The sequence below is a fragment of the Halictus rubicundus genome, chromosome 15, assembly GCF_050948215.1.
Source record: "Halictus rubicundus isolate RS-2024b chromosome 15, iyHalRubi1_principal, whole genome shotgun sequence".
Lineage (NCBI taxonomy): Eukaryota > Metazoa > Arthropoda > Insecta > Hymenoptera > Halictidae > Halictus > Halictus rubicundus.
The window spans coordinates 9920398-10059171 of record NC_135163.1 but is presented as its reverse complement, the minus strand read 5'-3'; the positions used below and the strand labels follow the sequence as shown (position 1 = coordinate 10059171).

At 46.1% G+C, this 138774-nt stretch overlaps 13 protein-coding genes and 3 non-coding genes across 28 annotated transcripts; 7 read left to right on the top strand and 9 right to left on the bottom strand.

Moving 5' to 3' along the window:
* The first annotated feature begins 34061 nt into the window (after positions 1-34061).
* Positions 34062-36684, top strand: LOC143361260 (dynein regulatory complex subunit 7). Its single transcript, XM_076800521.1, has 9 exons — positions 34062-34366; positions 34446-34863; positions 34934-35191; positions 35271-35427; positions 35490-35556; positions 35624-35836; positions 35912-36121; positions 36191-36430; positions 36499-36684. Exons 1-9 carry the CDS (start codon positions 34145-34147, stop codon positions 36682-36684), a joined length of 1971 nt encoding a protein of 656 aa, XP_076656636.1. The 5' UTR covers positions 34062-34144.
* Bili (FERM domain-containing protein 8 Bili) lies at positions 36657-38766 on the bottom strand. Its single transcript, XM_076800524.1, has 7 exons — positions 38555-38766; positions 38351-38458; positions 37843-38283; positions 37299-37753; positions 37075-37233; positions 36835-37006; positions 36657-36765 (listed from the first exon to the last, which is right to left on the bottom strand). The coding sequence occupies exons 2-7, from the start codon at positions 38439-38441 to the stop codon at positions 36725-36727; spliced, it is 1359 nt and encodes a 452-aa protein (XP_076656639.1). The 5' UTR covers positions 38442-38458; positions 38555-38766; the 3' UTR covers positions 36657-36724.
* A 107-nt stretch (positions 38767-38873) lies between these two features.
* Positions 38874-40892, bottom strand: LOC143361267 (eukaryotic initiation factor 4A-III). Its single transcript, XM_076800531.1, has 5 exons — positions 40713-40892; positions 40188-40523; positions 39887-40109; positions 39559-39813; positions 38874-39484 (listed from the first exon to the last, which is right to left on the bottom strand). The coding sequence occupies exons 1-5, from the start codon at positions 40855-40857 to the stop codon at positions 39232-39234; spliced, it is 1212 nt and encodes a 403-aa protein (XP_076656646.1). The 5' UTR covers positions 40858-40892; the 3' UTR covers positions 38874-39231.
* Positions 40893-40952: 60 nt separating this feature from the next.
* LOC143361271 (MAD2L1-binding protein) lies at positions 40953-42538 on the top strand. The gene is made up of 2 exons (XM_076800537.1): positions 40953-41611; positions 41690-42538. Exons 1-2 carry the CDS (start codon positions 41220-41222, stop codon positions 42054-42056), a joined length of 759 nt encoding a protein of 252 aa, XP_076656652.1. The 5' UTR covers positions 40953-41219; the 3' UTR covers positions 42057-42538.
* Positions 42530-43901, bottom strand: LOC143361270 (uncharacterized). 2 transcript variants are annotated; one of them, XM_076800535.1, is made up of 5 exons: positions 43529-43901; positions 43194-43453; positions 42948-43121; positions 42805-42886; positions 42530-42730 (listed from the first exon to the last, which is right to left on the bottom strand). In XM_076800535.1, the coding sequence occupies exons 1-5, from the start codon at positions 43670-43672 to the stop codon at positions 42539-42541; spliced, it is 852 nt and encodes a 283-aa protein (XP_076656650.1). In that variant the 5' UTR covers positions 43673-43901; the 3' UTR covers positions 42530-42538. The 2 variants fall into 2 exon arrangements, with proteins under 2 accessions (XP_076656650.1, XP_076656651.1); XM_076800536.1 differs by lacking the exon at positions 42805-42886 and having other exon boundaries at positions 42581-42730.
* Positions 43902-44106: 205 nt separating this feature from the next.
* On the top strand, positions 44107-47535 carry H (transcriptional corepressor hairless). Its single transcript, XM_076800532.1, has 3 exons — positions 44107-45426; positions 45498-46298; positions 46383-47535. Exons 1-3 carry the CDS (start codon positions 45084-45086, stop codon positions 46415-46417), a joined length of 1179 nt encoding a protein of 392 aa, XP_076656647.1. The 5' UTR covers positions 44107-45083; the 3' UTR covers positions 46418-47535.
* Positions 47536-47809: 274 nt separating this feature from the next.
* On the top strand, positions 47810-58050 carry Mta1-like (metastasis associated 1-like). 5 transcript variants are annotated; one of them, XM_076800516.1, is made up of 13 exons: positions 47811-48564; positions 49539-49606; positions 49785-49878; positions 52725-52907; positions 54183-54434; positions 54519-54790; positions 54876-55064; positions 55137-55559; positions 55636-56236; positions 56322-56475; positions 56557-56585; positions 56771-57029; positions 57105-58050. In XM_076800516.1, the coding sequence occupies exons 1-13, from the start codon at positions 48450-48452 to the stop codon at positions 57241-57243; spliced, it is 2778 nt and encodes a 925-aa protein (XP_076656631.1). In that variant the 5' UTR covers positions 47811-48449; the 3' UTR covers positions 57244-58050. The 5 variants fall into 5 exon arrangements, with proteins under 5 accessions (XP_076656635.1, XP_076656631.1, XP_076656633.1 ...); XM_076800518.1 differs by lacking the exon at positions 52725-52907 and having other exon boundaries at positions 47813-48564; XM_076800517.1 differs by lacking the exon at positions 56557-56585 and having other exon boundaries at positions 47814-48564; positions 56322-56474.
* LOC143361897 (small nucleolar RNA U85) lies at positions 53277-53442 on the top strand. Its single transcript, XR_013083548.1, has one exon. It is a non-coding gene; the product is annotated as a small nucleolar RNA U85 (small nucleolar RNA).
* Positions 58051-59075: 1025 nt separating the features above from the next.
* LOC143361258 (ATP-dependent RNA helicase DHX30) lies at positions 59076-64058 on the top strand. 3 transcript variants are annotated; one of them, XM_076800514.1, is made up of 14 exons: positions 59076-59188; positions 59617-59688; positions 59791-59920; positions 60002-60046; positions 60130-60187; positions 60259-60644; positions 60731-60912; positions 60975-61958; positions 62050-62391; positions 62465-62697; positions 62770-62974; positions 63073-63262; positions 63337-63422; positions 63482-64058. In XM_076800514.1, exons 2-14 carry the CDS (start codon positions 59639-59641, stop codon positions 63714-63716), a joined length of 3126 nt encoding a protein of 1041 aa, XP_076656629.1. In that variant the 5' UTR covers positions 59076-59188; positions 59617-59638; the 3' UTR covers positions 63717-64058. The 3 variants fall into 3 exon arrangements, with proteins under 3 accessions (XP_076656629.1, XP_076656627.1, XP_076656630.1); XM_076800512.1 differs by lacking the exon at positions 59076-59188 and adding an exon at positions 59211-59317; XM_076800515.1 differs by lacking the exon at positions 59076-59188 and adding an exon at positions 59217-59313.
* Positions 64059-64183: 125 nt separating this feature from the next.
* Positions 64184-83787, bottom strand: LOC143361257 (uncharacterized). Its single transcript, XM_076800511.1, has 10 exons — positions 83676-83787; positions 82974-83144; positions 70963-71076; positions 70759-70892; positions 69758-69908; positions 69359-69690; positions 69007-69237; positions 68830-68932; positions 65932-68558; positions 64184-65750 (listed from the first exon to the last, which is right to left on the bottom strand). The coding sequence occupies exons 1-9, from the start codon at positions 83785-83787 to the stop codon at positions 65932-65934; spliced, it is 3975 nt and encodes a 1324-aa protein (XP_076656626.1). The 3' UTR covers positions 64184-65750.
* Positions 83788-121705: 37918 nt separating this feature from the next.
* On the bottom strand, positions 121706-124543 carry LOC143361266 (odorant receptor 13a-like). 4 transcript variants are annotated; one of them, XR_013083429.1, is made up of 8 exons: positions 124323-124543; positions 123780-124069; positions 123382-123722; positions 123000-123182; positions 122833-122937; positions 122567-122725; positions 122384-122500; positions 121706-122289 (listed from the first exon to the last, which is right to left on the bottom strand). XR_013083429.1 is itself a non-coding variant. In XM_076800529.1 (7 exons), exons 1-7 carry the CDS (start codon positions 124394-124396, stop codon positions 122438-122440), a joined length of 1215 nt encoding a protein of 404 aa, XP_076656644.1. In that variant the 5' UTR covers positions 124397-124542; the 3' UTR covers positions 121706-122437. The 4 variants fall into 4 exon arrangements, 2 of the variants coding, with proteins under 2 accessions (XP_076656644.1, XP_076656645.1); XR_013083430.1 differs by having other exon boundaries at positions 121706-121991; XM_076800529.1 differs by having other exon boundaries at positions 121706-122500; positions 124323-124542.
* A 604-nt stretch (positions 124544-125147) lies between these two features.
* Positions 125148-125269, bottom strand: Trnal-caa (transfer RNA leucine (anticodon CAA)). The gene is made up of 2 exons: positions 125232-125269; positions 125148-125192 (listed from the first exon to the last, which is right to left on the bottom strand). It is a non-coding gene; the product is annotated as a tRNA-Leu (tRNA).
* Positions 125270-125570: 301 nt separating this feature from the next.
* Trnav-cac (transfer RNA valine (anticodon CAC)) lies at positions 125571-125643 on the bottom strand. The gene has a single exon. It is a non-coding gene; the product is annotated as a tRNA-Val (tRNA).
* A 177-nt stretch (positions 125644-125820) lies between these two features.
* Positions 125821-128228, bottom strand: Cos (kinesin-like protein costa). Its single transcript, XM_076801210.1, has one exon. It carries the CDS (start codon positions 128175-128177, stop codon positions 125997-125999), a length of 2181 nt encoding a protein of 726 aa, XP_076657325.1. The 5' UTR covers positions 128178-128228; the 3' UTR covers positions 125821-125996.
* Positions 128229-128714: 486 nt separating this feature from the next.
* Positions 128715-134274, top strand: LOC143361637 (lipopolysaccharide-induced tumor necrosis factor-alpha factor homolog). 3 transcript variants are annotated; one of them, XM_076801209.1, is made up of 4 exons: positions 128715-129034; positions 131528-131713; positions 131914-132187; positions 132641-134274. In XM_076801209.1, exons 2-4 carry the CDS (start codon positions 131533-131535, stop codon positions 132741-132743), a joined length of 558 nt encoding a protein of 185 aa, XP_076657324.1. In that variant the 5' UTR covers positions 128715-129034; positions 131528-131532; the 3' UTR covers positions 132744-134274. The 3 variants fall into 3 exon arrangements, with proteins under 3 accessions (XP_076657324.1, XP_076657321.1, XP_076657322.1); XM_076801206.1 differs by lacking the exon at positions 128715-129034 and adding an exon at positions 129648-129917; XM_076801207.1 differs by lacking the exon at positions 128715-129034 and adding an exon at positions 130010-130225.
* On the bottom strand, positions 133743-138283 carry Nachralpha2 (nicotinic acetylcholine receptor alpha2). Its single transcript, XM_076801205.1, has 9 exons — positions 137843-138283; positions 137431-137723; positions 137097-137324; positions 136971-137015; positions 136796-136905; positions 136373-136553; positions 135602-136292; positions 135326-135534; positions 133743-135196 (listed from the first exon to the last, which is right to left on the bottom strand). The coding sequence occupies exons 3-9, from the start codon at positions 137274-137276 to the stop codon at positions 134990-134992; spliced, it is 1623 nt and encodes a 540-aa protein (XP_076657320.1). The 5' UTR covers positions 137277-137324; positions 137431-137723; positions 137843-138283; the 3' UTR covers positions 133743-134989.
* Between the last annotated feature and the right edge of the window lie 491 nt (positions 138284-138774).

Here is a 138774-nt window from a genome sequence, read left to right as displayed (position 1 = left end):
ATGTCTACGGGGGTGGTGGATATCTTTAGAATAGACCGGCTGACCAATTCCAGGACACTCGGTGGTGCTCTCCCGGCGCGCGTTCTATCGCGGAAAGCGAGCATCTAGGCGACATCAAAGAGACTCGACCGCGTATTTGCTTAGAAGCCGGAGGATAACAGAGAAACGTCGCTGGCCGGGGCTGCTATCGATGTTTGTTAAACTTCAAAGCTGCCACGGCTGACGTCATCGTTGGGATTGTCGTACGGACAAAGTAAAGGACTATCCCCGGGAAAGTGTAACGCAGTGCCGCGCTGCGATTGTAAACCGCTTCTGTCGTTAGTTACCGATCGAGCAATCGGCGCCCCGTGCACCTGGGGAACGCGAACACGTCAGAAATTTTCCGGAAAGTTCCTCGGCTTCGCGAGAACACGATCGCGTTTCACGGAAACATAGTCGAACAACAAAATGCATCTGAGAAATATAAAGCTGCGATCGCGTTAAACGTATTTGTTTAGCGGCTGTGTTGCCCCGCCGAAGTATTAACAGCAGTGAAACCGTGCAAGGTAGAATTCGGCATTTAAAATTCAATTCCGCCGCGAAGTGTCTCCGCGGAAAGAAAACCCGTAGCGTGTCAAAAGTTTCTCAACTTGTCGCGGCAATTATCCGCGGTTAGTTCCTCGAGCTCGGGTTCGGTATACAAGGAACAAGAAGTACCGAATTGAGTGGAAAAAAATTCAATTTCGAGAGCGAGAAGTCTCCGCAGGAAAATCTGCCAAAAAACGCCCGACCAAGCTCGCGCGGAAAAAGGGAAGAAAAGTCCGAAGTTTCTCAACTTGTCGGGGTGCGATCATCCGTGTGACCTCTCGTATTCGATGAATAAAGACGAAGAGACAGGCCTAAAAAATGTCGGCGAATTCGATGTCCCGAAAATTCCGCGGGGGGTCGAGAGAAGTTGCTGGAGAGAGAAAATTGAAAATAAAGGTGATCGAGACGTGGAAAGTTTCTCGAGTGTCGCGCGGCAATTATCCGTAATTAACCCTCCCTCCCTCCCGACTGCTGCTAACTCCGATTCATTGTGCGAAGAACAAGAAGTGGCGTGGCGAGCGTTGAAAGGGAAAAACAAACGGGCCGGCGAGAAAGTGCCGGGAGAAAGAGGCAAGGAGAAGAGGGGGAAGAATACGGGACGGGAGGAACGGAAGGAACGGAAGCAAGAAAAGAAAAAGAGAAAACGTAATAACTCGTGAGTCGATAAAGAGAATCGAGCGATAGGGATCTGTCGAGTGGCCGGGACGGGCCGGGACGGGCCGGTAAGCGCAACAGTGGAATCGTGTATTAAATGCCGGCAAAAAGAGGCGAACGACAAGGGAAATATATCTTGCCGGCCTGTCAGGATACATTTGTCACGTTTGTCCGCTATTTTATCCCATTATTGCGCTCCCTCCCGTTTCCTCCCGTGCGCACGGAGGAAAGATTTAAAGGTAAACACTCGGAAAGTTTCGCTCTCTCATAATTCCGGGTTTCATGGTGCACGAGGCTGGGAGGGGACCGTAAAGGGGTGAGATTTGTTTCACGCGTTCACCTGCCACGGGCACAGATATACAGGGTGTCCGGAAGTTTCGTTTGTTTACAAAATATACGCTAGTTTCTCGTTGCTTCACAAAAACAGCAAGAACGCGTCTATCCAAATTTTTAACCAATTTTTAATTCTTAACCTCGATAATCGTAAATTTAAAATAATGCTGATATAATTTTTATATACTAAAAACAGTATTTTGAATATTATCTGATAATTAAAATAGTATTTTGAGAAAGCAACGGAATTGTGGGACGTCTGTGCGAGCGGGAATTCGAGAAAGAAAGATTTCCATTTCACGTTGAAGGACGCGACATTTCGTCCCGACCCGACACTTCGCAAGGTACAAGGTCTTTTGATATTATGTCAGAAATTGGATCGATGAGTGAAAGAGAAAGGGACGGGAAGATATATAACGCTATGTAGGATCGGCAGTCACGTGGACCGAGAGTACTGGCGGCGGAATATTACGACTCGGTGACGTCTGTTAGGACAGTTCCGCTTTAAAAAGAATACTTTAAAAGCCGGAGGGTTTATAACGGGGCCGGGGGTATATAGCACGGCGTATAGTATAGGGAAGGAAGAACTACATATAGAGGTGTAACGAGCAGAACTCAACTCACGAACTCACTCCCAGTTTTTAGTGGCAACTTGTTGCTCTATGCCCATTCATACGGCTCTAACTCCCATTACGTCACGTCACATCAACTTATAATAATGGTAATAGCGGGACCCGTCTGCGAAACCCGAATTCGAAACACGATTATTCCTGTCCACGGTTCTGGCTAAATGTTTTCCCTCGACAGACAAATTAACCGGCGTGCTTTTTCCCTGTGTAATTCCCCGCGCAACCATTTTCGCTCTTTTAAGCTGCTGTTACGCTCACGGCGCTTTCAAAACGATGCACTTTTTATCCCGTTCTCGTTCCTTTTTTTTTCACCCTTTTCATTTCTTCTCTTCTCTTCCTTTCTCACGTGTAAATTACTTTCTCGTTCTACTTCTACAGGATGATCGGCAACTGATGATACGACCGAACAGGGGATGATTTTACATTAAAAAATCACGCGAAAATGTAGAATAAAATTTGTTCACGCGAGACTTTGGTTTCGAGAAAATCCTAAGAAGAAGTAGAAGCGGCATGTCACGCACAGACGATTCCTGTTATATTGCTTTTAATAGGATTTTAAGCAATTTAAAACATTGAAGATTCAAAGATAATTTGGACGGTCAGTTTGATTTGTTTAAGCGAAACAGGACTTTCGAGCGGAGAAACACATCGTACTTACACCCTGTTGGGATCCAATTATGCTGTTTACGTGTCGTGGCAGCGGTAAATTGCGCCGGCGTTACGTAACCGTAAATTTTTCATCGATTTCTTTGCCGCGAGGCGCGGGGAACCCGACGCCATTCCGTAATCGTTCTCTCCCTTGACTTCACACTCGACGTGGCGCACGTCCATGAATATGCGCGGCTGTCCGCGGTTTTCCACCGACCATAACCGCCTGGTATATTAAAAGAAGGCGTAGCGTTTCACACCGTGCGAACCACGGACGCGTTCCGCGTTCCCCAGCACACACGCTTCTTTCGCGTCGCTGATCCCCGTAAATGAAACACCTCCGCCGAAAATTCCCTCGCTTATCATCGAAAGTTTGATCCTGTCTCGAAATTCACGTTCCTTATGAAAGAAAAGAATATATATAAAAATGCTGGAAGATGATAACGCGGTAGAAGGGAAAGTTAGCGTGGGGGCAGCGAGTCTTGATCTGGCGACGCTGCACGCGCAGAGGGGAGGAAGGCGTCACGTGACCGGCCCGCGGCGGGAGGGGAAGTTAGAGTGGGGGAACAAGTCTCCGTCAAGCGGAGATTCAGCGTAAATGCCTGGAAGACCGACAAAGACAGTCGCATGGCCGCGTGTCGTGCTTTTAAACGGGGCCGGCGGTAAACGTCGCGGTTTAATTTGAATAATAAGCACGGATACGTTAACGACCCCATCGGTCAGGTTCGCGGGAGAGACTTTACGAGACACGCAACTTCTCTTCTCGCCGCTTTGCAACCGCTTTGAGCTCGTATCCGACGCGACGTTTCTCGCGCTTTTCGTCGTTCGAACGCGGACGTCTAATTCCGCGGACTGTAAACGCGTTACGCGCGCCCCGTCGTCGTCTCAGCCTGACTTTTACGAGCGCGAGAACCCCATTCCCGACGTCTCCGCGTTCTACGGCACCGAAAAAGCCGCCTATCTCCGATCGGGAACGGAAAATGGAAATTCCAGTGGCGACAACGCGTTTATGTTGGCTCGCTAACAAGGAACATCGGCGACCCTTCACGCTCGGCCAGAGTTTACAGAAATATTCGACGCCGAGCTCCCTTTTCCTAACGCTTTACACGGACTGTGTTTCCGATCCGCCGGTGTAACTGGAACGGCAGCGGATCCGGATGCGAAAATAAGTCGAGAAGGCGGAGCAAAATGTTCTTGTCCGAGGTTGCGTTTTCGAGAAAATTGAATTCGAAGATTCGCCTGCCGCCGAATGGGAATCGGTTCACGGGGCTGATCATGATCTGCCGATTCTACTTCTTGCGGGCACTAATGTCGAGAGAATATCAAATTTTCGGATTCGTCAAGCACGCCTGCTATCGGATTCCGAAGCTTCCGCGAGTTCTCGAGATTTGTTCAAAATATAAAGCTTCGAAAACGCAATTTTTCCCACGCTGCGACCGCGAGGGCGAGACTCGAAGGAAATATAAATATCCCTATATTTATAAAGAGTTTTTGCGAGTGACGGTGTCGGATCAGCCGCGGCCTACACAAGGTTAGTCTATGAAAATGCGTGCTCGCGTAAACACGTCGACGGTCTAATTATAACGGTTTAAAGGTTCACCGTCAGCGTAATAAAGTCGCGAATCGAAGCGGATCCGCAGCGGACGATCGACCGGGTTCCTCCAGCCCCTGCCCCCGGCCTCCTCCCCCGAATGCCCCGGGTGCATAATCCGGAAAGAAACGGCGTCGGCGAATCCGGGCTCGAGACCGCCGTTTAATTTCGAGCGTTCTCCATCGTCGCGGAATCACGTCCACTCTTTATGCAGCTTTTGTTAACCGTGCGGTGAGGTCTGGCAAAACGGGGAGGGCCGGGGGTGTCGGCCAAATGACTTCCGTAATGCGGCCTTTTACACGCAGCCGCGTATGTTAAGCGGCGCATTAAACTTTTACGATACGAACGAACGTACGAAACGGCCGAAATCATTATTATACCGCGCGGGCTTTCATACTTAAATTTGCCGGACCGCTCTCTCTCGCTCGGACGTCTCGACCGCGCGCCGTTTTTCCGCTCGCGGCCACCGCGCCGGCCCACTCGGATCTCTCGCTGAAATTAAGGTGCTATCACACGTTTCCGGCCGTGTGATAATGCAATGTAATATAGCGCGCCCCCGTGGGAAAACCTGTCGCAAGTAGAAAACTGGAAATTCCCCGGTGGAGAACAAAATGAACGTTTGAACAATTATTTAGTCGTGCTGTCGGGCGCTTCAAATATTACGCTACCGACGTGTTTTTTTTTTCGAGACAGAGAGAGAGTTTCACTCGCTGCGAAGATAATTAGAAATTTCTGAATCGCGATTTCGATATCCGAACCCACCAACAAAGGCACCAACAAAGTGCACTCTGTGTCGCGTTTGAATAATTTCCCGCAAAAGCACGGTTTATTGGAAACAGAGGGCACAAGCGAAGTAGCCGGGGCTAGTAGTCATTTATATTACGTGCTTTATTGTTCCCCTTTTATGTGCTCGCTACCGCCGTATATTTCACTAACAATCTTCGCGATACTACAATGCTTTATCAAATAGCAGCGCAATCTCTGTATGAGACATGAAAATATGCAGGACGAGAAAAAATGTAAAAGAACTCATTTCCTGGAAGTAAAAACCTAAGCGTTACGGGCTTAAATAACAGCCCCCCACGCGAAATTAGTAAGGTTCTCGCGAAATAGAAATTGGTCTCTACGCGTATCTCTATGACGCCGGTAGCGAACATTGTTAATCGTACAATAATTTACTAAATGAATCTCGCGAAACAAGAGGATATTTTTAACAGAGAGAGCGTAGGTGTACCTGGGTCATCAGCGGTTTCAGACTAACTTTTCCCAGTGTCAAAAACTTTTTGATTATTCTCCACCGTCTCGGCTTGAATTTTTTAACAGGCAACTCGTACAACTTCTACGTTTAATCAGAATTGGGATAAAAAACTCGACGATAAATATTTTTCAAAGTCCAATACGCGATATCTCAAGGTTAAGAAAACAGTGTGTGCAGCTACGGTAATTTTTATATCGTGGATTTCCCTGCCCCTTTTTTCCTCTTTGCTGTTCGATTTTCGCCGTCTTCCGCATTCCTTCGACCCGTCCGCCATTTTGAATCGAAAATACCTCGCAGACACCGCGAGAAGCTCCCCTCGTTCTCGAATTCCTCGGCTTTCAGCGATCGAGGGCAGAGAAACCTCACCCTCTCGATCACCGTGCACGGTAATTTTCAGATTACTTAGGGTTATTACTTACGGTTATCGTCGCGGCGTCCTTTCTTCAAGGTAGACGCTTTCTTTATAGTCGCCGCGGAAAATCGAGTCTCGAACACACGCCGATCCGCCGCGCTTGTTGAAGACTGTTCGGGCGTCGCGGCGCTCGGCACGAGACGGAATTTCGACAATCAAAGGCCGAGGTTACCTAGCTGAAGTGAACCCTCCTCTACGAGTCTCGAGGCCATCTTAACTCGGAGTCATTTCACAGGTAGAGAACCTCGAAATCGTTCGCGGAAACGTTCACGGTCGATTTTGCATCCGTGGAGCTGTCCCGCGAGCCAATCTTGCCTGTCTACAGAATCCTTGAAAACATTAATAAAAATGTTTTTAGCATATGACCAGTTGTATCTAATTTATAATCATTTTTAGTTCGGTATTTCACTTTAGTATAATGTAAAGACTACCTCGAGGTTTCCGAAAATTATTTGTTTCTCAGATAACCGAATTCTCTCGACTATCGCAAACACATACAGCTACGATAGACCTTGAACACGAAAGAGTTTTCTTTCTCCGAGTTTCGCAGAACGTTCCCCGGCCATTCTGAAGAATACTTTTTATAGCGGATCATCTTCTCTTTATTCGTTATTTTTTTTTTTATATCCTGAGCGGTGCTCGGTCGAACGAGGGCTTATCGTTGCAGCACAGTTCACTTATCTCGGCAAGTGACTCGATCTGAAGACACTTTTCCCTTGTCTGGAACAGAAACTTAACAAAGCGGTGTTTTATTAAGTATTATAGTCGCTCTACACCCCCTCGCACGCTGATTTCTTGCTCAAGAACATCCTTTGTTCCCCGTTGGTGCCACCGCGGAGACATTGATAATCAAATGTTCAATAGTAACAACGCGGAGTAAATAATTTCACAAATATTCATGATATTCTGAGATTGCGACCACTACGGATACAGATTGTCACGCACGATACTTTCCTCGACAAACACGGGATACCGTGGCCTACGGAATTTCCAAAGTATCGATTCGGAAGACCGAATGTAGAATCAATAATTTTTCCTGAAGACGGATAAGCATTCGGGGAAGCCGATGGATTCCCGAACTTCCGGCTAGAAAATTTCGCTCGGAATTGCTCGGGGTCTCGGGCCGGTAATTCTTTCCGGGGAAAATAACAGAAGGAGCGTGTTTCCGCGTGAATTTCGGTTAAGCCTGGCCCTCGGAAGGCCCGCGGCGGCTTCGAAAACCCCTAAGGACGAGCGAATCTACGCCCCCACATTTTCTGGCTTCCTTCCTCGCCCTCGTCCCGCCGCGGCCACCGACAACGCTACCCGCCACCCGTTTTACCCACCCCCACCCCCACTCTACCCACCACCCGGTACCCGCTCCACACCCCCGGTAACCCGCCACCCTCTACCCGCCGACCCGCCAACGCCATCCCCGCGTCGGGATTCTCTCCCCCGTTGTTTCTGCCCGGTCGTTCCCCAGCGAGAGAACCCCGGAGAGAGAGGAGGCTCTCTCCTTCCGAGAATCGGTCGCGCGTTTTTCGCTCGCCCACGGCGCTGCGGATAAACGGGCCGGCGAGGGAACAATTAAACGCGATGGAAATTATACCGGGTGGCCGGTTTTCGAGCGCCATGAGAACGACGCGACGCGACGCTCGACTTGCTACGTGTGCCCGGCGAACACGACTCGAAAACCGGACCACTGTTGCTGGGCTGTGCGACTTTACGCGTCGCGTGAAATTCGATAAGATTTTTTAGAATCCGAGACTACAGGATCTTTTGCGAAACAGGATTTCGTTGAAAATTCATTTCCTCTGGCAACGGTTTTAATAAGTTGAAAGTAGTGTCACAGATTACTGTTTCCCATTTGACCGAATCATTTTGTAGTAATAATATATTATGTAAGCAATGCTTTTGTTGCAGAGACGTTTCAACAGTATCAATTCGCTGAGCCGTGCTCGAATTTTCAGCTTTGTTACACGATAGTTGAATGTATACAATAGTAACTTGTAATTTGCACTATATTAATGCAAGTTTGTCTAACACATATAACCATGTTTCTGGAAGATTATAAATTTGTAGTTTTTGAAATTCCTCTCTTTTAAACATCTTAACGCTAGTAGGTGCTACCGAATCTGTCAAAATCACCGGTTCCTAATTTTTACTTTCACAATCACTGAAATTATAAGCGTATTTCCATCAGTTTTCAATAACTATTACATGAAGACTGGATATTAATTTATTACTCGGTAGTTCTAGTGTTAAGGTGCAAAAAGAATATTATTCTTAGCTTGTAAATGTACAAAGGTGTTTATTTATCACACTTCCGAGCACTAAAAATGCGTAAAGCACACGATTTAGCGACCTTTAAACTGAAACGGCGTGGAATGAAGCATGACCTTGAAACGTCCTTCGCAGTTTTGCCGGTCAGAAGGAGGTTCCGCGTAACTGTTCGAGCACCGGGTATAATCGGAAATACAGTGGCCACGGGATACCCGGTGATTCCCGAAACGTCGGGGATTCCGCGGATTGTTCGCGGGCCGAAAACAGGACACCCAGTACACGGTATAGCGGATCGATTCCCCCTCACCTTTCATCAATAGCTCCGGTGCTCGCGGCGTTAGGAGAGGCTACGTTCCACGGGGAAAAACTCTGGCCCGAAAAGCAGGCCGCGTCGCCGACGACGCCGACGCCGCCGTCTTTCTCCTGCCTGCTTCCTCATTACGATCGGATCATCAGCGTGTTCGAAGCGTTACGTCGCGCATCTGCCTCCTGTGGGATCGAACAACAACCTTTCGGGACACTTTATTTCGAAATTTGAAACCGCAGTCAAGACCCTCACGCGATCAACACCCTGCCCTTGGACAATATACGGGGGGCCCACTTTTACGAGGACTTTATACAACGTTTTAGAAAAATGACGAGACTGAATTATCTAAATTTTTGAACAATGTACCCTCGGACGAGGAAACTTGTTCAATCATTTCTAGTAGAAGCAATTCCGTAATTGTTCAGTAATGATAAAAATGTGGAACCGATCATTTGAAAGATCGCGGTAGGCGGTTAGTGTTAAAGCGATAGGAAGTTATTGCGGCCGAGATTGAAAAAAGTTCCGAACGCAAAAAGCTAACGCGTCGATCGAAAAAGCAATCTGACCCGTTCGAAAAAGAATCCCCCCACCTAGGGGACGTTGTTTCCCCCACCACTCTGAGATCGAATGAATCACAGGCGGATCGTGATCCGTTGCTCCTTCGCTTCGAGCGGCTCGCGATATCCGCTCGCGTGTATCGGCGACGGAGGAGCCCGCGACCTCGGTAGAGAGGCGGCGAGAGATAGAGCCCCGGCCTCGAAGCACCGTTTCTCGGAGGCCCTGAAATTCGGTTCCCATTGTTTCGCGGGCCAGTCGCGGGGGCGTACGGGGGTCGGTGGGAGAAGGGGGGAGGGGGGCAGGTTCATTGATTTTCGCCGGCGAAGCGTGATGGACGCGCGGCGTTTATTGTAATCGTCGAACGAACGGACCCCGGCGGTGCGCGTTTCCTCGCCCCGTTCCATCCAAGGAATTCCTCGCGTCGAGAGCCGCCATCGCCATCGCCATCGCCATCGCCATCGCCATCGCCATCACCATCGTAGCCACCGCTGCCACAGCTCTTGCTTTCTCTCTCTCTCTCTCCCCTCTCTCTCTCTCTCTCTCTCATCGCCCCGAAATTCGATTTTCGTCCGAGCCCCGACGTCCACCGAGGCCAGCGCCGCTGCCGTCGACGCCGACGCCGCTTCTGGTCACGAAACCTTCATTATCCGCGAGCCCGTATCGTAGCTAATCATTTGCTATCGCTGCGGGGGGATATTTCCGAACTCCGCCCCTCCTTTTCGAATCTAATCGCTCCCCTCTGTCGCTCTCTATCTCCCTCGAACAGCTACCATCTACCCTCCTCTTCCTCCTCTTCCTCCTCCACCACCACCACCTACTGCTCTTCGTCCTCTTCCTCTCGCCCATCAGGACGCTAAACACGCTCGATGTTTCGTTAATCCTTCGCGGAGGAATAATTGCTGAAGCGCGTGGAACGCGACAACCGATCCTGGGAATCGCGGACCGGGAACGCCAAAGGTACGATCGATGCGCCACGCCACGCTGTCGTTGCGTCGAGGTGAAATTGATCCAGAGGAATTAGCCCCGTGTTTCAGGACACGCACGCTTCCAGAGAGAGAATCGCCGGTCCACGATCATTACCGGACTTGCCGATCCTGGTCGTTCTTCTGTTATTCGGAACGTTTTCGCCTTTTAAACCAACGGAGACGTTGCATACAGGGTGCCCCGTGTGAAGATTCTGACAGCCAATTAGTTTCTTCTTGTACGGCCCCAACGTTGGCTGATTTGTCACAGATAATTCGCTGGTGATTCCGTAGCTCTCTTCAACTTCTAGCTCGTAGCAGGGGTAGATGCTGAAAACATTTTTCTTCGTCAGTACGAGAACGTAAGAGCGTTTGTGCACCAGCACCGTTGTGGCGTTAATTATCAACTATTGCCGAACTCGAGACCAATCGGATGACCAATCGATAAACAGAATTCACAATGAAGTTTATAACGTAGTTTGGCACGGTGAGCAGAGTTGCGAATTCGCATAAACGCGCGGTCTATTCGTCGCTCGCGGTGATTAACTGCACTCCGAAGGACACGTCTGGATAGATCCAGCGCGAAAATAGACGTGCTCTACAGGTCTGGCGTAAGAGGAACACCTTGATCGCGGGTGAAAATATTTGATCGTCCAGTGAAATTATTTTTCGGCCGGGCATCCGCGCGCTGCGAGGCCTTATGGCGGCGATTTCTTTCGCCGGAACAAAAACAGGCGGAGAACTAAAAACGGGGAGGGCTTATCGCGTGACGACACGTTTTTCAGGGCCGGATCGGTTGGCACTCTCTCAGTTGGTACAAAGGAGAACGTTGGAGAAAAAGTTATAGGAGCGAAAAAACCAGCGAGATATAGGGAACCCCCGGCTAATGCGGCGAATGAATCGGGCTGAATCGATGCGCGCCGCTCGCGGAATTTTCTCCGGGCCGGACGGCGGACGATGAATCGACGCGATCCGCGAGAAAGTTATACCTTCCGAGCTTACGGTCTCTACGTGACAGGCCTCGACGCTGCGTTCTTTCCTGCTCGCAAAAAAACCCGCGATCTTGGGACACAATGGACCGTTCACAGATGAACGATTACGGCCGCTCTTCGATCGTTTAGCTGTACCGACCTCTCCTAGTTTCTTCGGACCTCGATCGGTCGTTCCGTTCGCTCCGATCAATGTCGTTATTTTTACGAAAAGAGTACATGTAGGTACACGTGCTCGCTGTTTTCGTTCAAACAACGACGCGAGCAAATATCTTTGCGATCGAGGAACGGTTTCTTTGAGTGACGGAGATGATCCTATACGGGGTGGACCAATAGGTTTCGCCAACCTGAACATGCCAGAGAAATATTGTGATGCGAAGACTTCTAACGTGAAGGCACTCATTTTAGAGAATATCGTTCAAGAGTATCTAGTATTAAGAAAAGCTGTATGTACTTCAGGAAGCGTTGTTACGCGTTATTAAAATCATTGACAATTTCGCGGAAGAGATAGAAATGTTGCAAGCGCGAATCGCTCCGAAAATAATGGGTAAACCACAGCTGGATGTTGGAGCGGAAAGCTACAATAATAACGGCCGGGACAACGAGTCAACCGAATCGAAATTATTACAGGCTAATTTACAAAAGCTGGGCGTCAAACAGAGGTTGATTTCCTCTATGAAATCGAACGTTTTAATGTTTTCACGTGAGCCGTTCGGCGTCGATCCCCTAAATCCACAGTTGATTACGAGTCTGCGAGGGGTTGGCCGCGTACAATCACGTTTGACGTGGACGATTCCGCGTGGCGGAGCAATTTGCGCGACCGGTTCCCGATGGTCCGAGCGGAGACTCGTTTCCGTCTCCGAAAAATCCCCGGCTTCTGGCATTTTCCTCCCCATGCTCGCTCGCTCGCTCGCTCGTTCACTCGCTTCCTCTTCCACCGTGGCTCGGTTCTCGTTCATTCCCTCTCTCTCTCTCTCTCTCTCTCTCTCTCTCTCTCTCTCTCTCTCTCTCGTTCTCTTGGTTGGCTTTCTCGCTCTGGCTCGATCGGTCTCGCTGCCTAGCGTAAAGCGCGCACACGGGGCGATCGTTCCCGTTCGGCGACGTTAAAAACCGGCGCTTTATAGAGCCCGCGCGCCGGGTAAAGGCCCCGAGAATCCAACGCTTTCCTCTGTCCGTTCCGCTCTTTCCTCCGCCTTCGCCAGTCTCTTTGGCCGTCGTTCGCGCTCCGGAGCTAAAAGGTTTCAGAAATCGTTCGCACGCTTTTCGGGACGCCCCTTCCCGCGCATCGGATAAAGGAAAGACTCTGGCCGAGTTGAACGAGAAATCACGTCGCCCCGGGCGTTTCCCTGGAATCGCAATTCCCGAATGTCTATCCCGTCCTCCTCCTCCTCCTCCTCCACCGTCTCCTCCTCCTCCTGATTCCGCTGCTTCCACGTCTCTTCGTCGTTCTCTTCCTCTCTTCTCTCTGTGTGTTGACGCCGCGCCGCGTCGCGTCGCGTCGCGCGCATCGTCCGGTAAAATTCGAAAATAAAAAATCTCATCTCGTCCCTCTATTTGATGAGAATCGCGCGCGTCGTTCTCACCGGGACTTTATTTTAATTCCGGCCAGCGTATCCTCGCCGACTGCGCACGCTTCTTCGCTTCCAGCGACCGCTCTTCTTAACCCTGAACCCATAAATATTCATCTATGAGAGGACCTCGCGCACAGGTTGCCGACGCCGACGCCGACGCTGCTGCTGCTGCTGCTGCTGCTCCTCGTTCGCCTCTTCTTTTCCCCGAGTACCTTTTTCAGCGAGTCCTCTTTTTTATCGAGACCCGCGGTGATTTATCCTAGTAAATTTATTGGTTCTTTCCTCGACGGCTGCACCGGTCCGATCGTCGACGAATTTGGAGATCACCGGGCCCAGGAGAACCGGCACGTATTTCGATGGTCGCAAATTCGAAGCGATCCTTTAATCGACGACACCTTCGGACGCGCCGAACGAAAACACGACGCTCGATTCGCAAACAGCGTGGCTAATTGATCAATTAACAACGCGGCCTGGGGGCACCGCGCGCAAGACTGGTAAAAAGTGTGAAGCGCGAAGACAAAGAGACCGGTGGCACCGACAGAGAAACGGTCCGGAGACACACGGCCCGCCGATGCAAAGGCGTGACTCAGCTCCGCTATTGTTACGTGTACTACTCCGTGTTCCTACCTATAGGGAGCCCGTGACGTATTAATATCGCCGTCGTCGGCCGTTGTCACAGTGCCGACAGATTTTTGACAGAATACATGAAGTCTTCCTCTCGCGTCCTTACGGAACGTCTTCGTTGAACCCTAACGAGGCTGGGTCGCTACGCGGAATCCTTGATCCGGAAATGTTAAGTTACGGGCCGTGATTAAAGCGATAAGAAAGTAAAGTGCATAGGGTCCATTCGCGAAGAATGTTGCAGAAGTTAATAAGCAGTTGATCGGCGAACGAGGATATCTGGATCAGAGTGTACAATTCGTTCGAGACTTTCTTCTTTCTCTTCTCGCAGACCTTTCAGTGTTCGTGAATCAATTTTACCACGGATTCAATACTTTTCCTCGGCCTCAAGCGCCGTGCTCGAAGCAGCAGTTGGGCAAGGCAGGTTGTGGCGTTAAATATTCATGTGATTCCCAAATTGGGCCCCAAACCAGCTTATATAACCAATACATTTCCTAATTCTGGTCGACCAAAACCGTTCTGTCGTAGGCTCTAGATTATTCGCAGGTCCCAAAGTTCCTCCAGTAGGACCTAAATCTTTGTAACAACCAGTTACAGAAGACAGTTAGCGGGTGCTCGCAATCCACAAATACAAATCGGACCAGCTGATGGAACAAGAGTCGCCCCCGCTGCGCCAGGAATATTTACGAATTCGGGGTTCGGATAGCCGTGAACGCGAGACGAATCCGTGTTGTTTGCGAGCCGGGTGTTTCTCATTCCGATCGGCGCGACTGTTTCCTCGGCCATCGGTCCGTTAGCGAGGGATTCCGAAGCGGCGAAGTCGCCGGATCAGACGAAGGGGGGAGCGGGGCTCTCTCTCGCCGGGAACGTTAGGGAAACCGTGATCAGGGTCGTGAAAAGAGTCGCTTCGGCCCTGGCATCATCCTCCCGAAACGGCAGCCTCGGCTGGTTGCCGCGCGCGGGCAGGAAATTCTTTCGTCATTGCCGAGAGGCCGCGGGCTCGCTTCTAGGCTCTGCATTGCGGCAACTCTCGAAACGCAGTTTTCGAAATCGTCCGGGCCCGGCACGCAGGCGCGACAAGGCCCGCCAGGTGATCGCATAGCAATCGCCGCCGCGCGGCCCCTTTGTTCCTCCGCGCTGGCGGTCCGCGTCGCCACGCTGGACCAGAATCGCAAAATCCTCGACAAAATTCTTGTCTCTGTTAATTACGCGTTATCGATCACCTACAGAACGGTTTCAAGAGTTTCGCACTCTAAATTGATCCTCTTGTAGATCATTTTCACGTTTCCTCTCTCGGACTTTGCGACAAGCACTATGCGAAAGCTCGCGGAATCAGAACCGCCTCCGATGAAAGGGAGCCCGCCCTTGGGGGCGACAATTTTTTTTAACAAGTTCACCGCCGTGTCGGCCGTGCGTGGACGATGGAGTTATTCGTAGAAATTTCAGATTTTAGCCAGCGGTGATTGTTGCGCGGTCTTCTGTTCTAAATAGCGCCTAGTCGGTTTTGTCAGAAATGCGTAAAACGAGGTAGTTAATAATTGCCGACAGCTGACGCTATTCCGGTTTCAAAAATACCGCATAGACAGAGGTCGCATTGAATTCGGATCGTTACAGATCGTTCGAAAGTTCCTGCGCGGATTTTGAACGAGACGTTAGCGTCCTCTAATTAATCGGATGACGGCGCGGAACGGATTTTGAGGACGTTTGGAACAAATTACGGAGGTTTCGGGTACGATGGTAATTCGTAGGAAGGCGAGGGCGCTCGAAAATAGACGTACATCCCTGTGCACGAGGCTCGCGCGAAATGGGTCCCCGCGAGGCGTAACGTAGAACGTTTTCAGGGCCTCGGGCAGGGCAGATAGGAGGTAGTTAGCAGAGGCAGGCTCGTAAGATTTCGGTGTGGTGGTACGTGTACCTCATCCTGTCCACCCTACCGGCTTTAAGGTGGATCCACACCGGAACAAAGTGGCAGCTGCGATAAATTTCCACGGAAACCGGCGTCTCCGATGAGACCCGCCACCTAACACGCGCCTTCTCCGCTCTGAAATACTATCTGCAGTCGTTCTACTTCAATTTCGAACACGCATCGACTTCTTCGACGATTTCAATTAACCGAATCGTGCGAAAATTGATAAACAACGCTTCGAACGGTTTCGAAACATCGCGAATTGTACAGTGGAGAACAACATCTCGATTTAAAGGGGATTGTACGGCGAGCAACCCGTCCTGGAAGTTATTTAAACGCCGTTAATCTATCCGATTCAGTCGATCGTGCCGCATGCAAACGGAGAGTGGATAAACTATTCAAGTGGTCGCATTGTTCAACCCTTACGCCGCCGCGGCACATGATACACCTGCATCAGGCAGTTATCAATAAGACAATTAAACCGGAGATCTTTGTACGAACACAAGCTTAACAAATTTCCTCTTCAACGATTCGAACAGATCGGTGGCTCAGGCTCCTCTTCGTCGATCTTATTTAATCTTAAAGACAAATAAATCGAAGAATGATCAACCGTTTCTTGGTATTTTTCTAGTGTCACGGCAACCGGAGTTCGCTTTCTAATTCAGGCAGCATAAGTTTCTGTCGCGTAGGACTCCGGTGGCCCTCGGATCGTGCGATCACGACCGGGTTGAATATTTATCGACGAGAGGGGGATGACGGGGGTAGAGTCGAGAATAATTTCCGGCGTGCAAACTCGGGACATCCCCGACGGTGGTGTGTCCGCGCGATGTGAGCGCCCCTTAAGGACACGGTCGCCCACCCGCGCACAAACACAGAGGCTCGTCGTCAGCTATATACGCGGGGCTCGCGTTGCACATACTTGTGTTCGCCTCTCTCGGCTGCCCCCTCTCACCCCCCGCTTCTTCGAACCCCTCCCACGATCCGCCGGCAAGTACCGGCGATCACTCTCTCTCTCCCTCTAACTCTCTTCCTCTCTCTCTCTCTCTCTCTCTCTCTCTCTCTCTCTCTCTCTCTCTCTCTCTCTCTCTCTCTCTGTGTCTGTCGCTCTCCCTGTCTCTTCCTCTTTTTCTCTCTCTAACGCGAGCTCTGTCGGTTGGCACCTCTCCTTCCCTCTTCGTCTCTCTCTATCTCTCTCTCTCGCTCGCTCTCTCGCTCGCTCGCGATATATCCGTCTCCGTCGGGTGCCGCGCGCTGGTTCGTTTCGGACCTGAAGACCGAAGGCAGATCGATCGGACGATTTTCCTCGGGGTTTTCCTCGACGACGACGACCACCCCGCGACGAGTCGAGAAATTGCTCTCAGGGCTCCCGATTCGAGCGAGGAAAAAAAATTCAGGTCGATCGAACGCACTCTCGCGAGAGGGACACGAGGGAAAGGGAGAGGGCGTTCGATGGGGGCTTAGGGGGACTAGGGGAGGGACGACGACGACGACGCCGGTGACGATGACGCCGTCGCCACCGACGACGACGACGACGAGGATGGCATCGCTGCTGAGAAAGAGCCCGAGTAATTGGGGAAGAGACACCGGGGAAGGGTGGAGAGAGGAAAAAGGTGTCCCCAAACGAAGCGCGGACATCGCGGATCCTCTCTCTCTCTCTCTCTCTCTCTCTCTCTGACGGATTTACGTCGGGGAACGAACGAACCAACGAACGAGGTCACGGACTAGAGAAAGAGGAGGAGGAGGCGGCCCGCAATCCGTGAAAAGAAAAAATACCCGTTAAACGAGGATTATGGCAACCTTGAACAAACCCGCCGCGAACCGAACCGGAGTTTTCGCAAAGTTTCCAGGTGGAAATGATCCTTTCTCCGTCCGCAAGAGCCGTGGATCGCTTCAATTTTTCTCCCGCCTCGACTCGACTCGGCTCGGCTCGCCTCGGCCGTCTTTTATACACTTGTTCGCTCGAATATCAATCCACCGACTCTATGCCACTTTTGATACAAATCTGACGCGGTCTTCCGCTCGAGTGGATGCCTCGTCGGGACTCTATGTAACTCGAGACCAAGTCCAACACTTTGATCGGAGAAAAACGAGTCGTCGAATTAACTCGATTTGGAAAGTTGATTAGTCGCAGCAATGAAATGTTTAATCTTACGACGGTGGACACGGACAGTGCCGGTTGCAGGAAGTTTGTGAAAAATAACAAAAATGCATGCTGCGCCAGGGTGTATCGGAAGCATTACCGGGCGAGAGGAAAAGGGCGGCAGCCGTTCGAAGGTGTCGCGATCACGCGGGGTAAAATTCGTCTCATAAATAATTCCCGGCGATCTCCGCGATAAATCAATGTCCGCGGTTTATTTTCCGCGAGAGGTATTTAGAAATTTACGACGAAGCCGCTCCTCTCGGCGCGGCATTGTCGTCCGAGAGAAAATTACAAGGCGGAAGGAGAGAACACAGGGGGGGTCGACCGAGCGAAAATTACACCACGCTCGAACAAGTCCGTATGGTTTTTCGTTTGTGCTCCAGCCGCCGCGTGTCGTCCGGTTCGGTTCGGTTCGTTCCGTTCCGTTCCTTGTTACGCGCGGATAAACGCGATCGGCAGACATCGTCCGAGTGCAACGCCGTCGATTTTAATGAAATTTTTTCATGAAAAATATTACGCACGTACCATAGGGGTGAATACAGCCTCCAAAGTCGAGGGTAAAATCCGTATTTGGGGTCCACTTTGACCTCGCGCCGTCCTCCGAGACTTCTGGCGAGGCACGGACAGTCGCACCGCTGCAATAGCATAGACATTTTCAACGATACCACCAAAGAGAACACGAAAATGCAATTAACAGGTAGGAAGGGAGAACGAGAGCATTCGGATATCTTCGTACGGCCCTGGTTTTCGACAAACTCTCGCCGGGCACTGTCACCGACCGATAATTCAAGCTGCCGCGCCGCAAACTCGACTGTGTCTGTTCGCGACGCGGCGCAAAGTTGGCGGGACGACGGTGAACAGGGATCGCTCGGTTATCCGAGTAAATACGACGGAAAAAAACATTATTCCGCAAGGAGAGCGATCCGCGGACGTGAGATCCGACACGTGCAGCTTTATCCCGCCTTTTCCGCCCGACCGATCGTTTCCACTCGTCCGGCCAGCGTACACCGGAACGTCTCCGACGTGATTTCGACGTATCAGGGGCTTGATTGGACATTCGTTAAGCCTCAGCCGCTTCCAGTTGGCATGCTGGCGCAAATTTTCAGCAAATAGCCTGACGCGTCGATAGCGTATCAAATTTTAATCCAGTATCGCGACCGGCAGGGGTAGTTACGCGGTAAAATTAGTTTTTGGCTCGCTTTCCCTATTTAGGAAAATTCTGATCAAAATCTAACGGATGACCCGGGTACATCTACCGTAATTAATTCAGATTTTTATGTAGAACATTCTGGTTGTAGAAAGCTCGAAGTAACGAGAAAAATTTGGATTTTAAATAATATTATAACACGCGTTCGGATTAATTTTAACGGCGGGAGAGGGGGAATTAAGATTTTCGAAGGACGATAAGGGAAACGATAATAACTCTCGATTTTATGGGTCGGTCACGTTCAACCGATTTATCGATACGGCGTATGGATCGGGTCCGGTGCGGCGTCGCGTCGATTCCCGACCAGTCTCCGTTAAATTACGTGTCGTGGGAACCGAATGGAAAGAACGAACAAAAGAAAACGCAGATAGCAAGCCCCGGTAAAACAAAAGCCGTCGACGAAGAATAATCGCGTCGCGTATCTAGGGAGCCGTTATTTACCGACGCCCGGCGATAAGTAATTGTGAATGCGCCAAAAGTGATCGACCGTCCGTCCGCTGTCCGTTTTAAATCGAACCTACGCTACGCTCCTACACGGACGCACGATCGGTACGACCGCAATCGAGATACGTTCATCGGTCGACATAAGCTCCGACAACCTTTTCACGGTGTTTGCTGGTACAGCCGTTTAACTATAATGGACGAAATTGGTTGTCGTAAACCGGGACGGCGAATCAAACTCCCGAAACCTGGCCGCGACGGCGAAAGCATTAAAATTTCGAAGGTTCGCGCTAGAAATTTTAAGAGGTAGTTTCCACCGAGTGTAAAATATTCGAGAAACGAGCCGTTTAGATTGTTATTAGTTAATTCTAAATTTCAACCTCACGGCTATGAAGTGGTTTACACTTAACATTCCGCACACCGAATCACTCCGCAAAATAACGAGTAAAGAAAATTGACGACACAGGTTTTTGTCGATCAACGGTGCTGCACCTGCTTATCGGAAAGATTAATTTAGCAATTTAAAGCGCCAATCAAGTGATTAGCCAGAGACTCTGATCAACGATCTTTCCACCGCTAATGGACCGCATTTCCCTCTACACTCCATGAACTTGATCGTTCCCCAAATTTCGAATCGATTACGCCGGACGAGAAGTTCAAATTTACAGAAAGGAAAGGATTCTCCGGTTCGAATCCCCAATTTTCACGTCCGATCGGCTCCGCACCGTTATCGATAGTTCCTCGGTCTCTGTTTATCGTTCGGCGGTCAGGGAAAGTAACATCGTTAACCTCGGCGCGATGACAAATACCGAGGAGTAATTATCGCGCACACGTCCCGACCGCATCCTGGAGTTTAACGACTCGGGTCCGCTCGATTTTCTTCTTTTACGCGTCGCCGTGCGTACGCGTAACGATGCGCCGAGGAAAAGAGAACCTGAACGGAGCCGAGCCGAGCCGAGTCGAGCAGAGCAGAGCAGAGCGGAGCGGAGCAGAGCCGGCGTCTCTCTCTCTCTCTCTCTCTCTCTCTCTCTCTCGAGTTTCGCGAAAGTTACGCCGCAGAGACGCTTAACGAGAACATAACCTTGTTACGCGATCGGATCGACGTTCGCCGCAACACGACGATACGATAATCTTGTCCCGTTATTGCGTAATTGCATTAACGCTTTTACGCGCATCGAATTTCGCGCGCTCGCGTGTGCGCGGCCCAATATGTCCGCGAGCACGATACGAGAGTCGATCCTGGAATATCGACGATCTTCCCCCCACCGAAGCCGAAAGCTGTCGAGTCGCCGGTGGAGATAAGATTGAAAACTTCGTCGGCCGCGTGGGCATACACCCCGCGACAACACTATATCAAGTAGCCTAATATGGCTACTTTATTTTTCTCAAAAATCGTAACTCTCGATTAGAGACACTTTGATTGAAAATTCACGATCGATTTAGCCCGCCGCCTTTCGACCTATAAAACTTGAAAGACTTCATTCACTGGGCGCTAATTTCCATTCTATCGAATGGTGTTTCATAACATCACACTTAAGTGGCCTCGTACTTGTCACGAGGCGTGCGCCAAGATCGATCGAAATCCGTTCCGAATAACGAGCGGCTCCGGCGGCATTCAAGGCAGATTTAATTATCAGCTGTCCGCGTATTAATAGTTTTCGCTATTATTATTCTAGACCGTTGATCGCGTCCGCGCGCAGATAGACGGACGAGGATTAATTACTTTATTATTACCCGATAGGCTTTATCTGTACGCCGGAACACGCGCGAGAGGAACCCCTCCCCGCCCCCCCTCCCCACTCCCCACGACTCGTCGATGTTCCGGCGGATAGGTGTAATTGCATGATAAAGTGCTTTTCGAACCGTATTGTGTCCCGTGTCTCAAGTCTCCGCGATTTTTCCAACGGCACCGGAGCAAAACAAATTATCGTAGTTAGATTGCGAACAGCGACCTAAGAGAATCACCGGCAGCGAGGGGACAACGGGAGGGGGATGAACGCCGAGCGACCGGAGGTGGAGGTTGCAGATAAAAGTGCGTGAGAAGGACTCGTGAACAGATAACGAGACATCGTTCAGAGGGGACAGCAGGATTTAGCGACAGCAACGGAAGCCCCGTTTTCGCGATTGTTCGTTACAGTTTACCGAAACGGACGTACGAACCAAAGTAGAAACACCAGATTTGTTTTTTTTCTTTTTGTTTTTGTTCTCGCTCCCAGGAACTCGCGAGAGTTCTGCACGCGTTGTCAACGTGCCCGCGACAATGTCGACCCGTCCTAATTTTTGCGTTAATTTTCGCTTGAGGGAAAAGAAGAGAGAAATATTAGTTGCGTGTCGTATTTTGATAGGCGACTGGCAGAGGTCGGTTGGTGGTGCTGTTTTCAGGAAAAGTGAAATTTCGTTGACGAAACGGGGCAACGCAGACGAGACCATCGGCTCTCGGGAGACGACGCGCATCGGAAGCCGAAATTGACGGCATAAAGTTCGCGTTTACTGGCGCTGTCCGAGAGACGGAGAGAGACCGCGCGCGTATCGCAGAGGACGGCACGGTATGACGTCACGCGCCGCTACGACTACGCGTTTAACGAGGCGTCGGTGACGTTACTCTCATAAACTTCGGAGAGAGCTCGTCCCCCGTCCGCCTACCACCGGAAATTCCGAACTCCTTTCGAACTCTTTAATCCGCTTCGCGAGCGAAGCCACGGACGCGAAAAAGTTTCATCGATCCCGGGGCCGTTCTCGGATTTATTCGACTGGTTTGATCGAACGGTTTGACCCCTGCGAGACACCAAGTTCAATAGGGTATCATCAAATTTAATTCCAGACCTCGGCATCCATGAACTTTACAACCGAACACGTTCGCTTATTCGCTTACGTAAAGCTGATCTACACTCTTTCGCGGCGATTTAACGCGTCACCTGCGAACGGCAACCTAAAAATTCGGTGCGGGAGCCAAACCGATTAACCCTTTGCGGACGAGGATTTTTTGAAATACTGCATCAGAGGACATCAGTTCTCGGAAAAAATGAAGATGCGTGCCGGTCTCTTGTTGCCACAATAATTGAATCGCTTGGCTTTAAAAATTACATAGCACACGGCAGAATGTTCGAAACGGTGGAATACAGGTGACTCTCGTCGAGATCTACTCGATTCTAATACAATAGGGTTGTTTAGTGCCACCTGTGCCGCGTTTAGACGAGCGTGTTCGCGGTGCGAAGGGGTTGGGTCTGCTCCGTTTGATTCGCAGTAAAATTTATCCGGAAACATGTAACCAGCCAAAGCCGGTCGTCGAAACTTCATCTTGTCCGTTCATGTATCCGTCGGTTAGCATTTCACGGGGAATTCTTCATCGGAACGCGCGAGTTCATTTGCGTCGGGACGCAAACATTCGAGATTGTTTTCCCGGCGTCGGGGCGATATATAATACACGGGGATCGTTTTCGACGAGCGAGCATTCCTTACGAACGTCCTCGGGAGTTAGTCACCTCGAGCATCCTTAATTCGATTACTCGTCGATCCTGCGAGCACTCGGTGCCTCGGTTGGCCGTCTTCGACGCTACTTCCTCATCCTTTTGCCCGTTGTCCCTCCTATCAAACCCTCCTATAACTGGCTCTCTCTCCCTGTCTCTCTCTATGTACCAAACCGAACGGCGTCATCAATTTCGTGTAAGTGCACCGAGGGTGGCATTCGACACCGCTGATTCCACAATAAACCTCTTTGTTTCGGGCGCCGCCGACGCGTACACCGGTCGGTAATGATTATCAGAAAACTGGGGTGGGGTAGTGTGTCGTTGCTCGTTATCCCGACACAGGTTGAACGCCACCGCCGTCATTTAATGAGATCTAGTCAAGTTAGCGGAACTTTGAACGACGGGTCTCCGATAAATGCGCGCGGCTCTCTAAAACGTAGGACAGTAAAAAGTTTAGTAATGACCACCACCGGAGGTCTGCGTCTCGCTTACAACGGAATTGTAACAAAGCAACGAACGACGACTGTACCCGGAGCCATGCCGGAAAATGATTCTTGTATAACCTCGAGCAAGAATAATTTTATTATTCCGTATATTCTTTGTTATGTCATTTGACATAGGAATCTCTGGGTTTCGGATCTCCGGATAAATATCGATTCGAGCGAGGAAACGTATTTAAACCTCGTTAAATGTTATTCGACGAACCCGACGGACCAGCACATAAAGAGGAACGCCGTTATACGGGTTCGTAGAGGACGCGAAAATCTTTGAACCCGGCCCGAGTTTCCAATAACCTGTGCTCGCGGTTAAAACTCGACCGATCAAAGGATATAGGTGTAACCGCGCGTATCAGCGGACGTAATTGCGCGTCCGCGCAAGTTCAGCGTTCTCCAGTCGACCGACAAGGTAAATTGTAACATCGTCGGGGCAAATAAGGATGGTTAACGGCGATCGGGAGACTGTGAGCGGTCCGGGGAACTGTTCCATCTCTCTCTCTCCCTTTTTCTCTCCGTCTATCCTCTCTGGTTGGCTCTTCGAGGAGCATCTCGAAGCTGATCCTTTTTTCGTTAGCGAGTCCCGACAAAGAACCGCGTCCCTAGCCCAGGGTCGATCCCCCTCTCGGACCTTGCCGCGCTCGGCGAGCCCATCGCATCGCGTGCATCGTCGCCATCATCTTCGACGTATACATAATTTCGCTCGGTCGCTCCCTAATCGACCCCTGTCGAGGTCTCTCTTCCCCTCGGAGGTTCGTTTCCCTTCGTCGTCGCCGTCGTCGTCCCCTGTGTTCTCCTCGCATCAGGTGCGTCACGAAGCTCTCGCAGTGCCCGGAGGCATCGATTTCGTCGTCGTCCTCGTCGTCGTCGTCGTCGTCGTAGTCGTCCGCGTTGCAACCTGGTCGCCTCGGCTCTCGCCATGGCCGCACACGTCTCTCCCGTGTCCGTTCCCGAGAAACTACCGCAATCACCTTCCTCGTCCGGCATCTTCAGCATGAGCGAGACGGGTCATTTTGTTTTGTTTTTTTGAAGGGGCAGCATCGAACTCGCCGGGTACCAAACCCGATGGACGGAGCAGAGATACGCGTCTTTGATTCGGTCCGCGGCGACGACCGCGATCCTTTGGCCTCTTTGCACCTAGAGAACCCTACGATAGGACGTAGGGTCGAGGCAAAGGAAGGTCGAGAAAAAGGGGGGTGGGTGAAAGGAGGGGGGTGGGCGCGGAGGGTTGTCGGCGATGGTTCGTCGTTGGGGTGGTGGACGAAGGATGGACCGAGGGAGAGAGTCAGAGCGGGGTTCGGGGGAGGGGAGGGGTTCTAGGAAGGTGGCAGCAGAGGGTGTAGAATGGGTCGTCGGCAGAGGGTGCAGGAGGGTGGTGGTCGTGAAGGGTGGCCGAGGGTGGCGGACAGAGGGTGGAGAGCTAGAAGACCGAGGGAGGGCGAAAGCGGGGTGGAACGGGGGGGAGAGGTGGACGCCTAGCTGGAAACGCGTCGGTTCGCCGGCACACTAAGTATAGGCGTCCTCGCGACGCCGGCCGTCAATATACCACCCCTAACTAACCCCCCGGGGGGTCCGTGGGTGTTACTGGCTGGTAGGAGCGAGACCGAGGGACGAAAGTATGGGACTGCGCGCGGAGCGTTGGTGCGAGAGACGGTTAGCGAGGAAGAAGGTGGGACGAGGAGCCAGATAGCCGGACGGATATGGAAGGAACGGAGACGGCGAGAACACGAGGAGGGTGGGTTGCTTCTGCACGAGGGATCGTCGCCGTCGCCGTTCCCGATGCCGTCGTCGTACCGCCGTACCGTCGTCGTCGTCGTCCTCGTACCGTCGTACAGTCGTCGTCGTCGTACCGTCGCACCGTCGACGTCGTCGTCGTTCTCGTCGTCGACGTCCTCGATGTGGTTGTGTGTAGGTGTGCGCGCGAGGGTAGGTGGGCACCATCCAACCATCCTATCCCATCCTATCCTCCTGGCGCTATCCTATCCTGGCGTAGCTTAGTTTAGCTTAGGGCCCTGCCACCCGGGAGGCTGCCGGCGTCGTCGGTGGGAAAGAGGTGGTCGGTTACGGACGAAGTCCAACGGGAGCGCGACGAGGAGAGACTTATACCGGGCAACTATGGCTAGAGGAAGAGAATGCCGGCGTGAACGAAGACAGAGACCGGGTAGACACTACGGGAGCGAGAGAGGAAGACCGGAGAGAGGAACACCGGGAGGACGAAGATAGTACCGGGTATAGGGTTGGTGGTAGGACATTGCGGATATATTCGCCCCTATCCAGCAAACCGGCCTCCTCCGCGCACCACCGACCGACGGCGTAGCAGCATCCTCTCCGGCGTTTCTCTCTCCTGACCATCCTGCGACGTAATCAGCGAGAGAACCACCGCCACCACCCACCCGGCCCACTCACCCTTCGCCAACCCACCCACCATCGACCCCTTTCTGCTCCACCTCCTCCGCCTCGTCCTCATCCTCTTGCTCTTGCTCTTCCTCCTCATCCCACCTTCGTCTCGCGTCTCACCGCGACCACCTACCACCACCCTCTGCAACCCACTCCCCTCGGACGCCCGTTGCCCGCCTGCTTTGCGCTACCCCTCGGCATCCCTTACCGGCTGCCGTGGCATGCATCTATCCGGACGTCTATCTACCTATCTATCTCGATGCACTGGGTGTCCGCCCGAAAACCGGCATCCATTTCTCTCCTAGCGCGAATCCGGCCATCCAACCTCGCTGACGATCCCCGACCCACGCCACCCTCCTAGCGCACCCTCACCCCCGAGCAACCCATCGCCGCGGCTCAACCCTCCTCCCCTCCCTCCTCGTCATCCCCCCGGACCCGCGATGCGATCGTTCCCGTGCTAGATCCTTAATGGCGATCACGGTCCCAGATACCCCGGGTAATTCCCGGACGAAACGCCACGGATTATAATATCGTGGTATTTCGCCGAAAAATTTCCTCGGCTGCTACCCGAGACCGGTCTACGATCTCGATAATTAGGTGTCTCGCATTCGAGCGATGCCCGATCGGACCAGACGAATTCGTGATCGCCGGTGATCGGGAATTTTCTAGTCGCGAATATCGTGTCACGGATTGCGGTCTATATTCGTTGAAATAAGAGGCACAGCTGTGCCCGCATAAAGTATTGAAGTGGCATACTTAAACATAAATTTTCCTGCTGTGATTTCGAAACATTGGACATTTCAAGAAGTTCCCATAACTCGAGGGTTCTATCGAGCTTCAAATTGAATAAAATGTTCGACAAGGTTTGTCAAGTTCGCAATAATATGCTTAAAATTGTAGAACATCGCTTTCGAGCAGCGAGACGTAACAAGCTCTAATGGAAAGTGGAATGCAAATTGTGAAAGTTAATGACTGATTCTACCGGTTGACTAATTGGTTTGTATACGCTCGCCTTGGTCCCGTCAATGAGATTGTACGGAGCGAGAGAAGAGGGAGAAACTTTGAATACGGTCTCCGGCATCAAAGTCGACGTTGATATTGGAATATTTTGCAAGAAATTAGCTGCTCGTTAAAACGCGTGCGAGTAATTCTGTGCGCACTGTTATTGCAAAATTAGTGTGATAGCGAGCGAGAGAGTGTACGAGCACACTTTTATCCCGGTGTGTACAGCGTGTATAGTAGCTGGAACGGGCAGCGTCGTTCGTCATCGAGTGAATCGCGCGCGTCCCTCCTCACGTTTCTCTCTTTGTCCGGGCCGTTTGAATACATTCTTTTCACTTTCGTCGAGAGGACAGCGTTGATTTCATTCACAAGTATTCACGGTACTTCATAAGGTCCGACCTGACGATCCTTAATGGTCCTCCACCTTATTTAACGTCAGCCTCTCTCGGAAGTGCTTAAAGTTCCTTTTAACGGGGAAACTTGCTCCGTAAACGAACCGAGCGAGAACCAAAGTAACCATTCCTCGGATTAGAGAAAGAATCTGGTATAAACGGGTGACGGCGGAAAGGATTCTCGAAACAATAACACTTGTACGCGCAATCTACCCGCCCCTTTTACGATTCAATTACTAATTCCGTAATACCCGCGCCGACTTGTCGCTCAGCGACTGCGAAATGACTCGACCATTCTCCGCTTAGTCGAATATTATTAACCACAAATATTACAAGTTTCCCATTGGCCCCTGAGAGTTGATAAATTTGTTTGCTCGGTTGTTGTAGGTTTGTCCGTTCAAAAGTTCTGCAAAAATTTCGTTCAAAATCAATTTAAAAAACGTTACTTACCAATTGTTGGGAATCTGTTGAGAAGAGACCAGTGCGCCAATTCTTTCGGAACTGAACTCTTCAGCACAGCAAAAAAATTCCAACTTTTGATTACACTTGGCTTGATTGTTGAATTAGACATTTCCAGAATCTACCAACAAAAATGATAACTCGCCCGCCAGTTTTCACTCCTACTTTGTCAAAGTCTCGAGATAAACTGCGCGTAAACAGAGTTGCGAGACGCGAAACAGAAAAATCCCCACTCCAGCTCGGTCCGGTCATTTTCGCGGACGGCATTGCAAACAGTTCGGGACCGTTTAATGCATCGTCGTAAAACCCGGCGGACAGGGAATAAAGCTGAAAAAAGATGAAAAAAAATAACGCCGCCGAATTATCCGCGGTACTCGAAACAATCGCGTCCCCCTGCCCCCTCCCCCGCTGTATTCCATCCCCGAAGAGAGTTTGTATAATTCGAGTATATCACGGTCGGCGGATAATTGCGGTGACACGGCGGTTCAAGTTTTTTTTCCATGACCGGCGTTGGAATCGCGGCCAATTACGAAGGTGAGCGAGGACGAATGACCGTGTGGGAATACGGCGAAGTGTACACGTGTATCTGTTATTGCGATATGGATGTTAATAGGTTAGGGGGTCTCTCCGGAGAATGTGGGGTGAATCACGATTTCGATAAGGGTTTATATTCCTCCCGCTCTCGTCCATTCTTGCCTGCCTCCTCTCTCACCCTCTACGCTATTCCTCTTTCGCCTCTTCTCACTCCGGCCGTCGCACCACATATATTCTCTCGTTATTCTCTCTGTCTCTCGCACACATACACACACAGACATCCATCCCCCGCGTTATCTTTCTCTCTCTCTCTCTCTCACGGGTCTCTCTGTGCTCTACCCTTTCTCTTTCCGGCGTTTCTCTCCCTCTTCTTCGAGCGGGTCGCTCATTGAAAACCGGCTCTAGGGCTTCGAACGTGCCGGGTTTGCTTGCACGTATACGGGTGCAGACGTATCCGCGTGTTTGTACACTTCGCCGGGCGAGACACGCGTGTTCCGTATATACGTATGCACTTACTTTATAGCGGCGACGTCGGAAACACGTGTCCGGCTCGTTAGAGCACGCCGAGCACCGGCCGTTTTCGCTCGCGGGACTCTCTGTCACCGGCATATTTGTAACGGCCGTCGATGAGGGGCCCGCCGCGCCGCGGTGGCTCGTTGCGACAGGATTTCGTGTACCGATGCTATTGATATATTATGGCTTTAGCTCTGCAGATAGTTTACGAGCCGCCGAACGCCCGGACGCCTCCCGACACTGCTCTAACTCCTCGCGCCGCACAGTGGTCCCAAAGCCCGAAAACGTGGCCAAAACCTAAAAAATGAACTTTCAGCTTAGATAAGTTTTATGTATGGGATTGGTTACTCGAAGAGTGTTTCTAAGTGGGGGTAAACAGCAAAAAGTTCGTTTTTTTATACCTGACCAACAGTCACAGTCCGAACTTCGAGTTCATTAGACCATACCTTTTTAAACTTGTGAAGCACATTGCGAATTTCAAGTGCACAGTGTACAAATTGTGTTGAAACGTTTCGATTTTAATTGTGCACTATGGATGCTGTTTGCGGAGGTAAGTTGCATAGGTTTTAGTGCCAAATGTTTATTGTTAACTGATTACCGTGTATGGAAAGAAAGAGTAAAAGTGAAGGCATACATTTTTACGATTTAGAGGAAAAGTTAAAAGTCCCATCAGATACCACTCTGAAACTTGTCGGAGCTTCTACTACATAGTATCATCTTGCAATTCTAAAAAGAATTAGCTGCCCCTAGAAACGTGCAAAAACCGCCAAACCAGAAAAGGGAGGGTGGCGTTCCTAGAAAACAAATAAGGAAACAGGAAACGGTAGAGGGAAAAATGTGAAAAATGAAGTGCAAGCGACGAGTTAACTCGTCTACCTCGGTTAACAGGTTGAAGTCGGCACGGTTCGGCTCGGAAGCTGAGAAACAATCGGCCGGACAGAAGGCACACGATTTCATTCAGGGAACCGGGGATCGTTGTTACTGAAATTCTGTTGATCCTTCGCGTTAATCACGACTATTTACGTAACCAGCTGTTCCGAATACTTTCCACTCGTGGAGGACCGAGGGAGCAAGTTCGTAACTTCGTCGAGCGACTGAACGGATTATACCGTTGATTGTGTAGAACCAAGACTGGAAGTACCCCCGGCGCGAGCCCAGTTTTAAACTTCATAGAAACACGCCTTCTATTCGTCCTCGCCAAACCCCCGAACGAAACTTTTCCGGGGGTGGGGGAGGTGAGAGAACACGCGAATCTTCGAACTCTGTTACGAAAGTAAATCGGCATAACCGCTCAACAAGTTAGACAAGCATTAATCGCATCGTTTCCCCTCGTAAGTGAATTATAGAAAACTGCAACACGATAATGCCCGCCCTATTAACCGCAACAACAACCCCTTTCTTTTACAATTGCTGTCCCGACTTCTAACCCTTATTTCTCCATTACGAACACGCGTTGTGCATCCTGAACACAATGCGAAGGGAGAAATATTCGCATTTGAATTTCAGTTCGAAATCTTGCGGATCAAAAATGCGAGGGAAACTGCCCAGACGAATCACTGGCAAGCAATAAATAATGTAGCACGCGTCTAATAAGTTTGATTGATAGCTTAACGCTTGCAAATAGTTTTCGGGTAGTTGCCCGGTCTAATCTTACCCCGGGGACCGGCGACCTTCATCGTGGATGCGATAACTCGGCTCGTTTACAATTCCGCTTTTCCTCGGTCGAAAACGCCGATAAATAAATCCTAACTATCACGGCAAACATCTGATATTTGCCGGTCGGATATATTTTTCTTCTGTTGCCGGGTAAATATTCCTGGAGACCCGGGAACCGGCCTCGCCTCGCCTCGGCTCGCCTCGGTTCGCGTAATCGCGGACGCGACAACGATAAAAGGTCCCCGCGCGGTCGGATGGCCGACCCTCGCTTCCGATGCTGGACGGAATCGTATAACGGGCACCGAGTTTCGGATTCGTAACTTTCCGAGCACCGTGTACACAAACGCCGAGCGCCGCGGCTTGTTCAGAGCCGAGGCTCACGGTCCGCAGGGCATGTAAACCGCGTAGATGTAAACCGGAGCGCGTGAGTGTTGGTCTAGGGCGTCCTACACTTCCTCGCGCGGAGGGACGCACATAGCCGATGGTACATCTAGCCAAGGTGTACAGGGTGAATCATGTGGCCCGTCCTTCCCGATCATTCAACTACGCAATCTAGCTGCCATTTCTTCCACCAACTGGGGTTGTTGTCCACAGCAATCTGTATTCTATAATCAGTAAATATTTTTAAGCATTTTATTCTCACGAAGGCTGACTACGTGTAATATTTTGTGGGTAGGGTGGACAACTACGAACATATATCGGCCATCTTCTTCCGAGGACCAGATCGTGACACAGATGCGTCAGTGTCTCCGTTTATTTGACGAAGCAGATAAAGGTGAAAGAAAGTTGATTTCGCGCGCGATGTGAGACCCCTAGCGGATAGGCGCTGCAGCCTCGAAGTGTGACGAAATACCCGCGAAAAAATTGGTACCGAACGTGTATCAGGCTAGGCGAACGATCGCGGCGGGTAAGTCGTGTGTGATTCAGCCTGTAGGAAGCGGCAGCAGGGGCTAGGTACTATCTAGTATCTAGTAATACCGGGTACTAGGTAGGTACGCGCCGCGGACGCCAAATAGTGGTTCGCATATTCAGAGAGATAGCGACGTCGCTCGGTGCGATCGCCCCTGATTTAGGCCTCGCTCCCTATCGCTATCTCTCTCACTCGGTTTCCACAGGCTGTTCCCCTCTCTATCTCACTCTCTCTCTCTTTCGCTCTCTCCGGATCTCTCTCCGTCTCTCTTTTCCCCCCGGATCCCTCCTCCTTTCCTTCGCCCTCGGTCGTTCCATCTCCCAACGCGCGCCAACACGCTCAAGATCCGGTGTACGCTCGTCGGTGTTCCCCACGCGAGCCTGTATGGAGGCACACATAGCACTCTCTGGTCGCGTCCACGGATAACGTCCTCGATACGGCGGCCAACAGCGGCGAGCACGACATCGAGGCGTCCCGAAAAGCGCTATCTCGCGGCACCCCGCTCCCAAGCCCGACCAATCAGCGCTTCGATCCGCGCTTTCGACCGTCGCGCTTTGATCATGCCACCCCGCGAACCGATACCGACCACCATCGTCTCGGCGTAAATCAGCGTAAATCACGTTCGCTACGTCCACGGAAGTGGACGTAGATCGGACCACGGCGGGGCGAACCGGCATGCCCACTCGGAATCATCGGTCGCCTCTCTGAGAGTAACTCGTCTTACTCTACTTCTTCGGCCAAAAGGAAGTCTGGACACAGACGAGGTATAAGGATTGATAAGGATAGGCCTGTCATCTTATGGGACTTCATGTCTCATGTTCCGAAATATCGACTGTTCAAAAAATCGGAGGTTTTTAGAATTATTCGTTTATTTTCTTGTATTCGCGAGACTGCAGTGACTATATATAGCTATTTTTGATTTTAATTCCTGAGGATGCTGTCAGCAAATTCTAGTTCCAATTGTATACAAGATGTGACACGAAAATGGTAATGGGGTTACGTGACCCTAAAAATGTGGGCCAGAAAAATACATTGGATGATAGGTCTATCCTATACCTCGTCTGTGGTCTGGTGCTTAACTTTGTGCAACCTAGTGGGCGTAAGTATGCGCCTAATTGTCAGCTGCGGTACGCAATATCTTCTTCTCCCGTTTAAAGGAAATTCGAACCTGAACACCGCTACAGTAGACATGAATATCATGAGTTATCGCGTACTTAATTAGACGTTGTTTATACCGTTGAGAAAGAACGCTCACCGGTTCCATTCGATGGAGATTGATTTTTGAATAATAACGGCGAAGTCTCGTCGAGGATCGTTTCAGCCAACAACATAACGGACTGAGACCACGACATATGGCTGTGTCACAGTAAACACGGTTTCCGCGATCGAAGTATTGGCAGCTGATAATATCTCGGGAAGGTCGCGGGAACCTTGAAGCCGGCTCCGATACTTTCGTTATATTTTTCCGGATTGGTCGTTATAATTCTACTGTATCACCTCGCTCGATAAAGACGTCCGACGGTGTTCTATCCACTTTAAAGGGTTTCCGGTGGCATGGGAAAGTCTTCGAATCTTCTTGCCAACAAATCAAGTTCGCCCTCGAGAAAGTAAGTTGTACTCAGAATTCACGGTGTGCGCACAATCTGGATGTTCCGCCGATCGCTAAACGAGTTTCGCCTGGATACAATTTAATTACATTAGAAATCCATCTGGTTAACCAGTATCATACTGGAAATTGATCGTAAAATTTTTATGTCAATCAGGAAACAACAACAACTACTACTACTACTACTACTACTACTGGCAAAAAATGACCCTAGCGCTGGATCACGCGAGGACCAGGAAAATCCGCGGGATGCAAGGAAACGGAAAATTAGCGAAAAGTTAGCGATCTCTGTTAATTTCGCAGAGCCGCAGCCTGCCATTAAATCCTGTATAGGGGGATGTATTTATAGCGGTGGCGGGTGTCGTATATCTCGCGATATTCACGCCGCAGAGAGACGACGGGTTCCGTGAAGGTTGTAAATTATCGCGTTCAGGACACGTAAGTTGATGGTTGAGAAACACTGAGCGCAGCTGCCGCGCGGCTCGGCTCGGCGCGGCTCGGGCTCGACGCGGCGCGGCCCGGCAGCGGTATCTCCGCGTTGTCTGCTGCCTCACACCCTCGTCTTGCGTCCCACGTGGGTGCCGGTTGAAGGGGTCGCGCGGAACGAGGGTGACGAGGAACGGGAGGCGGACGGGTGGGCAACGCCAATGGGCGAGGAAACGGGACTGAGGGTGATGGAAGCCGGAGGGGTGTGGTGGGGTGGACGGGTGGGGAGGGTGAGGTTAGGTCTGGGTGGACAGAGGGGGCGGAAGTGGGTGAAGGGGTCGAGGGATAGCCGCCGCCGCCGCCACCCACTGACCATCTCGCTCTACCCTGGCCCAGGCTTACGCGTTCTCGCAAAAAAGGAGTGACCTCTCCCCCGTCCGAAGACAGGAAATGGCAAACGCACCCCATCGACGATTTTCGAAGCACCGAACTTTCGAAATCGATCGGCGAAATAGGGAAAATTCGGCGAAAGTCTTCGGCTCCGTTAAAGGAGATGAAGAAGGGCTGGGCTGGAATCTGTTTCGCGAGGATGCGTCGTCAATTGACCCTTTTCACGGATTTAATATCACCGTATGCGCGCGTCTGTTCCAGTGATCTCGTTTCCTTTTGTTCGGTCGCTGCGTCTTTCTCTTTCTATACCGTTCGGTGATTCCCGCGGCACGATGCAGTGAATTCTACGCGTAGATCATAATACGGTGACGTAGGTCAGGGACCGAGAATACGCACGAGCTGCCACGTGCTCGCCGGCCGGTCTCGATGTGTACACTCGTTGTGTGGACGATTAGTAACTGTGTGCGCGCGATGTATTTACTCTTTGGTATTGTTATTATTATTACTTCTGCGTTTTCATGTGAAACTAACGGTAACCGGTGATCCCTTTATGATTTCACGACGATCGGCAAAGCAGAACACGTAAATACCCAACGAACTCTAAAGTCGTCATCGAAGTACTCTGCACTACCAATCACCAATGTTGCGGTTTTCTTCGATACCAATTTGCAATGACTCCTACTTTATCATGTTTACAGCCAAACAAATTGCGTTCCCCAACCTGGGTGCAAAGGTTCCAGAAAGGTAATTGCTTCGAATGCGCAACATATCTGACAAGTCTTCTACTGGGCCAAGGGTACAACGCATTCGTGGTAAGCGGTTATGCATCCAGGGAGCAAACCATGTGTGACTTGACGCGAACCGCGTACCCCTATGCGCGGCAACCAGAAACGCAACCACCACCACCACGTCGTTCGACGACACAAGTTGAAATTTCGAAATATGAATTAAAGCCACCTACGGACTATAAAAGCGAATTTTTAGAAGAATTAGAGGAACAAGAACAAAAGCGGTTGCAAGAGAAATTGAGGCAACAGGAAGAGGAGCAGCAAAGGCTAATCGAGGTAATTGAAATTTCTGTAAATTGACACTGTTCGCTTCCGATACAATTTTTTTCTTTTTAATATTAATTTCGGATGTTAGGAATTGGAACAGCCTCCACCAGATAAATATTATGGACACAGAATACACGCCTGGGTTGCAATTTTACCAGAGCAAGGGGGACTGAGGGAGCAAGAGTTTTCTGGACCACTTTTTATTGAACCTTCCACTGGTCTATCTTATAATCCAACATATAATAATACAGATGAACTATATTTGGGCGTGGAAAGTATGTGGAATGATCAAAATTACTGGGTGAACTTGCAACCACGTTCGGAAACGTGCTCCAACATAATATGGGATTTGACGAAGCTGGAACTATGGGAGCACGTGCTACCTGGAGAACCGTGGACGATGCGGGGAATAGGGGAGGCTATTGACGAAGATTCTGCTATAATGCAAGAGAAACATCTGGATATGCCGATATCGTATGTACGGGAAATAAAGATCAACGCCGAAGGTTTGTACCTCCTGCGGACAATGTTTGAAAAGTTTTGAGCGCGTTAATATATTGTTGCCAAATGTTTCAGAATATGAGAGGCGATATCCAAATGGCATGAAAACGATGTTTTACAAGAAAACAAAGGACGAGCTTTTCATGCCATACTTGCAATTAGACGGCTTGATACAGCGAGTCACTAAATACAATGATTACATTTACATGACTCCTACAGAGATTCGGGAAATTTACGCGAACAGGTCGGACAATCTTGTAGAATGTAGGAAAGATCTGACTAACGATTCTGTGATTGATTTCTATCAAAGAGGTCGTCCAGATCAATGTAAAGGTATCATTCGAAATTCAACAATTTTTTAGGATGTATTTGGTAAAGTTTCTTCTTTATCCATTGATGATAAAAATTACAGAACATCGGTATTTTTCAAGTGGTCCCAATTCAGTGGACGCGGAACGTATTTTGGAATTTTATCATGTTGCACGTCTTGATGGACTCTCGCGATTGGAAATCCATCCTACTTATATAAAGCAATACTTCATCGATCGTGACGATTTTCTACATTATAGGTAGGTGGTAAATACGTTTTAATTCGATTCGATGGTAAAGGTTTTTAACGACTTGGAAACAGGTGTGCGGAGTTTTCGCTGGAGAAAAGTAATCCCAACCCTGAGGACATCCATTATCGGCACATATCGGTACAATAGAATTTTACATCTTTCACAGTAGATACGAGGGTTCTGTGGAACATTATTTAAATTGCAGAAACTCATTGAAGAGTACAACAGAGATGAAACTGTAAAGGCCTGTAAAGATATAGCAATTCGTGAGTTTGCTATTGACGAAAACGAAATACGGCTCTGTTATCATTATGAAACTGGACAATATAGCAGAGCTACTAGAATGTTTACAAAACCGCCACTGGCGGAAAGAGGGGACCGATTAAAATTGAGGCCTAACATGACACAAGGATATAGTGTCAGTCGTGTTAACAACTTTGGTAGTAACGTGTTTTAGCGAAAATGTATTCCATTTTACTGATTTTTTTTATAGCCTTCCAATGAACCCGAGAAAGCTTATGAATTACTTTGCGAACTGGACACGCAACTCAAGGAAGAGGATCGGTCTATAATGGCTGTAAGAGGTGCTGAAGTTGAGGTGCTCAACTTTCTAAAAGTCAGAGATGATGAATATTTATCGCCAAAGTTACAAGTATCTATATTCAGTAGGACCCGAGACGAAGAATCTATGACTGAAATTATGGTACGAAAACGACAAAATCAAATGACTTTATTAACTTTATCATTCAATATTTCTATTCGTCGAACACAGCAAGACTGGTCGCGCGTGCAAAGCGAAAAATCCATGATAATCACGGTGGATCATATGAGACCATATTTAGCACGATTGGGAAACCCAGAAGAATTGCCCTTACAACAGGCATACCTATTGCGAATCCAATGTCTTAACGATTATAAACAAGTACTTGTGCAGAGGGCAAATAAAATTTTACACAAATTTGAGGAGTGTTCGAAACAGTTAACGGGTTTACAGGAAAAACTATTATTCCAAGTACAACATATTTCTTTCCTGTGAAATGATTTATATAAACAAATATTTCATATAAACTCTTTACATAGGGCGAAGAATTCACCCACGAAGAGGAAGAAGAAATATTAGAAGAAATGAATAAAATCAACTTCGAAATGATAACTTTGGAAACCCAGCTAGCTCGTCACAGAAACTTAGTTCCAGATAAGTATAAAATGTTGTTGAATCACTTGGATCGGAGCCCGCACCTAGCGATACTTCGGTCCGCAGTATGAATTAAAAATTAAATTCAAGTATTAATACAAATGAAAATATTTATTGAAAAGACCAAGAGCCCATTTGTCCGATACAACGGCCTGAAATACATTTTTAATAATAAATATTACGGAGTTATTAATAAAATGTAATACCTCCTACATCAGTACCTTCGTCATCGAAGGTGGCCAATGTAAATTTGCTAAGTTTGTTCGTGAAGCTGCCTGTGTTTGAACCTATTGAATGATCGGTTAAACGATCAACATTTGCAACGTCCCCGTTAGCCCCGTGCCGACGGTGTTCCTCAGCGAATCCAGAGATCAAGGTATCCATCATTATTGCCTAAACATAATCATAAAGTTCATTATCTCCTGAAATACAACTCGCAATTCAAAAAAGATGAATCATACTTGTCTCGAGAATACTTGTAGAATTTTATAAACACGTGCTCCATTCTCTCGTACCGGAAACTGTAGAAATAGACAAGGCAGACAGTCCAAATTACCTTCGTCAGAAGGTTTCGCCATTTCCCAACTGAGTTCTGAATATCTCAGACCCAATAGCAAACTCTGAACAAAAATTAATAGTAAATTCATGAGTTTGACCGTGTACTGTAAGAACTAAAATTCCTTACACATTGCATATCATCCACAATGTACACTCCTGATGAATTAATGGCTATAAGAACTTGCATATCGCGGTTTGTGATCCATGATGCCAAACCTCTCACAGGACGCTCAATCTGTCCTTGAAAAAACGCTGCACCATAGCATGGTAAACTCCAACAAAACTCTAAATATTTTCGAATAAGTTTTCTTGGATTCGCGTTAGTCCCTGTGTGATTAGGTATCCGCTTGTACTGTTCAAGCAAGCGTGCTTCTGGTGCTCCTTTCCCTCCCACCAATCCTAGTCCAAGACCTAGTCCTAATAACAGGCTAGGAGAAGTATAATGGTGAGGTAGAAATCTACCACGATGTCTTCTGAAAAAGGCTAGTGTGTGTGTTTGTGGATTGTATGGACCTAACTCAATGCGTGCTTGAAGTGCACCCAAACTAGCGTATCGTGCTTGTCCATCGCATGGATATCGACCTGAAATTTGTTTCTTTTACGATCTTTATGTATTTGTCTGACATTTACGATTGTTCCTTTTCAATAGAATTTCTAATATAGATTTTTACCTTGTAGGACATTATTTCTAGCTTCTGCGTACAATAACTCCAATACTTTAGCTTCTTTGATTTGTTCTTCGTCTGCTCTGGAAAGGAACACGTTCCTTCGAAGAAACAGTAAAGGTTCCTCGTCACAATCCTCACTTTGAGAACTGTATTTTCTTACTAAACGATTCCATTTTGCAGCCAATTCTATAGGCTTGTGATTTGGACGTAGTTGAACTTCTAGACTGGAAGAACAAAGCCACAAAGCGAACACTGTTTGGCCTATAAGCAACGAAGCTCTTGTTAATCCAAGTTCTCCTTCAGATTGTATTATTGCCAGAATTTGTTGTGTAGTAAAATTTTGTTCAATGTCCATTGTTAAAAACATTCCAGTCATCAAGTATACGGCTATTCGAACAGTAGGTCTGCCTACATTCAAATACTGAGGTTGATTTCCCATCATTGCTAGACAAATGAATATTAATTTATATTTGACATGACTTTTTTTTATGTAATTAATACTATTACTTACAAGTTGATGTATGCCCATCAGCTTTATAATCATTTTGATAACGACGAATTGGCTGTCCTCTTCGAACAGTACAATCCTCTTGCGCTTCCATACTTTCTCAATTTCTATCTGTATAAGATGATTGTTTCACATTGTACTTTACTTACAATTCACCACGTAGGAATTCAATTTTATAAAAATATGTGTTTTTATATTCACATTTACCCTTATATTAGTAAATATTGGAACTGACTCTACAGCCATATCAAACATTCTGATGTGCACAATGTGTAAAATTTTTCACAATATTATACTTGCAATTCATGTTGAAAAATAATAGATTGTTTCTTTTTTTTTGTACAAAACAAGTAGAATTTTACTATGTAATTGTTTTCGTGATTAACGTTTGTAAGGTGCTAAATCAAAACACTGCTCTGCTGCCATCTAAACTGAGAGACCAGTTATTGATTATTTCAGTTCAGCAGTATGGGGTCTCTTAGTAATAAACTTACTATTATTTTTACTTTAATGAAGAAAACATGTGTATAAATATGAAAGTATATTTAATCTCTGTGATACATGTCTGTTCTAGTACAATAATAAATACTATAGTGAATTTTTTTTATTAACTCTATTGTATACAATAATAATTATACATTTGTCTACTGTTTTATCCTTAAGCTTTTAATAGTACATTATATTCTGAAGAATCAATTAAGTTTAGTTAAATGTAATATTTAACATATTGCTTTTGAAAACTAAAAGTGTGCACATATTCAACCTTAAAAAGTAGCATACTCTTTTGATTTACTTTCTGTAAACAAAGAAATGCATCGAAACAAAACAGTGAAATTGATGTTTTTTTTTTTACATTCTTAGGTAGTAGTTAGTAGGTCTATAGTTTATATCAAATCCGCTACATTCATAGGCATCTCGTCAATTTGTGTGGAATAATATTGTTCAATATCTCGCAAAATCCTGATGTCGTCAGTTTTGACAAAATTGATAGAAACACCCTTCCTACCAAAACGACCGGATCGACCTATTCTATGAATGTACAACTCACGATTATTGGGTAAGTCATAATTGATAACAAGTGATACTTGTTGTACATCTATTCCTCTTGCCCAGACGTCTGTTGTAATCAATACACGACTGTAAAATCAAAGAATACTATAAATACAATACAAAATTTTATTTATGTGCTAATATTTTGTTAGTAAACATACCTTTGGCCAGATCTGAACTCCTTCATAATATTGTCTCTTTCTTTTTGAGGCATATCACCATGCATAGAACAGACTGTGAAATTAGCCTCCCTCATTTTTTCTGTCAACCAATCTACTTTACGTTTGGTATTACAGAAAATTACAGCCTGTGTTATTGTCAATGTATCGTACAAGTCACATAATGTATCAAATTTCCATTCTTCTCTTTCCACAGCAACAAAGAACTGCTTTATACCTTCCAATGTCAATTCATCACTGTAAAGAAAAACCATAGATTAATACTGGTGAAACCAGAATTCTAAGTTAAATATAAAAAGCTGTAACTTACCGTTTAACTAAGATACGAACTGGATCTGTCATAAATTTACTTGTCATTTCAAGAATCTCATGTGGTAATGTGGCAGATACTAATACTACTTGTGTTGCAGGTGGCAAATATCTATATACATCATAAATTTGTTCTTTGAACCCTTTGTTTAACATTTCGTCTGATTCATCGAGCACTAGCATCTTAATTGCTCTTGTCCTGAGAACCCTCCTTTTTATCATATCTGAAAATATCATAAAGTTGAGTATAAGTTCATTGTACATCTGTAACGTTAGCTTCGTTAGCTATGTTATATATTTACCAAATACTCTGCCAGGTGTTCCAGATACAACATGTTGCCCATAATCTAATTTTCTAATGTCCTCTCCTAGATTTGTACCACCAATACATGCATGACACTGAACATTCATAAAATCTCCTAACGCCAGGATAACCTTCTGTATCTGCGTTGCCAATTCTCTTGTAGGAGAAAGAACCAATACTTGTGTTTCTCTAACTTGTGTATCCAGGGATTGTAATATAGCAATCGAAAACGTTGCTGTCTTTCCTGTACCAGATTGCGCTTGTGCGATCACGTCGCGTCCTTTCATTATGGGTTTTATGGATCTTTGCTGGATTGCAGACGGTTTCTCGAAACCTACAATAAAAACATTATTATGTATAGATTACAAGTAAAATTGTATAATATTAACAGAACAAGATAACTAGGAGATATAGACGATAACTATTAATGGCATTTTATGCACGTTGATCGAAGTGATAAAACTGAAACTGGGCGAATAGGTTATATTTACGTGCTACAACAAATTTAGGAATATTACATTACCGTAAGCATAAATTCCTCGCAATAACTCATCTCTGAGTCCCATATTATCGAAGGTAGGAATAACCTCCACATCTTCACTGGTTTCAAACTCAACATTTGATAAATCTTCTGTTTGCGCGACACGACGTGACTTTACTTCCGCCATTTTTGCTTGTTTGTAGCCTGAACGACAAACGCACACGCAACGATGCAACTGGACCAACGTTGTGGTTGCACTGCGATAAAGGCTTTATGTAGTCGCTTGTGCATTTAGCTTTTTGACTGAACAAGGTTGATTCTCATTAGTATACGAAGCACTTGTATTTACATAGTTGGACGCAATATAATTTATATAGTATTCATTTTAAATAATATTTTTAATATTGTCTGTAACCGACACGCTTTTCGGCATGAAAATAAAAAATGTTTTCGTAAATTTGAGAGAATAATATTTCGACAAACCGTTTTGTTTGAAAGAGGTTATGCGCGGGTTTGTTTAGAAACGTTATCAAAAAGGCGAAAATCAAAATGGATATTAATGTAAAATTGGACGAGCCTTTGACAACTGACGCTTGTGTGAAATTAGTGATCGAACTTTTGAAGTATATTTTGTATCAAAAGCAACAGATACCATTTACGTATGACTCGTTGACTCAATTGCAAACGAAAATGAAACCAAGGGATAGAAATTCATCCTCCATAAAAGCATTAATGAAATCAGTGAAAGATACATCGGATCAATTAATCTCACAATTTTATCTTAATAACTGCAAAATCAAAGAAATTGCTATAATAATTGGTGCTACCATAATATCACCAAAACTGCATATTCGAGTGGAACTTCCATCGGAAGTTCTGAATAGCCAGGAACATTATGAATGCAAACATTCATCTAGGAAACCTTTGTTAACTCTAATGAGGTCAGTAAAATCATATTTATTTAACAGTTTTTCTTCTAATTTCTGGTGTTGTCAAAATAATGTAAAATGAATTTTTAGGTCTATGTTAGAGTGTTCAGAATTTCAAGATGCAATATCCTCACCAATAAGTCTCACAAACACGTTTGTGCTAGTACGTAAGAGCGATAGAAATTTAATTTCTGAATTCTTTTTGCTTAAGCCACAATATACAGCCCCAGTAAAGAATTCAAAATGTTTCATATTTAAATTACACTATAATAACCATGTAAATATGGACTGCAACTGCTTTCATATAGTAAAGATTTATAATGAATTGTCCGAGTCCGAGACTAACAAGGATAAAAACATAGAATTCTCGAACAATACAAATGAGAACAATGAAAATAGTTCTTACCAGTGGTATCAATCTAGAGAACTAATTAAAGGATTTAAATTTATAAGATGACCATAAAAGTATTATAGGAAATCAAAGGTATAACATAGGTTTTATTCAATTAAATTATGAACTAATTAAAAAATGTAATGTTATAAACAATTTAGCAATTGAGATATGGAAGCAATGATCTAAAATATGTTGTTTTATATGTTCAAGATGTTAATGATTATAATAAAAGTTTGTATATATCTCACCAACAACTTTTGTTAAAAGTGTGAAGTACTTATATACACAACTTACTCTTTTACCTAATATAGGAAAACTCAAAATATATGAAAGTATCAAAGCGGTATATATAATTATTAAAAGTTAGTATATATAATTATATTAATAACAGTTTATAATCTGTTTTTTATATTTGCAGCATTTTCATTGAATTTATAAACTCTAATGAATCTATTTTTATACATTTTCGTACATACATGCAATATAAAATGTTCATATACAAGTATATGTAAAACATAAATACATGATTTTCAGTATACATATAATTATTCTATTTTCTTTTTGTCTGTCTTATTGTTATCTTCTGATCCATTTCCATTGGTTTTATTTAACACAAAATCATTTGAAACTTCATAAATCCTAATCCTTAATAATTTGAAATCATTAATTCTTATTATTCTGAAAATTAATATCACTAATCCTCCGAACCAGCTCCACATCATTATGTGTGAAAGACCCTTAAAAAATATAATATATATGTTAATATTGGATTGTACTTTCACATTCAATTATAATGTTTACAAGGTGTAACCTGCAGCCAAAGCAATAGTTTACATAGATCATATTCATAGTTGTTATTATGCTGCAAATATTCTTGTACAATTTCACATTCACTGTAAATATATATTTTTGAGATTAAATAATTTATGCATTCTAGCAATTTATATTTTTTACCTTATAAGTTTTGGTGTTTCACGAGAGGTATTCATGTTAATGTAAATGCTTTTTAAGTTCTGACTGAACACTAAATATCCTTTTTCCAGATTTGTAACAATATATGTAGTGATTATTACAAATATTACATTAAAAATTGTTGCTGGAAATACAATTCTCCATGGAGCTTGAAATCTATACAAATATGTTATTCGTGTCTCTCTGTTGTCATTTAAAGTTATCATATTAATTAGCAATTATACTTACATTGCTATATCATGTCCACCTTTCCCACATATTAAAAACATAGCGAACCATATGGTTCCAAATACACAGGACAAGAAACAAGTTGTAAAATATATTTTACATCTATATTTGTAATCATAATCGGTAATTATATAATCCCACCAATTTTCATCAATCAAATTCACACTGACCTCATCAGCTATGTCATCCCCTTCTGATTCCACAGGAACCATCAGGACAGATTTAGCCCAAAGTGGACAGTTATCATCGAAGGCGTGATTCTTCAAAATTTTAAATAAAAAATTCTATTTATATGAAAAACGTATGAAGAAAAAGAGACGAACTTATTTCGGTACCCATATTACGTAGAACAAAATACTGCAAATGTATCCAGTGACCGCGCTTGTCATGTAAAAGAATGCTGACGAAAGTTTCCATAACCAGGAAATATCAGCTGCATCGCGTTCGACGAGTTCCTGATATTCTTCCAGCAATTCCATTCAGAATAGATAAGCGATACTAAAGAAATCGTCAACTAAATTTCACGAATATTTTACGCAAACATTACACGGAGAGTCTAAAAACTTTACGCGCCAAACTTCATCCGTGCGAAAAGGCACGAATCTTATTGGCCGGTCGAAAGCGAGCAAAATACAAACATCTACACTGCAGGATCAACAAATTTCAAATACATAAAGTTGCTTTTATTTCTCATGAAAAGATGCTGCAGTGAAATGCATTCGCGTCCAACGTCAACGCAAATGTTTACATTGTGATTCTGATCCGTTCGACGGTAATCGATCAAGACATCTAAAATCATTGATAAAAAATAATCGAAACGAGTTTGTATTTTCTGAATACTGCTCCCATAACGCATTCGACGTAACTCCGTAGTCTGTAGGAAGTATTGCAGACTGATCGTGGGAGTTGGACCGAGAAACGGAGGAACGCGCGGACCGTGAACCGCCACAGTGTTGTCGACAAGAAGGATACACGAAGGCGAGAAATTCTTTTTTTTTTTCACGTCGGAACATCGAAAATCACGAGGAAAACGATGGTGGACGCACGTTCCGAAGGGTCGTCGAACGAATAAGCTCGATTGCCGTGGACACGTAAACCATTCGTGGGTGAAGTGAAACACATGTGTCGGCCGAGCCGTGTTTTCCACTACAGAGCGACCGTCCCGTGTTTGGTCCGTGAATATCTCGCGTTTAGAAAGCGAAGTCGCGGGCCAGTTGTGATAATTCGCGGAAAATATAACGCGTTCGGCTCCGAAGACACTTATTAACGCAATGAACCGATTCTTCGAGATGGAATAGAACTCGTTGCAGAAGGCGGCAGTGCGTGGGTGGGTGGGTGTCTAGCGACTGCCACTCATGTATATCAAATTCCTTTTGGAATTTCACGCAAAATGTGGCTGTCAAGCCGATGATACTGTTTATTTTGATTAAATAATCTTCTGTTTGATCCATGCACATTAATCGGCATATTATCCAAACAGTTCTTTTCCTGCTGAACAGAGAATATTAGTTCAATTTTCAGAGCAACGCTGTTGTCCACTGTCAATTTTTGCTGATGTCAATCTGACAGTTTTGGAACGAACAAGACCGATATGATCGCATTTCTGTGCTGTTACCAGCTCTGTTGAGTTTGACAGAAACTTCTATGCCTGGCCAATTTTGACATCATTGTCAAAAGATCCCTGTTACATCTTCTACTACTGTGGTTCTTTTGCCGGAAATGCCCTTCTCGAAGTATGAAACAGAGATACTATAGCAAGCCTGTCTATTGTTATTCCCAGATATAAGAGAAGGACCTTCCTAAGGTCTTGCCTCTTTCGTTTAATTGACATTGAGAGGTTGAAGTATGAAAGGTCAAGCGGAGAAAAATGGATATCGGTAAAGTGTCAGCATGCGTGAGAAGTCAGCAGAATGTCATACTCACGCAGGTCACGTGAGGGGCACAACAGAAATGTGCTCACGTGATCCTTCTGCATTACACTCAACCCTTACCAAATCAAATGGTAAAAATTCAAGCCCACAGCCGACTCATCACTCGGAAACACGCATCGATAACAATTTACTTCCAACTCCTGGTGGACGATTAAAATTCTTCAAAGATGGAAAATTTATTTTAGAGCTGTCCCATCGTAGAGATGGGGAAAGAACTACATGGTTCCCAGTCCCGAAAAAAACATTTTGGCCACCAGCTAGCACAACCCCAAATAGGCAGGAAAGTTCTACTTCTCTTAGTGGTAAGTAAATAAATAACATTGTACATACATTGTAAGCTTTTATGATCTTAATACTGTGATCCTATTTACAGTCTCCGATGATAATTCATCGGTACAGTCGAGTCCTTGGCAAAGGGATCATTGTTGGAAACAAGCAAACCCAAGACGTAGGATATCCACAGAGTTTAATTTTTACTACTATAGAAATCCAAGAAACCGTCTGTGTGCACATCCTCGCCTAATAGCAAGAAAGCGTAGACGTCCATTAGATCCTACTTCTCATATACTTCCAGAATCAGTAACAAATTATACTAAGCCGATTCGAAAGGCGAATGGTACACCGACTGGAAAGGTTTTAAATATAATTATCGACAAACTAGCACGCCTTCTAGATCCTAATGTCGTTTCACCTCGCAAACGCATTCTGCGCGAATTGGAAAGAGTGTCTTTAGAAGATCAAGCGTCTAAAAGACGCGCAACACCACAACCTGTTTGTACAACGAGTGCTCCAACTCCATTGCCGAAACAATTATCGTCGTACAGCATAACAAGTATCTTGGGAGAAGATAAGCCGAGTCACGAGCAAGGCTTTCTAAGAAATTTGTTGAAGCCAGACGACAGACAAACTGCGAAATACTCATCGAGTAACTCGTATCCTAGGGTACGGGTAGATCCATACATTGGTACTACAAATACACCTCTTCAACATCCACTGTACGGTGTGCCAATGTTACCTCCTGGACCATATAGAGCACCTTTATGGATGCATTATCCATCACCCGTCCATTATCCACCTCCTATGCCATTATATGCACCACCACCGCCTCATCCTCCATCTCCTCCAGTTCATCATTACAAAGACTACAGGGAACAAACTCTTACACCTCCTTCAGGTATGTGTTTCGAGATGTTTGCACGATGTCTCTATTACATATTGTAAATCATATTAATCTTTTATTATTATATTCGATTGCTAGATATGCCTCTAAATCTGTCGAAGCATGCGGGTTGAATCTCAGGATCCTAAAAGCTGGTGCCTTATCAATGGACAAAACTGCGCAAACACTGCCCGTGCAACGACAATGCGATATATTAGTATTTTTTTATCCATAAACAATAGTATCGTAGTAAGTAGATACGTGCAACCAGAGGAACAAAGTCTGGATGCTATACTTGTACATAGAAATACATAAACTGTCAGAGTTGGCATAGGTATTTTATATTAATATTAAATTAAATCATGAGTAGTATTATACAATTTTAATTGTAATTATAAATATTTGTGTATTACATAACTGAAAGTATGTATACATTATATGATCCTTTACTATCGACGTGCTCACCGTTTTTTTTCTGTTTAGTTTCAGAAAAATGACGATTTTAACTATTTAAAAAGACACATAAATGTGTTCACCGAGAAATTTTGTTTCGCATCTGAAAACATTTATACTACTCATGATTCTCACATCGTGATGAAAGGAAAAGAGCATGCTCTCATCTTGTGCATCTCATTTATGCATTATCTTGTTATTCTTATTAATGTTACTATCATTATTATCATTAATAAATGATACGACTATCCATTTTAAAAGATTCATAAGAAAGACATAGAATTATGTACAGAACAGATTATTACCTATATTTAGTATAAATAATTATTCCTCTGAATAGAAATATGATAATAAATCTAGGTTAATAGCATCCACAACAGTATACATTTATTTATATAATATTAATGAACAAAATTGCTTGGTAAAGACCGTGGGGTGTGCCTTAAATGATTACCTAAATTACAAGAATGCTAAATTATGAACATTGTCATCGACATGTATTATTACTACTACTACTATTACTACTATTACTATGTACATATGAATATAACTTTGCGTTGCGTATTTGCATCAAATCGACATATTCGTCACTATTTATTATTAGTCAGGCGCATTACCAAACGTTTTACGCGAAAGGCAAACTCTCACACAGGCTCTACAAACTAGTGAGTAATTTCAACTATTCATTTACATACATTTCTTTTTTTTATTAATTGAAACAGATGAAATATGTGACTGCGCATAAGCAATTGTATAGAAAGACTAATTTCGTAAATATATAAATATTTCATATACTATACGAACGCATTTCATTTATTGTCTCGTTGTAAATATAATCTCAACTTTCATGAGTAAATTACAACAATTTGTTCATTGACCCGATCAGTCTCACCCCGTTTTAATAGAATATATACGTGAAATGTTACGAGCATTTCCGAGCGAGCACAGTTGAGAAATAAAATATGTATAAAGAATCAAATTCAAATTTCGCGGTCGTATTCGCGAGTGCGCCGAAAAATTGGCACTCCATCGTCCAGTTACCCCCACTCCTCGGTAGGATAACGCAGACGCTGTGTAGACCGCGCAATCGTCGAGTCTTGGTAGTATCCGACCAGTGGCCTTGTTTTGTGGTATTCGTTGACCGGGTTGTATCGTCGGGATCGCGCGTTTTTCACCGAAAATTCGTGAAAGTAGGTGTACCCGTGTACAGCCGGATCGAAGGCGATAGACGCGTACGTATTTCGATATCGTATGTCCTCGGTAAAGTTTCGAATGCACGCGGGTTCGGACAGTTCGGAGGAAAGCGAGTGAACCGAGCTCCGGTAGAGGGGAGCAGGCAGTCCTCGCCTGGTCGTATATGTAGCCCGCTCTCGGCGAAATGAAAATGGCGGTGTTCCCGTATGAACGGAGCAACGGCCACTGACGATGTTCGTCACGGTAACGGACACGTGAGTCGAAACGAGTGCGGGTTATTCGCGCGTTTTTAGTGCTGCTACTCGCGGGGACCGTCAAGTGTTCGATTCTAGGCGGGAGAACGGGTCTCGGTGCAGCCGCGATATACGGGATAGCCGGAGTGCGATCTTTTTTTTTCTGTTTCGAGTCGATCAGAGGGACAAACAAACACGATGGAGTGACACCGCGAAGTGTTGACTCCGTGGACAAGTGGGAAGTGTCGGCTGATAGATTCGCGTGGTTGGAGGACGAGAAGCCTTCATGCCGATGCCGGCCGAATACCACGAGAACCACGGTAACCACGAGAACGCTAATTTCGCTCTCGGGGCCACACAGGACGCCAGCAACATGACGGCCAACATGTACCGGGTGGGAGGTAAAAAAGTGACCGCACACATTCCGCCGGCTGATGGCCACGCGTCGAGTCTAGAGCGCAGTCTTTAATTAAACAGAGAAATTAATGTTTGCGAATGGTGATCTGCGATGGCGTCCTCTCTGTATCTACATTTTACCCGCGCTCGGCCCCTCGACACTTTCCTCTCTTCATCTGGATCTCTCCCCGTCTCTTCCTCCTCTGCTCTCTTTCTCTCTTTCTCTCTTCTAGCGTCCTATACATACGTCTGCTTTCCTTCTACCCCCTCCCCCCCATCGCCATCCCCCCTTCCCCTCTTACGCTCTCGCTCGCCCTTCGTCCAGGTCATGCTAATTTCTTGCACGATGAATTTTGATGATTAAATTCCGATATTTCGAGGTTCAGCTTCGTTTTTCGATTCTGAATCGCAGTCCCATTCCCTCCGTGGATCATCGAGTCATTTTCTGCGTACGTCAAACCATGCGAAGATCTGTTAAATTCCCGCAAAACGATATTTCTGTTTCCTCGATATTACCGAGGTACAACGAAATGAACATTACATCCGTACAGCGTTCCGTGTACGCTCACACCGTTCAAAGGATTTCCAATTATCTGAGCATTTCACCGTTCGAATTTTTATTCATAATAATGCTGCATTTTCAATTCGCATAAGGTTTGTTTTGAGTATACGGTGTACGAAACTTTTTCCGATATCGCGATTCGTATTGTATCGTATATGTACGTATTTTTCGGAATGGTGGTGTTGGCTTATGTTTGTATACTTCGTATGCGAATGAATACGAGTAAGGATTCCATTGAAATACATAGTATTTCATAGTAATACATAGTATTTCCATGAGTAGCATTTAATGCATAAATTTTCTGAAATTAAAAATATATTCTTGAGCATGCACGGACGTAATAATTAATATGCGTTGATGATATCACAGTGTCTTTTGTTGGTATACTAAAATATATCCTTTGTTTTTTATTTGTAGACTACGTATATTTTGAAACATCTTCCACATCTCCCTACCAAATAAGAAGGATAGAAGAATTAAATAAGGTAAGAAAATTCTGACTTTTATTGATTTCTATTTATCATTATGTATTGAACCGTATTCTATAGATTTTTATGTATACTATTTACAACATCCGAATAATTCAGAGGCGAATACATTTAGATAAATATTCAATAATGTAGAATAGATATTCTTCCTACATACATTAAATTTGTTTTTTAGACCGCAAGTGGAAATGTTGAAGCAAAAGTTATGTGCTTCTTCAGGCGGAGGGACTTACCTTCTACATTAATAATGCTTGCTGATAAACATCAATGTAAGTAAAATTTACCCAGCTCTATGAGATATATTCTCTATACCCCTTTTTAAAATATTATAATTCCAGTTACCAGAAACATCTTGGTATTGGCAATTCACTCTAGTAACAAACAAAAATTTAATTTTCAATGCAATTATATCGTCACAAAATTATAGAAACTATTGTGTCAACTATTTTCAGTGATGTTTAGGCAATTATAACAGAATATTTGTATATTGAGACTGTGAATTTTTATGCATTTATAGTACATACATTTAAATATTCAATAAATTTATCTGATAGTAATGTATCCGTTCGAGTCTATTTTTCATAAGTTAGTCTATAAATATTAAATAATCGCATAAACATCTGCAGTCTAATAATGAATGTACAAGAGTAGTAATATAATTAATTCTGCCATCTTACGGATTGATAGTCATTTCCGAATGAACAAAATTGAAATAGACTTTTCCATGCGTCGTACGAAAATTATATATCAATGATATGCATTTTTGTTAAACTCTGTTGACAACTGTCGTCCCGAATGCATTGTACATCGGGTGTAACCGAGGATCGGAAAATTCGAAAGAAATCGTGCAAACGTGATTTACCAAAACATACGACCGTTAGTTATCGTTTAGAAAATACGCTACGACCGATTAGAGGTGCTAGTTGTTTTCGCGGGCACTGTGCGAGGCCGGTTGTGAGTTCGACTTTTCTCCCGAACTAACTCGTATCTTATTTTCCAGTGAAAATAAACAACGTCCGGTCGATGCTTCTTCTATTTGCAAGGTTCTTACGTTACTATGATTTCCAAATAGAAGTTCAAAGACCCCGGCGCGGCAGGATAGCTCTCCTGTTCACGTGAAAGGCGTCACACTTGAATATGTTCTATCATACAAAGAAAAATAACGCGTCTCTCCCTGAGAAAAAAGTTCGCTCGGTATTTTACCTATCTCAATATATGTGCACGTGTGCATATACATATATATGTATGCGTGCATATATGTGCATACACACGTATGTATATACGTCTCCCGTTCTCTCTATTTCTCTCTCTCTCTCTCTACCTTCCTCGATTTTTCCTTTGCAGTGGCAAAGATAATGAGACGCGGGGATTTGGGGGGTGGGAATGTATAATAAGTAAAGTTGGGGGGTGGCAGAAGGGTGGAATGGGGGTTGTATCGATCTGCCGGGGGTGGGTTGGGGGGATGGTGTGCACTCGCTAGCCCACCACCGCCCCCTCTTTCTACCTCTCTCACCCGAGTCCCCCCTATACCACCCCACCTCCTCCCACACCCTCCACCCCACCCGCCACCCTGAACTAAATGAATGACTGACGCAGGGATTGGTTGGGTATGTGTTACGTGTACTCGGACACACAGAGGCTCGTAAGAACACCGATAGAGAAACGTACGCGATAACCAAGCGCGCGCGCGCGCGCACACACACATGCACGAATAACGGGCAGAGAGAAAACAGGAACGCACACACATACATAGACGCGCGAGCACGCCGTGTGTGCCTGGGCGAAAATGGTGTGGGCCCCACTAGCTATCTTCGTTTTAAGCATCTACTCTCTCTCTCTCTCTCTCTTTCTCTCTCTACCGCTTCTCTTTCCCTCCGTCCTCTTCTTTCGTACCTTATGTATGTAATGTATGTGCACGAGTGCAAATGTCTGTCCGTATGTGTCTGTGCGCGTCCGCGCTTTGCACGTGTACGCGCGCGGGTGTGTGTGTATAACGCGAATGTACACTCTCCCGTGCTATTTCTCTCTTTCTCTTTACATCTGTCCCTTTCCACCCCCCTTGCCTCTCTTCTCCCTTTCTCACTGGTTCTATGTCCGTCCGCCGGTATTTGCTTCGAATCGGGCTTTCCCCCTTCTCTGCCGGTTCTGTACCTTGCTCTCTTCTGTGCTTCGAATTTCAGGAAAAAAATATACGAACCTTTGTCTTGCCGGGAGTCGATATTTTCATGCATGGAACGTATGAAAAGGTTACGGCAAGGACGCGCTCCCCGGGGATCGGATGCTTCCAGAGGGTCCCTTTTACCCCTTTTTTCGGTGACGATAACTCCTACTCCAGAAGTATATCGTTCGCCTCCCAAGAATTTCTGGATATCGATTGAGATTCGTTCGAGGTTCCAATTAGTATTCCCCTTCCCAGCGGTATTAGAATATTATTCCAAATATATTTGATCATTCCTCGCGACATTCGCACTCGAACATTTTCAAATATAACTGAACGTTTCGCGAACACGTTCTTTTTTTTTATGGCGGGAATATTGGACCGATACTTTGATGCCGAGTTTCCTAGTGAACTGTATCAAGCTTTTCTGTACATCTAATACTCATCATTAGACTGCAGATTTTTATGCAAATTTGTGTCTGTATTTGCTGGCTTGAGAAACTGAAAATTTCATCTTTTGGATTATGAGTTTGACTGACCCGAATGATGGAAGGGAAAGAAGTGAAATGGTATATTTGCATAAAAATCCACAGTATTGTAATTGATATACATCTGTGGAGATAATTATTGGCATTTTCAATATTTCACTTATTCCATATTCAATTAATACCATTGTAATGCAGTTGTAAATAGAAACGCGATTGGAATTGGTTGACAGAATCAAAATTACTTTTTATATCATATTACTATTGATCAGTTGTACATCACTGTGAGATGAAAAGTTTCAATTATTACAAATCATTGAACAATGAATCTGAAACATATTATAAGTCCTTCTAATTACAAGGTATAAGAGCATGTATTAAAATTGTATTTAAACAAACAAAAAAAAAATAACAAAACAAAACGAGAGAATAGTGAAAAATAGTAGAGTGGGTTCTATGATACAAATTGCAGTGGCAAGTGCGGAGCAGCAGAGATCAGAATCCCCTGCGAACATGCAGAGTCAGAAACTGGAGATTCCAGATACTACTAAGGAAATGACTAATAAAGATGGGATCGGGCCCAAAGTGATGAACAAAGGGGGCGGGAAGGGGGGCTGGCTGAAAGCCCCACTATCCGAGGCCCAAGAGCCTCACGGTGAGTGAGCAGTCAATTAAAAGGTGCTCCTTGCAGATGAATCTTGGTCACCAATCTTGATAAATATATGTATATGTTTTATATATATATATATAAAATATATATATATATATTTTTGAAAGCAATGTTTAATAATAAATGTAAAAAGATATGGATTTTATCAATTTACATGAGCAACTAGTGGATTTTTGCACAAGTATAAATTATTGTAAACATTTGCAAACCCAAGTTGCGCATCATGAAAATATGATTAATTTCACAGGGATTCATCAGTAAGTAACCCAAAACATGTACCTTTTGATTGGACCTTTAGTCTCATAGAAGCCAGTGATGATTTAAGGCTAATGATCTGGCGGCGGGATTTATAAAAATCTTTGTAATCTTGGTGAATGTCATAAGTTTAGGCTGAATTCACTGTAAGGCCAAAGAGACAATAAATTGGGTTCACCCTTGAACTCTTCTTGAAAGTTTTGTAGAAGAGGACTTGAGAATGGTTTCTCAAATGGTGTGAAACTGTATGGACCCATATATATATGATAATACATGATCATAAACATCATCATCTTTTGTCATGTCATCTCTAGTATTTGTATCTTTTTTTTCTCTCTCTCAGAAGATCATTATAGTGGTCCATTTATTCGAATTCCAGTACCTAAAGTTTACACTGCATAATCATCAAAACAATCAATCATCCTTTCATTAAAACAAAAATCCCGCCGCATAATATGATAATTCTTTAGTAATCTGAGGCTTCTTTAAACAATGTACATTTATTCAAGAGTTAATTTTGTTTTTGTTAAAATAGTAAATAATTACGTATCACTTAAGATTGCTTTCATTTTTATTTTTTGTTGCCCGCTCTTGCTGATATTTTTATTTGAGTGTTGTAAGTTTTTTAATTGATTCTGCCACATTCCTGCGTTTCATTTACATTTAATTTTGTCTGTGTTGAAACAAAGAAGAAAAAAGTATAATGAGAGAACCGGAACTGCATGAACAAATTTAATGACCGTTAGGACGAATTTCTATACTAAAAGAAAATATTTCTATGTTATTGTTTTATTAATATAATTAATATGATGCTGAAGTGTCTGATTAAACTCACAATTCTTATGTTAAAATGTAATGTAACGAATTTATTGGATTTAGTGTTATTAGTATCTTCTTTTTTTTTTCTCTCTCTTATGTGAGATATGTTTCAGTAAAGCTTTTTCTATTATTAATCATAACATTATAATCTTAAGATCTATTCTAATTAAAATCATTTACACACAGGGACGGAAGACAACATTGTAGGTGCCGGAGGTGTTACAGAGTTAAGTTCTAAACAACGTCATCAAATGAAACATAGGGAACTGTTTCTATCGCGGCAGGTAGAAACCATGCCTGCGACGCACATAAGGGGCAAATGTTGTGTAACGTTGCTAAACGAAACAGAATCTTTACTAAGCTATTTGAACAAAGAAGATTCTTTCTTCTATTGCTTAGTATTTGATCCTGCTCAGCGTACTTTGCTTGCTGACAAAGGTACTAATATCAATTCGAACATTACAATTGCTTCCACCATCTTCATGTATTTTATCTTTAACACGCATTCATGTCAATTTTCAGGTGAAATTAGAGTAGGCAGTAAATATCAAGCCGATGGTATAGCACCAGCTCCGCTCACACCTGCTGAAAGGGAATCGGATCCTCGTAGGTCACAGGATTTAGAGACTTTGGTTTGGACACCCAGACATGCGCTAACAGACCGGCAAATTGATCAATTCCTTGTTGTCAGTAGATCTGTTGGCACATTTGCAAGAGCTTTAGACTGTTCGTCTTCAGTTAAGCAACCCTCTTTGCATATGTCTGCGGCAGCTGCGTCGAGGGACATTACTCTTGTAAACACCATTATATTATATCAGTGCAATGTTGCTGTCGATTTTTCGACGAATAGAAGTAATTTATGTTTATTCGTCTTTGCAGTTTCATGCAATGGATACTTTGCATCGGCATAATTATGATGTCGCGAAGGCAATGTCATCTTTAGTGCCTAGCACTGGTCCAGTATTATGCAGAGACGAGATGGAAGAGTGGAGTGCATCCGAAGCTAATCTTTTTGAGGAAGCCCTTGACAAATATGGAAAAGATTTTGCTGATATTCGTCAAGACTTTGTAAGTGTATATTATAGAATGACTAACTAACGTGAGACTTCTATCTTATACTTAACTCGTCGATGGTTTCAGTTACCATGGAAAACATTAAAGAACGTTATCGAATATTACTACATGTGGAAGACAACAGATAGATACGTACAACAAAAGAGGGTGAAGGCTGTAGAAGCTGAAAGTAAACTAAAACAAGTTTATATACCAAATTACAATAAGACAGCTCCACCAACAACTGCGCCATCCGCAGCAACGATTGTACCTCTTGCTAATAGTAATAGCAACAGTAACGGGAAACCAACTAGTGTTCTTAACGGAAATAGCAATGGTAACATGACAACCGATAACACTGGTATACTGATGGTCGGGGTTGGCGGTAAACCTTGCGAAAGTTGTCAAGTTATGCAGAGTCCTCAGTGGTATGCTTGGGGCCCATCGCATATGCAGTGTCGCCTGTGCCAATCATGTTGGACATATTGGAAGAAATACGGTGGTCTAAAGGTGCGTTTTTATAAGAATTTAACGAATACAAATATTACTATTTCTTGAGAAGACTACATTTTACTTGTGTACGTAGGTTCCATCACGCATCGACGACGTTGATTTAGAAAGAAAAAGAGGCGGCGCAGGCTCTGACGAAGAAAGCAAAGGTATTGGCGGTGCTCACAGACCTCATCGATGTAGCATTCCTTCCTGCGGGAAAGAATTCAAGCTCAAGGCGCATCTAAGTCGCCATTATGCAAGTGCTCACGGTGTTGATTTACGTGGAAGCGGAGCAAGCGGAGGCGGCGGCGGTGGATCTCCCAGGCCTGTTATGAAAACCCGTTCCGCATTTTACTTACGTACTTCAGCGTTAGCACGGGCTGCACGAAGATTGTGTGCAGCGCAATTACGCACACGTCACGCAGCACGAGCACCCCATCAGCCTGTAAATGCAGCACCATTGCGGCATCTTTGCGCCTCTCCTCAGTTGACATCAAAAAGCCCGGCGGAATTACGTATTTTAGCGCGAGCTGTACGTCCTCGGCCTCGTCCTCGCGTCACTGACATAGCAACGCGTTTAGGTGATCATCCTGCTCCTCGGCAACCCGGGGATTGGGATTGGTTAGCCCTTACGGCGCCAGCACAACGAAAACAGCCCGATCGAGTTTCCTTCCCCAGACCACCAAAGGCACCAGGTACGTGATAAACGTCTACAGTGTGTTCTTTAAAAAGAAATGAAAAGATATGTGATTAAACTTTTTGTAATCGGTATGGTTATAGATGGAAGCCTTTTGTATGAAAGAGTACCAAATAAATCTGAAGTGGACAGGCTGCCAGTGACACCGCCTCAACCGCAACCCAGTATGCCGACGCAACAACAAACTATCCTGAAACGCACAAGACCTCCATTTGATGAGATCAACGGATCAGATGGTAAGTTTCCGTATCATGCATTTGCTACTCGTATTCGTTACAGTTCCAAGTCCTAGTACTGAATGTGGTCTCTGTTTACTGGCTTCTACTCTGACGTGGATTGGGATGAAGGTAAAATAATTCAATGCCTAAGAGTCTATGTATACAACCAAACGAATCACCAAGTTTGTTAAATTGTACAGTTTATCGTTATATTCCGAAGGAATATGGAACATTGGTTTCATAGTTTTACGTCCACGTAATAGTAGTCGCGTTTTCTATAGGACGTCATAAAATTGTTCTTTTATGTTTGACAGGTATTGCCCTAAGTGCAGGGCTCCCTGGTGGACCACCTGCAAAAAGGGCTCACCATTCTCAGCAGCTACATCCCAAGCACACTTTGGAACACACTGCGCCTCCTGTTCTTCCGCTAGCACCACCGCTCAATGGAAGAGCCGCTCATCCACATACCTTGCCTCACGGTCCACCTTTGTCTAGAAGTAATGCGCGCAAACAAGTAATTTCATGGATGGACGCACCCGATGACGTCTACTTCCGCGCCTCGGATCAGACCAAGTTCGTAACAGTTTGATTTTTCGTAATTCTAACTGGCAGGCTGACGATTTAACATTGTTCACTACGATTTTGCAGAAGACTTAGGAGATCCCTTTCGTCCGTGGAACTCCGAAGGGCAGCGCGCAAACCGTGGCGTAGACTACCAGCTCCTTTACATCCTCCTCATCCGCAGAGAGCAGTGCGCGGTGATGACATGGTTGTCATTTTGGACTGAATTAATCATACAATCAGTTAGACAACTTGATCGAACTGATTATCGTTACGAGGGAATCATGCTGTTATCGTAATTTTAATGCAAGAGTGACCACTGTGAAGATATCCCAGCTTTATGTAATTGTCATTGGCAGCTCTGACGTTGAGCAAGGACTAATCGCTGTTCGGAATGTTCTGAAATCATTTTCGAGACAGCAATTCGCCGAAACTGAAGGCCTCGCTTGACTGAATTCTAATGTTGCACTGACATCGCTGAAAAAAATACCTTCACGTGTAACAAACGACGAAAGAAAAACGTTTACACTGGAAACGAACATTCATCGAATCTTTAATGAAAGAAAAGAAAATTGAAAATAAGGAATCAAGTCATTCACCGTGAAACATGATTTTCTATTCGTATTAATTAATTATTGTTGTTATTAATAATAATTATTAATAATTGAATGTACATATACATACATCATACCACACGTTCATACAAGCATAGCCAGGCAACACACACATACACACACAAGTGTCCAACGAGTGCTGGGCACGAGTTCTCGATAAATTGGCTCATACCAAGCGCATCAGCTCACGAAGAATGTTACGGCCGTGCGCGTAACAGAGACGAATGTGAAAGTGTGAGAGCGAGAGTGATAGAGAGAAAGCTTGAATGAAATGCGTAAGAGAGAGATTGGGAGAGAGAGAGGGAGAGAACGGTCTGAACGTACGAGAGAAAGAAAGAATGCTCATTGTGAATATTTTTATTAAATTTTCAAGTTTGATGACTTCCGTCGCAACAATTAATAAATAAATATAAGCATAAGTGGAAGAATATACTGGTCCTTTTACCACTAGATTCGGTTTCTCTTCACAATCAATTATCTATAAAAATATAAAAAATTGTTATACAGATTTATCCAATGAAGGAAACTAAGTGATATCCCTTCTTTTAGGTATGTACAATGTATTTCAAATTTTTACTAGAATTATACGTTCTATATTTTCGAGCACAAAGTCTGAATGAAGGGCAGACAATAACTTCATCCTTACACGATGGCAGGAAGGTTCAATTTCTAGTCAAATTTTAGTGTAGTCACAAATTTTGGTTACATTCTTTTCTTCTTTGTTAATATCCAATCCCTAAAGAACAGAACAAATGATTCTTGCCGATATTACCATAAGGGGTAGTGCAATAAGCGGCAGGAATCATCTGCTCCTGAAAATCTGTAAATAGCGCCACTAGACCGTAGCGGCAGAACGCTCAAACTGTTAGCCAAATGTTACCGACTGGTAACATTCGCCACTATGAGGAATGGCGCTGTTTGCAGATTTTGCCGGCAGGTGTACGTGGCGCCACCCAGCGGCAGAATCCTGAACACTAATCGGCTACAAGCTTGGGCGTTTCGCCACTACGAGGTAATGGCGCTGTTTGCAGATTTTGCCGGAAGGTGTACGTGGCGCCACCCAGCGGTAGAATCCTGAACACCAATCGGCTACAAGCTTGGGCGTTTCGCCACTACGAGGTAATGGCGCTGTTTGCAGATTTTGCCGGAAGGTGTACGTGGCGCCACCCAGCGGCAGAATCCTGAACACCAATCGGCTACAAGCTTGGGCGTTTCGCCACTACGAGGTAGTGGCGCTGTTTGCAGATTTTGCCGGAAGGTGTACGTGGCGCCACCCAGCGGTAGAATCCTGAACACCAATCGGCTACAAGCTTGGGCGTTTCGCCACTATGAGGAATGGCGCTGTTTGCAGATTTTGCCAGACTTTACGTGTGGCGCCACCCAACGGAGGAATCCGGAACACTAATCAATTTTCTTTCATTCATCTTTTCTGCTTTTTCCAGAAACCTGCGCACTGTTGGATGTGCAATGAAATTGTGAGGTTAGAAAACTTGGTACTGGAGGTTATCCAAAACGCGACGCAGCAGAAGGAAAACTACATTTTACACATACACACGTGTATGTATTCCGGTTTATGAAATACTGCACATTGTATATAAATTTAAGAAGATAACTTGTTTTTATTTGTATTCACTGTTTACAAGTCGTTAATTACGACACAAAACTAAAATTCAAGCGTCGATGTAAGTATGTATAACTTATTTTGAAAACGTGAAAAAGTAATCTTAACATTCGTTCTTTGATATCCTTTTATATAAAGTTGTACTTGATTTTGTTAAGTTAATCAGACTAACGATAAATCATGTCAACATAAATAAATGTATTAACTGTACAAAGAAAATGAACATAGATTTCATCATTTCATGAATTTTTACTTATTTAAGCGCACTATTTACTTATATAATTATCCAGAATTTGCATTGGTGCACATTGGTCGAAAACGAAACAAACTTTTGGAATTATCTAATATATTTTTTTCTTTGTAGATTTGATATTTAATGAGAAAAAATGTTTCGAATTCAAGTTATAAGTACTTTCAAGAGACCAATATGCAGTTAGTGAGTATTTAAACATTTATTTAACATACATTATTGTATCAGTGTAGTGTTATGAAACTTATAATGAAAATGATATGTATTGACAAAATTTTGACCCCACAGTTTAAGGATATATCATAAAAGAGAATTGTACAGAACAAGTTTCAAAAGCATTCAGTCCCATTCGAGGGCACTTTACTGTTCTTACAACAAGAATTCAAGTATTTCTCCACATATTGCTGATAATGACAAGGTAAGATATTATTTGTAACAGTTTATTATTTTCTTTAATTCAATGCTGAATAATATAAGATTAATGTGGTATTTTTTTTAGTTAGAAATTAATATTGATGATGTTAACTTGAAGCAGTTTGAAACGGTAAATATAATATATGTAATACATTATAAGAGACAATGTACAAAGTTTATACATACATTATAAGTGCAATCTCAAATTTATAGGAACATCAGCATAGTGGAAGAAACAAAACGTCCCTTAGTAATAAAATTTCAAAAGAACGTAAGAATACACAATGTTTAATATGATCATTTTGTTTTTCTTTAGACACATCAATTTTACATTATTTTTAGGTTTGAACAAGTTATTCGAAAATCCTATAGGACATCTTCAAAGCATCTATGTTATTGTAAATAATGAATTTGGCAGAAAGGACCATTTAACTTTTCACTATGAAAAAATCAAGAACAGTTCTACTATGATGTTTAAATGTACTATTAATGTATCATGGCCCGAGGAAATGTCATTTTCTCATATAGGGCCTAATAAGAAAGCAGCTACAGCACATGCTTCAAAAAAGTGTCTGACTTGGTTGCACAATAATGGACACATTAAACAAACGAAACCCGTATTATATAATCAAGAAGAAATTGAACATTTGTTATCTGTACCCAACAGAATAAATCTTGAACCAAAGTTTGAAAATGATGTTAAAGATATATTGGATACATACGTCAATGTGCGTTTGATAAATAATAAGAGTTTTTATATATATTTTATAATTCTTTATGAAGTCCTTGTATAGAAAAAGTTTCTTTTTTCTAGGACATAGAGCCTATTGTGGAAAGATTATCTGATTCAGATGGCAATGAAATCGAGTCAGCAGAAGCAACAGTGATATCACCAAGAAAGTCATTTAACAGAGATGAGATTCGTAGTGATAATTTATACGCAAAGCTTCAACAAAGAACACGTTCTAGCCAACAGTTACCAATTCTAGAGTACAAGTATGTACTGAAAATTGTGCCACCGAATTATTTTTAATATAATAAAAATAACTAATTTTCAGATCACAAATTCTTAAGAGTATAGATGAAAATCAAATCCTCCTAATCAAAGGTGATACGGGATGTGGGAAAAGTACTCAAGTACCACAATTTATAATGGACGCATACGTGGAGGCACATAGAGGTCACGAATGTAATATACTTGTATCGGAACCTCGGAAAATTTCAGCTGTGTCTCTAGCGAATCGCGTTGCTCGTGAAAGAGAAGAAATTGTTGGTCAAGTGGTAGGCTACCATGTACGACTTAATCATACAATACCGCCGCATAATGGCTCAATTTTGTTTTGCACAACTGGTATCATTTTACGAAGATTACAAAGTAATCCAACTTTGGAGGGCATATCACATATAATTATAGATGAAGCTCACGAAAGGACATTGCAGATCGATATACTGCTTAATCTAATGAAGAAATTGTTGACCACCAAGCCAAATTTGAAACTTATAATTATGTCCGCAACAGTGAACACAGAATTATTTCAAAATTATTTCTCTTGCGCTACCATTGATGTCCCTGGAAAAATGTATCCAGTAAAAATGCACTTTCTGGAAGATATTGAAAGCGAGATAGGTATACAATGTGGAAAAGCTTACCAAGATTGGGAAATTCCTTTGCAAGAGGTACTACAGATAATCCAATGGATTACGAAAACGAAACCATGTGGTAGTATTTTGTGCTTCGTACCAGGTTGGCGAGAAATTCAACATCTCCAAGACATGTTAGCAAGAAAACGTAATCCTCATCTTCTTGTATTACCTTTCCATTCGAAACTAACGAATGCTGAACAAGAGAAGGTTTTCTGTGATGTTCCTGACAATGTCCGAAAGATTATTTTGGCTACAGACATTGCTGAGAGTAGCATTACTATTCCAGACGTCAAGTATGTTATAGATACTGCCCGTAAAAGGGATCTAGTTTGGAACGAAGATTCGTCTTTGTATACTGTGTTTACTCATTGGGTGACAAAAGCAAATATTTTACAAAGGTAATTACTAAAGGTATACTCTTGTATACTACTCTGCTTTATTTTTGAAGAAGAACAAATTTGATTGAAACAAGTTTTTGTCAATATATAGAAAAGGAAGAGCTGGACGTGTTTCACCCGGTGAAAGTTATCATATTTTAAAAAAAAGTATGTACGATGGATTGAACCCGTTCCCAGAGCCAGAGATACGTAGAATATCGCTTGATCAAGCAGTTGTAACCAGTAAGACGTTTAGCGATGAAACGGCAGAAGAGTTCTTTAATAGCATGATCGATCATCCCAGCAAGAAATCACTACTTCGTGCTATAGAATACTTGAAGAGCCATAATGTTCTGGATAAAAATGAAAATCTGACACCTTTAGGAAAACGTATGATGTATTTTTCATTGGATGTTAAGCTGAGTAAAGCGTTGTTACTTTCTTGTGTCTTCAAGTAAGTATAAAAACATAAGATACTTCAGTTAATGGAGGTTATTTGTAATTCATGGTTTTTATATATTTTGTAGTTGTTTGAATCCTATGTTAACAATAACCACAATGTTATCCACCGACAACGAATCGTCTGCTACTTCGTTAATCGCCAAATCAGACAAGAAAGAACAAAAATCTGAATATCACAATTCAAGTGATCATATTGGTATGGCAGAAATGTATAAAAGTATGAAACAGTATTATAATGAAATGACACGGAATATAAACTATAGAAACTCACATTACAAGAATTATAATAAAGTATCTCGTAAGTTTGTTATTTATTTGAAGCGGTAACACGAGCCACGGGACTATTGAATGACGTATTATTTCTTTACAGAGACTCGCGAACTGTATTTATCCGAGCTTATTGACACTGGCATGGTCTCCTCTCTTGAGGATTGTCAACTTGTAAATGTACATTCTAAACAGAAGGAATTACTTCGAGCTGTTTTATTTGCGGCTACTAATCAACTATTAAGGACTTTACCTTATGGATTTAAAAACGGCTACTTTACGAAAAAGACAAATTCAATAAAAGCCGAGTAAGCATAATAACAATTCTGAAAAATCCAATGGAGAAATGTCAGAAATAAAATGAAAATGTTATAGTTATAATGTTATGCATTCCATGTTCTTTTAGAGATTCTGGCAACGTTTTTATATCGCCCGAAAGTGTAAATAGCAAGAGAAACAAATGGCCAAGTCCGTTTTTAACGTATGTTACACGTGTTGAACACGTTGAATCAAGACGATGCTTAGTTAATGACACAAGTTTAATTTCACCACTATCAGTGTTGTTATTTAGCCAGGGTGAAGTTTCTTATAACAAGGTAAAGTACTTTCATACATTACGATATCTCAACATCATGAATCATGAGTAACTTATGATTTCCCATATTCACAGTTGGAACAAAACGACATTGATGAAGATGACAATGTCTTAATTGCTATAGAAAACTTGAAGAACGTACAGATGATATCTGATGAAAGGTGCGTACTATAACATGCTCAATTTTTATAATGATCATTTCACTTCGATTCTTTTTTAGATCTATAACACAACTGCTGCAACTTCGTAGTATCTTATGGGCTGTCGTAAACTACACCATTAAATATCAAGGTGTAGAGACTGAATCAGAAAACTTCAAGAACGTGATGCTCTACAAACATAGATTGTTAAATTTAATTATAGATATTATTAATGAATCGGCGAATAGTATAGATGATTCTGTTGAAGAGCAGAGTTCACAACAATTGACGAAACCGAGTTCATATGCGCAATAAACTATGTACAAATTTATATTTCGTTTCTTATCATTTAACATCTGTTACGTACACAAAATACAATTTTACCAGATGGGAAAAAATTTTCGAGCTATTGTATCAGTTTTTCTTGTTTCTTTATTTCCAGTTGAAATTTTCTAATAAATACATTAAAAAGATAGTATAACAATATATGCATGTGACTTTGTAAGTACATAACGTAGATCTCAAGATTGTCTATAAATGTAAGTTTCACGTATTCACGTGAACACATGATCACAGTATAATGTTCTGTATTATGCTGATGCATCTCTAATTAAACGGAATGCAATAAATGTTTATACACTTATTTCCAATAAAAAATTTTCCTGTTTTAATTTAAAGTCCCAAATCCCCACCAACACCGAACGCTGTTCCCAATCCTGCGGGAGAGAAATGATCATTCTCAATCCCAAATTAAAAAGTACCCCACATTATGAAGAAACAATAATACACAATTCATTTTTTCTTTTCTTTTCTTTTCTCACGCAACGGTTTTTAAGGAATTGTGTACACTGTTTCAACGTTTAATTGATCTAAATTCATTCGCAACGTATATTATTTATAACACGCACGCATACTCGCAGAACCGATTTTTTTTTCGGTCGCATGAAACCATGGTGATCGATTTGCCATTTATACAATTATAACATAAATATTACATAAAATCTATTACAATACATCCTTTCATTATCAATACAGCGTATGAAATGTACCGTCATTATATTCTAATAAGGCGTTACCAAAATTCAATATATTAAAATATATCTTATTCATACATTTGGCAGGTACATTAAAGCGTGCGCTTCCGATATAAGGATAAAAAACGATTTCGTTAAAAAAATAGGAAAACTATTACATTCTAAGTAACAACCGGCAACCGTTTTCTCGTATTTTTCCATAATATGTATATATATATATATATACAATATACAACATTAGTAAATGCAATAAATTAATGTAACGACCGTGGAATATATTTGATTATATATTATTTTATGAATCAATATTAAATATATCGATAAAGGAGCATAGTGATGGTATATCACCAGTAACAAATATAATTTATGTTTTTGCAGTTGTCACGGTTTGTTGTACATTTATCGTTTCTTTATACACAATATATTAGTAATATTATTACGTATTGTTTCCTTGGAGCAGTGACGAGCAACCGCTCATTAGAGGAATTACCGTACCGACTAGCAATTAATCATAATTTCAGCGTTTTTAACTACTCTTTCGATGACGACAGAAGTATCGCTGATGATAATTAGCTTCAGCGCTCCTCTTTACAAAGTAATATTGCACTTCCGGCCAAGTATAGTTAAATTAGATTCTACAATGGCAATTCAAGTGACGTCGGTTATAAATATATAACGTCTAACGTCCGTAACTTATAAAGCTTGCGTAAATATATAACTGTTTGCCATAACAATTAGAAACGATCTACGATAAATGCGAAGTATATAGGGTTCCTGACAATATACCTAGATCATTATACTAATTACGTACCAGCTTCGATTGCTTAACATCGTTTAAGTGTCCCAAATAGTCGCGGTCGCGAGATTCACAACCGAGCAGACTACAAATGGACATTTACCCGTTCGTCGAACTTTTACACGCAAGAGCGTTTGAAACCTACTAAATCAAACTAAAATTAGATAAAATTCTTTAACATTAACATTACTGGCCGTGAAGGTTTCACCGGAAAAGATGAATAGTAACTAAATGTTAACCCCAGTGCACTACTCCTTACTCCTCGGAATCCTTCTGTGTCTTACATATTTTGCACATAACGCAACGCAGTAAATATTAATTTATACAACCTGGTTAAAGAATATAGTGTCACTCGTACATGACCAACACTGTGGCACTCAGCGTGTCGATGTAACAATTACATGACCAGTGCACGGGGTTTCGCGGGGAGTCCTTTAAAGATTCATTTAAAGATGGCAATTTAGTTTTGATTTTTATTCGCTACACGAACATGTAGCCTGAATATTCGCCCAGTGTTTCCTAGAGGAAGAAAGCGGAAAATGTAGCCTGGGTAGAACGGAGAATCGATATCTAAAGGTCACGAGACCATGACAAAATGAGCGGTTCGGTGAAAAACTGGTGCGAATCAAGCCAGTTAATCAGTCAACAAAGTGAACAAAGTCAAGGTAGATATTGACAGGTGTCATAGACGAATCAATACCTAAATTGGTTCGCTCGTATCGCGGGGTGGCAGAACGGTAACGAAGCTCTCGGTCTCGCTGTCGCTGGTGCTCAAAATGGTCCTCTCGAAGCCCAGGTTCTCGCTTCTCGCGGCGAACGGTTGAAAAATCCTCGGCCCGATTTCCATACCCGAGTCCAGGCTCTTCGCGAACCCGGTGAACTCTGACAGTCTGCGAAAGTTCCCGAAGAACACGCTGTCCGTTCCCACGCTCTCGGCACCGCTCTCGCTGGCTCCGTCGCAGACGGACTCGGTTTCGTCCGTTTCCGAGACGCTGCTCGCTTCGTGTCCGAGCAGTTGCTTTTGCGAACTGTTGCTATCGGTGCTGCTCAGGTATCCGCTGTCCTCCACCCTTATCCGTTGCCTGCGATCGTCAGCGTGCACGCGACTCGCCAAGTTCGCCGAGTCACGACTCTTGCAGAGATCGTTCGAGTACTTCCGCGAGCAACACGCCACCCCTTCGTGCCTCTTCTGCATCTCCTCGCGGGATTCCTCGAACGCTCTGTTCCTCAAGCTGGACCTGTGAAGATAACAACGATCCGGAAGCCTCTTGTCGACCGAGCAGCGAACGTTGCTCCAACACACCGGCGATCGACGACTAGAGTTTCCGTTATCCCCGACGCAGCTGGTCTGCGTCGTTTCCTGATCGAGCTTCCTCACCTTCTTCTTCCTCTTCTTCGACGTTTCCGTGGACAAGTCGGTTTTACCGGCCGATTCTTCGGACCGTACAAGTTTGCGACAATCGACAGCCCCTACGATGGAATCGTTGCTGAGGACAGGAGCACCGTTGCTGGCCGTAGGGTCACCCGCTTCGGCAGGACTCCTGTCCCAGCCGTTTTTTGACAGAGACGGGTTCAGTGTGTTGCTCGCGTCCTTGACGCACCGCAATGGTTTCGGATGTTGGTAAATCTCCTCCGTAGGCGGCAACGGCACCACGTCAGGATGGTTGCTCGGTTGACGTTGTCTTTTCGCTTGCCTGGTATCCGGCGTCAAGTACTTGTCGTGATCGTTCGCGTTCGACTCCACGAGATTCGACTTCAATCTGGCCTCGTAGATCTCGCGGAGGCTGCCGTAACCACGGTTCAAACAGTTCTCGTTCCGCGTCGACTCCTGGTCCCGAAAGCTGCCTTTGCTCTTCAGCAGTATCTGCGCCGGCCTTTCGAGCGAGTCCACGTAAATCTCGCTCGGAACTTCCCTCTCGTAGTTGACGTCGTCGTTGATCTTCAACTTCATCGGTTTCCGGTCGAGCGTGTCGGGCTCGTACTCCGACTCGTCCTGCTTCGCGTAATTCTCCGGCGAGTCCTGCACTTTGATGGTCAGGTGACCCGGGTTCTCCGGCTCGTACCGAATCTCTGGCCCTGACTCGTCGCTGCAGGCAGGGCTGTCGTAGCCGTCGTTCACGTACACCTCGCTCACCAACGAATAGCTCTCGTACCTTTGCGAGGAGATCAGCTCCGGCAGACTGTTGTAGTAATTCCTCTCGAGCACGTCCTTGTTCAGCGGGGGCATGCTCATCGTCATGGTCATCATCTCGCCGGTTTTCGTGTCGATCACCGCGTTCTGCATCGTCAGCTCCTCGTCCATCGGCAGCGCGGTCGACAAAGCGGGACTCGACTGATCGGTGGACTCCGGCGACGTTGACGATTTCCTGCTACACTTGGACCGTTCTAGACTGTCCACCTCGTAGTCCATCGCGGCCGCCGATCTCGAGTGGTGCTCCAGCACTTTCGCGTCGACCATCTCACGAATCACGGCGTCCATGATACGTTTCGCCGTGTTCGTACCATTCGGCAGCTCGTTGATCATGTCCGGCAGTTCTTTCTTCGCCGCGGTTGAAGCTCCCTTCGATTTCTTCGCACAGCCGCGCGACGAGCTCTCCTCGGTGGTCGTCTTCGTCGGTTTCACTTCGGCCCGGACTACGTTGTCCTCCTCTTGGCTTGGTCTCTTCTCGGAAACGGCCTCCTCGACGACCGCGTTCTCCTGCATCTGTTCGATGAACGAGTTCTCGATCGCTTTTCTGACTTTCGCGTTCACAGCCTCGTCGCCGTTCGACCTGCTCGCGACGTCCCGAGCTCGTTGATTGCAACAACGAGTCTCCTCGAACATCGATTTGGCCGAGCGCAACGAAAGACTGTGCCGGTCGTCGGTTTCGAGAATCTCGCTCCTCGTCCCGTTCTGGAAGCCCTTCGACATCGGTCGACTCCTCTCCCACGAGGACGGATGGTTCTCGATGAAGTTCGTCGAAGTCGCGTTCACGTCGAAGTCGTCGCGCTTCGCCAGCTCCTTCAGGTACGCTAAACTGTTGGCGAAGGTGGCAGTGTTCTCGTGGAAGGCCCTCCGGTTGTCTTCAGCTTCTTGCCAGCGACGCTGCGGCGCGTTCACGTCCTCCAGCCACGCTCGAACCTTGCTCTCGCCCGGACTCGGTTGACCCGCCTCGGACAGGATAGGCGGCGTGTTCGCGAACGATTCGGTGCATCCTGGACACCCGGTGCATCGCTGGGATCTTCGCGACTTGGCCAGAGATCCCTGGAACGGGCTCGAGGACATTCGTTGCCGGTTCCTGCCCGCCGAGTCGCACCGATCCGAACCGGATTCCTCTTCCGGTATACCTGCATGCCATTACGGAGTCGTAAGCGCGAGTCATCGGAGCAAGGATCCTGACTATAACCCGTAACAGATCTGGCTTCCGATTAACCACTTAGAATTCATAATGTTTAGGTAACAAGCTAATAACAATCGTTCAGACAGGATAACCTGGTTCGCTCGGTACGAGCCGGTTGCAAGCACAGAATATTTGCGAGTCATTCGGAGTGAAAAGGATAATGTAGAATTTGACTTGTAAAGAAGAAGCCAGAGGACGCGTGAAGAAGTTCCACTCACCGACAAGGGTGGGGACAAATCTTTTCGCAGCCATCTTGTGTTTCGCGATAGAAATCACCTCTCGGATCTTCAGCAGGAACTCGATCGCTGCTGGAGGAGGAGCCTGTAGGAGTACTCGATCGTTAAACCGATTTTAAACATTTTCTGTGTACAGAATGTTTTGGATAGCCAGCTTACCAGCAACATTTGTTTGTCGAAGTAAGCAGGGTTGAAGTACAATTTTCTTCTTTGGGCTCCAGGTAACACAGGGATGTCCTGCTGGTGGGTGTTGTCTGCGGTTTCGACTACTCGAACATCCTCTTCCGGTAATCTTTCGCCTAGGATCGATCCGGACCCGGATCCAGATACATAACAGATTTCCGATTGTTCCAGGTACACGCAGTGGGGATGAACGATGGCGGATGTCACCTGCAATCGTACCGAATGATATTTTCTAGAGTTCTGGAGGAAAACAGTTCCATTATAGCGTGGGTGTTTACTGTGATCAGGTCCAAGTAAATGAAAAATAAGACAAAGGCATCCGGCGTACACTTTCAAATCCTTGTTCGCCGTCGCTGACCGGAAGATCATCGCCCAGATCGCTCTCCGTTAGCCCGCTGTTGGTATCGCTCTCGAAGTGTCTGGAAGCAGCTAGCAACGGATTGCTTTTGACCAATCCGCTGGGCTCCCGGCCGGGTGTGATGCTGATTTCCGGCTCCTCGACGATCTTCCTCTTGGTTTTCTTACTGTGCAAGTAGAGGGAAACGCTGGCCACGTAGATCAGGGCCAGGATCACAGAGGACAGACCGATGGCCGTGTACTCCGTGGTGGACAGCCCTTGAGACAGCTGCGACGACGAGGAGAACATCACTTCTCGAATGTCTGAAAGACAACAACGGTGAAAGGGACCGGAATTTGTTCGAACAGCGACAGAACAGCGACGACATACTGCTCTTGGAGGGTGAGCCAGCAACCCTGAAGGCCACGCAAGGTGTGAACACGCCGGTGTACTTCGATTTCGCGGAGTCGTCCCTGCACACCAGCTTCGCCGTGACCACGCGACCTTCGGCCGCTTCTTTCAGACCAGCCTCGCCGATCCACTGAAACGAAAATGTCGTCGCTGTTGCAATTGTTCTTCACCAGGACGGGAATAACGAGAATCGAGATCGGCTCGATCGTAAACGATTCCGTCCGCGATCCTTGCGTCTCCCGCTGCGATCGCGCGTTTCACGCAAAACGATTCCGGTACCGGTAAAACTGCGACGGCGGATTTTACGTCGCGTTAACGGTCCCGTGCGTCCCCGCCGTTTTCTCGAACGACGCCTCTCGAAACTGCCTTATTAGCTTTATATCAGCGTTTTTTACAATTGTCAGGAGTTTCCGACGGTTTCCTCGTCGAAGGGGATCGTTTCGAGATTACGACTTTTTCTGCCACGTCCCGTAATTTCACTGTCCCGTTGATTTTTTATGCAGTGATTAATATTGTCGTCGAGGTAACTGTTCCGGGATGTCGTCGTTAAACGAATCGAGCCTTCCCAGCCTGTCGATTACGACTGCCGATGTTAAGAGCGATCGCGCCATAACGGTGCGATCGTAGCCAGCTTTCTCAGATTGCCCTGATTATCGAACAACTTCTATTTTTTGTTTCCGAAGAGAGGAAGAGGTATTCGTAAAGGGATCCTGAAGAAATGCCGGGCCGCAGCGTCTGCGGTTTTCGCCAATTGCAATTCTCGTTACGTTGGCTTTTGAGCGTAGCAGGACCGGTCTTCGATGCAAGTGGATTCGACACCTCGAGTACCAAGGAAAAGAGGTTCACACGCGTGTGCCACGCTCGTAACGATCGGCTTCCCCTTCGATTCTCTCACGAAACCTGTCCCCCAGTAAATTATGTTCTCGTCGGTCCCGACAGCCTAATAACTTATTTATTTAACACCGTCGAGTATTACCAACCTTCAGGAACGTCCTGCCTTCGTCACGATACACCCTGAAGGGTGGCTCGGCGTCCGAGAGGTTCCTCAGCTCCGACCATCCTGCTCGGCCTAATTGCTGGGCGCCAGTGATTCCACAGACCGGGGTTGTCACACCTGTGGGTTTCCAAGGATCAAAGCATGGGAAAGGTGTCGCGTCGTCGCACGCAGAAGCTAGGAAACTCACCCTCGAAGCGAATCTCCGCGTGCGGATAAACGATTTGACCACGTTGCGGCAGGAAAACGTACGGCACCCTCTCCACCTGGCCCGTGTTGCTCACGAAACCTGCGACTTTGCACTCTGGACAAAAGAGAGGATTTCATCAGTTTCTTTCTTCTTTTTTTGTTTTAAGAAAGCTCGGGAAAGGATTGGGTTTTCCCCAATTTTGCAAGAGGTATTTTTATGAAAACTTATTTCTGTTCTGTATAAAACATCTGAGCGACCCGAAGGTCGAGAATTCTCGTCAGCGAATTCTCGAAACGCGACGCGTCTTTCGGGGAAGCAACAATTCAGGCGTTGCAATTTCGCGTCTTCTTCAACTGACAATTTGGTTGGCCCCGGGGGGACAGCTTGTAATTTCCGGGCAACTATCGCTCGAACTGATCTCGACAAAGTGCAATTATACAGCTCTCGTCGCCAGACGATGGGAAGTCGGTCGCGAAACTGGTACCGTCGACACGGCCCGAAACGCCTTCTTCGAGAATGCTCCTTTTGCCTCGGAACCGTTGGCATGGGCCAAGAAGATTCGCGCAGGGCACTTCATCAAAGCGGGATCGAAAGAGGATCGGAGCCGACGATACTGCGAACAATTGGCACGATCGGTACCACCACAGAAAATTGCTCAATGAATTATATTAAATTGGTCAAATAATACGTGCGCGAGCAATAACCGAGACAAGAAGATTGGAATATTATAATTACTGTAATAAAGAATGGTTTGCGAATTGAACCGTCATTTCTCCGAATGTAGACGTCGAAGGAGGGTCGTTTCCCTTTTCCGCCTCTCAATTAGAAGATCTGCCGCGGCCTGTGTTATGTTCCCGGTCGAGGAATTCCTCGAGGACCGTGCCACGGGACACGCCGTTTAATTCGCAATTAACGGCCGGCGAGCGGTGGACGCGGCAGGAGGAAAGCCGATCGTTAAAATGTTAATAGTAAGCGCCATTTAAGCCGAAACGGCCGAATTCGTTTGACCGGTCCGCGAACTATACCGCGAATAATTTCGAGAGCTAATAAAACCGGTCTTACGTAGAGAGCAGTACGACCGGGCGTTGTTTCTCGTCGAAAATAACTGGACAAAGCCGGACGTGTGCCACCGGTGCTAATTTTAATAATAAAAATAGCCGAAAAGCTGTGAGATACCGTTTCTGCCGTAGTCGCGGCGCACGAGTCTCGCCTGAAAATGTCCAGCCCCGAGTTCCTACATTATTCGATCGCGTTTCTGAATTTTTATTTCGCACAAATTTTCAGGAGAAATAAAAATTCATGTACTCCCAAAATAGACGCGTCCTTCTCGCGAAAGATTCCACGGAACACCTGGCACTTCTCTTGTGCAAATAAAACGAAGAGCTCGAAGGACGCGGAGTTCATCCCGAACGTCCCGGTCGCATGAATCATCGATCTTTCGAACTGCGAGTTCCTTTCCCGCAGTCATCGAGGAGTAACGATGTTTCTCGTTGCGGGTCTGGGTCATCGGAGCCGTTGTTTATGCAAATTGTTGGCCAGTGCCACGCTGTGCACCGGCCCGGAAAGAGGAAAGAGACGCGACTCTGAAAACCATAATGGAATTAATGTGTTCGATTAATGCCCCGCGCGCTGCACCGTGTGCCTTTCGATCCTCGGGTCGAATATCGAATCGTTGTTATTAAGTGGCACAGCACCGTGCAGAGGTCACGCGAACAGTGCAACCGTCGGGATGCAGTTCAGGTGCAGCGACAGCGTGGGTCGCGAAAGGGGCTGGTCCCTGGAATACTAATCGGCAGACTCCTCGTTAATCCTCCGACATAGAACTCGCAGGAATATACGCTTGTGGATGTTGGAAGAAATCTATTTCGAAAAGATACTCTTTTCTGAAAGTACATAAGAACGTTCTGTAATTCGAATTCGGTCCGACTAAAGTTCACACGGACTTTGCATATTCACCGCTTCGCAAACTAAGTTCGTCCTCTTGCAAGTCGAAGTCACCCTTATGAAATTCAAGCCGAGGTTATTTCTTCGACGCGAAAGTAGATGGAGATTGAAGACGAGCCGATCCAACTAAATTCTAACGATCCTCCGTGCACGGGTATTCAAAGGCTCATTGTATTCAAATGGCTGCCCGAGGAGGAAGCGTTCGCCGCGGACGTACAACAAAGTGCTTTCGAGCAATTAACAGCGGGTACCCTATGAATCTGGACGGCCAAGATCCTGACCTTGGATCGACGAACATGCAAATCGACTCGATGACATTTTCTCTGTTCGTGTCCACGTGCCGTCTGGTAGGAACGCGCGTGTCTCGCGGCAGGAAACCCGCTGGATCCGCTAGGCTCCCGGGAGCTTTCTCCGTGGGCAACAATGGCATCCCACCATTAAACTACAATCAGGTCAATGGACAGCAGGAGCAGACTAATCGACGAATTTACTATCGCGTTCCACGCGTTCGGAAATGTTGTTCGCCATCGAACGTTGAATCCGACATATACTCTCGATACTCTTCTCCTTGGTACACCTGATCAACAAAATAATGTCCAATCACTTTCAAAAACAGTTCTCCGTTTTCCCTGAAAAACACGTTCTTTGCATTGGCTTCGTCGCAAACGTGTTGGTTGCCCACTGATCACGCAACTAGTCATAAAATGAGACTTATATCGTATACTAACAATTTTTATAATACCCTTCTCGCAGTAAGCTAAAGTATCGCGCATTAACGTCGCGAAGCTGAATCGACGAGGATTAGCGTTCCCAAGGTATCGCGGTGCAAACAAACTCGAATGTGAATCTTCCGTTTACAGTTTAATGCGCGTGTTTGCCGGTCGTGTGAATACGTTAGATAATGTTAATCTTCGGCGTAACGCAATTAGGTATGATTTACGCTCGTTAAGAGGACGCTTTCTACGCCGTGCGTTCCAGCGTCGGCGGTAAATCTTTTCTCTGGTACGTTTACCAAAATTTATCGTTCGATTAAGCAATAATAAAAATCGGTTTGCGGGAGTTGGCGGCGGCGGATGGATATAAATTTTTGTTAACGTCAACCGGCACGAATTCGAGAAGATGAAGATTGCGTCCGCTCGATTCGACGCGCTTCATTGACGCGGGTTGACAGGGGCGCGCGCGAACTCGTGAAAATATTCGATTATATCGATCGGCGACGATCGAGATCGAGTCCCCGGTGTACTTTGATAACCGGTTTGTCCCTTCGGCAGCCACCGGGCCGGCGAGGAATGACGGCGACGTTTTTAAGGGGCCCTTAAAAATTCACCGCGGAACGGCATTTTCCGGAATAACTCGTTCCGACCATTTTCAGGCATTCGAACAGCGCGCGGTAACCTCATCAAGCGCTTAAATCTTGATAAACGGGAAGGTATTATCCTATCGCGGCCTCTGTTTAAGGAACCGGTATCTCCTTCGAGGCGATTCGCGATCTCGCCGACTCCCGTATACAGTTTAATGTCACGATCGAGCCGCCGGTTGGCCTCGCGATGTATTTCGATTCTCTGGAACTGCAAATCGTCGGACGAAACCTCCGAACGACCGATAATACCATGCGAATCGAAATTCGAGCTGTCCAATCATTTCGGCGCATCGCGGAACGATCAAAATGCCGTTTCTGCGCTCGTTTCTCCGACTTATGCGAAAGAAAGGTACAAAAGTGGAACGGAAGAGAGTAGGAGAAGAAAATTATACCGAATATGATATAATTCCGACGATATTCACTTGTGCAACGGAAAATTAAATATTCCCACCAGAAAATCCTCGCATCGAGAAACGCTAGTGAATAATGATGAACGAATACGAAGGTAAGCACCGAGCTGCGCGTGGGGGCATTGTTTATTACGAGGTAATAAACATGGGGCAACAGCTGTGATTCTGCTTACCCGGCACCTACTTCTCATGCACCGTCGTTGACATTCTTTTTGCGACCAATTGTTAGGTTTCATCCGGCTAGCAAGCCCGTTCGGATCGTGCTAACAAACGACGAATCAAGTTGACAGATATAATCCTGTTTACAGCCACGCGAGGGTCGTTCATCGCTCGGAGCCCCTGCTGATTCCACGCAAGGTCGTATCAAGCGGCTAGACGTTCGAAATATGTGACTGAAGCGTTAATGGCACGCCACCTGCCGCGGATCCTGACGTTAACGTGTTAAACAGCCTATATTAATAAATATGAGAATGAAGTTAAGTGGCTTGAAGTATTACAAGATGTGCTATCGATTCCCTAGAGTTTCCCATAATCCTCGTCATCGCGGACGTTGTGGCAGACGTTGCTCAGATCTTCGGCGTGGTCAAGGTCTTTTTTCTTAACCCTCTTGCGAGTTCTAGGCCTTCTTATCTCGAATTGAAAAGCGTCGTCTTATATCGGAATAAAATTGTCGCTCGAGCTTATCTCCACCGGGACGGGTCACGAATGACTCCGGCACAGGATGCGAAGGGTGAGCCTGGAACGGTGTCATCGCTCGGATCTGGCGACTTCATAAATCTCGCGACTTTCCGATCATCAATTTCTTACAGTTTCACCCGTCGAGCGAACGAACGGGTACCAGTTTTACCAGTTTCGAGAAATACTGGAATTCGCGGGTCTGGCACATCGGTGATAAATATTTGAACCGTGCGCGACCGTGAATTTTAGATAAGTAAGGCGTGTTCGCACATTAGTCACCGGCGGGCAGAGAACAGGCTCGGGATTAGGCTCCTTCCAAGTTCTCGATTTCAAAATTCGGAAAAAGAAATATATTCAATGCTCGATGCGAGGACCTTGGATTGAACTGCGCGAACAATGGCGGATTGTTTGCGTAATGTTTTCTACGAACACATCCGGCGACTCGCGAAGCAATATCTCCGCTGTCAATCGTTCAATGTCGAAATTGATTTTCACTAAAACCCGTCAATCGGCTCGAGATGTCTTAAGACGCGTCGCGGCTTTTCACTCGCACGACTGCGTAACCGGATGGCACATTTAGCCACATTAGATCGTTGCAGTATAATTTATTACTCGGCTGCGGATCTTTCTGTACTTATAGCCTCTATAAAGGTTCGAAGCTTGATAGAAAAAACCGGGGGGTGATTAATGACTAATATATCTTCATTTTATTTCGCGTTTGCGGAAGACATAAATTTACTGTCGAATCGAAATTGAATCGTCGCGGTTAACGAGCGGAACCGCTATATAAAAACCTAACACGAATCAACACAATACTTTGTACCTGAACTGCAATCGGATTTCCAGGTATCGAAGTTCCCCCCTTAATTTCGGCTCACCCAATTGGATCTCGGTGAAAAGGTCGACAACCGCCCCACGACAACAGTGGAACCAATACATAATCGCTGACGAAACAGATGGATCCTCCAGTGCAAAATCGACGGTCACCGGATAACAACATGGCGGAGCCCTTACCGGTCAAGAACGCTGAAAATCGCGCATCTTTACACGTGTAACTTTCGAAACAGTGCTCTCCTTGGAGTGAAACTCGGATTTTCGACATCTCCTCGTCAAAATCTACAGGACTACATAGAAAAGTGAAAAATTTCTGCTTTACCGAGGCAAGTCAAGCTAAGTTAAAAATCGTGATTTTTAACCCTTTGCACTCGGCGCTGTTTTCAATCTAAAACAAAATTTTTCTTCCGTCTTACAATATTTTCATTTAATTCATACGAAACTGATCCGATTTCTACATATAATATTGAAATGTTTAGTGATCTATTGAATACAAATTTTGTAATGTAACAAATATTTTGTAATATTTCTCGTAATTTCTTTGAAATAATGCCACAACAATTTCTAGTGGTGCTACAGAGTCACCACTCGAGTGCAAAGGGTTAATATTTTCCTCGCAATTTTCCACTCACTCTTTTTATACTAGTAGACTGATCCTTCCCAACTCGTTTGGTTCGATTTTAAAGAAGTTTTTAGAGGGTGTCCAATTTGTTTCCGACGGTAGATGTTGAGTGACGTTCGATTCGCAGCTTGCGGTCGCTGGAGAACAGCTGAGCCCAAGCCGGAAGATCAGTGGCAGTGGTCCCTCGGGTCCTCGGGGTTAGGGGGTCGTGTCAGACGTTGTGTTTCGCCGTTGCCAAGGCCGGTCGTGTCCCTTCGGCGACCGATAAACGAACGATTCGCGAGGATACAGCTACGCCGAAGACCGGAGGCCGAGGGAATCCGCGTCGCGCGTTGATCAAAAGTACCGCAAGGAACGATATCTCATTCTGGCTGTGTGTCTCCTGTCCACTCGGCAAGCGGGTCTTCATTGCATCGGGATTCCTCCCCGTCCTCTCTTTTCGCGTCCACCGTGCTCATTTTTCAACGCGACGACGCCGCGCTGCCTCATTCCCAGCTGAAAGCTTTCGTACCGAATTTATCAAACGGGCCATAGCTTTCGCGATGTCTCCTCCCCCCTTTATACAATCCGAAGAGACGACGATAAACGCTAATGACCCGTCCGGTCTCTCGATTCGATCTTCTTTTCACGCGCGACAAATGTGTCTGTCCATTGGACGATTTAAAGCGATTTCGTCTTTTTCAAGGGTAAGATGATTTTTCGCTATTTAGTAGCTTTATTCGGTGATGCAATCACCAATGTTTCACAATCTTTTCGTTTTTGGAGTACCTGTTGTTCATTAGTGAAAAAATTGATTTATGACTTTTGACGCTTGCATGCGAAATAAAATTTACATCGCTCGGAGAGCGTTGAAATGAATAGTCATCCGATGGTGCATCCTCTCTGTTAGCAGCATACTCTTTCCTCGCTTGCACTGCATTTTTACCCTTGCGGTAATAAAGAAAGCAAAATCCGACGGAAATGCTCGCTTCGATTCTCTATATTTGACGCGATGACAAAGAAATGCTTGAGAGGGTGCAATAATTAAGTAGAAAGCCACGAAGACGAAAGGTTAGTTTCGATCGTCGAAAGAGAGATCCTGAGGCCTCGTATTTCTCGTGTTCCCTGACGATTCGCTGGGAATTAACGGTGAAACGTTCGATGACTAACGTGACCCGAATCGGTTCCGGCGGGAAGTAAGGTATCGGCGTGGGTTATCGTCCCGGAGTCCCATAACTCGCCGACCACTATGCCGCCGGTTGACACTATCTATCAAGGAGCGAAATAGCGCGCGGCTGGTTTCGTGGATTCGGCGCCGTTCGACGAAGGTCAGGGTTCATCGGCGTCGACTCGTTCCTCGAGGTCGAGCTTGCCGATCGTTAATCAACGGGTCGTTATCCGTTTCTCGATCGTCGATGGCAGCCTACGACGAGCGAATGGGGACACCGTGAGCAGCGCTGCCGGTGTTAATTGCTCGTCGCCGCGCCGATTATCGTAAATCGTGCGTCGCACGGTGGCCACGTTAATGAGTATCGGCCGGCTGATCGACGCTCGATCGAGGGAAATCGGTCGGCGATCGTTCCCCGGGTCCTCGGGCTCTTCGACGAAAGTGAGAAGACGGTTTCACGGATCTCCAGCGGTCCCCGCGGCGTGCAGCTGGCGAATTGACCGAAATCGAACGATCATGCGAACAACCTGATTTTGTTTTCTTTTGCAAAACGATCGCTTCGATCGTATACCCGGCAGTACGTCGGTCTTTATGACGGCATAAACATTGGCTCTGAACATTTAAACGCAACCCCGGAGACGTTCATGCGCGGAGCCGAATGAAAAAGGGACGCGGAGTACAGCTTTGTTTATTCCGAGTGCCAATTAACGAATCCACCTCTCCGAGGAGCTGCCTGCACGATCGTAAACTGGGGCTGACATGATCCCGATCACGGACTGAATATTTGCCCTCTGTTTAGCACAACTGATCCGGATGACTGTGATTCTGTAGTTCGCTAATCATCAACCTTAACCTCGAAGGTCAAGTGTCCGCGTTTTTATTCAGATTTTTATGTTCGTTCGTAGAACTTGCGATCGGACGCTGCTGAATTGCTGGAAAATTGAGTTTCTCATGTATCTGTGCGTACAACACGGAAGGTACCTGTGCTCAGGGTCGCGTGATTACATCATTACCGGAGAGCCTCGAAGGATGAACTGCTACGGAGTCACGACGTAAAACTTTAGCGACCTCGCGTGATTATCAACGAGATTAATTCTCTCGCGGCGATGTTCGATCAAATTTGCGGAAGCGGATGTGCATCGAATCACTTGGAATTCTTATCGGACGAAAAACTTAGCTAAACTACAAATCTTGGGAATAACTATTGACATTGAAATATTCGTACAAGGTTACAGCAACAGATTTAAGCGGCCGTCAACTTACTTGCCGACTGCATCCTCAATTTTCGTTCTCGAGGCAAGAATTATTAACTAAAGGCAATTTGTATCGGCGATACTCGCCAAGTGAATGAATACTAATGGAAAGTTTGCGGTCACCCATCATCATTAATCGAGAATGTCTTCGGTCGGGATCATTTTCAACGTCGGCGCTTAGTGGAAAGCGTACAATCTATCATTCGTTTGCTAATTAATTATTTTAACGGTAGTCGTACTTGCAGGAAGCCTTTGTTATCTTTGTTGATTTCAGATTACGATTGTTGACGCTGGAACTGAGAAAGACAAATTGGAAAGACTCTGCTTGGTAATTCTAGCGTTAATCAACGTACCCGATTCTCGTGATTTTTGCGAGAAGCAGAAGACGTGTTATCAGCGTGGTAATTCTATCCTTAATCGAGGCAGATGCAGCAACGCTCGATCGCCGTGATATTACTATGCGAACTTCAATATACACCGCGGGACGTGCTCGGATCTTATTGCAACCAAACATCACGAAGGTATTCGCCATTATTGCTCGCGGATTGCCGTGCAACGTGCATACCTACGTATCAGAGGGACTCGCGGTGAATAGTAAGCTTTCGGAATCGATAACTCCCATGGCGCGTTTACCATACGTTCCCTTTCTATAAAGATAGAGCTTCGGACGCATTACGCGCGCTCGCTTCGTAGTTCGACGCAAAGTGGCAAATCGCATCACGGTTTGCTCAATTAGCATTCAATCTCAGTCGAGACGGACTCTTCGTATTTCGATCACCGGTAGACCGGAGTTCACCGCGGCTCATTCAAGATTGAAGCGCATCATGGTTGTTCGATGAAACTCGAACCCGCAGGAGTCTGGTGTCCTTGGACGCGCGTTGCAGAAAATTGCATGCTCGTTGGCCGGCGCTTACAATGCCGCGATTAAACGCGTAAACGTGTATTTATCGGCGGTAAAAGCCGAGTGGATTTTACGGTTATACGCGCGCGGGGTGCTGAGAAATTGAGAGATTCGAGCGAACGTAACGGAAGGGACCAGTCACGTGGCCCGAACATAAGGAAACTACCGGCCGAGGCCTCCTAGCGTAAACGCTAATGGCGCGGGATGATTCCCGTGTCACGGGGGTCATCGTCGAGCCGAAAGCCACGCGGGTGCAGGAATCTGCGCCGATGCAGGATCGATGCAATTTTTTAGAAGAACCACCGGTATCGGTGATACAGTCGGACCAGCTACGAGAACAACAGATGCGCCACGAACAGCTACCGATCAAAGGGTTCGCCGTTTTCCGCCGGTTTTACAGCCTTCGAAAGACTTTTCGCAACGCGTGCGTTAACTTTACGATTATCGCCGAGACACGGGGAACCTTTGCTCCCTGATTTTTACTCCGCCAAAGATCCTCGGCACCTGATATTACTTGCTTGGTTTCTTCAATCTTAACCCTTTCGTTACGGAAGGTAATTATAGTCACCCTTCTCCCGACCGTTTCCCGCGTCCTAAACGTGATTACAGATGCCCATGGAAATTTTACAGTACGCCGGCGAATTCAAACATTCATTTTTCCGCCGGGATATTTGAATTATTTCAATTTGTTTACAACCACCAATTGCCGGACAATTAACGTGTCGCGACCCTCGGTTCAACATACCTCTCGAACGTGATTATTCCACTTTGTACGTGCCCGGTGCTCGCAGATTAATTTCAAGCAAATTGAATAGCCAATTTGCATAACACCACAAAGCAGCATAGGTTGCAACCGCTTCCGGGCAGATCGTGGAACCGCGAGGAACTGCAGCGCAGCGAGAGAACGCATCATGCGTCGTCGAAAAGTCGAGTCAAAGGGGAACGTTGCGTCGCGTCATCCAGCGAAAGGCCATCGGCGCATAGTCTTTCCTCTGGTCGTCGTGTCTTGTGCGCGCATCGAAATCTCCGGCCGCCCACGCGACGCCGTGACACGGCCGTTCTCGGTAGGTGTTATCGGAGGCCATAGGCATTTTCGAACAGCGAGAGATCGACGAGGAGCGGCCGGTTGAAACTATGCTCGAGGGGTCACGACCGTTTCACCTAATGGCGATGCGAATAATAATTCACGTTTTCGCGGTGCGTCTGGTTGCTCGCCGGTTAAGAGATGCAAATCTGCACGCGATCGTCCTGCGGTAATCGGCAATTTACAGCCGTGGTTCGCCGCGGGACGGCCGCAGCAACCTTGTTGATACTTTTCGCGGGAACTTTCTCAATCGTCGAAGGTCCTTCAGCGGCGGCGGCTACACGTGCATCTAACTGTTCACCGCGTCAACGTATTTTGTTGCAAACGCCGCGCACTTAGGTTACACGGTTGCCAGCCGGGTTGCGGGTTTAATAGACAGCGACGCGTTCACGGAAATCTTATGCGCGGTCCCGGTCTCCGGATTACAGGTTCAAAGTATCGCAAGAAGACGAAATTATCGATCGTTCGTGCCGGTGTAACGAGATTTTAAGTACAGCGCATTACGCGATCGTTTCGCGGTCGAATCGCTCGGAATCGAATCGCTGCCGGTTTTTTTGTTCTCTCTCTTTTCTCTCGATAGCGAACAGGATCCGTCTCGGCGGCGGCTGCCCATTAAATGCGACGCTAGGACCCCACGCGAAGCGCTTCAAATTGCAAATCGATCTAATTAGCCTGATCGGTCGAACTCGACGATTACGTTGATTTAACTACACGGCCCGCAACAACCGTTCCGCATGTAGGCCGTTACCGGGAGCCGATTAATTTGCATTCGGTAATAAGCGTGTCCGTCGGATTCTATTAATCAACTCCGGTTTTATCGATGAGGTTTTATCGATTCTTCGGTCGGACGCCGTCGAGCGATTCATCCGGAGCACCGTTTGGCGCCAGGTTGCCGGTCGCCGGTCGCCGGTCGCGTACGGTCACATTGTAACGTTTCGCGCGATCCACCACGTGCTGGACCAAGACAAACGGATTGCGAAGCACGGGGACGTTCATCGTTTCGCCACGGTCAGGTCGATTTACAGACGCGCGCGGCACGGGGACGATTTGCTCGAACAGTTGGAGCAATCATTTCTGATGACACGGTTGGATCGAAAACGGTACGTGCGCGCAACCGCCAGCCGAGCCGAACACCGGAAGATGCAGCGTCGCACAGAGTGCTCCTCCTTCCCGAAAAGCTATTCGATTAAAACTTTGTTTGCATTTTCTCTACTCGAATTCGAGAATCTGAAAAACAAGAGTAGCAATTTTCAGAAGGAGCGTACGAAATTCTGAATTTCGGGACAGGGGACCACTATGGCCGTTCGCGGAGCTCGTCGATGAGAAACTCGTGAAATTGGCGCACAGTCTCGGGAACGGTGTTTTCGCGGAACACCGAGAGAAAACGTGTTGCGCGCCACTGAACGGAATAAATATCGAAGATTATCGCCTATCAAACGATAGTTGGAACGCGTTTCAGACGAACAGAGACGCATTAAAACCTGATGAATAGTGCACGCGCGGCGAACCGTTACCAGCTTCATTTGATATATAATTCGACGAAAAACAAGCAGCCGAACGCCGTGCAAATTATTAATCGACCGATATCCTGGTTGGAAGGCTGAGAAGAGGGATGCGCGTCTGTCTTCAACAACCGAGCAATGAAAGATCGCACTTGTGATTACCTTGCACCCTCACAAAATTGTACGCCTGAGTACTATATGGTGCCGTCAAGAAGAAAATGTTGACCTTGAAAAGGAGCAGCGGGAGCATAGCGATGGAATAATGGATCGACTCACCGTGGATGTCGTTCACGCAGATATGAAGGTCCTCCCGGAAGGTTGGAAGCCCGTGGTTGCACTGACAGGTGCAGGTGTTGTTAGGAGGAACGAGTCCAGTGGTCGAAGGGCTCCTTGTGTAGGGACTGGCGGTGCCGCTGCTGAGTACCGTGCAAGCTTCCGTGCAGGAACCTGGGGAAGATCAATGTTCTTAGAGCGATGCGCGTTATCCCGTAAGAATCTGTCTCGCGGATCGTTTAACGTCTGCGTCTTCGGACGACGCGACTAACTGTACAGAAACTGTGCAGAAACGGGAGAGACACTCGAAGATACATAAATTTCCGAGACGAGGAAATTCACGTGGCGCAGGCGTCACGGGAAAAACGCGTCGTATTACCCGAACAGGTGAAATACAGCTGTCAGACCGTTACATCGTAATTTCACGGTTAATCAGCCGCGTTGCCATTTTTTTTTCTCTTCCCGGGCGCCTTTTGTGTTGTTCGGCGTTGTTCCGCGCACGAGATCACCGCGTTACGTTTCTTTTCGCCGTCATGCGAGTTCTCTCGGCAAGTCGAATCACGATCGCGCGATTTACGGGTTCCGTTCCGAGGAGATCGCCAGGCTGTTTTTCGACGGATTCCGGATCGTTTCGAGAATTTTACGCGCACGGGAAGAAACGACGCGGCGACTCGTGCCGCGGAGATTTATCGTTCGGAGGCATACCTTCCAGCGTGAAAATATCTCCATCGGAGTGCCTGATGACCGAAAGCTCTTGACAACGAGTTATTTCGAGAACGTTCAAGCAGCCCGCCAGGACGAGAACTAGAAGACGCATCTTCCCCGCAGCATTCTGAAACAAAGTGCAGCAAATTACAGCAACGTGTTCCGCGGCAAGGCAACGGGAGGCACGACAAAGGGCCCCGTTCATCCTCGGCCACGTATAAATCGACCATGTTTCTCCTTTGGTTCTCTCTCTCTCTTCTTCGTTACACCGACCAGCACTCGAACCGCCGCGCTGCGCCGCGTTCCGTTCGTTCAATTTCATAATTCGATCCGCACGGGATTAACCCGTAATCGAATTCGCCGGAGATGACTGCTCAATTTCAGAAAACGGATCGCGGTTTAATTAATTGCCGAATAACTCGATGATTTATCGGGAGAGACCCGACTCCGCGCGAGAATCCGTGAAACTGTAGTAATTAACGGGGTTAAAATAGTGAGGCACGAGCGACTCGGTTGGCTGGAATTAATGACGGCAATTAATCAGCATTAAAAGTTCCGATGGTGATCGAGCACCGCTGCCGGGCAAGTCGCGTGAACTCTCCTGCCGCTGCGACACCTGACTCGTGTCTTTGGTACAATTTGTCCAACCGTGAAGTCCCATGGAAACTTCTGCTGTCCCTAAATCATTTGTACCGCCGAGATTCGGTGAGGGGAAAAAAAATTGCCTACCATCAGTCATAACCCACTTAACAGCAGCGGCCACACCGGATCGATTTCTCTGTTTACACGTTAGAAATTGTTTAATTTACCGTTGCTATCTCAATCTTGAATGATAACTCTATGCTCACCTTCCACACGGAATTAATAGCGAATGAATATGTTTAAAAGGACAGATTATCGAAACGTGTTTGGCTTTCCTCAACGTAGGTGTCGGAACATTTTTTTAATAAGCTGGAACTTCTATAATTTAGCATTCGTTCTAATCCCTATTCCGTTGCCCTCCTCGTTCTTAGCGGATCCCGACGACTATAATAAACATAGTTGATTTATCAGTTTTCGCTAAATGCTAATGTTCACGGATAGATCGAAAGATTTGTCATCTTTGCATTGGAATTCTGAGTGTCAACGAACGTTTGATTACGCGGAAGATTTCGTGGCTGGGCGAAAGACCTGCAAAACTGGCGACGGTCGTCGATGTGGACGCCATTTCGATTTCTCGACGATCACTGTTGTTTCAAGGTACAGCTACGGACGGAGATAAAAATTCACCTCTTTTTCTTGCAATTTCTGCGATGCCACGCCGCATCACTGATTCTCAAACTTTTGCCTCGGGCTACACGGCCTAGCCTAGCGGAACAACTTCGAGAAATTAGCGAACCCTCGTCGCCGTCGTGATCCTGTCTGCATTTCCTTCCGATTGGTCTGTAGTTTCGCCTAAGCTAGTTTTAGAACGCGTTTCGACCAAATGAGGTACGAAGCGATTAAACAGATGATCGCCTAACAAGACCAAGTTTAACGAGTAAGCCAAACGAAGGGAAACTACCAAATCAAAGAGTATACGACTTCCTTGATTGCGTTTGCTGAGTACATACAATCATGCGTTATTATGCAAAATCACCTGATGCGACGTTTGAGTTCTTCCGAATTTATGCATGTCGTAAATCACGCAGTCGCCTGATGTGGCGGCTGAATTCTTTCGAATTTGTGCAAGCAATCGGAAATCGTTTGTCGAAACATTCTTTGAATTTACTTGGAAGACTCCAACCATTGCACCGGCTCGATAGCAAAAGTTTTACATTAGTGCGTTATATTACGAAAAAGGTTCGAAATTATCTCTTCGCTCCTATCTCTACCCTGGATACTTCAGGACTGTTGAAGTAGCGTACGAGCTAAGCGTCAGTGTTTTATTAGCCGAAGTAGCAATCGTTAAGCTTCAGAAGCCCACGAATGGTCGTCGGTAGATATGTAAACTCTGGGAAATTAAATGGCCCGATTAATCGGCGGAAGGAATGCACGCATTTCTCCGAGTGAACTCGAGGCATGCGGCAGAGTTCGGTTTTCTCGAACCGCGCTGTGAACTATCTAGATCCGATCGCAACAACAAACGGCGCATCGAAGTCTCCGGCAAAGGTATTCGGAGATACTTCGGGCCATAAACGAGCGTACGAAGCGCATGCTCTCGACGATTACTCGAAATGCTTTACCACTCTATTCTTCGGGAAGTCTCGTAATCTACTTCCATTCGCCTGAAAAGGGAAACTTGTCTTTCCATGAGACACAGCAGGAATAATAGCAACACTATTTCACATTTTTAAGGAACTCGAGCCGTAGAAAGATTGGTCTGCGCATTTGTCCATAAATTAGGATCGGAATCGGAGCTCTAGATTTCTCGCGGAAGCGAGAACAAAGTCACAAGTATCGCCGCGGATCTGCATACATCAAGGCGACACGGTATTCATCTAAACGGGACATCTGTTTAAGAATTCACTCGAGTACGCGCCGGCTCGAGACAGAATGATGAATCTCGAGATTCCGCGATCTCTCGCAGGTGCAGCGTAACACGCGGTTTCGCCGCGAAACTCTTTCTCGGAAGAGCCGGCCAAGTCCGTTTTCCGGAGTCTCGCATTGAGACATAGCCGCTTGTTCGCTGGCACGTGCTCGTGCTCGCGCTCGCGCGGAACAAAAGTTGCGAGCATATTCCGAGCCGGTTCTCGTTGCTCTCGGCTCTTCTGCTTCCTCCTCGGCATCGATAACAGCGCGTTATCTTACGCGTGCCATCGGCTCGATTGTGCAGAACGTCGACACTCGTCGCGTCCTCGTCATGGTGCACGCCGCGCCGCGCCGCTCGCGACATGCCTTGATCGCATAATTTATGCCTTCCCGACGCTCGGCTCTTCGTATCGCGTAGCTTGCCGCGTGTAACGCAGCCCGGGTTGCACCGGCAGCCTTGCGGATTCTTTGCGGTTCTCTTTTTTCGGTCGACGAGTAACATGCGCTGCGCCGACACGCTGCCGCGCGCTGTAATTTCCCGGCACGCGTTCGAAAAGTCTCTCGTTTGATCGAGGCGTCGAACGGGACCGTTCCGCCTGGGGAAGCGTGCATCGCGTCCCATTTTAATGGGAATCGCCTATTGTAATCGGAAATCAGACTTTTATCGGTGAAGAATAAAAATGCTCCAGGCCGTGGAGGGTGAAGTAAGAATTAATTTGTGTACCATCTTCTCGCAGAATCGATTTCCGGTATGCGTAGCGGTAGTTCGATCCTGTACGCGACACTTGCGACTAGTTGCGCACGGTCGAGCGAGGCGCGCAAACGGGAGGTGCTTCCGAGGATCGTAAAGCAACGAATAAGCGAAACAGCGTCGTAACCACAATTTGTTCTCGTTCGAAGATTTTATTGAGTATCCGAATTGAAAAGACGTCGGCAATTTACGCACATTGTCGCCGGTTTTATTGCGTTCGAAAGCATGAATCGCCAATGCGAACGCCGCTGCGATGAAATACGCCCGGGGTTTAACCGGTTTCACGTATAGGTGGAGATGGGTTATAGTGCATTATTAGCGAGCTACGGACTTCTAATTTACGACCAAATGGATCGGGCTTCGGGTATCGAGCATTGGCTAACGCGGAATAAGTTTATAGCCGGACCACGTATCCCGAAGCCCGGCGCTGCGTTAGAGTTTCAGGGCGCCCGTGAAAACACGTATGTATGCCGCAAGCGGACTCGTCCGTCGATTTAACTCGAAACTCCAGCATTAGCATACGTCGATAAAAATCTGATATATATGATTTTCATTCATCGCGCGAACTGCCGACAGATTCCTCTCCGCCGAGATGATTTGCTGCTCGCTATCGACAGGACGATTTGCATATCTACGTCAACGTTCCGCTGTACACGCGAGACGTTCTTTAATCTCCGGCAAAGATGTATTCGTTGTTCGTTAATTTATTAAGAAGCAACTGCTGCTTGAAGTCGACGATTTTCAATTTTTTCCGCTCTGTGCGTTTTCTACTCGATCTACCTTTTCTACAACTTTCAAATGTTTATTTCGCACGGACATCTGCAATCCAATTACTAGGATTGGACTTGTAAGAGGAATGACGCTACCGACATTGTAAGAGATTCGATTGGTACGATTGAAATACTCGGTAAATGCAGGTTCGCCGAGATTGCCGGTGCCGGTGACTATAGATCGGAGAGTGCACTTACGAAAATGAAGGGGGGACATTAAAGGGAAGGAAAGATCTTCCGAGAAAGAACGCAGTTTCCGGCGACGCCGCTGCACCGTGGCCGAATACAGTTATTCGCCGGACTAATTTCACCGGCGGATAATCATTTGATATTCTTTCCGTTGATAAAAGACGCCCGGCCGTTACGGGACGCGCAAATTGAGAATATTCGATGTAATGAATACCTGGCCAGCCGTACTTCGGTGGTAATTTCGTCTCGGTACGGAAATTATACATTTCGAGATTTCCGCCGAAACGATTATTTCCGACGCGGTGGACCCACGGTTTTGCGGTGGTCGGCAAAGAACGAGGCAAGAAGCCACCGACGAAACGAGATCGATCGAAGGGATCGAGCGAACCTGTTATTCGATCGTATAAAATACACCGAGGATCGGGGGTTGGAGTTTCGAACGCGAGCGCGCGCGCGCGGAATTCGTGGACCGCGAGGATTCGCGGAGCGGAAGGAATCCTTTAAGGCTTATGACTCTTAATGACTCGTTAACCGTTGCTGATACAACTCCGAGATGAGAAAAAGCGGGAAGGAGAGACGACACGGGTCTCCGCGCGATGTTTTACGTGCCCCGGATTCGCATTATCTCGGCCTTCTTGCCCGGACTGACATATTCTGCGAAATTCCGCGCGATCCCTCGCGGGAAACGCGACCGCGGGCACGCGTGATAAATGAATCGCAATTTTCGAGGCGTCCGTACGGCCATATGTTATTTGCGCAAACCGAATTGCTAACGGTCTCGGCGAAATGCTCGTTAAGGTGGTTACTCTGTGGCTTCGAACTTTCAAAAAATTATTCCCGAATGAATTCCTTTTCTCGCCGTTTTGCCACCGGGCACGAGAAAATCATGGGAGATTCTGTGTTCCCGATCTTCTTGAAAATTTCATCCGACTGTCCCGAAAGTGTGTTTCCACAGTGAATCGAGTAACTTGTAACAAGAATTCATGTGCCGGTGTTTACGCGAAACCTGTTCAACGGTTGCCGATGTCGTAATAATTTAATTGAGTTGCGCTTAAATCGAACCGTGGCGGACACCTGTATAACGGCCGTGAAATTGCGGTGCTGTTCGCACAACAAGGTGTTTACGAGTGCGCGCTTGCATTCTCGCGGTGCAGCAATGTCATTAAAGCACGCGTTTGAAGTGACGCAAAAATCGAGGAGGCGTCAGCAATTGTTTCTTCCACTCGAAACGAAACCGGGCGAAACACTTCGAATTTAATTGTTCGTTTATTTCGGAGAACGTGCGGCCCGGGGTACTGTTATCCCTGGCACGTTTATTTGACAGATTTTTGATAATTGCTTGCGCGTAAGTAACGGTACATCGTGCGGCGTAATTTACGACTTTCACGATCTTGATCGAGGGACGATCATTCGTGTAAATTATTTCTGATCACGAGTGTTTATTTATTGCGTAACGCATTCGCCACACATGAGTAATCTCTACTGACTTTGCGATGTGTGCGTTTCGTGCAGGGTAGCGGTGTTTGCTTTTAAAATTACGCGAAGTTGTTCCTTGTCGGTTCCTCCGTTGATGAATTACAGTTGCCGCGGTTCCATCGTGATTAATGGCAATCGGACCGGCTCCTTAAACCCTCTCTGCCCGGAACCATTCAATTTAAAATCAAACCCATGAAATCGTGCACTTTCATGCACCGTTCGCCGAAGAAACAATGTCCCAGACATTTTCTCGCGTTGCAAACGAGTTTATTCTATTCGAATAGTAAGCGTTAATTGGTCAAGGCTTCTTCATCGCTTCTACATATCGAAAGAAAACTAAAAATTGAAATATCGGAGTCAGTCGGAAATGACTCCGCCATAGGCGCAGGACTCGCAGGAGTCCGTTTAGCCTTGCGGGAAGCGTGCACCGTTTCCGGTTTACAATTCGAGGTAGTGGAAGAGGAGGGATCGCAGACGAAGAGCAAAATCGAGTCACGAGATGGTACGTGACCGATTGCAAAGCGGAATGTCGCGTTCTGTGTCAAGGTGGACGGCAACTGGCGGAGATTGCATCGCCGTCACGAACTGCTCGACAATATGGAATATATCTTTGACTTTGAATCTGTCGACTGTTCGGCTCGCGTCATCTCTGCCTCGATGCGTGCTGTCCCCTTCAAAGCTGGAACATTATCAAGGAGGTACAACATTTTTGGGACACCCCGTATGTCTTACAGTTTTGCTTTCCGTGTAGGTCAGCTGATCGGGTTACGAAGAGCGTGCTCTCCATGTACGGCGAAGAAGGACTCGAAACAAGAGCGGGAAGATCGATCATCGCCGACCGGCGAGTCGATTCAGCGAGGAGAAGATCCATCTTAATTCCTGCGACGCACTTTAAACGGGACCGATATCGTAAAGAAGAGTTAACGACGCATGATGCACGCCTATAGAACAGCCGAACACTCCGGTCACCGACAGCGAGGCGAGTTGACTTAATTCTCGAGGATAAGAGACCCGGCTCGATGAGAATGCGTGCCGGTAACCGGAACGTGGAAGCGTATCGGCGATCAAACCGTCGTTCTTGCTTACCCGAGAGCCCACGGAGCTCGGTTCGCATTACAATCAACTAATAATTACGTCCGTAATTTGATATCCCGCGGACGCGCCACTGCCGTCGCATCAAGGCAGACGTAATCACGAGAGACGCGGTCTTTCATTAAATACGCGTTAAGCGCCGGTCTCATCCAGCCCTTCCGATCGCTTAAGCTTTATTCGTGAACGATCGAAACTCGATAATTGATCTCCCTCCATCGGGCAATTATAACGTACTGATCGCGATCGAGGGAACACGCGAGCTTCCTGCGCTGGGTTCATTGAATTAGCACGTATCGAATGAGAATTTTATTAATTGCGTTCAATTGAATGGAAATCTCGAACAAGGGCCCACGTGATACATGCAACGTAGATCCTTCTTCTGTATATCTTTGTTTTAAGTTAGTACGCGTTGATGTGAAACTGTAAGGGGATTAAATTTAGTCTTGATGAATAGAGGAGAGTTCCTAGAATACAATAATGTATATCGTCGTTAAATTAAGCGACTTTTAATGGCTGCTGATAATGGAAACGCTCTTTAAATTCTCTTTAACCACTTTGAGGGCTTCTATACATACACATAACACTATTTTCGAGCAGTATTCCATACAAAGATTTCTAAAAAATAATCCCTGTAATGAAAACAGGAGTTTGCGAAGCGGGACCCGCGATGGTCCCGTCTCGAGATCGAGGGCACTTCGGTGGCTGGATCGTTTACGGATCCACGTTCTTCCTCGCGATTGCGACACGTCGGACACGTTAGAAAACGTCGGCCGTGAAATCTGTTATCCCGTTCGATTTGAATATTCATACCCCCGTCGAAAACGAGACGCATTTGTCATGCCGGCGTACTTCTGGATACATAGGTATCGTTCCCCGGTACCGTTCCGAGCATAAATTTCACTCGCTAGAACGACTGTTCCCGAAAAACACATTCGCATGTTTAGGAATAGCTATTCACCATAAACGAACCCGAGCTGAGCCCGGATAACTTAATCTAACGCGAGGCGAGGCCCTCGTTCGACGGATTCGTTGTCCAATAAAACTCTCTGTTACGACATTTTCGCTGCGTGTAATGCGTATCGATATTTCCACCGAACTGCCGCGCGTTCATTATAGGCGGACACATCTCCGAAACATGGAAACACCATGATCCGTCGTTGTTGCTTCTTCTTTTCGTGATTATGGAGATGTAATTGACGTGGTCGGTCCTATTCGCGGGAATTTATGGCACTTCGGGCAGATACGAAAAATACAACGTATTTACGTTTCTCTTTCGGAGGTTGGACAGTTTAATATATCTACCTGTCCGCGGTTATCGATGGTACAGATCGATTTATCGTTTCGGAGACTCCCTGTGTTTGCGTTGCCGGTTTCTCTTCCCGAAACTCGTCCGTCGCGCGGGTAAAATAAAGTTAAATCAGCTTCTTTGTCTCTCGTAAAACCGCCGATTTATTATTAGGCTATGCAGAGAGAATAAAGTATCAGGAAAATTACCATGATCGTATCGAAAATCTCGCATGGCCGCACCGTCATTACTCCCGTAACCCGAAACCATAGCTTACAAGTGCAAACATTGCACCTTTGTGTTTTCTTTGACATTTTTAACGACTACGTGCGCGACGATGATTATTATTATTATTGAAATACCGTTCCCAGGAGGCTACTCGATCCGTCAGTTTTTGCGACCAGCATCTTATCGAAATTACGTCCGCGGGACCATGTTAAATAATACTATAAAATTACGTGGGCTTGTAGCGGTGTAGCTTCCATCTTCCTGGAGCCACGTTCTTCCTTAGTTTCTCAATTTTCGACGACAACGTGTCCCGAGGCGTTCTTCAAAAAATTGAAAAGAATTTGACACACTTCTCAATTCTCCATTACCCGACTAATAACCAGTACAGATCATCTAGCACCTGACCGTTCCATTATCCGAACACTGATGCGGTCAGCGGCCTGTCCGTTTGTCTGCCCGGCTGCGCAAGGGTTATCGCGTTCAGGCATCTTTTCAGATTAGTACAAGCTGTCGGAAAAGAGTGTCGCGTCCATGATACAAACAGCTGACTTAGGAGGGTCGACCGGAAAAGTTCGACCGGTCCATGGACTCGACTTGGAAATATTTATTGTTACGGCCCCGTTGACACGCCGTTCGGATTACTTGAACATGCATCGCTTGCTTTACCAAGATCGAGAACGAATATTTCTCTCTCGAGAACACGGAGGAAGTGGTCCTTCGCTGTCGTAGTGCACAGCATTTGTTTGATCCGACTACAGATTGGATCGCGATCCACCGTTAAGGAGGCATTCCGGTTTTGAATTTTCGAATATTCACTTCGATATTGTACCTCGAATGCCGGTAAATATTTCTGCAAAACGCGAGAAAAGATTGGTAAAAGAAAAGACAGCATTCGAAACGAGAGACCGAGAGAAGACAGCCATTTTCCACCGAAAAGGCAGAAAATCGAATAAATTGTACTTCGTTATCGACCCGTTTCGCGTTATCGGCGTGACCATCGTCGTAAAAGAAGCTCCTCCCCTTCGTTCGCGACTTTATTAGTCAGGACATTTCAATAATTATGCAGAAGACACGGAGCGTGATATTCGTCGGTGACTCAACCCGTTGTATGAAGAAACCAAATCGGATACTGGATCTCACAGTCGAACTCGGGTATCATGTTATCTGGACCACTGGTTTGACCAACTTTTTCGTCACTGCTCCGTTAATGAGCTCCTTAAAATCGTTTTTTTACTCGAAAGTGAACATCGCCGCGACAGATAAAGAGCAGTACCTTTATCGAATCCATTAGCATTATGAATCGTTTGATCGTGACGGTGCAATTTATCTGGTCAGTGTGCTTTCGGGTGTTGGTTTGCACCTTTCTTGATTTCTCAAGGTGCAGCTCCAGGAACGGGCTGCATAACCCAAATTAACAAGTGTGCGGCTGGCGTGTACCACATTCGATTAACATAATTACAATCGGCTAATTAAAATCGTCGGTGGAGCGTTCATCTGTGCGCAGAGTAAAAATATTCCCGATCGGTTATAGGTGGACAGTGGATTTTCTGCAATTATGACAAAAACATCAGAAGAACGATTCATTTTTGCTAACAACAGCTAACATTCTCAAATTCTTCTATCTTTCTAGTTCCCTGTATCCCCACGTTTGTTTACTCATCGCACAGGTCCCTTTCACTAGTTGCCTGCTCGCGTTCAATGTTACCTGAAATTCTTTTAGATATCGCTTTCGAAACGCAAAGTGAGAAGTTTAGAGTTTGAGGACGTTCGATGCGCGTCGCGAGTCGAGTTCTCCGGAAGCGTTTCGACCGATGCTCGGCCAACATCCGCGTTACGGACCGTCGAATCTCCGTACGCGTGCGAAAGAGAAAATACTTCTGACCGGGGACAGATGTTTGCCGTGAAACACATAACATCGGCCAAGCTTCGTCCCGTTTCCCGAACTTCCGATACAAATAGCGCGCGACTCCGTTTGCTCCGTCGTAAACCACCGCCTTCTGCTCCCTGGACCCGTTGCACGCTCGGCACGACAGTCTCTCCTTTCTCCGGGAAGCAGCCAGTTTGCTCGGCTGTGCAAATTTGCCGGCTGCCGAAGTGTGCGGAAACCTGGCAGTTTCATTTCAACCGGGCGAAAGTCAACGATCTCCCGACACCAGGAAATCGTTCTGTATCGTACTCTCGATCTCCGAATCTCGGGAGACTTTCCTCCTTCGTCCACGCAATTTGTTAATTCTCGTGAGAAGAATGTCAGCTGAATTGGACTTTTTTGCACATCTCAAAAAATCGATCCAGCACACTGAATATTCATAGGCGTTTATGTAACTGTGCGTCGTTTATTAATCCACCACTCCTGCCACTAGTTTTACGGTCGTATAAATGTTACGGAATAAAAATTCAGTACGAATGTTGCTCGTACGAGAATTCGTAAAGGATTTATTTTATTCTTAGCTTAACGGGAGAATTATACGATCAGCGAACGATCGTTGTTCCGTACGCCGCGAGTGGAAAACCATGCGAACGCTAACTATAAATATTTATAGACGATCCCGGGGAAAAATTGGCAATCCAGGGGGCGGTGGGGGATCTTTTTTGTCTTTCCGCCGTTATGTTCTCACGAGCAGAGGCCAACGGGTTTCGCCGCGGATCGAAACTCACGAAGCGTCCCGATTTACGAGTCGAATTCCTATGCTCGATCGAAGACCAGATAACACGTCGACGAACTGGGATTCACCGCTCCCTTCGAGCACCGACAAAGGGCCATTTTCCCGTGGTAGATGCGCCCTTTTCCTTGGATTCCAACGTCGAACAGGCTACAATAACGCAGAGGCGACGAAGGGCCGTTTCCCTGTGGTCGCTGTTCTTTTCGTTGGATTCCAACATGGAAGGAGTTGCAATAAGAAAACAGTAAAAATTTGGATAGCTCTGAGATATTAATAAGAAAACGTAGTATGGATCTAAAGAAATGGTAAAAGCATTATTCTTTCCTTAAAATATAGCAAGAAAGTTATGATTGAAGTGAAAGTTGCGATGATACCGTTAATCTCGAACTTTCTAGCTATAAGAAATACACATACATTAATGCCAATAATCCTAAACATCATCAATTATTGTAGTTGTAAGAGCGGTCCGCTGTCCGAGGGTTAATAGGTGACGCGCGTCCAATCAACCTTTGCTCAAAAAACCCACAAACGTCATTTAACCTCATCGATGTGGCGGTCACAGGGCAAAACTAATTAACCTCTCCTCACATTCTCCCAACGAAACACTCGAATGACGCTTTTCCATTTAATTTTTCGAAGATCCGCAGTCCAGTTACAACAGTCTCCGTTACAATTAAATTTTTCTGGTATCTCTCCGTAACACAATTTGCCACCTATGCTCTCACCTCGATGAGGAATCGTTTATTGAACGGAATTTCTCTCGTTACAAGCAATTTGAAGCAATTTGGTTGGAGGCGGTGAGCACCGCCACGGCGAATGTGTCAAGAGTAATCGGTGGCTTCGGGCCGGCTGCAGAAAGAACGATTATTATCTTAAGTAGAATTTCAGCAACGAGATGGGCGTGTAAACATGCCCGGACTCCGGCGAAGTCGGCCCCAACGTCGGCGAGCATTATAAATCACGGTTCGCCACCCGCTAACGAGCGAGCAAATTACGCGGGGACCGTGAGTCGCATTCATCCCGCGAGGCGGTAACAGCCGTCGCTTATGTCGATTCGAGAGCGACGCTGCCCGTGATTTACGGACTCCAATTGGTGGCCATTCGGCACCTTTTGTCACCTCGACAAAATTCTTCTTGCGCCGGTCAAAAATCTCCTGGGACAAGCCGAACGTGCGATTTTCAGTTCAGCTGCTCTGGCTAGCAAGTTTCAGAAGTGTCGAATAAAATGGTAACTTGTGGCCAATTTTTCGAAGCTCCTGACCCATTGTGGTCGGGAAGAGCGGGTCTCGGGTTAATCGCGGAACGTGAAAACGCGCGCGGTCTCGTGCAGGGATTACCCTAAGCGCAGCTTACGCTCGGAATCACGTGCGCCGAGAGCTCTAACCGATCATCAATTTAGCATAAGCGGCGTGTTAATGTTCATTTGCGTGGGATATACCGCACGCATCGCCGAGCGTGTTCCCGGGCCGCGTGAGATCGTCCGGATGCTTCGAAATGGACGAGCTCTCTTCGAATCGCTATCTCTAACGGCGAACGTCAACGTTCCCCGCGAGGCTCGTAAATAAAACAGCACACACTGGCCACGCTGCGACTCGGTAGCAATGGCAAACCAATGTTTTGTCCTTTGTTGGTAACTCGGGTTCCGAGCAGCGACTGTCCTTATCGCATTCTAAATAGGACTATCCGGAAAGTATCAGATCTTACGCGGCAGGAGATAGAATTTATGTTGATGCTGCTCTCGAAGTATTGCCTTTTCGAAATCTCAACGTTCTTTCACCGGTCCTCCCACTTATGGGAACAGTCCTTCGGTCTATCGGTTGGATCGAACCAATTAGCCTGTTCGGATGGAACGTTTGCAAAAAGACTGCAGGTTGCAGGAGATACGTTAGAACTGATAACCAAAACTGGAGGATTCAACCAAGTTGCAAAATGCGATGTTTCAACTGTTGAATAATTTACGACGAACGTCTGTTGGTTGTAGGCATCGGGTAATGAAAAAGGCAAAGAAAAAGGCAGATCACTTTGGTCACGACTTAATGCCGGATCAAGACTTGTGCCCCCACTCGTGACATAACTTTATCCCCTCGATTCGTGCTCTCCACACTCGTACGAAACCTCGAGATTTCGCACGGAAAGAATGATCGATATTTATGGAACCCATAAAGTTAGTTAAAATGGTTTCCGTATATCACGAAGGAGGCGCGTTGCATTTAATGAAACACCGTAACTACAGTTGTCGTTAGGGCGGGGTTCGATTAACGCGATCGCAGTTCGTGCTGCGTGTAAATTCTCTCGAGGCTCCGTTGCAATTGCCGTAAAAAATTGCAGACGATTCGGCAACGCCGTGGGAGGTAATTTAGCGTGGGTGACGCGGGTTTTCGGTGAAAATAGCGGTCGCGTTGAAAAGGAGCATGATCTCCGCAGTAAAAACGACTCCGCGGTATCTCCGGGCCATCGAGAATGTTAACGGATGAAATGCAACGGCCGATATCAGCGATCCGGGAGAACTGGACGAGGGGAAGGAAGGAAGGAGGTTTTTATGCAAATCTTCGATTAACAGTCGCCGCGTCGCGAAGTACGTGCTCGGCAATAACATCGGGAGATGCGAGACGAGACACCGGGGCCAGATAACAGGCACCGTGTAATTACAAGGATCAAGTTCGCCACAGGACCGTGAAATCATTCGCGGAAACCCTCGAAAGCGAGCCGACGCGACTGCCGCGCACCGTTTCGCTCTCGCGAGGCAGACATTATGCATTCTCGAATTCATGCGCACATGACGGATCAAAGAATTCGCCAATCGTCCGCGGATCACCGAACCCGAGGACCGACAACGTTTTTCGGAGAGCCAACAGCTAATATGAAAGGCGACTGACCTGAAATCGCGTGGACCCCACCGAATTTTATATCTACTCCGACTGTGTTGAAACGGTATTTTATGGTCGTGAAACGAAAGCATTATCTGGCATTAATAGACGCGGAAGTAACGCCTCGAAATACGTTCGACGTTCATTTATGTGACTGACGGTTCTCGCGAATGAGGCGAGAAAAAAGGTGCTGGCCCGTTCAGCGAGCTCTAGAAACTTTTACGTTCGCCAAACTACCCTGACGACCTCTTTTCTTTTTCGGTTTATTTCGCTACGCTAACAGTACTTCGCAATGCTCAACCCTGATCGATAAGTCAGAGAATGTGCGGCATATGTCGCGAATACAATAATTATAAGGATTCCTTCCTGTAACTCGATCGTGTTTCGTCTTGGCGACCTAAAGGTGTGCCCACACTGAAGCAAGATCGAGCGACTTTTTGCTGCCTCTTGTTGGCCCTCTTCTTCTCTTATTCGGTAAAAGCGGCGACGTTTCCAAGATACACGCAACATCCGATGGTTGCTCGGTTGTTGAGGAGTGTAGTTCGCTGTGGGCATAGCTTAATGTTCGATTGCTCCCGTCATAAAATGCGAATTGCAGCTCGCGTGACAGGAACATGGCCCGCAGTCATAAAGTATTGATTTCATCTGACAGCGTTCCGTGTCTTCGACGTCGCTGCCCCGAAAACCACCGACGGTGGTGACTCGCGTTCAACTTTTTCGAAAAAAGATCCAGCACGGTAACTGGAAGCTGATTTGCGAACCTGCTGCACCGTTTCTCGCCCGGCGACCGGACCGTCTAGCTTAATTAATTACCCCGAAGAAGTCTCTTTACCCCGAAAACCTTGGAAATTCAAGGGAGAGGGGATTCTATTTTCTTAACTGGAATTGTAGATTCTATTTTTTAAATAGTATTTTTCTTTCTTGAAGTATTGAATCTTAAGAATGATTTCCCAAAATTTCATATTAAAGCTCGTTGAAACGACAAAGCTATAGGCCGCGTAAATAGGATTACTTACTAATCACTGTTGAACGTACTATTTCAGCGAGCTCCGCGGGAACCGAGCCAGGAACACGAAGAAATTCATCATCGTCGAAAGGGATGCAATTATCAAGATTGAAGGAGACTCGAACGAGGCCTCGAATCTTCATTTAGCGCGGGCGAAACAAACAGCCTTGTACGAGCGCTCGCAGAGGACCGAGCACGTCGTGTGATTATCGGTTATTAATTTTAATCGAGCCTTTCGGTACACGCGAATGGCCCGACGCGGCCGCGTTAAATTAATTCGTGCGGCGGAACCTATTCGAGCATCGAGAAACCTATAATTACAACGGACGGCCGTGATTAAAGCAAATAACGCGACAAATAATGGTCGCTGCTCTCCGATCCCAGCGAAGACCATACAATATCGTCAAGTGGCGCTTAAGTATCACGACCCGAAGAAAAAATTTCATTCGAGACTACGCTCTCGGCAAAAACATGGCCTGCTGTCGATATGATCTCACCGACGTGCTCCGAAATTTCCAAATCCGACGAATGGTACAGATACATTGTAATTTGGTTGCATTTTGGAACATCGAAGCACGGAGGGAGCACGAATCGAGGGGAAACGCGTCACGTGACCGAAGCGTGGGGGAATTGCGCGGTAGAAGGGGAAGTTAGAGAGGGGGAACAAGTCTTGAGGGTGGACAGCTATTGTGACGTTTGACGTCAGATCTCTTCGAAAAACAGCCGAAACCTCGTAGAATATTCGAAAGCGGGTGAACGAGCGAATACATAGATCAATTCGATCGAGAGAGATTTTAAGGACCGTTGAACCGAACGGTTATAAACGAAATCTGAGCGAAAGCATGAAACGGCTACACGTGGTTCTCGGGTGACCGAACCTGCCGGAATTTATATGATAATTATTGCCCTGTTCGTGAAACGGTGTCGATAAGAGAGAAGAGCTTTCGTTCTGACGATCGGCTCCGCTCGATTTCGGGGAAGCCATCGTCGCTTCGTTATCGATGAAACGACCATCGATCAAAAAAATATTGCTCGTTCCGTACTTCCCGAGTTACCGAATAAAAATAGTTCTGATCCAGCAAAGCTACGTATAAAAACAAAAGAGAGGAAAAAGTAAAAGAACCGCGTAAACGTTCGAAAATGGGATTATTTAAAAATCCTGCAATTTGTGCAGCTGGCCCCCTGGATCAGAATGGACACTGTCGCAGGAGGTCGGCTTGATCCAGCAGCGAAAAGAAGGAGCGCACGGCCGAGAATCTTTTCGGCGTGATGACGTCGTTAAGCGCATTCTTCTTGCATTTGTTAAACAGCCGATCTCGTTGCGTGCACGTGCGTAGAGCAGACGTTTCCTTGATGAAAACGAGATAGGGCCTCGTGCGCCGCGGAACGGGCCCTGTATAAAATTCCGCGCGGAACGTGACACGATTCAATTGTCGAGGGAGACGAATGCATTTGCCGCGGGAGGACGTTCGTTTTAACGGGCCTTCCACTTATCAAGATTGGCACAATTCCGTTAGCGCGCGCGGTTCGGAGAGTAGTCGGACCGAATTCCGGTCGATGCGTCTTCCGCCGCCCCGAAACAGCGCCGCATGAATTTTGTTTTAACGACGGCCCGAGGCACCGGTGGTTGCCCTTAGATTCCCGATAAACCTGTAACAACAAGTGCCCCGGTAATAGGTCAAATCTCGGAAAACGATCGCCTCGGGGGTCCTCGAAGACCCGAAAAACCAGTCGGTTTTATCGCCTACGCGACTCTTACGCGGCCTCGCGTGTACGAATTACGCGTGTAATGTCCGTGGAGGAACCCCGTCGTCGACGATAACCGTTGTGGTACGATATTTATTAAAGGTATCGTACCAAATATTATTCCAACCGTAATCGTCTGGTATAAACAGTTCCCATCATTTTGTACCGTACCACCGTCGAGCAAAGAATTCCTCGATCCTCTCTCGTGTCCCATCTAACAAGGAACAATGCGCCTTCCTGAAGACCATAAATTAGGTTCTCAGCGGTGGATTCCACCTACGAGGATGGTCCTCGCACCGCGCGGTTCATACCCGCGGAAATTACAAGAGCGCCTCTATACAAGATTTACTATTCCCCCGGCAGATAAGATCCGCGAGTTCTTTGTTTCGCAGGACCGCCCCTGTTCACTGTGAAATCCTCCGGCACCACCGTAGCGGCAAGCTATGCAGCTCCAATGCGAGTCGACCGGCCTCGGTTTCCATAAAAACCGAAGAGAAGAAGAGGAAGCGTCCGATTTATCACCTTCGGTCACTCCGCTCGCCCACGGGATCGACCGGTCCGCGATCTTTCCTAGGCAAGCGTCCGACTCGCACCTTCTACGATCCGCGAGATTCGACTCTTCTCTTTCTCGCGAATGGCTCAGAATTAATCTCGGTAGCTTCGCACCTACGGTTATTATTACAGTCGCGAAATGAATTCTTTCAACCGTGCGATCTTCACAGATGCCAAGCATGGAAGAGCGCGCGCATCCCGCGAGACGGTTTCGCGCATTTGTTTGCTATCTGACAGGCACGCAAAGAGAAGTCGAGACGCGTTTCCGTGCGGCGACGATAAACTCCGTTTTAGACGTCGTTTTTCCCTCCGTTGTATTTGTCTTTCCATTCCAGGCAGCGCGTCATTCTCTGTATCCGTCCATCCCCCTGTGTCCGTACATCCTGCTCGAACGTATCGACTTTGACTAAGCGGCTTTTGTAGCAACGCGCGCCGGCACAGGAATTGCAAATAATGGCAGGAAGGAGACGACGACGAGGGCTTAGGCTCGATGTTTCTTCGGCTGCGGTTCCAACTATTCGTATTCATCGGGAGAGGGCGGTGAACGGACGTTGCGGAAGACGGACAACAAGAATCGCCGAAGGGATTCACCGGCTCGCCGAGTAACGAGTCGCCACGATGATGCATAAGATCTAATGTTCTTTGAATTTGTACCTTTCAAGCCTCCTTCCGCGGGGACATTCATTCATTCGATGACGTCTATTCTCGACGGACGGTGTTGTACTAATTTTTCTGCATATGTTTCAGGACGAGGAGCTTGCTACATTTCACACCATTTCATACTGTGACGTCTGTTGTCGACGGGCCTCTGATAATTACGGAAACAGAATTACTTCAAAATAGGAATTAGATGAATGTCAACACGAAGAGGACATCGTAAATGTTATTCCTGCGTTTAGGAATTTACGTTCATTCAGTGAACGGTGTTCATTCACCGAGCAGCCCTATGACCGAGGTGGAATTCAAAGCGTTGGCTTTTTCCGAGTAGGTTGGGAAACGGATTCAGATGCAGCCTGGCAGCCGGGTACGACTTGGTTCTAAGGTCACGGCGTTTCTGAGCAGCTTCGGCGTGAATCAGCTCGAGGGAAGAATACTCCGGGGGAAGGATTACGAGTACGCAAATCACTTTGCAGTATAGCGGGCCCGGCGCGCAGAACGTTCGAAGCGAATCGCGATCCACGCGGCGCGTTCGTGGTACGCGCGAGTCACGCTCGTGAATGCGTGTTTAATAAATACGTCGCGATTATCGTCTACGCTTCCTACCGTTCCCCGACGTACCACGGAGCCTGCGGTTTTCGCCGGCGAAAATGCCGTTTCGAGCTGATTGCCGGGACTGAACACCTGCTCTCTCTCTCTCTCTCTTTCTCTCTCTTGCCGGCAACAACGGCACAATGGTCCGAAATCGACAATAACTCGTTGACATATTGAAAAAACCTTCACTGACATATGGTCTGCGTTTTGACTCGGGCCGTCGCGGTATTTCCACGCGGCGTGCGCTAATTGCTTGGTTCGCGATTACCCTCTAGTTAACGCGCAACCGCCGCATCTGAAAAACCAGTTTACGTTCTAGGCGGTGCCGTTTCGCATAATTAAGGAACCATCGGTCGTCGCGGTGTAATGGGATACCCACCGACGGGTTGCGGAGCAATAACACCGCTCGTTGTCTCCCGATTCGCGCGACGGACCCGTTAATTTCAGAGATCGTGTTACAGCCAGTTGTTAATTGAGATGAATTTAGCAATCATTAGAGAGACACGTGTGTCGATCGATACTCGATAGACCCGACCAGTCCTGCGGCGGGAACGATAATTAGCTGCTCGAAGCGTTCGGTTGTCAGCGCCGAAATCTGAATGTAATGCTTAATTATTTTTGAAAGGAGACCGCCGTGTTTAATTATTTACCAATGCCATCGGGCGATGTTCTCGAATCCGACGAAATTAAATGCTGGCTTAATTACGGTACGCGTTGAACCTTTTGTGTCAGGCACTCGAATAGTTTCGAGGAGCTCATTATTTTAGGGCACGAGCGTCGTAGCTTTGACCCGCTCCAGAGATACCATCTATCCGCTTTCTTTCCTCTTTGGGGTTCACGGAGAAATTACTTAATTGTCGATGACGCGGTGCTATCTGCGTCGCATTAGCGCCTCAGGTTCCCCTACGCGTTGCGGAGATTAGGATCTAAGCGGACGCTACGTGATCCACCGAAAATCCGATCGCGCGAACGATACCGCGGCCCGATCGTTCCATCCCCGTCGTGACGAAAGAACGCCGAGATCGTGTGGAATTTCACTAGAACCCGGAACAGATCGACGTACCCGGAAATCGATGATCCGCGCGTAGCTTCTGCCGAACGGGACCTCGAAATCATTGGAACCGAATCCGGCCGGAGTCCATTAGGATTTTATAGTCTCCGATGCTTCTAATCTGTTCAACTATTCCGGGGACGGGGGGAGGGGGACGTACTTACTTCTGCGCGATGATAGATTTCGAAAAACTCTTGGACGCAATTTGCCAGCCCATCTCCTTATCGGGCTCCCCAGCCGGACAGATTAATAATGGAGGCGTAAACGGTTTAAACGCGTCGATTCTTATGCGTACATTAACCCGAAAAAGCCTCGGGACTGAGCGAGCCACGTGGTCGTCGAAACGTTGATTTCCGATGTATAATCAACACGAAGAAAGCTATTGTTAAAAAGTTTAATGCGAATCAAATGCTCGCGAGTCGCTACAGACAGCACGGTCGTGGTGGCAACGAAAGAACCTATGCGCTCGTGCTACATTCTAGAAATCCATTTAGGTGCACGCTTCCCTAATTCTCGGCTGTCGTCGAGGAACGTGGCCGTAATTGTAGAGAAAGAAACAATGAGCGTAACTGGGGCGCTGTCTGGTTGAATGCGAAGAGTCCTGTTCGTGTTCGTTAGCTTAATTGAATCAGCTCGGACTGCGAAGATTGCGTGGACCGCGCGCGGTTTTTTGCGGCGCAGAACCGCGACGTCTTGCTCGTAAGGTTTTTCCGTTTAATTGAACCAGTTCGAGCCTCTTTAATTGCCGCTCGACACTGTGGCCGGACGACGCGACACGGCGACCTCTTAATTTATGGATCGGGGCGTGAAATTCGTTGACCTTCCGCGGATTCGATTCCGCTCGTTCGTCTCAAGATCGAGGCGAAATCGTTATACCGAAACGGTTCCGTGTCCGCGCGGATGTCGTGTGGATCGGCCTTTTGTCGGAGCAATTGAATTTCATGAAACACTCGACGTCGTTACGTCGCGCCGCCTCTGGAAGGATCGACGATCGACGACGCTGTCGATTTATCTCGGCAATCTCCTCGTGTTAACGACTGGTTCTTCGTTGTGCACCCGGCCGGCCGAGCACAGCTAGCATTCTCCCGGTGGCTATAATCTAATACGACTATTTAAACGTGTGTCGGACACGCTGAAATGGAGTTGAGAATACGCGCACGCGGTTTCCCGTTTTCGGATGCTGGGTCGTAAACAACGAGTCCTCTCCTTTTCTGGCTAGCCAATTTCTACCGGCGTCACGATGACAGCTGTTGGACGAGAGCCGCGGCCGTCGCACATTCGTTTCTCGATTTCACTTTTTTCGCCGAATTCCATCGGCTCCGACGTGACGACGGCGCGATCGAATTCGCCGGCGTACATCGATTGAGACGTATCTTTCCGGACGTTTTACGACTCGGAATTTATGGACTGGCTGGCGCGGTCTTTTTACGCTCCTATTCCGTTGATCGAGACGAACGGTCGCGACGATTGCGCGGCCGAGTCTTAAATTCAAAGATCTCCGTCGCCGATAACGCGACTTCGATGGAACTACCGCGAACAACCGTGACGGCCGAAGACGTCTTTATCTTTTCACACGTAGCAATTAACCGGTTTGTCCTTCTCACGGAAGTTCTTCTCCCGGCTAGCCGAAGCGATGACAAACTGCGAAACAATATGACGCGGACGATGCTGCGTGTATGTGGCAACCGATCAACGAACTTACGTCGCCGCCACGTTTTCGGAGACCCTTCGGATCCGGTTCGGTAACGGCCCCTCGGTTGGCCACGGTTCTGTTGCATTTTTTTACGCGCATCATCGGCTAACTTAACGACTGTCATATTAAAGCCGTCCGGGTAGGAGCGCGTGTGTTTTCAGCCAAGAGTATCATTCGTTCGCGACAGCAAAGTGCTGCCACATTAACCGGACGTTTTCGCTTAAGCAACGCGGACAGTGACAAATTTGACGGGTTATGGCAAGAACGAACACACGGAGGAGGCGTGTCGAAAACACTTTTATCGTCCGATCCCTATTAACGCTTAATTGCGTTCGCGCTCTTTATCGAACCACTTACGCGTGTTTAATCAATTTCGGCGACGGCCGGCGTTCAACGTTGCCTCTTTGAAGACTCGGATGCACCTCGAAATTACAAATACTATGTGACTTATTCAGATTGCCTTTTAATCGTTATCGTAAGAGAAATCGGTCCTCCGGTACACCTTGCTCTTAAAAGTTCAATTACATGTATTGTTCTGCGGTTATATATGAAAATTTGTATATTCGTAGATGAATTCTAGAAAATCAGGCTGGGAAAACCATTCTACTCGCGAACAGAGCAGCGTGCGCGGAGAGGTGCATACGTAGGTAGATGAATTTATCGACTGCACCGATGGTTCGCGGGTGAACGTGCATACACAAGAACGCGTCGAGGGCCCGTGAAGGGTTAATCGGACGATCGCGTTCGTTCTCGAGCCTCTCGCGCTTTATCTTCGCTCCGGAGAAGACAGAAGAATCGGGCTCGTTTCGCCGAACAGGAAGAACGCGTCCGGACAGGGTAATGCGAAAACGGGAGAGAAGGGGGCGAATCGAGGCGAAGTGCATCGGCCGATGCGCCGCGTTGGTCGTCTCGAACGATACTCGAACCGAGAAATATTTGCACGACTATGCACGCGGGGGGGGGGGGGGGGACCAGCGTCGAAACACTTCCGATGTAACCGAGCTCGCGTGGGAATCGATACGGAACAGGGAACCTGTCGCGATATTCCCCTACGAGAATGACTCTCGAAGAGATATCGGCGGAGATACACTTGACGGGAGAGTAATCGTCGCGCGGCGACATAATCTGGGATATTAATGGCGGTCCACGTTCCTAACGGCTTCCCGGGCGCGAGCGTATCTCGCGGACAAGAAAGACATTTCCGAGTTATGATTCGGTCTCGCGAGAACAAGAACGTAACTGTTTCGTGTCACGGCTCCGTCAATTATGCAACTGTCGCGACCCGACGGACGTGACCGCGTTCCCAGCGGCCATCTTTAGCCTTTCCAGGGTGTTTCAGAAGTCGTTGGATCAAAAGTAGCGGGGGGTGAAGATTGCGACCCTTCTCATCTTCGAGAGAATTCAATCGTAGAATTGTTTAAACCGTTTAACCATGATTTTACGGCAGCGGAATGTATGAATTGGACAGGAGAAATGTCGGGGAAGGACATCATTTGGGTCAGAACCGACGACCCGACTAGTAACTCATCTTAATGGCGAACCATAACAGACCCGAGTACAGGAATGATGAGCTGCGAATTACTCGCGCGGATGGGTCATTCCGCGCAGATCCGCGATAACCTTTGCTGATAATGTTGTCCGCAAACTCGCCTCTCATGACACGAGCATCGTCCGGCGTCTCGTCGCTGTTACAGGCCTGTCGAGATAAATCCGGGATTTTTACAAAGAAGATGCAAGTAAGGGAAATACAAGCACACCGAGTCGAGAAATAAGGGCCACCCCTAGCGTCCACGAGCCTCCGGATTACGCTGACGTTACAGATGATCGTAAGATAGAAAAATAGAGTTTTTCATCGAGCGATGCACGGTTAGTCGGCGCAACAGATGCGGCAGGTTGAAAAGAAACGGGGGGCCAGACTCGCGGCGAGCACCGTCCTCGTCGAGAAACGTCCCCGGTTAATGTTGCACACCTGTTCAGGGTTCGTAGCGACGACGTCCGTATCGAAACAACGGGTCGCTTTCGTCTCAGTCGATTCATTCCGAGCGTGCCGCTGCGACAAGTACCGTTCTCGAGTGATCCTCTATCCGATTCTCCGATACAAGGGAATATGCCAACAATTTCCTGATCGGTCAGCTTGGACACGAACCGGTGGAGGGGGCAGGATTAACGCGAACACGGGATCCCACGGTGCTGTTGCGTAAACTGCACCGCGATGCGTCGGCACAGTGCACCGTACGACCACGTTGCGACACATCGCATTCGTTAAATGTCAATGTCCAGGGTCGGATAGCGTCGACGCTTCACGAATTACAGTATGTATAAAATTAAGTGGACACCCTCTAGAAACTCCTCCGCTGAGAAAATTAAAGATTGAAAAGTTCCTTCCTATTTTCGACAATCTTGATCGCACGAAGATTTTTAGCCCGGGAATAAAGACGCTGGGACGCGTCGTAATTCACCTCGGAACGAAAGCGTCGCGTTTCTAGAAACCCGAGTTCAAGGGTCAAGGAAAAGCCACGAATGTTGAGTAGGTTGGAAGCCGGTGATAAAGATTTTCGTGGCGCATCCGACGCAGGTGGCCGCGGGAAAGTAGCGCGAGGAAATCGCGAATCGTGCCTATAATTCTTGTCGTTCGTGTCTTTTCGTTGCGGGTTTCCTCGACGTAGCCGAGCAGAAACGAGCGTTTCTATCGCGTGTACCGAAACCGAACGCAACGATGACTTTCACCGTAACGATTTATTCGCGATTAAGACGCGTTGCTCTATCCGAACAGAATCATGGTCAATGCCTCCTCACGATTTCCTGTGCCAGCGGCTCGTGTCCTTTTTCAGCGTGTTCGCGTGGGCTCGAGGGATTCCTCGGGAATAACAACCGGAAGGGGGTTTCGCCGTCGATCATAATTTAACGAGGGAATAAACGCATCGGCAATGCGCAATTAATCGAACATTGTTTTCGGAACGCGGTATTTCTTCGAGCGACGACCACGACATTTCGGGGTGCATCCTCTTAATCGTAACGAGATGTTCCTTTAACATGCTCGTGTAGAATGGCAAAAAATTCGCGCGGTAACCACTCGCCTCGAACTCGGCGATTATAAGCCAGCCGGAGAGAGGATATCGCGAACATGCGAAAAAGCAAAACCGAAAATTCTCCGTTTTCTTGCGGCGGCGATGAAAGTACCCGAATGAAGGATTGCTCGCCGCTGTTGGGCCAGTCGCCTTTTTGCGAAACGCGTTGCTCAGACAAGATTTATATAGGAGGACACTCGTTATCTCCGTTCCTCGTTACACGCTCCCCAAGAATCTCCAACTCGTTCGCGACACACCCTTGCGCCCTGTACAACTTTTCGCTGTCGGGTATTTTTACGGAGAAACAATTGTAACTTAATTGCAACAAGTACGGGAAGATCGTTTGTGGAATAGTTTTAACCCTCCGGGATTGTTCTAACCCAGAGTATTGAAATCGTCGTGTAATGAACAGCCGTTGTATTAGTCGTAAGCGTCCAGGAAAAATGAATAAATAACGCAGTAAATGGTCCTGAGCATCATCAATTATATAGACATTAGGGTTATCGAATAACACGTTTCACCAATTTTTGCAAATATACTGAAATCGAGCTAAATTTCGATCCCGCGTTTGGATCGATGTGTCAACGTCTGTTTCGAAGGGGAGGGGAGGTTAGGAGGAGATAAATGGACCATCGAAAATCCTTTGTCGGCAATTAATGTGCGAACGCCGGAATCCCGAGATCGAGTTCTCCCGAATGCGAACGTCGGTGCCGTTAATGACGCCGTCGGTCTTAATTTTATTGCGAGCAATCGCGGGGTTAATCGAGAGGCACCGGCCGAAGGAAAAGAGAGAACCTCTTATCGCGATGAAAGAACCGACCGACGCTTATACGTTTTTTTTAACGACTAAATTTGGGAAGGGAGCCGAGTCGCGCGAACGGAACTCGCGGATTCTACGGCGGTTTTAATTGATGGAGACAGCTTTTTTTACGAGCTTCCTCGTCCCCCGGGACCTGCATGTAGATCCCGGTGCCGAGAGCTGGCGAACCCGGTGGACCGGTTATTTAAGACACCGTAAGAAACATCCCCGGCGTCTCTTTCGAGGCACACGATTTTCGGTTGTTAGGAACTCTTCACGGAATGTTGATTGTCTTTTGGCATCGGCTCGCTTTAGGATCGCCACCAAAGAAACGTCATTCTCATTCGATCGTCGCCGCCACGTCGATCTAGCTTTTTATCCCCTGTCATTTCTCGTCTGCTCGTAAAGCTCCATCGAAACGTTGAGTCACGGTGTTTGATTCGGAAACCCATCGACTTCGTGTCCCGTCGACCATCTACCGTGGGTCTGAAAAGTATCCAAATTTCGAATTCTCGATCAACCGTGATCGTTCGATAAACGCTGGAAAAATAAAATCCGACTAATTTCATCGATTGTCGAAAATTGAATCACGACTGCATAAACCTCGATACCCATCGAGGATCTACCGAATGGACATGGACCTGGTCTGCTTCGCGAACGCCTGACACGTAAGATCGTGAATCCGTCGATCGAGCCGACGATCACCGAAGAGAAGATGGCGGCGAGAGGTAAGAAGAGGGAACGAAGTATCGGGAATTTGCGGATTCTTTGGGGACAATGCGTTACTTCGACTATGTCGTAAAGCAGCACGCTTTTTTGCTAGCGAAACCATTGCAATTCCCTCGGAGGAAGTCGCATCGCCATACTTCGCGCAACAGTAGCATGCGTTGCATTCCGTCGAGGCAAAAAACTGGCGGTAATACGTATCGGAGACTACGTATACCTTCCTGTCGGCTCCGTGTCTCGGAAAGAAAGGGAACAAGAAATAACGAACGAGATTACTCGAATCGAAAGATCGACCGGCGGCGTTTTGATAAACTTTCTTCGGGTTACGGCAGTCGATAAAGTCAGCGATCCCGTCGTAAGAACGACGGAGATGCTCGTAACGATTAGCGATATTACAGTAGAACGTTGTTACGGATAAGGAATCACGTCCAAGTACGTAGGCAGCGCGAGCAATTAATAGCCCCGCTGGTGTATTATACTTATTTCCACGACGGAGGAGGAAACACGCTTCCTGTTCGCGGTTGCTTTTTAATATTTCATGACCGTGCGCGCGACTAGCTCGTCTGTTTCTACGATGGAAAAGCGAGAACCAAACAAGCCCAATTTACTCCTACGATTCTCCTCTTCTCCGGCGATGGGAAAATCGTATCAACCGAGAATTATCCACCGCTTCTGCTAATTATCGATCGTATCCTCTGCATGCGCGCCGGACGATTTGCCGATCGCGTGTTACCGGTGTTCAGTTCCTGGAGTTTTTCGTAGAAGAGATACGCCCCTCCTCTCTTCATGTTGCTCGCACGGCCGAAATTTCCCAGAACCGGCGAATTACGCCTGCACGACACTTCGGTCAACTTATGCTTTGTATTTTCAATCGCGATCCTTTATGCCCGCTGACTTATTTGACTCGGGCAGCCGAGGCGAGAAAATTGCACTGTGCGCACGGTGCATATATATCTTTCCGTTTCGAGTAAACTATCAATTTCCTTCATACTCTTTTCGCTTCCATTATCTTATGAGCTGAAACCGAAAATTCGTTGCTGCTTTAAAATAAAATTTCGGACAGTCAAAATTATCCAAAGCACAGATTGCGCCAGTGAAGATAAACTTCGGGATAATCCGGTGTTCTCTCCAGAAAAAGCTTGCGGGACGATCGGTCGTTCATCATTCGGTATCGGTGAACCTTCCCACCAGGATACTGGTTGAAGCTAGCCGCGCGCATATTAAGATATCAGTTCTGCTCATTAAAGCCGGCGAGGCGTGCCTAGACACCACCTCGGCCGGCGAAATAATGGTTCATTAATTAATATTTATATTCCCAGTCTACGCGAACCATGACGTGTTTCCTCCGCGCACGCGCGTGGGTACGGTTTGTTGAAGCTACCGTCGGAGTTTTTGCACGGCCGCAAAACACGAACCTAGACGATACCTTGTTTCGTCTAATGGATGTTTTACTCCACTCTACTTGTTCTCGTATCGCTTCGTTGATTCTTTTTTCTCCCGTCGCCTCACTTTTCCTATTTCACGAGAGCGAAAACAATTTCGTAACGCATAGACAGAACCTCTTGGGAACCTCTCGGGATCGGCCGATGCGATAAGCTGGGAGATTCAGTTTCCATGTTGAAGTCAAACATGATCAATTAACCGAAAAGCTCATTCTCCGTCCCGGCGTGTTAACATTTTATCTGCCGGAAGCCTGCGCTAATGGGCACTCTGCGTCTTCCAGAGACGGTAGACGGAATTATTTGTACAGATTGAAAAGTGAACTGTTGCGCAGCAAACTTGGGATCGCGGCAGTGGGACACTTATCGGTTAGGCCACCTCCGTTCTGTTCGACTTATTGGGAAATGTCCCGGCACTATACTTTCCGTTTCCGATCGGTGCGCTCCGCTCCCATGGCAATGTGTGTTGTTGCGCACGAGGGAATTCACGGGCGAGTACGCGAACTAGAAAAGCGAAAGGGTTCATCCGTGGCGTTTCGGCTCGGCTTTGTCGCGGTCGAGTGGAAACAATGTATCCAAGAAAAACGGCGGAATCGCGAGCGCGTATAATGAAGGCGCGCGCGCATCGAGAGAACCGTATCGTGACGATCATAACGCGGAAGAGGCTCGTTTGTGTGTACCCTGCAGAATACATTACTCGTCGGCACCCTTCGAGGAGCAGGCAACTGAGACACTCTAGCATCCGTATTCTACCGACGTCGAACAAACTATACATGCAAAAATGCGACCGGCAATCCCAAGGATACGGAACGCTGAATTTTTCGTAGAACAATAGCGCCTGCTTAGGGCAACCACGCGTTTCTTTTTCTCGGAATCCGCTTCCAATTAAATTCAATCGTAGAGCGGGGAACAAGCCTCGATCTGGCGACACCGGTTGTCAGGTGCGTGAAAATCTGCAATTTTATAATAACCAACGATCGAAAAGTTGCGGTCCGTCGAACTAATCGAGTGATTAATCGATTGACGAATACCCGTTGTCTCCCATGAGACGTACCATCAGTCTCTCATGCTCCGACGAGAGTCGATATGTAAATTAATTAGTGAAACACCTGCTTGCGATATGTCTACATCGCAACATGATCGTTCGGAAATACGTAAATTGTGATCGTAACCCGGGGGGGCACATACGCGAAACAAATTATTCAGATAGCCGCCGTTGCTATCTGCGATCTTAGTGAACTAATGTGTGCTTGCGCGTGCGTCGAACAAAACGAAGCAAATTGATTAATGAACAACCGCTCGCCGGTATTAACGACCTCCGGGAAACTGAAAAACCTAGAAACTGAAACGCCTATGACCGTGGCGAGGAATTCTTACGAGTAATCCGGCGATCAAGGAAGCTTCGATGGATCAGTCCGATCTTTTCGATCGAGTTCCGCGAAATTTCCGTGCTCGCGATTGAATTATTAATGAATCGCCAAGGTTGTAGCTTATCGGTCCACCGAGCATTCCTAGCGGCCGCCTTTTCCCACCATTCTGGATGGACAGGAGGAAATCGTGGGAGATCTTGTGATCCCTGTTGTTAGATCCGGATGGACACAACAGAGTGGACCCGATGCGCTTGCATTGCAATTTCAATTGCAGTCGTTCGTTTAAGCGAGCACAGTAGAACCCTGCTAGTTGCACCCTGCTGGACTAGTTCGATCGATTTGTTCGACGAGTTGCATAATCGGAGGACTAATTGAGTATTGTTTTACGGATCAACCGTGATCGAGAATCGCAGAAACTGCAGTTGCGATGCGCCGGATGGGAACGCGACAACGACAAGATCTTGGACGCGCTTTTACTTTCGAAATACGTTAGCGAGGTGAGACAATCCGCTATCGGCCTCGTCATAATTAGAACAGCCGCGTAATTAGGCTGCTCTCCTAACGAGCATAGCATATCATAACACTCTCCGGTCGAGTGAAAGTATCCTCGGTACCCTCTCGTTAGTCCGATCTCGGCGCGAAATTAAACCAACTGTTCGACCACTTAATTCCTCGCTGGTTTCCCTGAAACGCGGAAATTTCTTATTAGCGGTGTTTTCGATAATTGACGGAACGAAAAACTAACGAACACGTTGCGCAATTGTTGCGGGCCTCGATTTACATAATGCCGATGTTACGCGTGGTACGTTTGCTTCCTCCATCGACGGCGGGGCTTTTCTAACTTTCTTTTCTACGCGATATCACAGATATAGTTGATTTCGAACGTCGAACGTCTGGTTTCGCTTGTACGCAATGCAAACACGTTTCTTCGGTTTCATACTTTCATAACTTTACGTGGCACGCGGTCGACATGGCGCCCTGTGTATCTTTTCACCGCGTCTGTGCATCTTCTGCTCCCGATTCGCCGAAGCGGAGTATTACCATACTTGTCTGTAATTAAAGGCAATTGTATCGTGCGTCAGTCGACCGGTTTTAAAAAATCGGATCCCATACTCTGCAGCTTCTCCAGAGTTTTGCAGTCTTTTGTGGTTGACTGTTTCTCGCGAAAGAATAAACAAGGCTCGGAAAAAGTACGTTCGCGAGTGAGACGTCTACGATTGTTTTCTCGTAGTTCACGGTCACGTTGCGCGAATAACTTAAATAAACAGCGAACGATTCTCTCTTTGGAAAAACCTAAGCGTGAAAACGCACCGCGAACGCGAAACGAGATACGAGAAACCGAACCGTAAACACACGCCGAGCCGTTAAGTTGTACAACAGTTTCGAGGCGAGACTGCTTAGAACGACGAGCATGCACGCGGAAGAGAAAAGGTCAAAATTAAAGGCATTTTTTTCATCTTATAGCGCGACGCAAATAAACCGCGCATAACACTTTTACCAGATTGGAAATTTCTATGCAAATCGTTCTTGGAATACTCGATAGTGACGAAGTTGACGAAACAAATTACTGCGCTCATCAAAACATTCCTTGCAACATACGCGTAAAGTAGAATGTAAACGTTTTCTTGTACATTATGAATATGCGGAGTCCCGCAAATACACACATATTTATGTCATAAGTATCATAAATATTTATGGTTGGTCGCAACCATTTTGGTATCGAATGGCTTTAAGAAGATTCGGTGTTAATCGATTTTCTACGGGTTGAACTGGCAAATCAATGTTCAGAATAATTTTCTGCAGCTGCTGGTATAGTCAGACGTTAAAATGTACCAGTGTGTAATTACTGGTATTATTACTATTATTATCTACTGTTAATAGCGTCAATATTTCCTCGTAAAATACAAGTTTGCACAATATTATGTGCGAGTAATGTACAGCCGGAGGCTCTGTTTGCTAATTGCAAGCCTAAATTGAACTATCCAATATCCCAAACGTTTTACGGTTCGTCGAAAGACGTATAGTGCATTGGCCTCGGTATGGACGCCGTCTAATAACGGCTTCGCGAAAATAGGAGTGATAATTAAGTTTGGCAAAAAAAAAAAAAATCCTCGAGAAGAATCGGCATTCGATCGATAATCGAACCCGACGCGACGCTTCTAGCGCCGCTTATTTGAATCACTTTCTACCTATTACGAAACCACCGATGGCGCCGTAACGACTATAATTACAACTCAATCGAAATCAGCCACTGCTACTAACAGGTCGGCATGCTCGGGCCCCGTGCTCGAAGATGATTGGGACGATTATTCGCCTTCTGTCGGTAATTGAAGGTTAGCATATTAGGTGTTAGATCATGCCGACGCTCTTCGTTAGATTCCTCGATGTAACAGGTGGTCTGGAAATATTACGCTAGCCTCTTACCTATGCCTAACAGCTGTTAGGAAAACTCTTGTATCCCCTAACTTCCCCTTCTACCGCGCTATTCCCCACTTTTCTGTCCGGTCACGTGACGCGGTTCCCCTCGATTCGTGCTCCCTCCCCTCATCTGCCGACACTGTGCACGCTTCTAATTCTAGATTATTTTTGTTCTAGACCTTTGTAACAAGAATTTTTCTAAGATTGGAAGGGATTAAGGAGGTCGTGATCAATTTTAACTTTGCAGTCTAGGCTTAGACGTAAATTTCTTTAAGTTTGTGGGACTTTTCAGGGTCTTTACTTGGCAGTCAACCCTGTCAAACCAGCAGCGAATAGCAGTTTCGAAAGATAGATGCTCGGCTTTTTCGTACAAAAGTCTTGTGCGGTTCCAGAGCCGGACAGTTTGATGAATGTATTATCAACAGGTGGAACAGGTTTCGAAACCGTCAAAGGACACCCTGTACATGACTGTATCGTTAGCAACGCGGGGAATCCACCGGTAGCTGGCAACCAGCTGCGTCCACGGACGGAGTCAACGGGATCTGCTACATCCGGATGTATTATTCCGTGGCGGCGCGCAGTAAATTAGTCAAGGGCTGATTCTAAATCGAGGTAGTCGACCATATGGCGCGCCACGGAGTCTTGACAGAAGTCCGCACGGAAATTTCGGACCGTTCGCGACGCCGATTAATTGTCGAGCGACGAGAGGGGTCGTCCTCTGTGCATCCTCTGGGCACGAGAATAAAATGGTCCCTAAGATCCACGAGAATCGTCCGAGTTTTCGCGAGCGTGAGAAACCGCGATAAATGTTGGAAATGTTTTTTACGGCGTCTTGCAGCTCGGCCATCTGTTTCCTCGGCGATAATTAAAATTTCTCCTCCTCCTACTGGCACAGTACCGGCGCAGGAAGTTCCGACGACTCTCATTACCGGTGGACGACTCTCCGATCGAGATTGATTAACCCTCGGCGAGCCCCGGATCATTTTGGCGATTGAAAGATCCGTAAATTCAAAAGTGGTCGTAATTCACTTCCGCATTTGCTCCCCAGCTTCCAGAGAACCGGCGAAATTCGTGGCCGGGCAAAAAAGGCCGAAAATGTCGCGTAGCGGGTCTCCGATCGGACAGGGGACGAAGCGTCGTGACGTTAACGGTTTGGCGATCCCGTGTTCGACTTGATCCAAGTTTTTGGTGGGCAGGATGCCGCGCACGAGAGCACGGGAGAGAAAAGACGTACGACGCGACGCGACGTCTGCCTCGGGAGAAGAAACCGAGAAAGAGAGTAGAGAGAGAGAGAGAGAAAGAGAGAGAGGAGAAACGGATGGGAACTGGAGCATCGAGGAGAGGCGTGGCTGCCAGCCTGAATGAACACACGGCCGGCAAGATCTCTCCGGGTCCAGAACCCGTCTAGCGAGAGAGGAGAGAACCGCTCTCGGCCTCTGCCCGAGATCGGCAGACAATTTCTAGCACGGTCTCTCGCTCCTAGCCGCCGCTGCCTGACTGCCTGCCTGTCCCTCTGCTTTTATTTGACCGGGTGTAAAGTGGGTGTGTGTGCCGCGGAGTCGGCTTCTACGTGGCCTTGCAAGGTCGCTTCTGGTACACTCCTTGCCGCGCCACCGGCAGATCGTATCTGCCAACAGCTCGTTCTCGGTTCTCCTCTTCGATTCCCGCGCGCGTTCGCCCGCGCGGACGCGATCTTTTCGGCCCCTCGGGGAAATTAGCCTCTTTTTTGTTGCCGGTTTCTTTGCTCCTCTTGATTATACAGGGGTCGACAGGCTTGTTATACCACCGTGATCATCACGATCGAGATCCGATCGCGTAACGGTGGCTGTGCGACCGGTGGATGCAACCCTTTCGATTTCTCCGACGATCCAGAGCGTGGAAACCGGTCGGCCGAGGAGCGATCGAATTTTTACGAGAATTTGCGAAACGGCGTTAGAAATTTCGAGGGCATATATCGATTAGTCGGTGGGTGGTCCTCGTTAGTATCCGGTATGATTTAGCTGGCAGCCGTTTGCCTAATTAGTCGGCAAACGTAACAGATGCAAATCAGTTCGGGAGGCGGCCGGTGTTTATCGGAATAGAGAACTCTTCTCTCTAAGGAATTTTTATTTTTCCCTCGTCTGCGACGCGCCGATTTATTTGTAATCGTTCCGGCGGCCGTGTATTACGTTCGCCACGGTCGACGTATGGTCAGCTGCGTATAGCGGCGTCTGAATAATTAATGATTCGGTTCATCGACGTATCCGATCTCGCGATACGCGGCAAAAAATTCGCGAAATGTTCTGGCAACGTATACGGTGTAACGGATAATGTCGTCACTTTTTTTTTTCTTTACACCACAGTCGGCTCGTTTCGTGATATCGCGAGGAGACGCGATGATTGATGGCTGTTCGCTAATTCGATGAAGAATGATCGCCGATTTCGGGAACGACGACAGCTGTGAAATCTTAATCGGCTCTCGGGCACCCGGATTGATGCAACGAGAGCGAAGCGGCTCGTCGAAATTTCATTTTATTTTTGTAGATCGCCGACGGCAATTTTTACGAGTACATTACGCCACGGGTAATGTCGTCGCCCACCGTTTTCCCCTCGAACAAAGAAATAGCAAAACCAAAGGTAACATGACTCACCTGTGAAATTTCAACCGAATTCGACGAGGCAGGCGGTGAATCCCATCGGCCGCGGCGAACGACGCGGATCGATGATCGATGATGCTCGCGGCACGTGCAGCGTGTTCGTTAGCAGGAATACTCGTTGCTCGACGTTCAGGTACTGTCGGGTTCGCAGTCCTCGAACATCGTTCCTCTCGATGTTTCCGTATTATTCACGATATTCACCAGCACTTTTCATCGAAACCGTTCGTGTCAGCGTGTCACGCGCAACGCTGGATGCGTTCGATCGCGCGACAACCTCTTCCTGCAGCACCTCGATCCGAGTGGCACTTCATCGAGGTGGTGTCACACCAGGAAGCACACTATCCGGTCGAGTTGTCTTGAAAAGTCTCCGCAGGGAAACGCGATCGAAATATCCTACGGAATGTTCTCCATTGTTACTTCGACCTCGGGACGATTATCCGATCGATGCTGATCGAGCATGGGGCGGCTGCAGGTGGAATCGTAAGAGCGGCCACCGCGACGGGTTCCTGGTGAACCCGATGTTCGCGTCCCGAAGTCTGTTCGCTCTCGATCAGAGAGAAAAAAAAAAGAAGAATAATCGTGATCGAAGTCGGGGCTGTCGCGGGGCTGATTCTGTGGCGCGAACAGAACGTGTTCTAAGTAAACGAGCGGCGGGAGCCGCAACGCAAGGTAGAGTTTCGAATCCGTGCTGGTTGGTGGTCGGGTAGTTTGTGCCTGAGAGCGCAAGCGAAGCTACGATGATCTTGCCCCGTCTCCTTTCCTCCGGCACCGTCCGAGTTCGTCTTTACCTCGTGATTCCACGTCCCTCTTTAGATCCTGCGTCTCGATCCCCTGGAGAACTTCTTTCTCCTTCGTGCGCGCGCCTTACCAGATGGCGCCATCCAGTGACCACCGCGATTTCAATGTTAGAAAGAGAACATTTACAGTTACGCTCCGAACAACCCGAAAGACTCGCAATTTCGGACCAGTATTTCGCGTTTCGAGCACCTTGCCACCCTTTCGAATCCTCGCCAAATCTCCACCGAGCAAACAGCAAAGTTCCCAAAAATTGGGCCTGCTGAGAAATCTAAGTAAGGAATTTAGTGTTTCGCACAAGTTTCAACTAGTTCGTATATAGAAGTCATCAGCGTTATTACATTGAAACGTTGGCGATTCCGTTCGCTGGAAATCGTTTTCTCCCCTAGTGTCCCTTGTGTCGATTCCATTTGTGAACGTACCAGCTCTTCATCGTCAATTCCACGTTCGTGTAGTAATCGCTGTCCGCTTCTCCGTTCTTGAAGCGTCTTGACAACCGCGGTCCGCGGCGGTATTGTCTTCTGCCAACTCCACTCGTCGCGCCTTTTCGGGATTCATTTTTTAACGCGGCTCGAGTTATCTGGCACCGATATAAATATTAATCACTCTCCTCGAGGGAACTGCTAGGGCTCCGAGAATGACCGTGGTGCCGTTTTATGGCACCCGGTTCGCAATCGGACGCACACACCGCGGATTCTGTGCGTTTGCCTCTCGAAACAGAAAATATTTATTTCGTAACCTGTATCCTTTTTCGGTAACCTCGATTTCCAGACCGGCGACTAATTAAGACAGATGAGACTGGAAGTTTGATGATTATATCAGAGTGGCGTTTGAGATATAGAACGCGATTACGAACGGGAATAAAGGACGTGACGCTTTTACCGGGCTCTAAAACGACTCTATCGGTTATCATTACCGCGATTCTGTCATTGACAAATGGCGACAAGAGTACCGGCGTCGTGCGCTCACATTTCACAAAAATTACATACGCGGCGCTCGTCACAAACGACTGAACACGCAAAGTTAATGTCGTCGGATAACATACATCGATCGCGTACCCGTTAGCGGGGACCCCCGCTGCCGGGCCTCTCTCGAACATTAATTTGGACCACACCAGAACTATCAGCAGCGTCACCGTTGCTCCCGCATTTTCGTTTACGTTTTTACGTACGCAACCTTCGACTAACGGCTACTTGCAATCTATCTTTGACATGTCGCAACCACGATCGCGGTTCTTCTCAGAACAGGAATTTCATCCCTGAGTGAGCTGTTGGGGTCCCCATTTAATGCTTAACCATGAATAACAAACTATTCGTGGACCTGGTTAATCTCACCACATACTTACTAAATTGCTTAATGAAAAAAAAAAAGAACTTGTTACTGGTAATTTTCTGAACGTAACGTAACTTTGCGAAGTACCGCAAATTCTGCGTCAGAAACGACCCGGCGCGAGTGTGTTGAGTCAAACTGGTCGCGTTCACCCCGTACATGACGATTTACATCCCGTGCACGAGAACACGCCTCCAAATACGGTGAAACAATGTTTCTGCCCGCCACAGTCGAAGCATCAAGCACATATATATACACATAAAACGTATACGTACACGTGTTTAGGAGCGTACTAGAAAGAAACCTGAAAACGAGGACGACCGTCACGCGATCGAAAGCGTCGCGTCGCTCGGCGACCCGGCGACGCTTTTCACGATCGACGATGTCGTTCACGGACGACCACGTGCCTGCTCGAGCAGACAACAGGTCTTCTCAGTTTCTAGTTTCTGGATCGTGGATCGTCAAAGGCCTATCATAATCGGATCGAGCCGCGAACAAACTGCGCGGAACGCCGCGCCGTCTCGCATTCCGATTCGCGGCGTCGCGCGTCGCGTCGGACGTTCTGCGAACCCGTCGGGAATCGCGATAATACCTCTTCGACGCCGACGGGAACGCGAGTTTATATTTACGCCTCCTCTCGCCCGAACGAGCGTTGGTTTATTCCCGGTTTTATCGGCGTTTCGGCTCGATAACCGGGAGCACCCGTTTTTACGACAGGCGATGCAGCAGATTCGAGAATATCCCGCGATTCCGAAACCGTGATCGACGTTACCATGATCTCACCGGGCGAGAGACGTCGGGAACGCGGGGCTCTCGGGTAACTCGATAATTAACAGTTTAAGCAACCAGGCACCAATCAGCTGTCCAGGAAACGACGATTTTTGCGCGACACTGTGAACCAATGGAACGCAGCGAACGTTTACAACGCTCACAGGCGATTACTCGCAATTATTTACGGTTTGAAATAAACCGCGCTTTAGCGTAGCTGTATATTTAGCGTGCAGAAATTACTCGCCAGCAGACGATAGCATAATTTTCCTACTTCTACGCTACGTTCGAATAACTGCCGAGGGAAACGACCGTGCGCGTACGAGACAAACAGGACGACACTGCATACCTGTTTAAGCCTAATTTAATTATGTCCCTCGAACGATAACAAATCCAGAAATTTATCGGTCACCGATCCGCACGGCCAAAGATTTCGAAACGGATCCGGCCGATAATCCCTTGGCGAATCAATGCAACGGGCAGTAAGCTTTCGAAATAATTACTTGCCGCGTTCCTTGTTATGCGAAAAACTCGTACGTTTACGGCAATGGCCGGTCTACCTTTGCCGATATTTTAAGCAGCTCAAAACTTTTAGGACATTCTTGGGTAGATTGCGAGATAAGCTTGGACCGGGTATCCGGCTCGGGATCAAAAATTGTCACTCCCTCCGCCGACGGTATGCTGATACTTACTAAAAATATCGGCGGAGGATAATTAAAAAATAACGCCCCGGTTCTTTTTTCTTTTCTCGTCGTAAGCTCGTCCGGCGTAACGGTGATAATTGCGATCCTGAATTCCTCGAGGGACGGACAAGAGCCCTTGGTATCGCGTGGGCACAACGTTTTCGTCCGCGAATAAAAATTGCCAAATCAAAGTTGAGAAATTACCTGAATAAATTTTCCGTATCTCCTTAATTTCTAGGTTCGTTATTGGGTACGTACCGTCATTAATTCATCCGCGTCCGCCATGTCGATCGCGATGCAGCCAACGTGTGTCGTCACACTTCTCGTTCATCGATCCTGCATAAATTTATCAAGTGCCGCCAGTAGATTTGGAAGATGTGACGGCAACCTGCGGGCATCTTGTTCCTCGTAAAATTCATTACGCCAAGCCAATACGTCATTTTAACTTGCTCCTTTAAACCTGTCCACGAAAGACTGGATCATGCCAGATCCTGTTCGACGATCCTTCGCAGCGTTACTCGCAGCACGCGGCGAATTTCATTTCAAACGGTTTGTCGTGTTGAGCAATTTTTAGTGCGATAATACATTATGAATACCTCTTTTGGTATTTACACTCGACAGGGGTTTCAGCGTAAATTCGAACCGGACTGCGTGAAATATCGGGGATAACAAAAATACATGCGTGGATTCCAGTGACACACACGAATAGGAAAATTAGTGATCCAGCGAGATCTACAGTTAGCTGAGACGCGTTAGAGCGACCATCTGTCTAAGAAACGTGTCTCGCCACGAGGATGTTGTTTTCGTACACTTCATTCTTCTTCTTCTTCGACAAACTACTCTCCTCTGCAATCTCCAATTGCTTTCCGAATGATAAACATTTCTCACAGCGCTGAAAGTACTAAAATGATCTAGACATTTTGGGGATCCCCAAACCTCGGATTCCAAAGAAATTCGAGTCGGGATTAACGGCGTGGAGTCACTAAAAAGTAAATAAATCTTAATTCCTGTCGTTTGGATTTCCCTCGCGTTTGTAGGATCATTTACGCGGAACGAGCGCCCATCATCGTGACGCTCATTGACTACGGCGACGGCGTTTATGGCTAATCGTAAATTGGTGGCGCAACGGTGAGCCAATTCGTGTTACCCGATGTTCCTAGTTTAATCAACTAATCCGACTAGAACAGAAGATTTTCGATTCGCGTAGCTGAGTCTCGGTTCTGCGGAATAGATTTTCAGTATTCTATGTAATAAAGTGAAAATTGTCGGTGTCGCTAGCTATTATTGGACGCACATTATCGAGTACGGTATAGAACGAATCGATAAATAACCGACAGCCATGGCGAGAGTCCTTTCGACCATAATTTTCGAGACTGCGAGCACGAGGTTAGCTGGAATTACCGTAAGCATGACTAAGGAACGGGTTCCTGTCCGCGGTAAACTTTTAAATCCTTTTCCTTACGACCACCTAAATAACTATTTACCAATAAGTGTTACTCTGCACTTGATCGCAATGCACAAAGGAAATGAATATACAGGCAACGTTCGAGGGCTAAAAATTTATTCGTACCTGGCTGTACGACAAACACCCGCAACGATGCACGAAAGTGAGGACGGTGTTGCATCAGGAATCCGTCGCGTGCATGTTGTTCAACAACGCGAACACGGAATAAGAGCATCTGATAATCTGCGAAATCGTTACAGGTAAAATACAGGAAAAATGCATGAACGTCCGTGATGTTAGTGAACGTACCGCGATATATGTTTCCAAGGAACATACGTAGAACGAGCTAGCCTTCAGATACAAAGGGTTTCTCGCAGACATCGTAGACAATACGAACAATTGCATAATACTACGGAAATCCTCCCGATGCCAGTTCGAGAGCCATTGACTTCTGTCGAGCACCGAGCACTGAGCGATGATGAACGCGTTAAAACATGCGATTTTCAGGCAGAACGATCGTCGATTCGTCAGCCGGCTAGGTCTAATTAATCTACGCCGTACTGATTAACCCTTACCGAATAGGTCAGCTCGTTTCCCGCCCAGCAGATGTAGAAGAGCTGAGACGTGGCGGCGCTCAGGTATATCCCGAACTTTATGATGTCCGAGTTCTGCCCTCCGACCTGTTCCAAACGATGCAAATCGATCACGATCTGAGCAGCGTGCTCGACCAATCATGCCTTACCACGACAGCCTGGAAACCAGTCAAGCAAATAATCGAGGTGCTCGACAACATCTGAACGAATAGGCTCGAGCTAAAGATATTATTGTAATCGCTGGTCGTGGACATCAATTGCTGATGGAATCGAAGACAGGTCTTATAACGCCTCATGAAACTGTCGTTCGGTTTCCCGTAAACGCTACCAGTCTGCGATAAATACATAAATACGATGAATACGCGATCATTCCTCGAAGCTGCAATCAGCCGACGCACAGCAATGTCCGGACATTATGGTCTAGTGGATTTTTTCCGATGGTATCGGTAAGAGCGCTGAACGGCTTCCAACAATCGGCGAGGATAAAATTCGTGGCAACATGTCCGAATATCGCTGTGCGTTCTCGCTTACATTGTTGGCCGTTTGTCTGTCGCAGTTCTCGAAATTCACGTTCAAAATGTCTAACTGCATGGTGGTGTAATTGCACGAGTATAGCGAGATACTGTCCATCGCAAGTATCGCGAGCACGCCGCTAGAAATTGCGACCGTTTCGACGGCGAGAGCGATCCCGCGATAAGGAAATGTCGTGGTGTCAAACGGATACTTTGCTCTGATTGGTAAACCGTCCTTCATCGGCGAAAAGAATAACAGAGCTATTACTAAACAACACCCGACCGCCCTAAATCCGTAGAAGATTATTTTGTTGAACGTATAGTGCCTCTTGATAATGGCCGTGATACGATCACTGTCCACTGAAAATAACTTCGATGTCATTTCGAATGTTCCCGGTCGCTGCGTATCGAACTTACCAGAAAATTCAACGAGATCGTCGGCGCACTTTAATATTTTCGCCAGTAAACGTTCTAATTTTTTCTGGTTGAACTGATATTGCATGGCTTTGAACAACACAACGATCATTCCCGCGCAAATGCAACCGCTATCGGTGGCAACCGATATGTCGTCTATGCTCATGCAAATATCTGCGAGAAGCGTGATCGTGAAGATGTGCATCGTCGCGATTATGAATATTTTCCAAGCGAAGTATCCGTATCGCAGAACCGGTCGAGTGTTTGGTTTTAAGACCCACAGTCCACTGTACCTGTACTGACGAAAGCAACGCGTCGTTCCTAGTTTGTCTTCTCGATTACAGAACTACTTACAGCGACGACGAACGTCCTGTGAAACTCGTTCAGATAGTAAGAACCAATTGTGCACGACGGTGTTAACTGTTTCCACCTGGTGCGACACCGTGTGGGCGTCAATCTGATCGAAACATTCTCTGAACAATTTTTCACACGTTCTTAATTCTCACTTTCTGGGCGACGTTCACATCGACACACCGCGACTCTTACGTCAAATAAGATATTTGAAGATTCAGTAAACGTCGAAACGACTCCAACACCTGATGTCCTGGCTTCGGAGCCATTGGTAACGTGTCTCTCTGCGAGTCGCAAGACAAATAAGGCGTTTATGCCAGGAAGAGTCACGACGTCGTGGTGTAGGTGCAACTCGTTCGATGGCTTGGCATAATCTTGTCGCGTTATCAGGGGTTATTTCCTTTCAATCTTCCACGGTACCTTTCGAGAAAATTGCGGATAAACGGATGCGATTGTACAGCCGCTTTCCGAAATTACAGAGCCCGCCGTGTTGCACGTGTTGGGTCCCTTAAACGCTTCCGCGAATGTCGATAAAAATGACAGTAATTGCATAGCGATAGACAAACGATACCACGTTCTATTACCTGCCCGCGCGGAGGATAGATACGGTGTAAAGAAACATGCACCGAAGCTATTGTCGCAAGTACTGTCTATAGAATATTCGCGGTTGCAGTAGCAAACGTATAGTTCGACGATGTCGAAAATGATTTCAGTGTTTCAGCGCTCCGTTGTAAGCGCGAGGGTTTCCGGCACGAAGAATGACGTGCGTGTAAGTTTTTTTTTTATTTAAACAATATCCCATTGTTTGTCATAAAAGATTGACAAATATTATTATTGGACTGTCTAGATGTAAATTCGTTTGATTTCACGTGAAAAAAAAATGTATTCTTTATCGGGAATCGAACAGGGGACCGCCGGTTTTGCGTCCGAGCGAGAGCTTTTAGAACTTTCGAAGGGTTTAATTTGGAAAAAATGTGATTTCTAATGAAATTGTTTTAGTCGCACGTGGCAAAAGAAATTTGTCAGAAGTGGGATTCGAACCCACGCCCTCAAAGAGGACCAGAATGCCCAGAACTCAGTAATTAAACTGAGAAGGTTATGAACCTTGAGTCTGGCGCCTTAGACCGCTCGGCCATCCTGACAGTTGAGATTCAACTCTCTAAATTCAAATCTCGTTCTACTCAGCAGGTAAAATCTATAAATTATTCTACTATATAATAAAATCTAGCGTTCTAATGAAACATAACTTACTAACACATTGCGCAAAAATGTTAATATCACTATATACAACGTTTTTTCGCGTTGAGTCTATTTAGAAATATTGTTACCGTGAAACAATAAAAATGTGAACAGGAAGAAAATGTATAAACAGAATCAGATGAAAATTAATATAATTACGTAAATACTTGTTCAAAATAAAATAAAAATATTATTAAAAAAAACTGTTTCCGCCCGGGATCGAACCGGGGACCTTGTGCGTGTGAAGCACACGTGATAACCACTACACTACGGAAACGGTTATGCAGAGACTTTCCAAAAGACCTGTTATAAACCTAATGAAATAAACAATCTTTACAACTGACTCACTATCTAAATCATGATAAATATAGCGCAATATTATATTTAATCTTTTACTACGTTACGCATTTCTTAAGGTACATGGGTTAGTAATAAAAACAAATACACATATTGATTCATTCAAAAAAGTTTTTATTCGTCTTTTTCATTATACAAAAGTGTACAGAATTGTTAATATAATATCATAACAAAATTAAATTGCAACTCACAACTTCAATTTCAGTTACTACAAGATTAGGAGCAGCAATTCAATGATATAAAATAATAAATATGAATAAATTGCTAATGAGATTATTTCCTTCTCTTATCTCGACCAGTAGTTTTTTGTATTATCAATTTATTCCGTTCTTTAGTGACTTTGGTTGTTGGCCTTTGAATTGCATTAGCCGGCGGTGGTATCCTAACCGGGTATGGATAATTTTCATTTTCTTCTATATGTCTAGCAAGTTCGGTATCTGTATCTAATGTTTCGGGTCCCGAACTACTTGTTTCTTCTCCAATGTGTCTATACATTGCAAGCAGTTTCTGTTCATATTTTCTTTGCATCAGAACAATTCTTCTTTCAGCTTCTAGTTTTGTCTGTTTCAATGCATTAGTCAGAGTTTGTATTTCCCATTTTTGCGTTTCTATATGACATTCTAATTCAGCAACTTGGACTTCAAGATTCTTTGAACTTTCCTTTAAATCGATTACTTTTAAGAAATACTTATAAAACAACGTTTTCATTTCTCCATCTGATAGTTTTGCGAGTCTTTCCATTAGCATTCTCTCCCCTTTCTCCCGTTGTGCTTGATTTTCATCAAAGCCTTTCCTACCGCATATCATTTCATTTTTGTGTTCTATCATGGCATCTATAGCTTCAATAGTTTCCCCACATTCCAATAATTTTCGTTCTTCTACAGTTGACAAGGCTTTTTCTTTTTGGAACTTTTCATCAAGATCACATTTCTCATCAACTAAACAGTCTCTGGTACGTCTTAAATTTTGAATTTCATTTCTCAGAGCTTCCTTTTCATCTATATCTGCTGTCCTTTCCAAATCTATAGATTTTTCTTTTAAAACTGTGTCAAGATGTGTAATTCTTGCACTGACATCTAACAGATTTTTCTTCTTATCTGGATAATTACCTTTTGATTTGTCTTTTCCATCTTCGCTATCCGATTGTATCTCTTTGAGCTTGAAAGCAGTTAAATTATATTTTTCTTCTAGTTCATGAATTTTCTTTTGATCTTCTGCAAGTTCTTCTTCTAATTGTTGCTTACGCTCTACTTCTGTCATCAATTGCCTTTTTAGATTAATCATTTCCTCTGTAGAGGCATTTAATGACTTCCAAATTTTTGTACTGTTTTTAAATGATTCGAGTGCAGTTTGATGTATCATTGCAATGTCTCTCAATCGGTTCTTATAATAAACTGTCCTGTTCCTGTATAATTCTATTTTCTTTTTTAAGAGAGGCTTCTTGAAAAAGAAGTCATAATCAGGTCTAGATTTTACTTCTGATATCTTTGACTCTGTCTGAGAACACCTTTTCTCCAATTCAGTACGTTTATGTTGAAACTTTGCAGTGGCTTTAGCAAGTGTATTTTCATTCTTTGCCAAATCTTCCATCATGAAGAGCCTAATCTTAGCAGTCGATTTAAGCTCTTTCATATGTTTCTGAGCCTCGTCAAGGGTTAACTGAATTTTCTTTACCTGAGTTTGCTTCGCGTCATTATTAGACATCAAAATTTTCAGTTCCTTCATGGGTTCAGGTAACTTTTTCGTTTCAAGAACATCGATCAAGAGATCTGTAGAATTATTTTTATCATTTGGTGGATTTTGTTCTGTGATCGGTTCGGGGATACAATTATGTACAATGTCTGTAGTAGGATATTCTAATATTTTGTTAGTCAACATTTGGTTTTGATTAGATTTAAGGTTATCATTAAAAGCTATTATTTCATTACACATTTCAGATCCAGGAAGGATCGAGTTCCTTCTGGAATTTCTACGCCTAACCGGAACAGGCTTTTCTACAGATTCAAACATATCATGTATTCCTAATTTCGTATCATCTGTTTCTGATTGAATGATATCATCTGTCTGTATTTTGAACTGTTGCATGTAGTCATTTAATTTCTCTTGAAAAACAGAATTTTTTAAGCGTGTAACGTAATCATCTTCCTCCTCTTCTTCATCCTCAATGTCATCTCTTTCTTCTTGATCTTCTTCATCTTCCCTCAATTCATCTTCATCAGTCTCTTCTTCTTCTTCATCTATTCCTTCTGCTTTATCATCAGACATTTTACTCCCCAAACATGCAGAACACGTTAAACAATTACTTGTAGAGTTGTATTCTTCTACCTGAACAAGTTTATTAAAACTTGTAGTTTTATCAACTTTAATCAGTCTTAATAAATTTTCATTCGGGGATTCTGAGTCTGTGTCATAGTAATTATTGCGAAAATTCTCTATTTCTCGTCGTGGTCGCATTCTAAAATCTTTGCGGTTACGTTCCAGAACATTTGTGTACTTCCTTAGCGTTGCATTCAGGGGGTGCAAGCTGCCGTGTTATAAAAGTGACCAGTATTTTAGCGCTCTCTAGTGCTCGGGGCCCGAACTAATAACAGTATATATATGTAGATACAAACGCTACTCACTCACACACAGATACTCGCGTGACTCACACAACTCTATTGTAGCTATATGTACTTTCATGTACACGCGTACAATTAATCTTTTAAGTGGAAAGGGTAGAAATTTATACAGCTTGAAATATATAAAAATAAATATTTATTATAAATCCATTTATTTTCTTCTACAATTCCAGTGAATTACAGTATGGATGCTACAGGACTGTACAGGACGCTTGGACGCTAGGTTAGCGTCGGTTAGCGTTAGCGTCAGTCAGAGCAAAGCAAGCGTTCTGCGCATGTGCCCCCATCACGTGATGGGGAACACCAACGCCGCCTAGTGCTCGGGGCCAGCAACTTAGTGGTTAAATTATTTGCATTTCAGCTTATGCCCCCTGGTTGCATTATTTCTCTCACTCTTCCTCGAATTCTCAGGTTTACGATCCTTTTCGCACTTGCGTGCCTTCGGCTATGTTCGGATCTTTTCGGACATCTTCGACTCGCCCTCCGCCATTCCTTGTGCGTAAATTTACGAGGCTCATATACCCATAAAAGTTTTTAAAATTCTCTTTTCGTACTTCATTCGTTGTAGTCTCATCACGATTAGATATTCACACACAGAAGAGTCTGGAAGAGTGAGTGTGTTCTGTCACGAAGGAGGTACAGTTTTTGAACAAGTGCCACACGAACCAAAAACTTTATATACTGTACACACAGGTACAAACAGTAGCTAATTCAATGTGCATTGTAGAATACAGGTCTATTGTGTTTACTTTTTTAGTATTTTTTACGTAATGTTTATTGTTTTCAATGACTCGTTGCCATTCGCTTAAATGCTTCTACTGTATGAAAGTTGGTAGTACTGTAATCACCAACTACAAATTCAATTGGCATTCTTGAATAATTTAAAGTCTAGATTCTGATTTTGGTGAGTTGTATACCAGCAGAGAGAATATCCTCTTTGAAACCAAAAATTTATTCGATGATAAAGGTGTATTATTTTCTTAATAGTCGCGCAAGCTTTACTTGCTTTCGTATTTTCGCGCGCTATTTTCGCCACGAACGCGCTACGAGCGCTACGTCTATGGAGAAACTTGCTATCGTTTCTTTGCCTGCTCTAGTCAAGTATTTAGAAAACACACGAATTATTCTAAAAATTTCGGCGCTTCTTTGTATTATCAGTTGTAAATAACAAGTTTATATAATTTTCTGCTTTTAATAACATTCCTTCGGAACGCATTATTCCTTCCTCCGGATGTTTTAATTCGTTTTCAAGTTTGGCGCCATTTTCTTTACACTCCCTTCTGGAACAGTTCATTGCTATTGGTCGTTCGCAAAAGTTGCAAGTTGCAACTTTCAACAGAATTCTGTCAGTCGCTTTACTTCTCGCAACCCGATCATTTTTGAAGTCTCTTGTGTTGTTATTACTTTCTATTTACCGAATTCTATCGCGAAACTTTGTGATAGTTGCTGATCTCGAAATGAACTGTGCAAGATAATGGTCTTGAGGAAACTACGACTGGATAGTGTCCTGTAGTAAACCTATAACCTCTATTTTGCCGTGCACGCTTACATTTGGGCATCGAACGTCATAATTCACGTAAGCGTTTCAACACATTGTGTATTAATATTTCTGCTTTTGTCAGCGTGTTGTCGAATGAACATAAACATACAATTCCACCTCGTTGAAAATAAGCCTGGTTCAAATACTGCGAGACCTAAAAGGAGTTACATTGACGCGTGAACTTTTACGTCACGTTTGTGTTTTATAGCCGTCAATTAAAAGAGGCAATATTCTGTTTTCGCTCTTTCGATCTGCGATACTTATATAATCGAACATGCATCTAGTTTACTTGAGAAAACGTCGAGTCACGGAAGTATAAACAATTTACTGATGATGTAATTTGGGTATGTATTAATAAACGTTTTATAAAATCGATTATTGGTACATTGTCATGCCCGTTCCTCCTCTCATCTTCGCCATACCAGTGGTTTTGTTTTGTATGTTCATTTTCAATGTTTCAACCTCTTTGTTAAGTCGAAATTGCCGATCGATGATTATGGATTCTTCCGGTAATCCGAGCGATCGTGCGTTATCTCGATGTATACGAATACGTACTGTGTGTTTATTCGAACGTATTCGCGATTTTCAATTAGTTCGGTAAACGTTTCTGTTTATTTAGTAATTCTGGGTTGGATCGGCCGGCATATTGAGAAATAATGACGTACAGCGAAGTGTGTTTAGTGAATCACTGGGTTTAATGTCAAAGCGTACACTTGCAATCGTTTATCTATAGTACAGTAGCGTACACAGCTATAATTTAAAATAAACTCAATATTAGGATAAAAGGGGATATTTAGAACTAAATATTAGAGTAAAAGGAAATATTTAGAGTTAAATATTAAATTACATTAAAATAAATATTTCGAACTAGATATGTCGAACTATGTACACGTTATTCATGGCTCGATGTGTATCGGTTCAATTTTCGTTCTGAGACTGTACCGCAAGTCGCAATCACAACATCGCGGGATTAATTAAGATCTTCTCGAGAAGAAAATGTGGGGGAGACTTCCTGGATCTAAGTTGACGAAGGCTCGCGCGACTCATACATGCGTACGTGTATTATATATTGCGTTACCTCGGTTACTCAACACATCCGCTCAACTTTCTATTCTGTCGCGAGCACTTTCGCGCTCGTCTATCCTCATCGCGGCGCACGCTATGGCGTTCGAACGTGTACGCGTTCTTTCGCGGTCTTCTATACGACCCAATTACGCCGCGAATCAAGGCCAGACTGAAATAATCCGCGATAATGATCGAACCAGCTACATGGTGCAACGGGACATGCGGTCTGATCCTCAATAAACAACAATCACGTCCACCCTTGGTAACTTGCGATTCAGCGTACCCGCGTTGTCTGGTCGTGATGTTTGCAGAAAATAATCTTGTTTATCAGCGTTTGCTATCTCGGAAGAGTGAAGCAGCGCGAGGTGGCCTCGACTTTTGATGGCCGGCCCACCGGTACTGAAATCCATTTTTATAAAATACGATCGGTATAAAGCCGATTATTCCGAAAATGGCTCCTATTTTCCTTAAATAGGTTGCCGTTTTTTGCTATTTTTGCCCCCGGTTGATTATCCTTCGTTTTTTATAGTTTTATGGTTAGGCAATCAAAATACCAAGTTTAACCAAGTGTATCTTTTTAGGTGCAATGGAGAAGAACATAGGATTTGCGGCTGGAAGTGCTGAGCCATCAGCACCACCATCAACAGCACCACCGCCTACGGCGCCACCCTCCTATGAAGAAGCTATTGGAAATATAAGCAATCCTCCGGGCCAGCCAAACAATCCTCCATACCCGGTAGCAGGAACAGCCATGCCGGTACCATTTTGTACGTACAGCTAGTATTAACTATTTGATTACGGTTTCTGCTTGAATCAATTGTTTGTGATCCTCCTAAACAATGAAACATGTAGGAGACATTACTGTACTTTGCAGCAAGAGAGCTGAAACCACTCGTATAATGCCTTGCTCCCGCTAATGTGTGGTTTGTACTGGTAAACGAAGTTAACCGATGGTAAACGATTTCAGATAACCCATCGTCAAATCAACCGGCACCGTCATATCCGTCAAATTATCCCGGTACTGGTGAGCCACCGATACAATCGCAGACGCAGTTCACTCCGAATCCAAATGTACCACCACCGACGGAAGTTAGAATTATCCATCGCCCGGTGACATATTCGCTGAGTCCGAACCCGACAAAAATGACTTGTCCCACCTGCTACTCCAGCATCAAAACCACCACGATATCGGATCACCAGCCTACCGCTCACATTTGTTGCATCGTTCTCTGCTTACTAGGGTGAGTAACTTAAGTTCGACTTACCTACACTACTTTCATGTACCTGTCTCCGGCAGAGGCAATATCATGGCTCACATCTTTACAGCACTATTGTAACATAACAAGGGAAGGATCCGATCTAGGATATCTAGATGATCAAATCAAATCCCGGTGGTTTACAATTTTTTTGTAATTTTGATTTCCTTGGTAGATCCGATAGCGAGACTCCTCTTACTTTCCAACAGTCAGTTATTTTCTTACTCCAACCTTTTGACCTTCTAATCAGCTTCACTTTCCTGTTTTCTGACCTCCTGACACATCGACTCAAAATGCTTTTATCAATCGCATCGTGTGCATGCCGTTATCTCCGCGCCATTCCTTCGGTTCTTCTTTGAGCTTGGGCAGTTCCATTCGTCGTCGGATAATGTGATGGTCGAAACGATTGTCTCTGACCAACAGTTCTCTCAATTTCAGATGTTGCCTTTGCTCGTGCCTGCCGTACTGCATGAGCAGTTTCACGAGGGTTCACCACTTTTGTCCGAACTGTAAAGGCTATATTGGAACGTGGAAGGGTTGAATATGAGCCGAGCACGCGCACATTATTCGTATAACTGATTACGATTTTTTTACACAGTGAAACAGAACGTCGCAACGTTTCGAACAGTATCCTCGGGGAAGTATTACTTTGCTTGATCGTCGCAAGGAACGTCGACGCTCCGACGCGACGGTCTCGCACGTTTCCTCGACGAGACGGTTCGTTCGTCGCGACGGTTAATCGATTTTGCCATTCCTTATTATGAACAAATAACTGCAGCTAAGGGTGTTCACCGTATTCCACGAATTTAATCGTGATCGATCGTACCTACGTGCGGCCGACAAAGTGTTCCAGCGGAGCACGGACAATTTCGACGAGATTGTCATAGTTTGTATCAGAAAAATACTATTGTATGACGCTTATTCCTTGCGAGACAACACGTGTGCGAACTTGTTGTGAGTGATAGTCGACGATGGTTATGCGTTTCATGTTCGACTCGAATTTAACGAATGGGTGCACTTGTGGACGTGTGCGCGTGTGTCTTACGAATAGAATTAGATCATTTTCGAGCGTTCGGTCCGAGAACTGGTTCCTCCTACTTGTATCTGTCGCATTCCACTGATTTTTAATAATGTTTTTCTACTTAGGAGGGTACTCGTATCGCGTAGGTATCGTTAACACCATAGAGAAAGGCGTGGCAGAGATCGTAAATTCATACCTTCGGGACAGCGTTACCAGCTCGAGCTTCCAGATAAGCAAAGTCAAATTGGCAGCCACGACACCGACATCGAACGGTCTGTCCCGAAAGCGTTGAAACCGCAATGATCGATTGCTTTAAAAATTGGTGAACGATATCCTTCGCGTGGAACAGCGAAGAATAGCGTTCACCGAAGGCTCAGCTTGCCAATCCGCATTGACGCGAGATCAATTTGCCCGTTCTGTGATGATCGTCAGCCAATTAATTTTATTCCAATGGTAAAATATGGAGGGACTGTTTAATTCTCGCCCGTATTTTTTAGTTTTTTTACGTTTTCGGCTAAGTATTTAACGTTAAGTGTCCGTTCCTTTGCCTTCTTCGATGTATTTCTTTGTAGAAAGGCAGTGAAAAAAGAGAGTGCTATATACATATTTAAAGGGCATACCAGAAGAGATATGCCCCACTTCCAGCATGCAGCTGACTCCGCGCAAAGATTACGATTAGTGTCTATACTAGGGTTTCCCATGCTTCCGAGAATCTCGAACGAACCCGTTTGCACAGTGTACACGGGGGAAAGTGAACCGATTAACTTTGTACGGCGGCTGCTGTAAAGATCGGACGTTTAGAATTTCATCGAGGCGAACCCCGATAGAGACATGATCATGATGTGACATGATGTGACAGCTACACTTTATTCCGGCTATTTATATGAAAGAGAAAAAGGAAGACATGAAACCGAGAACAATTCGTTTGGCTGCGTTTCAGTGTTTACTAATATGAATGTATTCTACAGAATATGCATTTAATGTATAATATTTTTCATGTATGTGTTTGGAATAATAAAATATACGTTTGTTTTAAACGAAAGCCGAAAAACTTGGTAGAGTCCGAAAGTATGTATTTGCTCGTTCGACGTTGAAGACATTCGACCACTGGTGGCGGTTACGTTGTTGTAACAGTTGTTTATTTTACCTTGATCAGTGTACAAGAGATGTTGAACAGACTCGAGAGTATATACATACTTGTTTCTGTTAAATGAAAAACGATCGTTTATATATATTTTAGTACTTGCAAAAGTCTCGTACGTACGCTACGTAAAACATGTTCTCAGAAACTTCCACGGTCTCGGTTATGCTAGGACTCGAGCGAAAGACGAGTTGCGCTACACGCGGCTAGACTTCGATTCGTACAGTTATGTTCCGTTCGGAATCGGTTTCCTACGTGAGACTGACGGTTACAAAATCCCTACGAGTACCTAGTTCGCATACTGCAACGATTCTATTAGCGGTACGATAAAACGGATTTACCGGTGGATTCAAGAGCACTTGTTCAACGTGCGCGCACACTACAGTGATTAGTACACTCGGTTTTTAATGAAATATGTGTTTCTTCTTTTTATACACAACACGCTATCACGGATTGTACGCGTTTGCCGAGACAATAGACGAAGAGAGAAAACGGTTCTCGGGAACTGCAGGAGCCATCCTTAGACTAGCATGAGATCTATGAAGAGAAACGAAGGGTAATAAGGAGAAGATGTGAGATCGACACGCGATCTTTCGTGTCTCCGAGCGGTTCTACTTCGCCGGTTCTACGCGAGAGTTTCCATCAGATCGCTGCGGGGAAGAAACTGCTGCTGGGCCACCGACGAGTACTCCATGTCGATCGGTTTGGTGTCGTCGTAAAGCGCCGGAGCTTCGCAGAGAATGAGGAGAGTGCCCACCATGGAGCTTATCGTGAATATCCAGAGAAACAGCCGGTCGAGCACCATCGCCACGAAACCCCAATCTTGATCTTCCTACAGTAACACAAAATTGCATTCATTCTTCGTACGCATCTCCAAGAAATAATGTCTTCACTACGTTAGAAACGGTTCTCCAATATTTATTTTAAGGTCAAAGTAAGAAACAGATCCCTCGTCGCCTACCGCGTTGAATTCGTCTTGCCGTTGTATGTGGTGCTGAATGAACATCACGTTGTGCAGAGCCTTTTCAAGTTCGAACGGATATTTCTTCTTCGAGGCGACGTCGCTCAGCGATTCGTCCAGACCGGACATCACTGTAGGAAGTCCGTTGTATCCGCCTATGCATCCTAGGAATCTGTTATGCGCTGTTGTCGTGTGCAGGCCGTTGCATCCTGAGTTCGAAGAATAGATTAAACGATTGACAAAGGAAACTAATGAAAACAAGTCGAAAATGCTTACCGCCGATTCGTTGGTGACGCGCAGAGTCCGGGGAGGAGACTATCGATGACGACTGCATGGCGGCTGCAACGGCAGCGTTGAACTTGTCCTTCCCCGATCTCCCTCTGCCATGTATCTTGTGCGCGGCGAGATCGTTCAGCAGATCGTCCGGCACTCTCATCAGAAGTAACTTCGGTAATCTTCTTATGAAGATTTTCCGTATCCACGGTGCCATTTTGTGGGTGCTGGGCTTGCGATAGTGAACGTTCAGTATAATGATCGTGATCACTACCGACAGGCCCACTAGGATCATCGTGAACAGCAAATATTTGCCTAGCAGCGGCAACGCTAGCGACGTAGACGGTATGATCTCTGATATCAGAAGGAAGAACATAGTCTGCGATAACAGGATGTTGATGCAAAGTGCGATCTTCTCGCCCGAGTCCGCTGGCAGGTAGAAGGCCAGGACCGACAGGTAAGAGATGCTCACGCAGGGCACGATCAGGTTCACAGTGTAGAACAACGTTTTCCGACGCAACGTGATGTTGAAGAAGATGTCGGGGTAAGGCTCGTTGCAGCAGGGATAGTATTTCTCGTGACGTTCCGCTGGAACCCCCAATATGTCCCACTCGACGCTAGGGTAGTACTCCCGGAGATCAATGCCAACCTCGACTTTGTCTCCTCTATTCTGATTAATATGTTTCAGATCGATCTAGGAAAGACGAACATGTTCAGACACTGGTATCGCCAGCGAATTCATTGTTAGATTAAACTCGAGTATTCGTTGAGCACCTGAAATCCGTCGTAAGTCCACGATCCGAACTTCATGAAGCAGGTCTGCTGATCGAACGGGAAATATCGGACGTCTATCTCGCACGAGGACTTGAAGATCGCTGGCGGGGTCCACAACACTTTTCCCGTGTAATGCAAAATGGCCTTGGTCATGGTTGTCACTCCGTACTCCCCGTCGGCACTATAAATTACCACAAGCCTATTTTCAATGACTGCTCCATGTCAAAAAGAAATTTAAAAACAGATCCTAATCAAATTTAGTTTACTTCATGGATTGGTATACTATATTGGAAGCGTGTTAAGCCTTTCAGCTAATTGCAAAAGCGTATCAACGAACGCACGAATGAGCTAATTCGGTAAATTGCTAGTTTCAGCGGACTGGAAGAGAGTGTTCAGTCTAGAGGATAGATTTCGATCGCTTACTTGTTGTAAAGGACAATGTCGGGAAGCCATATGTGTTCGCTGGGCACGTAGAGTTCAGTGACACCCCCGTATTCTGCTGGATCCCATTGGAACTTGTGATCTTGCCATTCCTGTGACAAAATTCTGTTTAAGCTCGCGTCCCCGCGACCAATCGGCGAACGAACTCTGTACTCACGTGTTCCAGCCAAACGTTCGTCGTGAGGATCTGATCCTTCAAGTTCTGAAATCGTTCAACCCGAGTTTCGTTAGTTTCCCGACGAGCCGAACGAATCGTTAACATGCAACGCGTCAATTTACATACGAGATCTATCAGCTGCGAGAGACGCAATCCGAGCTTGACGACGACGGTGTTGTTGTTGTTGGGGACCGGTCGGATCAGTCGGTTGTAATTGGACAGCAAATCGTCGTAGAGCCGCTTCGCGTCCGGGTTACCGTGACACAGCCTCGCCGAGAGGATCAGGATGATCGTTTGCAATAACATGCTCCGGCCGACGCGCGCGTCTAGTCTTCGAGAGTTCAGCGTAGGTTCCTGCAGCGTGAGTTCGAGAAGCGGATTAGCCTCGAGCGAAACGGTTGCGTCGTATAATAGTCGAATACGGGAAAAGTGCGGACACCAATAGGTCGGAATTACGAACCTGTTGCGTTGCCTGCCGAACGTATTAATTTGAAATCGAGACGGGCCACGATCGTTCAGTTTTCCCTTTGCACACGAACTATCAGCATTTATAATTCAGACCTGTTCGCGGGCCAGCTTTTCGTGCAACACGATTTCAAGTAGCTTCTCGCGTCTTCCAGTTTTCTGCACTTTCAAAGACCAACAACACCCCTAATCGTTCACTATTTACGCGTGGACGTACCGGCTCCGAACGTAGCACTATACGCTATTCCATGACCGGCCGTAGATCCGCGTCGTTTCGCGCGACTTCACCTGAAAATTGCAATCGTTAGTTACTTCTTCCTCGAAGATGTTCGACATCGTGTGGATCCGCTCGATCGATCTCGCTCGATCGTCGCTCTCTCCTCTCTCAGCGTTCCGAAGTTACGTACTTGCGACTCTATTCAGTTTCCCCGAAACACGCTTCCCGACGGATACGATCCCGTGCCCTTTCGAGAGTATCATATTTTTCTAACGCGGTCCCTTTGAACGTTCATCCCCGCGTGACCGCGAGCCGATCCGGAACGTAACGAAGAATCGATGACGCGTCGCCTCGCATTACTGACGCGGCTCGGTACCGTTTCGCTCGCGAGATGCCGGAAAAACCGAGAACAGAAATGACATTGTGTACAGCCAATGGACCACTGGATGATGTTACGTGTATCTCAGATTTTCCGGGATCAATATACCATTGCGCATGCACTAGGCTGGCCGAGAGCAGCTGCGCACTGGCGACGAACGATCATGGCGCAGGTCCCTGTTCGCGTTGCACTAAACGATAGAAAAAGACGGTTCTGCACGGACTCTCCGCCTCCTCGACGGCTCCTACGCCCTTCCGAACGGGTTCTCCTTCGACCCGGACCTCGCTCAAACATTTCAAACCCCCCCCCCCCCTCCTGACGAGTCTTTCCAACCGGCCTGCACTCGGTTATCCGGCGAATAATCCCGAAGGGACGATCGATCTTGCCAATGGATCAATTAGTCGGATCCAACCTCTTCCAATTGGCCTCGCGATGCTGTTGCGTCTCTTCGTTTCACCCTGCAAAGACAACGCCGTTCGCGAACCGCAGTGGCTGTAATTCGGCACAAATGCGAACTGCAAGTTCTCAAAAATAATCCAACAGGAAAATTTTAATATTTACGGAGTACAGCGAACATACCCAGACTATCTGGCGCGGTACCAATTTTGTAGAGATCGAATCGAATCGGTAGCCGCGTGCTGGCCATCGAAAGTTCAGTCTCGAAATAATTTTGCGCCGCTGCGCTCCCCTCTCGGGCGTTGCACGCTGATAAACGGGATTATTTTTCTGGGTTTCGCTGTTGC

Coding starts and splice junctions, on each gene's coding strand:
- Cos (XM_076801210.1), bottom strand. CDS start 128,177: ATGCGACCACGACGAGAAATAGAGAATTTTCGCAATAATTACTATGAC.
- LOC143361270 (XM_076800535.1), bottom strand. CDS start 43,672: ATGGAATTGCTGGAAGAATATCAGGAACTCGTCGAACGCGATGCAGCT. Junction 43,454..43,528: donor TTTTGTTCTACGTAATATGG/GTACCGAAATAA, acceptor AAAATTTTGAAG/AATCACGCCTTCGATGATAA. Junction 43,122..43,193: donor GGTGGACATGATATAGCAAT/GTAAGTATAATT, acceptor ATATTTGTATAG/ATTTCAAGCTCCATGGAGAA.
- LOC143361637 (XM_076801209.1), top strand. CDS start 131,533: ATGGAGAAGAACATAGGATTTGCGGCTGGAAGTGCTGAGCCATCAGCA. Junction 131,714..131,913: donor AGCCATGCCGGTACCATTTT/GTACGTACAGCT, acceptor AAACGATTTCAG/ATAACCCATCGTCAAATCAA. Junction 132,188..132,640: donor ATCGTTCTCTGCTTACTAGG/GTGAGTAACTTA, acceptor TCTCAATTTCAG/ATGTTGCCTTTGCTCGTGCC.
- LOC143361257 (XM_076800511.1), bottom strand. CDS start 83,787: ATGCGTCTTCTAGTTCTCGTCCTGGCGGGCTGCTTGAACGTTCTCGAA. Junction 69,691..69,757: donor TGGCTCACCCTCCAAGAGCA/GTATGTCGTCGC, acceptor GTTGTCTTTCAG/ACATTCGAGAAGTGATGTTC. Junction 68,559..68,829: donor ATTTGTCCCCACCCTTGTCG/GTGAGTGGAACT, acceptor AATGGCATGCAG/GTATACCGGAAGAGGAATCC.
- Mta1-like (XM_076800516.1), top strand. CDS start 48,450: ATGCCGATGCCGGCCGAATACCACGAGAACCACGGTAACCACGAGAAC. Junction 49,879..52,724: donor GCTTGCTGATAAACATCAAT/GTAAGTAAAATT, acceptor TACAAATTGCAG/TGGCAAGTGCGGAGCAGCAG. Junction 54,435..54,518: donor TACTTTGCTTGCTGACAAAG/GTACTAATATCA, acceptor GTCAATTTTCAG/GTGAAATTAGAGTAGGCAGT.
- LOC143361266 (XM_076800529.1), bottom strand. CDS start 124,396: ATGGCTCCGAAGCCAGGACATCAGGTGTTGGAGTCGTTTCGACGTTTA. Junction 124,070..124,322: donor CTTCAAATATCTTATTTGAC/GTAAGAGTCGCG, acceptor TCGTCAGTACAG/GTACAGTGGACTGTGGGTCT. Junction 122,938..122,999: donor CTGGTTTCCAGGCTGTCGTG/GTAAGGCATGAT, acceptor CGTTTGGAACAG/GTCGGAGGGCAGAACTCGGA.
- H (XM_076800532.1), top strand. CDS start 45,084: ATGCGTGAGAAGTCAGCAGAATGTCATACTCACGCAGGTCACGTGAGG. Junction 45,427..45,497: donor AAGTTCTACTTCTCTTAGTG/GTAAGTAAATAA, acceptor TCCTATTTACAG/TCTCCGATGATAATTCATCG. Junction 46,299..46,382: donor AACTCTTACACCTCCTTCAG/GTATGTGTTTCG, acceptor TTCGATTGCTAG/ATATGCCTCTAAATCTGTCG.
- LOC143361271 (XM_076800537.1), top strand. CDS start 41,220: ATGGATATTAATGTAAAATTGGACGAGCCTTTGACAACTGACGCTTGT. Junction 41,612..41,689: donor CCTTTGTTAACTCTAATGAG/GTCAGTAAAATC, acceptor ATGAATTTTTAG/GTCTATGTTAGAGTGTTCAG.
- LOC143361267 (XM_076800531.1), bottom strand. CDS start 40,857: ATGGCGGAAGTAAAGTCACGTCGTGTCGCGCAAACAGAAGATTTATCA. Junction 40,110..40,187: donor AACACCTGGCAGAGTATTTG/GTAAATATATAA, acceptor TGATATTTTCAG/ATATGATAAAAAGGAGGGTT. Junction 39,814..39,886: donor GTTCGTATCTTAGTTAAACG/GTAAGTTACAGC, acceptor TTTTCTTTACAG/TGATGAATTGACATTGGAAG.
- Bili (XM_076800524.1), bottom strand. CDS start 38,441: ATGGAAGCGCAAGAGGATTGTACTGTTCGAAGAGGACAGCCAATTCGT. Junction 38,284..38,350: donor TGATGGGCATACATCAACTT/GTAAGTAATAGT, acceptor TCATTTGTCTAG/CAATGATGGGAAATCAACCT. Junction 37,234..37,298: donor TTGTGGATGATATGCAATGT/GTAAGGAATTTT, acceptor ATTTTTGTTCAG/AGTTTGCTATTGGGTCTGAG.
- Nachralpha2 (XM_076801205.1), bottom strand. CDS start 137,276: ATGTTATTGCAAACGATCATCCTGATCCTCTCGGCGAGGCTGTGTCAC. Junction 136,906..136,970: donor CGAACGTTTGGCTGGAACAC/GTGAGTACAGAG, acceptor ATTTTGTCACAG/GAATGGCAAGATCACAAGTT. Junction 135,535..135,601: donor GCGTCACCAACGAATCGGCG/GTAAGCATTTTC, acceptor CTTCGAACTCAG/GATGCAACGGCCTGCACACG.
- LOC143361260 (XM_076800521.1), top strand. CDS start 34,145: ATGTGTGACTTGACGCGAACCGCGTACCCCTATGCGCGGCAACCAGAA. Junction 34,864..34,933: donor AATAAAGATCAACGCCGAAG/GTTTGTACCTCC, acceptor CAAATGTTTCAG/AATATGAGAGGCGATATCCA. Junction 36,122..36,190: donor AATCTATGACTGAAATTATG/GTACGAAAACGA, acceptor CGTCGAACACAG/CAAGACTGGTCGCGCGTGCA.
- LOC143361258 (XM_076800514.1), top strand. CDS start 59,639: ATGTTTCGAATTCAAGTTATAAGTACTTTCAAGAGACCAATATGCAGT. Junction 62,392..62,464: donor TTACTTTCTTGTGTCTTCAA/GTAAGTATAAAA, acceptor TATATTTTGTAG/TTGTTTGAATCCTATGTTAA. Junction 63,263..63,336: donor GTGAAGTTTCTTATAACAAG/GTAAAGTACTTT, acceptor CCATATTCACAG/TTGGAACAAAACGACATTGA.